General features: G+C 32.6%; 3 protein-coding genes across 6 annotated transcripts in view; 2 read left to right on the top strand and 1 right to left on the bottom strand.

Annotated features, from left to right (window-relative positions):
* Positions 1 to 5,680, bottom strand: part of LOC128994987 (uncharacterized) — an 8,627-nt gene extending 2,947 nt beyond the window's left edge. The window contains exon 1 of the mRNA XM_054419849.1: positions 5,134 to 5,680. Within this exon, the coding sequence (XP_054275824.1) occupies positions 5,134 to 5,502 (369 nt within the window). The 5' untranslated portion in view covers positions 5,503 to 5,680. The remainder of the gene's footprint in view (positions 1 to 5,133) is intronic.
* A 24,690-nt stretch (positions 5,681 to 30,370) lies between these two features.
* Positions 30,371 to 124,422, top strand: LOC128994414 (SCY1-like protein 2). Of its 4 annotated transcripts, none has more exons than XM_054418970.1 (20): positions 30,371 to 30,471; positions 66,324 to 66,407; positions 71,468 to 71,708; positions 85,309 to 85,443; positions 86,662 to 86,889; positions 90,923 to 91,043; positions 98,605 to 98,700; positions 100,891 to 101,036; positions 101,948 to 102,078; positions 102,818 to 102,932; positions 105,017 to 105,162; positions 106,006 to 106,159; positions 108,921 to 109,170; positions 110,084 to 110,252; positions 110,823 to 111,004; positions 113,715 to 113,953; positions 115,308 to 115,367; positions 117,918 to 117,935; positions 118,770 to 118,964; positions 119,690 to 124,422. In XM_054418970.1, the coding sequence occupies exons 3-20, from the start codon at positions 71,520 to 71,522 to the stop codon at positions 119,717 to 119,719; spliced, it is 2,604 nt and encodes an 867-aa protein (XP_054274945.1). In that variant the 5' UTR covers positions 30,371 to 30,471; positions 66,324 to 66,407; positions 71,468 to 71,519; the 3' UTR covers positions 119,720 to 124,422. The 4 variants fall into 4 exon arrangements, with proteins under 4 accessions (XP_054274945.1, XP_054274946.1, XP_054274944.1 ...); XM_054418971.1 differs by having other exon boundaries at positions 113,700 to 113,953; positions 118,770 to 118,910; XM_054418969.1 differs by having other exon boundaries at positions 113,700 to 113,953.
* A 16,289-nt stretch (positions 124,423 to 140,711) lies between these two features.
* The window catches only part of LOC128994952 (uncharacterized), a 19,065-nt gene continuing 15,597 nt past the window's right edge, over positions 140,712 to 144,179 (top strand). The window contains exons 1-4 of the mRNA XM_054419805.1: positions 140,712 to 140,868; positions 141,352 to 141,381; positions 142,079 to 142,105; positions 143,770 to 143,799. Coding sequence (XP_054275780.1) covers positions 140,830 to 140,868; positions 141,352 to 141,381; positions 142,079 to 142,105; positions 143,770 to 143,799 — 126 coding nt within the window. The 5' untranslated portion in view covers positions 140,712 to 140,829. The remainder of the gene's footprint in view (positions 140,869 to 141,351; positions 141,382 to 142,078; positions 142,106 to 143,769; positions 143,800 to 144,179) is intronic.

Raw genomic sequence — 144,179 nt, 5'->3', positions numbered from 1 at the left:
TGATGGAGGTAGATATGACAGGAGTACGAACTATGGGCCAGGTCAGAGTTTTCGGGGGCGTGGCCAGTATTCTCATACGGGTCCATCACAAGGACAGGGCGGTAACAGAGGACGAACTTATGGTTCTGTGTCTCACAATGTAGGTAGAGGGCGTGAAGGGGTCAATGAGGGTTTGGTTTCTAGACGTCCGTTATCGGAGGTTGAATGCTTTAATTGCAAAGAAAAAGGGCATTTTGCCAATCGCTGCACTAAGCCGAGAACTAATTCGGAAAACAGGCGCGGTCCGATAGCCTAAAATGGCGTCCAACTGTCGGACCAGCGAACAACGATATAATAGTACCTAGTATCCTCTCCACCACCAGTGGGGACCTGACTGTAGTAGGGGAAATTGATGGTAAAAAGGTAACATTATTAATCGATACTGGGGCTGTGATGTCGTTGTTAAAAGAGGGCGTCAGTACATTACCAATCCTGCCGTGTAACGACATAGCTAAAGGGGTCACAGGGAGTAGTCTAAATATAATAGGAATTCAAAAGATGGTTATTAACATGGGGGATAGGTTCTTTCCAATTGTGTTTAGAGTTTGTATTATGGAGATTCCTTATGGAGGTATTTTAGGATTAGACATTTTAAGACAAATTGGCGCAGTTATAGACCTTAAGAAAGACTGTATCACTTTCGGGGACGAACGGTGTGAAGAGGATGACGTGATGGTGCGGGAGGACGTCGCGAACCCTCCCCTGCCAGATGGAGTCGTGTGGCAAGTGGTAGTACCGGAGAGGTTGAGTTTGGACCCGGAAAGTGAGTTTCAGATTAGGGCCGTATTAAAGCCTTTTGCGAGCAGCCGTGGAGCTGTAATTCCGGACATGGTATATGTTCAGCCGATTGAAAGTGATGTTTCAGGAATACAGGGCGCGCATGTGGTTAGTAAAGTTATAGAGAAACAAGGTGTTAAAGGCAATGTCATGACGTATTGTGTAGCTATACATATGTTGAATTCCAGTAAGGAAGTATTAGCGCTAGAGAAGGGGACGCAAGTGGCCATAGCAACCCCGGTGGAAAACTTGGAGGGTTTTTCAAATATTTGTACAGTTAGGGAGCAGGGATGGAGCAGAGAGCTCATCCTTCCCAGCCGAAATACGAATTACCACGAGGTAGGCGTCGACGCTTCAGCACGGGAGCTCGGTCCGACCTCGCAATGGGCTGTAACCGGACGTATTCAGGAGTCCGTGGATAACTCCGAGATCGAAAGGTCAAATGCTCTAGTTGCAGTTTTAGGTAAGGGTGTAATTGATGTAGACGAACTTATTGAAAGAAAAGTGGCGCATTTGGAAGGGAAGGAAAAAGAGGTAATTAAGTCTGTTTTGTGCGAATTTAAAGATATATTCTATGACGGTAAGAGGGCTCTAGGATGTACTAGCAAAATCGAACACAATATCTATACAGGTGACGCTCCACCAATAAGGAGGCGACCGTATCGACTACCCCATGTACAGAAAGAAATTGTTAGGGAACAAATCCAAGACATGTTAGATAAGGACATAATTGAACCAAGCGATAGTGCTTGGAGTTTTCCAATTGTTTTGTGCCTCAAGAAGCGTCCAGTCGATGCTGGGCCTGATTATAAACCTAAATTTAGGCTATGTGTAGATTATCGTGGTCTTAATTCCATTTCTCGCATGGATAGATATCCATTACCTAACATTCAAACCACACTGGATTCCCTTGGCAGCTGTAAATACTTTTCCGTGTGTGACTTAATGAGCGGGTATTGGCAGATAAAGGTGGCAAAAGAGGATAGACCCAAGACCGCATTCGTGACAGAGGAGGGACTTTACCAGTTTAAGCGGTTACCGTTTGGATTAAGTACAGCCCCTCTAACTTTTCAACGAGTTATGGACTCGGTATTAACAGGCCTAAAAGGTGTAGGTGCTCTCGTGTACCTCGATGATGTGCTAATTTATGGGCGAACCATTGAGGAGCATGCCAGTAGATTGAGGGAAGTATTTAATCGGTTGAGGGAGGCGAACTTGGTTTGCCAACCAGAGAAATGCGTATTTGCTCATAAGGAGGTACATTACTTGGGTCATGTTATCGGTTCCGATGGAGTGAGACCGGAAGCAGATAAGATTAGCGCCGTAGTGAACTATCCCGTTCCGCGCAACGTCAAGGACGTACGCTCATTTATAGGACTTTGTTCATTTTACAGACGCTTTGTTGGGGGATTTTCCAAATTAGCTAAACCACTAACTGATTTAACGCGTAAAGATAAAAAGTTTGAGTGGGGTGATCAGCAGCAAGAGGCTTTCCAGTCCTTAAAGCAGGCACTCACCACACCACCAGTTTTAGCGTTTCCACAATTTGATAAGCCATTTCTGGTTACAAGCGATGCAAGCTTGTATTGTATTGGCGGCATATTGAGTCAACAATATGAGGATGGAGAGAGGCCAGTGGCCTACTATTCTAAATCTATTTCCAAATCTGAACAAAATTATGGCGCAACTGAAGGGGAATTGCTTGCCGTGGTAATATTAACTAAGGTGTGGCGATGTTATCTTTACGGTAACAAGTTCACCTTAAGAACCGATTGTGCCGCAATAAAATGGATATTTTCGTTAAAGGACCCGAACAGTAGGCTTACTCGATGGGCTTTGAAACTATCCGAGTTTGACTTCGAAATTGAGCACAGGAAGGGTAACCTTAATCAGGCAGCTGATGCACTATCACGGATCAGAACTATCTGTAGACCTATATGGTCACGGGATGCTGTCCTGCAGGGACAGGGGACGGATATGTTTTGCAGGGAGGTCTCAAAGCAAATTAAAACTGGGGAAGAGAACAACTTTATCCATGACCTGGATGGGTTATTGTATCAAAAGTCCGATACCGGAAACCGACTTGTTGTACCGAGGGGAATGATAGCAAAAGTATTAGAGACACACCATGATTGTGTGTTTAGTGGTCACCAAGGTATCAAACGCACCCTAGATACAGTCAAAGCACGATATTATTGGCCAACCATAAACAAGGACGTCACAGAGTATGTTAGTCAGTGTCATTCATGTAACTTACGGAAACCTGGCAGGCGTTATACCGCACCCATGGGTATTTTTGATACTGTTAGAGTACCGATGCAATTAGTTAGTATGGACATTGTTGGTCCACTTGTTGTGTCAAAATCAGGAAATCGGTATCTTTTATCTTTCATTGATTCTGCAACCCGTTGGGTAGAGGCCATAGCTATTTCGGATCAAACTGCAGAAACTGTAGCAAAAGCGTTTGTCACGAATATAATTGCTCATTTAGGGGTTCCAAAGTACCTATTAACTGATTGTGGATCTAATTTTCTTTCAAAATTGTTTAAAGAGGTATGTAAGTTATTGAAAATTTCTAAATTACAGACTACCGTGATGCATCCGATGAGTAACGGGTTATGTGAGCGTCAGCATCAAACCATAGCTGCCATGGTGTCTCATTATGTAAATAAAGATAGTAGAAACTGGGACACATTTATTCCTTACGTACTCATGGCACTGAGGAATGCCAAACATCCGGTGACAAAGAACACGCCATTTTATCTTATGTATGGTCGTGAGATGCGACTACCAGCTGACGACGACTACGATTTCTCAGGTGACAAGGGAACTCCAGTGGAGGAATTAGCTGATAAAATTCGGGAGGCTAACGATCTAGCTGCAAAATATACTGAAGAGGCGCGGCTAAGAAACAAAGAGCACTATGACAAAAATACTCGGTTGATAACATTTACTGTAGGCGACTTTGTTTATGTTTATCATCCCGACATCAAAAAGGGCCCACAGTCTAAGTTCAAACGCTATTGGTCAGGACCTCACGAGGTGGTTGGACAGTTAAGTGAATTAGTTTACAAAATAGACATAAATGGACGGACAGTAAATCTACATGTTAATAGGTTAAAGAAGTGTCGGAACACTCAGCTGACCGATAAGGCACGCGCCGTGGCTGATAACGAGGTGGTACAGGCCACAGCTGTTCCAGCTGAGATAAGCGACGACGTCACGGGTGATGACGCGCCAGAGGCCGATGGTGTCGTACCCGGGGAGTTAAATTGGGTTGATGGACCGATTGTAGTAGAGGACAACCTCATTGATGACGTTGTCCATGAAATTGAACCGGTCGAATTTGAATCGGATGACAGCATGTACGAACCCCCGGATGATCACCGTGATGTTGATTGGGAACCACCCGTGGAACCTGTATTACCACCAGATGAGTTAGGAGGTCCCGCATATAACACAAGAGCGCGCGCTAGGCAATAGTCATAACAATAAACTATTAGGAAGTTTAAGTTGACAAAATTACTATTATATGTGTAATCTGGTCCGAGATATGACGACATAGTGGTAGAGAGGGTAATTATGTAGAGGAATGAATTATGAGGTCTCCTAAGAATTATGTCTCATATTAGTAAACATTAAATATATATATATATATATATACTTTACTTTCCAGATATTTTTCAATATTATATATTAAAATTAGACACTCAACTGTATATATATTAGAAATGTATTAATAGTGTTCACAATTGTTTGACCATAACATATCGATTTTATTGTATGATTTTGTGTTAGAAGAATGATGAGTTTTGTGCAATGATAATGGGACATTTTGAACCAACCATATTAGCGTGGGTAATAAGTTACCTTGTTTAGCGTATTTTGAAACATTTAACGTTTGTGTACAGGACATTACTCGATTATAAGTATTTTTTTAAATTCTTACTATTAGCTGTAGACATCTTAATTTTACTCGTGTGTAGTGTGAACAAAGACCATTGCTTATAATATTAATTAGATAAATAAATGTAAGGTGAACACAGAGGTGGAGGGCAGTTAAAAATGGGAGAGAATTACTGAAAAATGATCATTCTTTACCATGAGTATCGAGTATGGAAATACTCACTCTATTCAGTTTACTTATGAAAATAACTTGCCTTTTTTTTACGTGATACTGAGTGTAAAGTCTAGTCAAATGGATGTAAATATATGCTCTGTTGGAGTCATGTGACCACAAATATGCCTCGCACATGGTCACATACCATTTCTTCATAAAGACATTATATTATGAATGTTTGAGTTAAAGGCACATACCTGGTGGTTCACAACTGGGGACAGCATGAGTGGCTTGGGCTCCGTGGGTGTTGCGCAGGTAGATCTGCTTCTGGTGGAGAATCTGGCAGTGTCACGTAGTCGTACTCCTGCGGTGGCTCTGAGGACGGAGGAGGCCGTCGGGGCGGGCTTGGAGCAGCTGATGAGCGTGCTGGAAATGGAACGCGCACGAACCTTGGAGCATGAGGAGCCCCAGCAGAAGTTGGTGCTGACCGCGGCCGACCACGGCCTATTCCAGGGATGGGCACCACCGGAAACGCTGAAGATGGAGCATTGCAGCGGATTACCGAGAGAGGGAGATACCCAGCTGCACCCGGAGGACTTGAGTTGGCTCTGGTTCCAGCTGCACATGGAGGACTTGGGTTTGCTCTGATTCCCAGTGGATAGATGTATCGACGGACAGCCAAAGTCTCAGTGTCTAGTGATATGACTACGTGTACCCACTCCGGCTCAGTGTTCGGAGGTACGCGGGTGTAGCAATCTACGCCAAGCTCTACAAGAGGCATGATGACAGTCAAACACGGGCAAGGACTAGGAGCAACTGAGGACAAGTAGTGCTGGTTAGGGAGTGACTTGCGGAGGCGTTAGGAAGAGGGTTTGATAAGGCACCCACACTCGCTCAAAACCATGAGATACTCTAGTGCCTAACTGAAAATTCAAATATATATATGCGTTGATATTTATATATTTTGATTTTGTTATTTTAGTATTCATGAAATAGGGTTGCTGATGTACTTTGTATACGAAATAAAAAGGGTGTACCCTTATGTTACTATATTAATGTGGTAGATGTAATATGTATGGACATGAAACCATTTTGTACGCACTTTATTAATTGCCAATGATTAACCTTAATTTTAAACTTTTTGCTTTTGAAAATATATTAATATGTATATATATATATATATACAAATAAATTTAATGTAATTGAAAATGTAAATAAACAAAATGTATCAATTATATTCTAAGATTTTATGCGTGAAATTTGGTATTTAGCATACAGTATATTAATTGTTGACTTTACTAGAATATAATCATGTTCTTGTAAAGCCTAGGCATCTTGCTTATTGCAGTATTGAGTCATTAATTAATTGTTGCTTATTTTGTGATGTAGCTAATATTAATTGTGTTGAAATAAATTACTTCATTAGACAGAGACTTGAGGGGACCGCCGGAAGGAGGTCGCTATCCAACTACTGATAACAACCCACTCGCGATAGACTGCGACCGACAGCTAATATACAACTGGTATTATACATCACCATACTAACAGGCTGTTATTGGAATTTAAAGTCTTGAAAATCAAACCCAAAGGGTATGATTTTCTCTTGCGGTGGTGCGAATGTGATGATGAGCAATGTATATTTATTAAGCAATGTATATTTATTAAATTCAGTCTAAGGGAACAATAATAAGTCAAAATAAATCTTTTATTAATTTTCAAAATTTATTGAAAGTTGTATAAACATTTTATCAGCTGACACGCGCTCATCTCGAGGAAGTGTACTTCCTGTGACGATGTCCCCCACTGTCCTGCAAACCCACAACCAATGAGAGCTTTCCTTTTCAAGGATACTCCATATATGGTAAATACAATTAATAAGTAACAGTAGAGGGGATAACTGTCACAGAACTCTTTTTATAATTTTTAGACAATCATTCCATCATCAACTTTCGAACTAGTAAGTAATTCCTCCCCCTCTAGTCTCTCTCTCACTTTCTGGTTCACTTAGGTATTCTCTATCATGTAGTATTTCTATGTTAGTATTTAAGATTCTGGAAATTAAATAATAATTAATCCTTTTAGAGATGAACTTGCGTATCTAATTTAAGCATATGAACTTACTTGAGTGTAAATTTCTTGATTCAATTTAAAATGTAAAATTAAACTTGTGTGAAACTTTAACGTTTTATTTCTTCTTTGGTTTTATCCTATTAACTTAGTTAACCATGCTGGTCAGGCATAACACAATTGATTCACAAAAATTTAACAAAAAAAAATTATTTTTTTTTCTTTTTTCTTTTTAACAAATATAAATATTTCTAGCTACTAATTCCATTGCGGTTTGTGCAGGCACCTATCTAAGTTACTAAATACTTTTAAATCACCATATTGAACTAATAAATTAAAAACAACAGTTAGTTGCTTCTTATTAATCCTCGAAATGTGTCACCAATTTATTGATTCAACCCATCTTATTGATAGGGGAGCGAGCTGGTCAAGTGGTTAGAGCGCGGGACTTCAGTCCAAGAAGTCCCGGGTTCAAATCCCACCAAATCACCAATGGATTTTATCCGAGTGATAATGCCGCAACCCCTATGTCTAGCCTGAAGTAAGGTGACAAACAATCCAAGGCTCGTGCCTAGCGTCCTAGGACAAAATCTTATTGATTAACCTAGTTGTTTTACAAAGCAAGTCCACTATCTTATATATATTAACCAGTTAATATAACAATGGTATTAAGACGCAATGGTAGAATAGCTCATCTGTTCAAACGGATGTTCCAATTATAAAGCTCAAAAATAATACTCACCAATTAATTCTACTAACGAGACATTCCGTTAAAAACTCTTTACAGTTTTGCAGTTTGTTACTGATATTTTTCGTTTGAAGATTGCCTGATACATGTATGCATTTGGAAGGGCTGCTTTTCTGCTTATTATGTAATTTACAATTAATTGTATTTAAATACAAATGAAAATAAGTGGGGAATATTTTAGTACAAGTATAATTTGTTGAACAAACAGTGATCGCAATAATGTTTTCTTAAACTTAAAGTAATTTTTACTTGATCGCTTCTAGTAAAGTATTTAGACCTGTAAATGTAAACTAAACTCTTTATATGATTGTGTAATCGAAGAGTTCATGCATGATAAAAGAAATCTTTTTTTAGTGTAAGGGTAGCTTTACAGAAGATATTTCAAATAAAGTCGTCATATTAATAACATTCGGGACACTTCCATTGTCACCTTGATAATTGAAAAGCGTTGGCTGTTTCTATGAAAAGCTTTTGTTGAGTTGACGTCCTTATTTAATCCTTCTGAAATGTTTTATTAATCAAGACGGTTGAACTGAACAGCTATAGTTAAAACAAATACCTCTTATAGCACTAGTAATTTTTTTATCTCCAACAATTTTACAAAGCATCGTTAGTCAGTTTAAAGCATCTTAAACTTTGCAAAATTTGGTCATTTAAGCAAAAATTATAAATTACACACAACAATTAATTGTTAAATTGTTGTAGCTCATAGCTTATCTATAATAGTGTAAGCTACTAGTTTCTATAGTGAAAGCTATTTGTGCTTTTAGTAGTTAATCCATACATCCCTAACTTTTGAAAAATCACAAAATAAAACCACAATATAGTTAGTAAATACTTGGATATTAATTATCATCATTTAACAGCCTAAACTTGCATATTTAAATACAGAAAATGTTTATGGATTGATTCACTTATATCTACTAATAAATTTCCTATCCATTAAATGTGTCTGTTTAAAATACCTAATAGTCGGGGAAAGTAATCTTTATCTTCAAAAGAAGGCCTCACTTGTGAACATGAGTGATTTTAAGATCAAATAATGGTGTGAAATATGTAAGTACTAATGTTAAACGCTAATCTGATAAATAAAGAACAGCTTACAAGAAAAGATAAAAATGACCCATTCACTCCACAGTTATTATATAGAAATATTAATACATTAATGAAAACTATATAACAAACATATACAAACAAAATACGTAGGTAAAAAGATACACAGTATGTTTTTATCATGTGGTACAAATTTTAACTGACGAATAAAACAAAAAACCCTGCATAGTTTTTATCATAGTAGTATTCATTTTTCAAAGATTTCCTTTGATGAAACAATTTAATAAACTCAAAGAAAAATTATTTCGTCACTTTATTTTCCCTATTATACATCATTTTATAAATTGTCGGTTAGTCATATTCGATATAATATTAAATTACTTTACGTTATTGTAGGTGATGTGAAGGTAAGAGATGAAGTTAAACAGCTGACAGGTGTCAGGAGATATCAGCTGACAACTGTAGGTAAACCACCTGTGGATGTTTCCCTCCAAAATATGCTATCAACGACAATTTATTTTCTATGTAAAAAACATTAACATCAATTTATAAAAGCGAGTAAAGAATACATACTATCATTATGTGTATGTATTACTAATGTGCGCACATTTTCATAATATTAAACAATTATATTGCTCATTTTAATCAGAGCTAAATAACTTTTCTGACTTATTATTGTTTTATGGCAAAGTAAAATCATTATTGCATCCAATTGGTTCATAAATGTGAGCGGAAAATTCCGCTAACTTATGAGAAAACTAAAAGAAATGTTTCATTTTTCACTCCAGATCCGTATTTATTTATATGGGTGTTAAAATTTAAATTTATATTCAGTACTAATTAATTTAAGTGCAATGATTATAAAAACTCTTAGGAATATTTTAACAGGATTTGAGATTATGAGAAAGAAGCATATTTAACTTACCACATGTTGGTGATACAAATCATAAATTTATAGTTTAGTAATTAAAATACAGAAATATTGTTTAAACACCAATTTATTATTGACCTTTGAAATACGTATTTTTTAATTTATATAGAATTATATTCTATAATCTAGCTATTGTATAAAAGGATAAGATTATAGAGTAAAGAAATTTAAGGCATTTGCACATACAATGAACTAACATTTCTTAAATAAATTTTAACAAAAAACTTCCTCGATTAATCCCAAGGATGTTTTAACTGTTGGTACAGGGTAAATGGTTAACACAGTTACCCAGTAAATAGAGACAAAATATCAACAGCTGAGAGGGAATTGTAAAATTCAATTACAGTTAAATTAGATCAACAGATACTACTGATGTGAATGTTGTTTCTGTTTCAGATTGTACACTGTTGTTTATGTTGTGCTATTAAATAGCCTAGAATCTCCAAATAAATCAAATTGTATTGGTTTATTTTATCTTATTTACTTGTATTTTAGTCTAACAGTTTAGTTTTGTAGTAAGTACTACAGTTGAATTTATAATAATTACTATTTTTTAAATGAATTTTTGTTTTGAATTTTTGTGTTCTTGATGTGTTAAATGTATATATTTATATTAGATTAAGAAATTTCATTGTATTTTTATTTATTTATATTTAAGTTTGTCAGGTTAAGTGTAAGAGAGGGCCATGTGGCCCTAACTTCGCCTGGCAAAATAAAGAATTTTTCATTTCATTTAATTTCATGAATTGAATTGATATATCTGGTCCAAAAGTGCCATTTCGTGCTATTCTTAGAACTTAAAATGTTGTTTGAAATGAAATGAAAAATTATTTATTTTACCAGGCAAAGTTAAGGCCACATGACCCTTTCTTACACTTAAACTGTACAGAACCTGTTCACTGTTGTTCTGTTTAACAAGGACTCAAATGATAAACAATGATATGACGTACTTGTTATTCGGGTGTTTTTTGGTTAAGTTGACCAACCAAAATATATCTCTAATGTGAATTTTGTTACGCGGTTTTTTATGGCTCGATCCATATAATATCAGTCATTAAACTACCTCAATAATCCAACACATTGTCATGCACCGTCTCTTTACTGGGTGAACACGGTAAATATTCTCTGACCTCAGCCTATGTTTAAGTGTAGTTCATAAAATATACCTTCAGTATAAAGAATTTAAAAACTGAAATACATAAAAAATTTAGAAAAACACACGTCGTTACTAGTGTATAATTAATAAAAAATAGTTAAAATATGCAATAAGTATTGTTTTAAAAACAATGCTTTTGAATTGAACATTTTTTAAGAGTTTACTTACGACCGTTTTTTAAAGTAGCCTTTACAGTTGAGTTCTTAGAATGGAAAAGTTTCACGTAACAGCGTTGTTTACTTTCATAACAGCATATTTTTACTCATAACGACACGGGTAACAGACCAATGAGGTTCAAGGAATGAGAGAGAAGAAGTTAAATTATAATGCTTCAAACTTCAAGGAAACTGCAGACCAATTTAATTGTTGAGTGGTGCACTTATTCCAGTGGCAATGAGAGGTTATAATCGAAAACATAACGTCGCTAGAAGTTATGAGTAGTGATTTTTTAGTAATTAAAACACTCTCGTAGGTTAAGCAGAGTACTCAACTCGAGTAAATAGTGTAAACAACGATCGTAGAAGTTTTTAAGCCACTCGCCCACTATCTTTACGCATTCGTTGCGTAAACTTATATTATTATATTGGCAACAAAGTTATCTGGAGTATTCATCAGAGTAGTTTAGTGAGTAAAAATATCCCTCCCCCTTCCACCAGGCAGAACCTCGATCGATGCAGACCACCTAATAACACTAGGTCGACCCATTGCTTCCTATTTAGTGGGTTAATCACGGGAGGTAATGGGAATTTGTGGTGCTTTCAAAATTCCGGTTGCGTGCTACGACGGCCTGAAGCTTGTTTTATGACTCCCTAGCGTTTTAACTCTTACCTTTTGGGTTTAATGTTTTGTAAGACTTAAGGGTTATCATTTAGCCTTAATTTAATCTTAAAATAAGTTAAACCATTTTATGAAAAACAAGAATAGGATTTTAATTTATATACATTATTATATATTTATCTTAAATACATTATTTGAGCTTTTGAAGTGTGCTAAATATGTGTTGTCATATCTTATAGATCTTACAGTTTAAAATATTTTACAATATAAATAAAGTAAATTTTTTTTTGCAATTATAGGTTGATTACTACACCAATGTAAATGTAAATTATTGTAAGATGTGTATTTTTTAGCGAAATTATTATGAATTTCTATGTACAAACCTTTTTTTTTAGGTAGACCGTAAATTAATATTAATATGGAATCAAGGCATATAACTATATTAAAAAATGAAGTGTTTTTATGTGAGCTTTTAAATTACAAGACATCAAAATATCTTACAAACTACTAATACTTAAATAAATACGGACATGCGTTCTATAAAATATAAATACCTAGGGTTTAAAGAAACTGGGCGTTATCTCGATAACGTACAACCAAATAACATTACGTTTATGTTTAATAATCAGTTAAAGAAGGTTGCAACCCAATCAAACAGTTTGGTTATGACCATCATCCTTAACAATATAAGTTGCAATACAATGTAAACAATTCAATAATAGCATATATTAATATGCTTGTGTTTGTATTTATTATGGCTAATAGTGTTTACATAATCAAGATGTCACACGGGACATAGTAGGCAAATTAATTATAATCATAACACTTTTATGAGAACAATTTTAATACATTTTTGATACAGAAAAAATAATCATATCCTTTGATAAATATTGAAACTACTGTATATTTTTTGGACGTGAATTTTAAAGATTCTTCAATGTGTGTAAAATCCACATGACTACACTTTTGATTTGAAACAACAATTTTTTACCTCAGGGTTTGAAACAAAACAACAAAACCCGCTCCAAACCCGAATCAGGCACAAAGGTAGCTCACATCGAAGTATTTGCAATTTTCTTGTAATCCGATTTGCAGGATCCAGTGGATACGTTGATAAGTTATAGAACTTTTGATAAGTTTGCGATTGCACCACCGAAACATAATATTTATACGTATTTATTTTTACGCCACGCCACAATGTTTTAACGAACTTCCCACGGAAGGATTTAGTCCAGAAAACAGCTGCTTGCCACTAGCTTAATCAAATGGGGTTTCATTTCGTACTACTGTAGTAGTGATGGCGTAATAGCTATTTACCTTACAAGTGTAGTAAGAGCGTTTTACATCACGCAGGTGAATGTTGTGCAACGAGCGGAACCGAGCTGCATAATTTACCTAAGTGATGTAAACACGCTCTTGCGTAACGTGTAACGTACAAGATTTTACCTGACCCGACAATATACAGGAGGTTACGAACAATATGTTTCACTACCCATTTCACAACAAAAGCTAGTTTAGGAAAATTCTTCAAAACATAACAATAAAATTTAAGCGCACAGCTGATTTCTAGCGTTGAACGTCGTTGGCTCCATAGGTATATTTTTTAAGTTAAGCACTCAATGTTATTTAAATGGGTTTAATTACCTCACCGAGTGAGTTTTTTTCAACTTTACATCACTCGAGAAGGAAGGAAGTTGTATACATCACGCTTGGGATAGGGAAGTTTAACATGACGGGTTAGGTAAAATATCGTACGTCACTCGTTCACTCGTCTAAAATGTGTGTACCGGACTCGTATGGTAATCCCGTACTCGACTTCGTCTCGCACGGGAACGACCACACTCGTCCGGTAAACACTTATTTTCAGGACTAGTAACGTAATATACTATTAACACCAATTTATTGATTTATTGTACTATTTTTACATTAGTAAATAAACCATGAATGGATAAACAATGTTAAAGAGTTTACTTGATTTAGTGTATATTTGACCAACCACATGTGACTTAAAATTAATTTTAATAAAAAACTAACTTTTCGTATATTATTTTGGGATTATTGTTGAGTAAGTTTAGTTCCATGAACGAGTGTGTGTGTGTGTGTGTGTGTGTGTGTTTTGTAATAGTATATCACCAGTCCTGGAAAACACTATAAACAAAATCAATTGACACTAGACAAGAATCATTGATGAAATAGAACATTCAATAGGATAAATATTTTTAGGCTCACCTTATTAAAATTAGGAGAACACAGTCCTTGTAACTACAGTTCATTGTACAAACACAAACACACAATAATAAAAACACAAAAATAAAAAAAAATCAAAGACTAAAGTTCTCTAACTCTGACGTTTCTCCGCACCAGTATCAACGTGAGGCGTTTTCAAAGTTATTTTTTTCACGTTAACGTTTAGAGCGCCTTCACCACGGCTTAACAACCGCGGTGAAACATGACAAGTCCTCCTGATTTTAATAAGGTGAGTGATGCCAACAAATATTGATCTAACTGAATTATTGACCTCACATAAAACCATGTTGTTTATAAATAGAAAAAGCACACGCTAGAACACACAAGAACACTCCCCTTAGGTAACTGAGATAAACTTCATGTTCGTAGCTAGTTTACATGGTACTACAGGGATTTAAAAAGTTCTGGAACAAAACTTTTCACTCACGTGTTTCTACAACGAGTTTCGTAACTGGCAAAAATCATTACTGTAAAAATAATCCCTCTCCTCGTCTATTCAATAACGTTTTAAACAGTAAAAGCAAACTGTATGATCAACAATAATTTTCTTGTAAACCTTGAACCTCACATGTTAAACTATTCACGTAATTCAAAGATTTCTTTAATGCAATAAATGAGATAGCTAAAAACATTTTAAAAGCGAGTTTCCCAGCCAAATGAAATTGTATTTGTTTGCCTTAAATCCTATGCTATAAAAATATAAAAAAGTGTAATTACCGTATTTTGTACCATGTTGTCATTATATAGAATTTTTGAGTTTCTGTATTCACTCTGGTTCGTTACAATATTAAAACTTTGTCATCGATTATAACTTGACATTTAATAACCTAACTTAACTGACCCTAACTGAAATCGTCATACAATTTTATGTGTAAATACGGTTAAACCGTTGCGAGTTTACAAGGCTATAACGATATATTAAAAAAAAAAAAAAAATGCATAATATATCATTTGGATGTCTTGTTTGATAAAAGGTTTTTTATTGCTATACAAAACCTAGTGATATTAACCTACTTAACCTACTATTTTAATACTTTATGAATAAAACACCTACATTAAAAGATTATGTGTTATGTATGTACAAAATGGCTTAGTTTTTAAACTATGCATAATTAATACAACATAGTTTACTCATGAACACTAACCTAACTAGCATTAAACTTTAGACTAGGACTTTAGAGTTAAGGGAATAGTTTGCTTGGGCGAAACTTAGTTTTGCACCTTCATTTCCCTTTGTCCCTTGCTTCTCATAAGGTATTACGACCTTGGCTTTGATATATAGATGCGATTACTATAAAGGACTATATCGTAATACCTTTGGTACTTTAACCGCATTTTTACACTCGTTATTGTAGGACATAAATTTTTAATGCGGCTTCTGTTTAGTTTCTAGTTTTGTAAGAGATAAACAAAAATAGCTATAAAGTACTAACTTTATGCGTTAAAACCACTTTTGAACAGTATCCTTGAGACAATATTCTATTTGCTTAGATTATGAGTAAAATTAAATATATGAGTTAGTCCAGTCAAAATATGTAAATTAATGAACCAACCAAATCCGAAAGTTTTAAACTTTGCACACATATTTCTAGGTACCTAGGGAATATTATACCAAAAGTCCCTATAAATATGAGTTGAGCTCTAGTGGCAATTGGCAAAAACAGGGCCCATTATTTTTTTATCTCGAGACCCGTTTGTCGGAGCTAAAAGTGACCGTATACTAAATGAAAGATTTTTAAATAACAAAAAACAAATTTACACTTTCATTTTATTCATAATGGTTACCGAGTTATAGTAACAAAATGGCAGCTAAAATGATTAAGACGATGGTTATTAAAAGTAATATTGAACTGCCATGTTGTTATTAATGGGCCGATTTATATTTGCTTTATGTTAATTGTTATGTTTTTTCAAGACCTGTAAAAAGATACCAGACTCGACTATACTTCTTATTTGACAATTTTTAGCTACCCCTACCACCGCTACCCCTAAGAGCAGAATTTTCAAAACTGACCATAATTATTGTAGGCCTTCATACCCAACCAAGTTGCTGCAAACTGATTTCAAATATCTCAAATAGTTAAAACGTTAAAGGGGGTGCAAGTTAATTTTCAGCCACCCTCATGGTTAATTGGATTTGAAACGTTTTAGGGCATCATTTTTTTATTAGTGGGCCGATTTTCGTTTTCTTTAAGTCAATTGTTATGTTTCGTCCAGACCTGTAAAATTATACCAAACTCGACTAAACTTCTAATTTGAAAAGTTTAAGCTACCCCCACCCCCACGAATTTTAAAATTTGACCATAATTATTGTATCCCCTCATATCTAAGAAGGTTGGTGCAAACAGATTTCAAATATCTCAAATGGTTGAAAAGTTTAGTTGGGGTGTAAGTTAATTTTCAGCCGCTCTGTGTATTAATATATTACTTGCATTCTCAAAGTTCTTTCAGTCTTACTTTTACATTCTTCCTCGACACCAATTATAATTTGAATCTCTGGAAATATCATGTTGTAGGCAAACCTTTAACTTAATGAATATCAGGATATACAAACAATAAACCAACGAGTATAACTTAATGTTTTGCAACATTGTAAACAAAAGTGTCCAAGTTTACGAAACTTTCGTATTTATAAAGATTATAAGTTGTAACGTTGTTAGGAAAGATATCCATTCTTCACAGAAGAAGCAACAACAAAACTTTGGGTTGAACAAAGATTTTTACTTTTAACCTTAAAAATGTTATTAGGTAAAACTGTTCATACCTTTTGGGTTTTAAAACATTTTTATTGGTAATATCGTAAGATTAAAACAATGTGAGTTTCAGTTTAATCAAAGCTAATCAATACCGTTTGATAGTGCACATTTGTAAGTATAATGGACCCAGGAATAATTAAAGTAATGGTTGGTGGTTATCTTTAAATAATATTGGTGTTGGTTAAAAATAATAAGCAAGCTTAACACACACATTTTTAGAAATCGTATATTAGATAAGATATGATATACGAATTTATTATTTCATACCTTTTACTAGATATTATTTAGATTTATGATAGTTTTTGGACCTAACATTAAATGCAGTTAGTAGCCCACATATTTATTATATTATTGGTTTTAACAGGTTACAATTCACACTTCCTATCAGGACGTGTTTTCGATTTAAAAAGATTCATCCATAATAATATCAGCCAAATACTTATCAGCACAAGATGGTAATGCTGTTTACTAAGTAATACAAAACAATTTAAAAACTAAATGCATATAAGTAAATTTTAATGCAAAAAATCCCAATTATTTATAAACATTGGTCTTTAAATACACTTGGAACATGAGGACTGGGAATCAGGAACTCTGCAATGTGGATCGATGTAGCCGAACTGTGGCGAAGTATGACGAAGTTAGCCGAATACAGCCGAGCTTTCCCGAAGTAACACCACCTGTTGAGCCAGCAACAAGTGACATGTAGCCCCTCGGTTCCTCCTGTCTCTCACTTCCTCAAAACACATCCCTGACAAGATCTTGTCATGTCGATAAAATGTTTATACTTCAAATACTACTGAAAAATATTTATCCTGCATACCCCCCTTGCATTTCCCTTTATTTTTTTGTATGTATGTTTCCAGAATGTTACGATAAATAAGGTACAAAACAGGTCACTAAGCTTATGTTTGTACTTTTAAAGATATATAGAATTTTTACTATCTATGGTTAACACCAAAATTGAGTATGGGAAAAAATAATAAATAGTTAAAAAAGTATTTACTTGGACAGAACTACAGTATAGAACTAGTTCAACGGATCTATTTGATTACTGTGTAGTGTGTAGGCCTAGCGATGACATTTGTTAGAATAAGCATTAATAGTTTTTTGTTGTTGTAAGGAACTTAAGTAGCCTGAGTAAAAATTTAATAATAATCGTATGCTAGTAAAATAAATCTGTAAAAATAGCCACTTAAGAAATTTTACATATTACCTGCAGAGGCATTTTGTACTATAAATACAGTTCCAACAAATTCTTTTTTCAGGTTATCTAGAGATGTGTTATTTATTAGCATCGTACGTGTTATTAAATTACCTGAAAGTACTGAAAATACGTCAAATGACATTCGCCTATTGGGTCAGACGATGGAGTGTCCAATCGATATTGAATCGACGATAAGTAATATAACATATTTTACTTAATTTTACATCATCGGACTACACAGGTTGTAACTCTGCACCTATCTCGGCACTCTAAAACTCTCAAGAGGACCATATTATGCAAACAAGCAAAGTATAAAGTTCGTCTCACTCGCATTAAGGTGGGTTAGAAGCAAATTACATGTCTAAATGAATAATGTTTGGGGAATGAGTTGGGCAAATTGTAATGTAGCTAGAATTTGTCCTGTTTGGAAGTCCATATCGTGTATGGGACAATATCAACTACTTTAATTCGAGAAATGTGTCATAAGGTGGTTTGTAGGTAATTTCTTAAATTTGAGTACAGTATATTCAAATACGTTTTGTATGCAGTGCATTAGTTTTCAACACATTAGTGGAAAAAAAACTTTATTTTTCGTGACGTTTGACATCCATACAGTTACCGAAACGTAAACAGTCAAATTAAAACTAGTAAAGTGTAAGCTTAGCTAATATTACTTTAACTGCGTAACGGGTTCAAGGTAACGCACACCCGGAAAGCAAGTAAAAGACAATCTCTCAATTGCCTTCCTAGCCTTCAATTTGTTTCCTAAAATCAAGCCAACTATGCCTAAACCCTGACCTCAATCAAACTTGAATTTTCAATACCTTAATAAAACGTTGAGAAACAAGTTTAACAAAGCCTAAGTTAAGCGTCACTATGCTTTGTTGTTGTCACAAATGTCCACTATTGTTAGGTCGCGGAGATTTTATTTTTTCAAATTTCCCTATAGGGAATACGCTATTACCGCAGGTCTAATCGTAACCGTGCCTAGATATGGGACCTATTTTTTCAGTTTGATGTCCCCAGAGGCCAAAAAACCCCATCAGCTCAAATTCATATATGCGTGATGATTTGTAAAAATGATCCAACTTTGATAAAATACGGTACAAACGGGTAAAACCATATTTTATCGAACAAATTCGGGAACCATTATGATCGGTTATGAAAACGAAATTGTATGGGGAGTTAAAGATGTTATGTTTACAAATGTGTATATGGTATTATGTACGGTCTTATTTATTGTGAAACATTTATTTATGTAGCACACCGATCATTAAAATTCGGAATTGTTTCAGTTTTAACACGGTAAATCGTAATATTTTTACAGAACCGAGTTTCTAAAAAAGTGCCTAACCAATAAATATTATGTAAGATACCGCATTGAGCCAATCAATCGAAACTGTGGTTTTTAACTCAATGTAGCACTTTATATCATTATCCAAAAGATTTTATCGTGTCATTTTCCAAACACTCTGTATACTTCCTTCAGTAAAGTTTTCCAGTAACTTTAATTATCAACCTAAGACCCTCAATCAATAACTAACCCTTTACTCTTTTTCCCTCCTTTTCTAACATTGACGTCAGCGTTTTGCGTCAAGAATTTCCCGACAAAGTTAAACCACGTCAGAGAGTTCAACAAAACATTAACGTAGTGACAAGCTTTAGTATAGGTACACGTTTATTTAAGCTTTTTAAATGTCACAGTTAACTTTAAACGGTTAATTTTATGTGATTAAAATTATCCGTTTATCGATGTATATTTTAAGGTTAGTATAAACTAAAATTGAATGTGGAGTGAGGAGACCTTTAAATCGACATTCCATGTTAATCTTCAATTTTATATGATAATTTATTGAGCCGTTCAGTAATTTACAATTGGCAATGTCACAAAAATTAACAAAAAGGACACCAGAAAGTCCAAAAAGCACACCTAAATAAGTAAATAAAACAGTAATCCATGCGGAGGAAAAATAATGTAAAATTTTACAATGCAGGAAAAAACACAACACCCAAAAACCACACTCATACCTGCAGGCAGGGTTAAATTTTAACTAACCTCATCTCAATCTTTTTTTACTTCATTGTGTTACAATTTGAGATGAAAAACTCCTGCATGGAATAAAATGGGCTTGCAACCAACCAATCATTTACACTTTTCGCAAACGCTTTTGCAGGTTTTCTTCCAACTTGCAGAGGTAAAGTAAAAAAAAATGTCACACCTGCAACAGGAAAAGAATTTAAAGTTTTGGTCAGCCTAGCCCTATGTCTATTGTCTATGTACATCAGAAGAGCTCCTGGTTGCATGGTTGTGTACACTACTGTTCACGGACGTTGTGTTTTCCTGAACCTTAATTTCTAACAAACATTGATAATCATATACATTTGAACAGACATGAGGCAGTTTTCCATCAGGAGGGGTTTGCAATTCGCAAGCTACAGAGGGCCCTGACAGTTTTTTTTTTCAAAAGCGGGACTTTTTGAACAGTAGGCGCATGTCCCCAGAGTGTAGTGCAATACTGTTGGTGAGATTGGAAGAATGCCATATAAGCAACACGAACAGCTCCTGGGGCATACCAGCTTTTAAACCACGGAGCAGGTTTATTACTCCGCTCAGTTTGTTACAAATTAGATCAATATGGTTTGACCAATTCAGCTGCGCATCAAGTACAAAGCCCAGCAGCTTGGCAGGCTGATCAAAATCATGGTTCTTTGACAAACTTGATGTGATGGTTTGTGTCTTTGCCTCATTTAGAGTCAACTTATTCTCTCTGAACCAGACAGAGGCAGTTTCCAGCAACTGCTGGACTGCAGCCCTGGAAACACCAATTATTGTCACTAGAGAAGAGAGTTGTATCGTAAACATACATCAGTACATTGCCAGCAACTTTGAGACACAGATCATTCATTGACACAGTGAAAAGTAAAGGACCGAGTACATAGCCCTGCGGTACCCCATACTTAACATAAAGCTGGTTTGAATTTCTTCCATTCCAAGATACAGTTTGAGTTATTTCAGATAAGTATGATCTGATGATATGGAGAGAAATACCCCCTCCATATTTTTCAAATTTAGACAGCAAGAGATTGTGGGACACACAATCGAACACGTGAGACAAATTACACATAATCTGTGTGCATATGTATTGACGTATGCACAGTTAAGGTGCTAAATATAATTCATATCCGAATTGACAATTCTAATTGACAAATCATTGCAATTCATGTACTGTAAAATGAATATTATTATTATTTTCAAAGCCATAACGTGAACGTTTGCACCTTTCAATTGAATTTAGAGAAGACATGTCCCAGATCCTGAAAGGTGGTAAGGCCTTGAAAAGGCACATTTGACCTAAGTTTGTAAAACATGACTTTCATTAATAAAATGTCGTCCCAAAACAGAAGATAAAATTTAACTTCGAGAAAGTATAATGATTATATTTTGATTTAAAATTGATCCTTCTTACCATACTTTGTACCATTTTACCTCTCAGAACAGTTTGTAAGGAAACACGTCACTCTTACGTTTTCATAAATGTACTTTTAAATGTTTGATTGATTAGATTGCGTAGTGGTTCTATAGTATGTAAAGTACATGCTTTAAAACACATGGCTTACCTGTTTAATCCCACTAACTAATAATTTTAATGGAAATTCCATTCCTCATTGTCATTGAGTAACCTTTTTTTATTTTAACTATTGTATCATGCCAATTGACTTTAAGTAATAACAAAATCCAACCATTCCCTTTAATAACATAAATACAAAGTCTATAACTGTTGACAAACACAAAATATAATACATATAACAGTTTTTTAAGTGATAATAATCGAGCTTCTACGGCAAACGGGAGGGATAAAGATCATGAAACAAAATTATATATTGACTGTAACATTAGAAGAACTAATAACGCATCTTATAAATACTTAAAAGTATGTCCAGTTTGACGACGTAGCATAGGAAGTATTGATTTATAGTTTTACTACTAATTTTTGTTAAAATAAAGATTCAAGTTTGAAAGTTCCTTTGAGAACTAATTGGACTTGGCTGATCTTGCCAATCTAAGTAGATTAACGATCACGTCGACATCGGCTGTCGGTGTTGACTATCGACGATATTTGCTGTATTAAGAGTAAAGTAAAATTTCTTTTCTAAATATATATTGATGAATACTAGTGTTTTTCGTTTTATTTATTACATATTTTCAACACTATACTATGGTTTGTGGTGTATTGGTTGTACTCTCTGTTTCCTAATCGAACGTATGTCTGAGCTATGACTACGTTGAAGTAGATGATGATATTGATTCACTTGTTTAGTCTGCATATGATATTATTTTAATTTCCGAGCGTCGGGCACATTACAGGGAAAATATTACTATGACGTTTGACAGGAATTCATGTTTTGTTAACCTAAATAGATTAGGTAACAATTAATTTTATTTTCAAAAATTAAAAGAGGAACCAGTATAAATACATAATGAATAAATAATTTAGTAAAAGATAAAAAAAATACTTCGCTCAGAGTCAAGTCAAGCACGTTGTTTTCTTTTAAATCGAATTAAGTGTAATGTAGCAAATAAAACAATCAAACTTGATGGAACAAAGTTAAATCGATGTTGACTATTTTGGTTGTATAAAAAAGTTCGAACAACTCAGAAATCCCACACAGCCACAACTAGAAGAGATCTCAATAGAATTCGTCGATAAGCAGATGTCTTTTGAATAACATATTGTTGAACTCTGTTATTGTGTTATGCATTATTCTTTAGAAAATGTGCATCATAAATTCTAGAGAATGAGAAATATGAATTTCCATTGTAAGAATTTTGCTTGTTTACAGTTCACACTAGGTTACTAAGTAGGCACAAAACTTCTTAAAAGAAGAAGTTATATCGTCTTATATTAGTGTTTAAGCTAAATCATCGTTTCCTTAAAGTTAAAATATAACCTTGTTTTGGACAAATAAAATATAAGGTTTAAAATAGCTTCCTAGCTTTTACTTAAAAATTAGGGTTTAATGTAGGTTTAAGGAATCGGCAAGTATAAAACTTTGGTTGGAATCAATTTTAATGAATTTTTAATTAAATTTAATTTTTGAATTAATTTTTCTTATTTGGTAAAATATATCCAAAATCCCTAGGATCTATAGCTTTTTTCCATTAAAATATGTACGAAAACCCAAATTAAAATAGTATATAGTGTTAACTAAATGAGTTAAATGTTTGTACATACATTTCCTTGAACTGCAATGGTATATTTCGTACCTAGGGCCAGAAATGAGGTTTTGCTAAGTCGATGTGTCCTTAAAGTTTAAATATAACATTGTTATAGGTATATCAAATAAAAGGTTTAAAATAGCTTCCTATTTTTTCCTTAAAATTAGGGCTTAGGCCTAATGTAGGCTTAAGAAAATTCATTTTTCTTATTTGGTAAAATATATCTAAATTCTCTAGGATTTCTAGGGGTTTTCCATTAATATATATGCAAACCCAAATTCAAATAGTATACAGTTTTAACCAAAGGAGTAAAATATTTGTAGATGGATTTCCTTGAACTGCAATAGTATATTTCCTAGCTAGGGCCAAAAATGAGATTTTGCTGGCTCGAAATAGTTTTGAAGTTCGGACTTAAAACGATCGAGAACTGCGAAACTATTTCGGTCCGTGGTACGAACGCTATATATCACCACTCTATTACCACTATTCACCAGAATAATAATAATAGTCAACATAACTGTGAAGGGATTTTGAGGAATCAGCAAAAATAATAATAAACTGTTAAAAATAGTTGTTTAGCCTCCGAAATACTGTATTATACTTAAAATGTACCTCTGAAGCGTATTTCCATACCTCGCTTGGAGCTCTGCGGAGCACACCTGATGTCTAAGCTCCTAAATTACTGTATACAACTTCTCTCACCTCACTGCAAGATTAGTTCATACACAGCTTGGTGCGATTCCACAATCGTGCTTTCACGGATTGGCATGCCCTCTTATCGACTCAAGGTTTATGTGTCAAATCGAGTTGCAGAAATACAGGAAAACATCCCACCTTCATTTTGGCAACATATTTCATCACTAGAAAATCCAGCGGATGTTGGGTCAAGGGGTACCGCCCCACAAGATTTGATTAACCACACACTTTGGTGGAATGGACCTGTCTGGTTGTGTAACTCTGAAGAAAATTGGCCAAAGTCTGTCTGTAAATCTTTACCTGAAGAGTCTATCCCTGAAACTAAGATTCTCACAGTTAACACTCTCTCTGCTGTTCCGGATGAACCATTTTCTCTCCTCACTCGCTTCTCATCTTGGACAACACTACTTCATGTTTCCGCATACCTGCTGCGCTTCATTCATAACACCAGAAATAAAGTTAAACAAATTGGGAATTTAACTTCTCAGGAGATAAAAGAGGCTCATAACCTGATTTGTAAATTGGTTCAACGAGAATATTTTTCTGAAGAAATCTCATGTTTGAAATCCAATAAACCTTGCTCTGTACGCATTAGACGCCTAGCTCCTTATCTGGATAAAGATGGCCTCATTCGAGTAGGGGGAAGAATAAACAAGGCTGATATCTCTGAAGATCACAAACACCCCGTCTTGCTACCTAAAGGTCATAGGTTAGTTGATATTTTGATTGACCACCATCATGTCTTATATTTGCACTCTGGTCCAACTCTAACTCAGGCTATGCTGGCAAACAAGTACTGGATTCTCAGTGCTAGAAGCTTAATAAGATCTAGGATCTTTAAATGCATAAAATGTTTCAGATGTAAACCTCCTCATTCTTCTCCACTCATGGGGGAATTACCTATGAATCGAGTTACACCTTCAAGGCCATTTTCCATATCTGGTGTAGATTATGCAGGACACTTCTTTGTGAAGCAACATCTACTAAGACGAGTTCAACCTATCAAGGTTTATATTTGTATATTTATTTGCTTCTCTACTAAGGCGGTACACATAGAAGTAGTAACCGACCTAACAGCGGATGCCTATTTAGCCGCTCTTACCAGATTTGTCTCCAGACGAGGAATCGTTTCAGATATTCACTGTGACAATGCTACAAATTTCACAGGTGCATCCGAAAAACTCAGACGCAACTTTGAAAATTTAATCAAGGATTCCACAGTACAATGCTACGCTGAGAATTTCAATATTAAATTTCACTTCTTACCTCCACATGCACCTCATCAGGGAGGCCTTTGGGAGAGGGCCGTCAAAAGTGTGAAATTTCACCTAATAAGAGTCATTGGACAACAGACCCTGTCACTGGAAGAGTTTTCGACTTTAATCACCCGTATTGAAGGAATGATGAACTCTAGGCCTATAACTCCTCTTTCTTCTGATCCCTCGGACCTAGAAGCTTTGACGCCAGGTCATTTTTTAGTAGGTGGTCCTCTTATGACACCTCTTGAACCTGACTTGCGTAGCATTCCTATCAACCGATTAAAACGCTGGCAGTTAGTCCAACAGTTCAGTCAACATATCTGGGCTCGCTGGCAGAAAGAGTATCTGTACACTCTTCAAGAGAGAAATAAATGGGTCAACCCCAAGAAGAATATTGAAGTCAATGACTTGGTTGTCATTCATGAAGACAACTTGCCTCCACTCTCCTGGAAGCTTGGACGAGTTCTCTCCGTTTCACCTGGTACTGATGGAATAGTACGGGTCGTGCACCTGAAGACCGCAAGTGGACACCTCTCTCGTCCTGTGACAAAGGTGTCTGTCCTTCCTATGGAATAGTGAAGAGGAGTTACCACCCCCCTTTTTTATTGATTTTCTCATTTTTTGTGTTGTTTTCAGAACCCAGGGGTTCAGGGGGGGCCGGTATGTTAAATATTTAGTAATTCAACTAAGGACATTTAATAAAATAAATATTTAATAACATATGAACTATATACAGTCAAATATAAACAATTAATCAAGTAGTATTAACATTCAAGTCAAGTTTTTAGTTCAGTTATTGAAAGGATACAACAGCTGATATGATGACATCACTGTCCAAAGTTCACTACAGCACTTCGTACTAGTCAGTTCAGTTTAGACTCACCTCTCTCACAGTACACAGTGCTTACCTTTTGGTTTAGTTCATATTAAATATTTTAATCTCTCTTTCTCTCTTACCGCTCCAAGTGCATTATTTCATCATTTCTCATTTAAATATGGATTCCAAATTTATAGTACCAAGTGTCAAGCTAGGATCCAAGAAGATATTTTTATTTAAAGTAAATGTGTTGTAAATTTTCGTGTACAGTCCAGAATATTCATGAGTAGTGAATTGCTTTCTTTTTATTAATGAAGAAGAGTTTTAATTTAAATCAGTGAAGAATTACATACTACACAACAATAGTCATTTCTCAACATCATCTTTCATCTGTGGTCCTTCGATTCTCGTCACTCTGGCCAGAGCCATCGCTTCTCTGCTCATCTTGTTCCTGTTCTACCAAAACCCTAATGGATCTTCAGTTTTAGGATCTAAAGGTATTTCTCACAATTTTACCTCTTAATACCATATTTAACAATATAATCCCACCCATATTTATACTGTGCAGAAGAGTAACCCTCATTTACGAGCAATTAACGATCAGAGACTTACAGGAATTATCCAGATAAAGTAAATAGAAAATCACAATGTATAAAGCTTCCTTAATTTTGATACATACCTTATAGAGTCTTACTTAAAATTAAACAAGTAAACATAAAGCCAGAAAAGGAACCTTAAAGTTATGCTTCAATCATTCGATTTAGACGATTAAGTGAAAATGTGAATAGCTGAAGCCAGTTTGTTACAAAAGAGAACTACAAGTGCGCTTTTAAGGGGGCTTAATCATTTAGAGTTAAAATTTTAGAGTTGATAGTGGTGAATAAAATGGAACATTGGCGATCACAATAGTATGTCTTTGGAGATGTTTATTCGTAAAATGTTTTAATCTATTTTTAGCTAAATTACTGGTAATTGATGTATAAAAAGGAAGTGGGTGACTTTAATTCGATTCTGTTTGAGAGTTAACGTCATTTACTGCTGAAACCAGATCACGAAACTAATTGGACCAAGGGATATTCAAACGATGATTGAAGGATTTGTGGGTTTTACAGACATTTTGAAATTGGTGGTTACATCAAGAGACAGACATTCGACAAATATGTTTAAATATAATATTTTTAAATATAATTTGGATTTTAAATTTTGAAGCACCAAAATAGACTTAGTATTGTATTTTTATCTTTGCATATTAATGGGTTATTTTCAAATCTTAGGTAATGTTAAAAGGGACCTTGCCATTAGCAATGTAGGATATATTTATCTAAATCGTTATAATTTGTTTAAGCTTAACAAAGAAGGCAGTTTATATTTGTGTTTTCTTGTACGAGTATTTGTACAAAAATTGCCTAGACATTTCACTAAACGAGTTGTTGCTTCTTAAAATTAACACTAAATCTAATATCCTTTCACGAGTTGTTATTTAAATAAACATTTTTTAAAAAGGTACAGTACATTCCTTATCTTCAAAAACATTTAGTTAGTATACGAAGAACTATTATGTTATAATAAAAATATGTTATATTTTAATCCTTGACTCTTTGTTATTGTATGACCTAAGACTAGAAAATTATTGAACCGAACTTCAGAATGTATTAGGTAAAATATATAGCTTTTGACAGGAAAGAGTTAGTTTGAATCAAATTTTAGGTTAATTTTCTACTTTCCTGCTAATACAAAATTAATCTGGAATAGATCATTTTAATAAAACTTTTATCGTTGATATAAATTGTTACAACTTTATTCTCAAATTATGGTTTTCGTACGTGTCCAAAAAATGTACTATGATTATAAATTTAAGTTTGTGAAGTTTCCTTCAGTTATTTTGTAGTTTCCTTGATTACCCAGTGAAAGTATTGGTAATAGTTAAACGCTGATAACGATATTTTTGTTCTTTTCGTTTAAGATATTTCCAAAAAAATATTAATGCATACTGTATTCATTTTCCTGTAGATAGTATAACAGAGTAAGTATGTTAACAATAAATTATTCATCTTCTAAAACTAACCATTAAATTTTAATAATGTCATATAACCCTTTAAGATTTTTGACAGGGTTGAGCCTGGTCCAGTGGATTTAGTTCTAGTTTTCTCAGCAAGAAATACTTTCTGGTGTGAGCCTTTATCTCTGGTTCAATTCCTACACACACTCAATTTTTTATTAAATGGTGACGTCACGGCCCAACGGTTCGTCCGAATATTCTATCTAGGAGGTAATAATTGGATTGTTTTGCTAGACGAAGAGAATTGGTTTACTAGAGAACTCCTCAAATAATTACAAAGTACCTCCAAATTTTAGTAATTTTTTGACATGACTTTTAAATTTGATCAGTGAAAAGCCTTAATAAATTAATTTTGTGCATTATTATAACTAAATATCCCGAATCCTACTAAGAAATTGCATTTTCAAGCATAAAAGAAGTTCAAAAGGAACGTATAAATACACTGAACAAATTGCAAGGTTAATAATATCCGTCGGGGGAGGAAGGAAATAATTTGCTAGCTCCTGTAATTATAGGAAGCTTATTGATGATAATACTGCCTTTGAAGCTAACTTTAGCAAATAGTGACTGAGATAGTCGTATGTAGGGCGTGTAGATTGAATAGAACACGCGTTGTGAAGTACTTCCGGAGAAAATTAGATCATCTTGTCAATGTGGAATGATTTAAATCAATACTTGTATCTGTATGGTAAAACAATGTAAATTTAGTAAATTTTTTCTAAAAAAATATTTGTTGTATTGAAATATGTTCATGTTAAAATTACATATTGCTTTAGCCACAGTGAACCTTGGTTTGGGGCTACGTTTTTTCATTCCACCGATAAATGTACACCAAACATATTTTTGTTTAATACAGTATAATATAGTCTATTCTATACACCGTTTGGATAAAAAATTCCTGTAGTAGTTATAGTATACACCTTTTATTTATTGGTAACATAATAATGTAAAATGCCTTACAAATATAACCTTACAAATATAGAACTATAAATACACACATTTTGACAACTAATCAAAACAAACAATTGAATCCACGTGGGTTTTTACTACAGTTGGTGTATTATTAAGTAGCAATATAGATTGAAATATTTTCATTCCAAACTTATTTATATTATTTATGTCTGGAATTATTCGTTAAAATTTGAAGTGCAAGCAATGCGTTTTAAGTATTCTGATATTTATGGTCTTCTAACGAAATAACAAATACGCAGAGAGACTGGAGTGACTAGAGTTATAATACATAAAGTAATAGTAAGTATGGCTACTGATGTGTAACGGTTTCTTTTAATGACTATATAAAACGCTTTGAGTGGTCATTCCTTGGGTAGTTCTGTGGACGCATAAACGTAAATGGTTATGGCTTAGGCTTTACCTTATTAATCATGAATGGTTCTCAACAGGACGTAGATCATCTCGCCAACTCTTTAGTATAAGATTGTGTTACCTTGTGTTATGTGTATTTTTGTTAATATATAATTAGTCTAAGTTTGCCCAGATGTTACAGCAGGCGAATAAAGTATTTGTCATCTGATGCTAGGCTCAACAACAAATTTATTATTTATATACTATGATTAACTTTGTTACTGGTCACACTACTTGAAAAAGTGACCAGTAAAAATTTCTCAACAATTATTGTGTATTCATAAGATTATCGAAAGAGATTTGTCTATTAATATATGTAATGTCATAAAATGGGTAAACATCGAATTTTGAGTAGGCCTACTGAAAGAAAGGTACAGGGTAAGCTTTTTTGTTGAACGGTGAAAGACCATTAAAGTACAAACGAATGTATGTTTTTCTTAGCATTTTCAGATGTGCCTGTAGTTTGTCTAACATAACCCCAAAAAAAAAAATTACAAAAAACAAACATCAAATCCTCTAGAAGTTGAAGCTTATTTATATGTTTGATGTTATACTTGTCTTACTTTTCGTTTTTCTATGTTAGTTATGGATACCAATTGTTTGAGAGCTGTTCTATCTTAGATATTTTTTTAGTAGGTATTCGGAATATATGAATTTCAAATTGGTAACAGTAGTTAGTTTAAAAAAATTATCCGAGAAAAAGGAAACCTCTTGGCAATAGTTGATGCAATATGCCAATCATAATTATCAACAAAATAAAATTATGGAAGGTAAAACGACTTAAGAACCATATACATCAAAATAGTAATAAAGATTTCCAAATATAAAAAATATTTTCAACCTAAAAATTATGCTTGTGCTTTTATTGACGAATACACATTTCACTCTTTTCATTTCCCAACTCCACAAATTTTCACTTGTACAGACTCCAAAATCGGCTATTGATCACTCAAATGACGTAGTTACCACAAATAGGTTGTCAGTGGGTTCAGGGGGTGCGTCAGTGGTTAACACGTCTCACAGAACCAGGTGCGAGGGAGGTCTCTATATTTAGCGATAGATAAGACAGGCTACCTGGCCGCTAGGTAAAATATTGATTGCGCTGCGTTTGCGCACGCCTGCCACGCGCTCCCACCAGTCGCCGGGCTGTCTTTGGCGCGTAAACGTCTGTACAGTGCGCGGGAATAGAAAATATTGTCAAGTGAACCACTGTGTCGGAAACTGTTCGTTATCTTTCAAAAGGTATTTTAATTTAGTACTTTTATCAGTATAAGTTCACCATGCCAACTTTTAGAGTATTGTACAGGGAAAGAAAGGGTTTGGGAGTAGATAAACCAATTTAGGCGAAGTTAAAAGATACATTTAAAAAATTATATTTAGGGTAAAAGTCAATGGTATTGATGATTTTCCCCATTTCAGATTTTAAGGTATTGGCAAAAAAGTTTTAAGCATTTCTTCGTTTTACAAAAATTAAGTCCTACTATATAACGGCTTAAAATTTAACAATAATATTGACAAAGATCACCTTAAAAAAAACATTATATGTTTTATTTCAGCAAAAAACTACTATTACTTCACAAATAGCTCCAATCGAGGTCCGATCCTGATTAAGCAAGTCTTATATATTATTTATACAACAGGAAATGAATTGTATGCTTGTGTTAGGCTGGGTGAGTGCAACTAGTGTGGGGGTGGGATGGGGTCTTGCAAACGTCCGGGGTCTACCCCTCTCGCTACACTGTTCAACCCGACCTGTTGACTACAACGTTGTGAATACATTACATATACATGGCTGATACATTTTACATTCATCTACTCACTCTAAAATGCTCTCTATTTATTCGCAAACAGGTTTCTTATGTATTTTAACGATATACAATTGCCAAAAGTACCTGCGAGTCTTTTAGAGTCATTTTGGCAAAACTAATGTTTACAGTATTGATTGAAAGGTTGCATGATATAAAGGCACATTTTCGACATGGAGATATTTAACATTTTGTTGTATGTCTAAAATAAAATGTATCTTATCTGGGGTTATTAATTTGTAATGTTCAAAATAATAAACCAATACCTCAAATTAAGTGAAATTTTTATCAACTTTTATTGAATTAAAATTTACATTACTAACTTCGATAACGATCATCTTTAAAGGATATAGTGTGGCAGGTAGGGTTTCGTGATGGTAGGTAGGATTTAGTGATATAAGATTTGGGTTAGTGATGGCAGGGATAGCAGGTGGCGTTTGTTGTAGCTGGTAGGGTTGGGTTTCGTGATGGCAGATAAGAGTTAGTAATGGCAAATAGGGGTTAGTGATGGCAGGTAGTGCCTAGTGATAGCAGGTGGCGTTTGTTGTAGCTGGTAGGGTTGGGTTTCGTGATGGCAGATAAGAGTTAGTAATGGCAAATAGGGGTTAGTGATGGCAGGTAGTGCCTAGTGATAGCAGGTGGCGTTTGTTGTAGCTGGTAGGGTTGGGTTTTGTGATGGCAGATAAGAGTTAGTAATGGCAAATAGGGGTTAGTGATGGCAGGTAGTGCCTAGTGATAGCAGGTGGCGTTTGTTGTAGCTGGTAGGTTGGGTTTCATGATGGCAGGTAGGATTTAATGATAGCAAATTGGGGTTAGTGATGGCAGGTAGTGTCTAGTGATAGCAGGTGGCGTTTGTTGTAGCTGGTAGGGTTGGGTTTCGTAATAGCAGAAACAGGTTAGCTGTGGCCTATCAAGGTCATGATAAAATAGGGTTCGGTGATAACCAATAGGGATTCCGAATATCAAGTAGTGAAAGAAGCAGTAGGTAGGGGTTTGTGAGGGCAACTAACGTTAAGGTATAGGAGATAGAACTTAGTGATGGCAAGTAGGGCAGACGAGTAGCATGTAAAGCACATCTGATGGCGAATCACAAAGACACAGATCTATTAAAATTAGTTAAGCATGGTAGTTCATAATAGATGTCAAAATATGTGAGTAATATGAACCAAAAAGTAAAAAACTTTAAACATTTTTTTTCTAAGTTGTAAACAGTTGTATAACTGCAAGAAACCCCTTAGCAAATATTTAAAATATAATTTATTTAGATAAAGACTAGAACATAAAATTTACAAACGTACAAAGAATGGAGCGCAAATTACAACACAATTAGTGGAATAAATAAATATACATGTTAAATTCTAAAATTGTCTAAATCCCTAAAAAGTATAAGTGATGAAGGCATTACTGCTTTATCGAGGATTCCAACCAATTTATCCGTTGCCTGAAACGATTGTTGGCTTCACAAATCACAAGGGAAGGCAATCATCGGTAAAGTTTAATTTATTTCCCATTATCTTTTCCTGTGTAATCATTCGTGACCATTTGTAACAACTCTCGGGCAATTCTTTACAAGTAATCTTACCAAAAGATCTATCCCATCACAATAAACAACCATAAAATAACAGTAACCCTCTATCAGATTATTCATTTAGTAAATTTATAAAAATCACATATTTTTTAGTAGACTATGTTTTATTTAGAAAAATAAAACGGGTGTGAGGAAGGACTTTTATTTATGTGTTAGTCAATAAATCCTTTTTTACACGAACTGTATGGATTGTATGATGTTTTTTTTTATGCAGAGCGCAAAAACTATTTGCTATGTAACATAAATTCACGGCGTCTCCTTTAAGTATAAATAGGCTATCTACTTTTAACATATGCCTCGCTAACTAGTTGAGTAAATTCTGGAGAAAATGTTTAGAGTCTGCATTCTTTTATTGAGCAAGATAATTAAACTGCAGCCTGAAAAATCTGAAATTTTGGTACAGTACATATATAAAATACTTTCTCAGAACGTTGCAAAGCCAACTAAAAACACTTGATGAATCTGAGGGGCTTTAACATTACGAGCAACTAAATGTTACCTTACTAAGCACATGTACTAAATGTTGTGTTTGTTACTGAATGTAACACGCAGAATGTACAATTTAAATTGCTCTTCTTAAAAGATTTAGTGACATTTTATTTTCACCCACTCCTCTGTTGTGTAAAATGAAAAACAAGAATGACATACACTTTGCAATGTATAACGTTCGGTCGCAGCACATATAAAGTACTTATTTTGGTTTTTAATTGTTTGTTAGATATTAGATGACGAAAGTTGTAAGAGAAAAACAGTTTTGTAAAATTGACTTAACGCTTTAACCAATAAAGACAATTTTATTTATTATTTATTTACCACAATTTTGCCGTATTACGAATACTAGTAATCAATGACCGTAACATTTCCTTAATAGAGTTACTATTGCTAAAAGACTGTTTTATTATGTATCTAAGAACAGTTAAGTAAAACTGGAAACAGTTTTAATTTGTTATGTAAAAACTAGTATTTAATACTGCCTTGTTATATTTCATTTTGTCACTTAAATGTTTCAATACGATATTGGTACTTGATAATACCAAGATAAAATCTTTAAGTTATATGACAAAATAATGACTAAAAATGGTTAGAAGACAAAAAGGGTTTTACTCTGCTTTTTGTTTCTTTAAACTCATACTAAAAAAATGTCACTAAACATTACTTAAACCTATACATTACAAAAAAGAATGTTATGCCTTGTTGCTTAATTTTGTTTATTTATATAATAGTACCCTTTTACAATGCCTCATTTTATGAAGAAACATTCTTAATTCAAAAGGATAAAACAAAAAAAAAACTCTCATTGAAATGGATTACAAATGCATTTGATAAAATTTTCACTCTGTTAGTTTATTTTGAATATGGATGTTTTAATTCACTTTGCCTTCTCATTTCAGCAGCGTCATATAAACATGGATAAACCTGGTCCTAATTGAATAGATTCACAGCAATATGATTTTGTAGAACTGACGACAGATGTGCAGATAAATCTATTTAACATGTCATACATTGCTTTCAGCCATTCACTGTTTATGGAAATGAAAATAATTACCATTACTTTACTTTATTCAGAATATTTTATATATGTGTCTTTGGAATGGGGATTTTGTAAAAAATTCAAATTATTCAAATTGAAAAATACTCAATACAAAAATTGTTTTCTGGAAATGTCGGGATCAAACCCGACAAATATGCATCTTTAGTCAGAGTTTCTAACCAATGATCTACTTACACAACTAAATGTTCTTTATTCCTTAGATACCAAAGTGTAGGATAAACATGGAGTAAAATAAAAATGTCACCCTGACGTATCACATCAATCTGTACGAAAAATGTAAAACCGGAAAATAACAAGCACCAAGACAAATTTTATTTTTATTTTCAACAATAATATAAAATATTAAATTTCCATATACGTAGTGATTCAATTACTACAATCAATAGTTTTAACTAGCCTTTTAACAATGATTTACTTTACTTTACTTTTTTATGATTATGAAACTTAAAATTGTCCTAAATTCTTTACCATTGTGAACATATTGATGATTAAAGTAGGCCTAGGTTAATTTTTCTCAGGAATTTAATAGTATAAAATGTTAACAATATTATACAAAACAGATTATAAGAGCAGATTAGCAAATTTCAAATCTTGTCCTTTGAACAAATCTCTGTGACATTTTATGGAAATATTGTTAAATTACATGTTGCCAACATTATTAAAATAAGTTAGAATGTACAGATTGACTCAAATTAGGAATTGACTCTTTTTATTTTAACGAATTGTGGATATTTATAGGGATGCACTGTGGATGCGATGCTCCCTGGTGCGGATTAACGTCCGCACTAGTGAGTACTACGACTATCCGCAGTACTATCCTGATAATTAGACCAATTCGTAAATTACAAGGAAAAAATTTGGTTCGAATTCCACTATAAACTGTAGGTCCCTTAGTTGCCATTAGCTGTATGTGCTATTAATTAACAGCTGTGTCTAAGGAACATGTCGGCCTTAGTCACTAACAAGACTACAAGATCGCGCCACTCATCGTACACTCATCCTTCACTCATATTTGGGTTAAAATACTCACATAGTGGTGTCCCCATCTTAAATAATTGCTAATTGATAGTTGATATTTGAAAAGCTATGTTTAATACTTAGAATAGCCATGTTTAAATGCGAAAATGAAACATTTTTTTTATAAATTATTCTATCTACCTATTGGATTTCAAAAACGAGGATTTCATTTTGCTAAAGTAACTTAAGTGTATTTATTTCCTTAAAATTCTCAGAATAATTATCTTATGTCAGATTATCAAGCCGGACACAATATTATCCTGTAAACAAGAGAGTAACTTACTTCTTAGAGGATAAACCTTGTTGTTCACATCATTTGCAATTCTAACTCCCCTTGAATATTCATAAAGGCTAAGGTAGATGTGGACCAGGATATAATAAGCTTGTCAAAAAAGACGTGAATCAAAAAGAAACGGTAAAATCCTGTCTAATAGTACCACGAAGAGTTTTATAATGTGAAATATTTTTTTAAATAGAAATATATAAAAAAATGGATGACAATGTAAAAGTAAGAATATCTTCCTAATAGTTTTTACTTTTATGTTAATAGTAAAGGTTTGTTAAGTACAACAGGTCTGATCTATAGGTCATTATGTAAAACCTCTATAAGGGGAAGTAGGGGTTCAAATCCTGCTATTCATAAATTTAAAATACAGTGATAATTTCGAAACCTGGTGAATTCGGGCCTATTTAAGGATGTTGGCGCAGGTAGTAAGATTTTAAAAAGTTGGTTCCTTGAGAGAGAAAAATCTTTTCCGTTACAGTATTCATTTTACAAAAATATCATACAATTCCAAAAAATGTGTTTAAATTATGTTTAGACCATCAAAACCCATCATGTTTAACGATAAAAATTATAGATTGAATGACCATCACTTTTACTAAATGTCATGTTGATTGTTTAAAAAACAATCCATGCTCCTTGGATATTTTTATAAATTTAGTGTATTGCCAAATTAATCAATTAATCGATATACAACTAAAGAAAATTATTACTTCATAGGTTCTTTGCAACCGTATGTTTGGCACTTTTCTGTTTTACCAACCACACGTCGATTGTAAATACTTTAGATTAGGAGTTTAGGTTAGGTTAGTAAGCTTTTTTGTAAATCTTTCTTCAATAAAAAAATTAACTTACTAACCTAACCTTACCTAAGATTAAGTCGATATAACTGAAAATGATCTAATATTTGTATTCCATTATTTTATATTAAGAGTACAATACGACATATGATGTTAAATAATTCACGACCTCATAAAAGATCATTCAGACACTCAAAACAGTTTCAAAATATAACATCTGTGATCAGTCCTACATTGGAAAATGAAGTACAAGTAAAAACTAAACAGGATTTATTTCATATGAAACAAAACGGTTACTAAATTCAAAACTACAACCACCGATGTTTTATTTGGTTTGAAAGTTCCACAGGGCGTTGGGGCTATTTCGTTGATTGAGTTTCCCCAATAAAACTGTAGTGTAATTTAAACATCCCAAGGGACGGTTTTTGCATTTATAAACTCTGATGACCATTTACTTTTTATCCTTCCTCGTCGCGATTTATTTGTACTTAAGAAAATATGTGAATTGAAAACACATTGCAAATATTCTGTCAGACACCATACAATGATAATTATTATTGATTAGATTTTCAAAACCATAATATTTTCAGATGCCAACTCAATATTAGTTTTAGTGGTCTTGGAGATGAATATATTTTCACCTACAACCGTTTTTTTTTTAAACTAGCCGTTTCAATTCAGTTCTTTAAATGTTATTGTCCACAACTTAACAGTCAACAGTTAGTTGATTTTCATAGTCCATAACTTTGTACATGTATTTTTTTGTATATTGGATATTCCTGTCCTGGTGAAAGAGTGTACTTTTGGTATAACTCAGGGCAGGTTAAGTAAAGAATTTGTCAGTTTGTCCTTATCAAGCCAATTATTATTTTCAAAACACACTATTGAGGTGTTGCAGTAGCCAATGAATATATATATATATATAGATTCACTTAACAGCACTGTTTGACTTAACAACACGATTAACGGACCAATAAGGTTCAAGGATGTTAGAAAAGAAGTAAAAATGTAATAATTCGAACTTAACTAACCCTCTGTTTACCTTTTTAATTGTAATGATAGGTGCAATTAGTGGTTGGAACCTATGGAATTTAGGATTTAAGAATTAAGTGGATCGGAAACCACCATGGTTGGTACAATGAGTCGCTGCATCACTGTCAGTGGTAATGCTAGTTTATAAACGAAAACATAACTTCTCTTAGAAGGCATGAGTAGTTAATGATACTAATTAAAAACGGTCGTAGGTAAAGTAGTGTACGCAACTCGCGTAAATCTTAACGACACTCGTAGACGTTTTTAAGGCACTCGCCAACGCTCGTACATTAAATTTCCACTAGTGTCGTTAACACTATCTTTTTGTGATAGTTGCATTAACTACTATTAACGAGTGTAAATCATAAACGAGCTGTAGATTATTATTTTATTACGGTTTTCAACTAAAACCTTCCAGTGATAAATCAAATTAGTATCAAATCCATGTTAAAAATTAGGCATTTTAGTCGTAAAACCATGACAAATAAACGTCCCCAGTGCTAAATCAAATACTAGCTAAATCCCAAAAAATTAACAAATTAAATACCTAGCTAAAAACCAACTAACCAATATAGCAAAAAAGCCTAAATAATAAAAAAAGTTAGTTTGGTTTCGAAACAAATATGGGAATTTCTTATATGATTACTCTCTGCCTGTAACGATGCATAAATTAGGAGTTTTGCAAGAAAATTGGTGGGTAAAATGTTAAATTAAGCCAAAATAATGGGGTACATCCGGCAGTAATTTAGTTCTAATGACCCATTAGCACGACGAACATTGCATCCAATGATCCAACAAGGATCATATGTCGGACATAAATAAAAGTTATAGGTTTTAGAGAATTTCCTTATAGGAATTAGCTACTACAGTTGCCTTATGGTAAGAACTATGTCTCTATTTTTTTTGTGGAAACGCCGCACATAATTTCTTTTAAACTTAATACGTAAAAGATTAATCGGATTTTAATTGTGTATTTATAATTAAAAAAAATACCCCCATCGCAGCAAACATGTAGACCAAGTGAATATCTATTTTACTGGCAGAATTATTTCAATTGAATGGAATATTTATGTTTATAGGTTTTTAAAAATAACAAGGGGCTGCAAATAATAAAATTACAAAAAGTGAGCATATACTTTTTCTTTTTCCATGCACCCATCCAATAGTTACTTTAAAATACCTGTAAGAATAAGGATGCACGTTGGTCCGAAGTAGTTATACCAAAAAACCTAATGCATCGAATAAATAATAATGTGTGGATTTGTCGGTTCAAAAACTCAATTTTTATTTATATATTGGAATATATTGGGTAGTTAACGAATTTAGAAGGTGGACTGGATCGGAAATGTAACACTGATGACAGATGGAACCATACAAATATTAAAAGTCTAGCCAGACATATTTATACGTGAGCATTCTAGCTTTGTAGTTTAAAAGAGTCAAATTTAATTAGGAGGCTCTTTAATTAATGAAACTCGCCGCCTGGGAAGTAGTAACAACTCTTTTGGGGTAAACATTTACTTTACACGAATATTCCAACGAAATTTATATTACAGGACCGCTTTTAAAAGTGGCTGGAAAAAGTCAACGATGTTAGGCCACTTGTAAGTGGCTCATGGATGTTAAAAGGCACACGTGTTTAATTTTTAATCGTATATTGGAAAGTTGAGTAACTAAAACTGTCCAGTATTACAACATGTAATTTGACTCCTTATCAAGCCAATTATTATTTTCAAAACACACAATTAAAGGTGTTGCAGTAGCCAATGAATGTATATTATTTGGTCATATAGTAGCAGTTAAAGGGTTCTTCCTTGTAGTCCATGCCGGCTCCGTTTTTACCAGAAGTATTGATAGTTCTAAAACATGTGTATTATAATATGAAGTTTATTGTAGTAGTAACATTGTGAAATTCACGAAACCTCCAATTTGACATGTTAGTAACAATTTAAAATGCCTTTTCATAAGGAAACTTTAAACTGTGATGTAGTCATAGCAGTAAAACTATTTATACAACTAAACTTACATGAATTTAGAGGGTGAATCTTTTTTGCAATTTAAACCCGAAAACGTAATGAAATCAAGATTTAGCAAGAAAACTGGAGTTATATTCTAAATTCAATTATTTTGTACTGAACCATGTAAGAGTAATTGCAGCACGTAAAATTGAGTCAACTATCTAAGAACATGGACGAAGAGTAATTACATTGCATCATAAATATCATAAAATGTCTTCCTGGACACAAAAGCTTAAATAATAATAGCTTGTCTAGCTGATCTACTGGAACATGTAAATTCTATACATTTATGTGAACTAGAAAAAAAATAATAACAGTTTTATCTTAAATAGCAGTGCAATTATCAAAACTTTTTACAAATTTCCAGGCGTTTGTGTTATTTGGATAAAATACAACTACAGATTTGCAAAAATACAATTACTTTGATAAATTGTGTCGTATACTTATTTGTATGTAAATGAACCAACAAGGACAGATCAAGCCCTGCATACATTATTTCAACGTACTTTACTCTAAATTATGATTTGTATACACGAGTTTAAATAATAACCATTTCTATGTGCTTAGTATTTAATCTACTATGAATATTCAGTGCTATCAAATCCAGTTCTCGATATATTTAGACAAATAAAATGTCACGGCCAAGTAAATTGAATCACCAATACGTTGGGAAATGCAAGGTTGAAAAGACCGGTGGATAACTCTGTCCTCTGAATACTCCATTAAATTAACAATTCAAATTGTCCTCAAACATTTATCCGTTTCTTTCTGATCTGAGTTGAATAATTTATCAGATGCGCTATTAATGTGATGCATACCAGCGTATAGAGTGTACTAGGATTTAAAACATTTATTTTTGTGACGAAATAGTTTCAAGTTAAATATGATTGAGTGTTTTAGTAATATTTTGTTTGCATGGTTTTTTACAATAAAAATATTTGAGTTGGTACGATTACTTTCGTGTAAAAATTTCCTTAGGCTGTTGAATTACAAATTATAAGTTCAATTATAAGTAAGTGACAGTTAGTCGTTTATCAATCAATCAATCTATTAATTAATTATGTTCAGAAATAGAATCACCAAAAAATATACCTTTTTACATTAAATACTCTGAAATTAGGTCGCAAACATCAAATGAAAATACTATACAGTAACAAATACATAGATATATCTATAACCTATTTAGTATAAATCTATATTATATTTTCAAGCATTCGATGAATGCAGTAGGATTTCATATTTTATTATTTTGCAATAAATCCGTTTAATCATATTCGCGATGAATTTCACATCTGCATAGTGCATATTGTTGCGTTTCTTCGCATCGCTGAGTGGCAGTCTATCTTGATATTGGCGTATTAAGCTGATACTTTATTCTTATTATTCCTCTTCCTAAAACGGTTAGTGACGCATGGATAATAATTCCTCTTCTATAAAAGTAGATTGTAAATTAAAACCATCTTGTGTCACTTCATTGGTTATTTATACTAATACTATCTGTATAATGGTAAATACATATCTAATATGTTAATCGATTATTGTAATAGATTTAACACCTTTGTATTTTTAAGACAAAATTAACTACTGCAGTTCCCTTCTATGTATTGCCGGAAACATCTGGGAAAAAGATTGTAAAAGTGTCAAACTTTAATTCTCCATTCCTCAGCTTACCTCTGTTTTAACATAACATTTTAAAATATAATTTTGTTCTCACGATATCTTGGCCCATTTGAATATAGTTCGATAGTCAAATACTACCCTCCATTTCCCCTATTGAACAGCCAATTTTCCAACCAATGTTCCATAATGTTTGATCTTTCCAGTAATTGGTCTTCCAGGTACACACGTCGTCTTGTATATGAATACACGCTGAGTAAATGCAAACCATACCTTGGAGAGGTTCTAGGTGTTATAAACATATAATTTAGGACCATATTTTATTTTAGATGTCCACACATTTAATACCTGCATGAGGCTAAGAATTAATTTTTATCTGCAAAACATTTAAAAGACACTTTAAAACGCTAAGAAGATTATTTTGAAACTAATTCTTTATCAAAATCTGGCTCCCTACTTCGTCGCCATTAAAGGCGGATGTGCTACTGAGAGTTATATCGATCAGCTCTTACGTTGAACGCTTATCTCAATGTTTGCTTCGTCCACTTTCCGTAAGCCATTTTACAAAGTGACAACACGATGTATTTTTGTTCTTTTCGGGCTAAAAAAGGATTCGAAATATTTTAGGTCTAGATTGAACATAGGTTTAAATTCCCTAATGGCTTATTGTAAGGTTTTTTATTGACATAGTTCGGTAGTATACATAAGGTAAAAATACGCCTTAAAATACTGAGTTGCTGTCGACACATAACTTTTATTGAAGTCCTTCTTAATTGAGCCTTGAAGTTTTTCTTTTAGTTAGAAAAAGATTCTAGCCATCACTGGCATCTGTTTTATTTATATGTTTCGGAATTTTGGTTAAGAAAACTCAGCGACATTTCCAATTAATTAAACAACTCTGAAAATATCAACCTAGCCTTGTATTTTTATAATTGTGAAACCCAAATCTTTTAGGATTTAATTATGCCTTATCATAACAAATATACTTTAAATTATACATCTTATTGGTAGAGTTTTAATTTGACACTTTCATTTCCTAAGCTGTGATTCCTAGTTGATATTTTCAATAAATACCGAAATAAGTTTAATATATAATATATATAATATAATATATAATATATGGTGCAAAACCCATTGTTCATCTGAAAAACTGCTTTTAAACATTTAAAATGTATCAATAATTATGGGTTTTTATCTTCACACCTGTTGGTTGACTACAAAAGATTCAATTACTATTGTAGATACCCGAGTCTAAGTGGAGGTTGAAAGGAGTGTTTGAATAAATAATGAATTCTATTGTAGAACACCATCAGGGTTTCATTTGATTATCTGTCACTGAAGGAAGAGTAACTCAAACTCTTCAGTGGAAGCTACAATAGCTTTAAAATTAAAACTGTCTGAAACAGCTAAGTCTAACCATTCAAGTGTGCTGTAACTTAGTTAACTTTACAACACCGCCATTACATCTTCCTTGCCAGTTAATGAGTTTCTCTGGTTCACGTCTGTGTGGTAAAGAAACTTATTTTGGTTAAATTTCATAGTATGAACAACATCCCCAAAGAACATGACAATGATAAATAAATAACAAAGTAAAAATTGCAGTTCCAATACTTTGGAGTGGGTTTTCATTTGTTATCTGATCGTAAATTTAATGGGAACTGCAGACGAAACGTGTTTAAGTAGATTAAAGGAGCTATAGACCTATATAGAGATTTGGAAAAAATAACATTACAGTTGGCCAAAACTTAAACTTAAGCATTACAAATAAAGCCTATCATGAACAAGTTTAAATATTGGCTTTTCCGCATCAGTTAAAGGTTTTGAGTTGCCACAAACCTAAAACTAAGCACGACTGGTCTAAATTTTAAAACATGACTTAATACTAATAAATACTAAATTATTGAATACTAATAATAATTATTATTATTATTCAATAACTATTGTTAAATTACGTTCTTAATTAAAACCTACGCACTAGTACAACGTTGACAAAGATACGTATATCCCATTTCAAACAGGAAAACAGGAATCACGGTTATTTCTGGAAACAATTCTTACCAACAATGCAGGCAGGAAGCTACAGTCTAGAAATTCAATTACGTGAAAATTGCAGAGCAAAGTCCTCCGGTACGAGTTGTTGCCGCACAAAGGCTGTAAACTCAAGACATGATCTGGTGGTTGACTGGTTTTGTATTTCCTTGCGACGTAAACAAATAAATTGGCATGCAAAAACTAATATTCCAGTTAAACCACAATCAGTATGGGTCTGAGTCTAAATATAATGTAGTTTAGCTTTCATTGCAATCAAGTGTGTCGGCACTAATTTTAAATGCTTTATATTTATAACTTATTGGACTTACTTGACTTTGTAATTCATAGCACCAGAATAACTGAATAGTCTCATGGGAAAAGAGAAAAGTGGACTAGCTTTTTGATTGTTTGAAAGTAGCCCTTGCTTTCCTTATTCATTGGGGGTTTTTATAGACAGTCCTGTCTAAAACTGCTGATCTAGCACGCCACATAGTGCACTAAATTCTACATTATTATTCTTTAATCTAGTCTAAAAATACATCTTGTACCTCTTTTATTGTATTAATAGCATGGTGCAATACAGGATTTGTATGCGAATAACAAGACTATTTGCTGTAAAGGCATGTAAGGAAATATAAAGACGCTCTAAGTGAACATCCTATAACTCGTTTATAGAATGTTGTTATAGAATGTTAGAGATGGAAACTAACTACAGATCATTGCAACGATACAGCGATCGTACATTATAATGTCGTAACTTTATATTATTCATTGTTTGTAACATTGAGAACGTGGGGGAGAAAATGAGAAATAAGGAAATAAGGATTGGAAAAACTCTTTTTGCGTATTACAACAATCACGATGATGGATAAAATACATTGATTAAAGATATTTAAGACAAAAAAATGTAAATGAAGAAAATGCAAACAATGTGGGATTTCTTTTTAGGCTATTATCATTGACATCCTAAAAACATTTTCGTAACTTATGAAGGCTTCAAGTAAAGTCAAAAGTAAATCATCACATCTACTGATATATAATTTCAAATAGGTAGTTGCTTGCAGATTTTAATTATATTCTGTCTATCTCTCTACATATTATTCTTTTCCGATAGGACAGACTCCACGCCCAATGTTAAAATCGTCTAGACCGATATTTTGTTTATGTGCTAGGACACTAGGCTCTAGCCTAAGATCATTTTTCACATTACGTCAAGCGAGGGGTTGGTTGCGGCATTAACTTAGATAAAATCCATGTGTGATTTGGCGGGATTTGAACCCCGGCCCTCAAGGGCCAAATTCCCGAGCTATCACTAGACCAGCTCGTTCCCGCTACTTAGATATGGATTCTATCATTTTCATAAGTTAATCTCTTCTGACAAAGCTACGATGAAATAACCTTTTATTTACTTGTCAAAGGGATTAAAGACGCTGTATGGACGGATGTAGAGGCTTAAGTCAACAAAGAAGTAATTAAATTATAGGGTAGTGGATAACACATTTTACTCAAAATTAAAGGTTTACGCCTTGTTTCTGCTCTGGATTGATTATGGACATTAGTCATTGGATCACATACATAATCCAACTGTGGTTTTTTTTGGTTATAACTAATGATGATCTCAAGTAACTGGTTCAAATCGGATGACGAAAAGATCCTGTTGGGCAGCTTGATGCAAACCTAAAAACCTCGAAGGGTAGAGTGGAGGTATAAAATATAAAACAATAGAACAACATAATATTTTTTACAAAAAATATATCAACAGATACAGTTAATTTGCCCTGCTAGAGGTCGTTTGATTTTGTAAATAAATACTTGAAAAAATGTATACGATTAGCTAAAACCCTTACATTTTATATTATTAAACAACCAAACTTACCATAGCTGTGTAAAATTATCAACTGTTTGTTTAGAAAGAACAACAAACGCCAAATAAAGTGATGTAATTAAAACCTATAATTCATGAAGGTATTTTAAATAAAACTACCTTCTACCAAACCATATTAACAATTTACTTACTAAAATATAACCTCGTGGGATTGGAAAACTGAAACTAATTCCTCAAAGCTTATGCAAACTCTATCAAAAATGTTATTTCAAACCACACCAAAGTGAGCGGTAGAGCAATATCGCAAATGCAGTTGTAAATAATCGCGCGAATTTCCATTAGACTTCGTGACTAAGCCAGAAGGTAAGCTGTGTTGCGGTGTTATTATACAGGTGGGATCGATCCAGTAGTAGTGGTTGGGGCACAATAACACAGTCGACCGACTACCATTGAGCATTTCAACCGGCTGCCGAGCACTGGTCGTTTGAATATTTCAACTTGCATATTTGTGTATTCATTTCAATATTTACAAACTTATCTAACGTAAGGATGTTTTTATGGAATTTACTTATAGGAACGTAGTTTAATTAAACCCACGTTTTAAAGCTAGCCGTTTCAGTTCAGTTCTGAGAATTGAAAATATTCACTCATTAGCATTATTTTACTTACCAACACGAGTAACATACCAACGAGGTTCAAAGGGTGACAGAAAATAAGTAAAACTTACATGTTTCCAACTTCAACTAATCAGCTGTTTACCAATTCAAATTTTAATCGGTAAATAATAAGGTTCATCGATTGAGAGTAAATAAGTAAAATTGTAATGCTTCGAACTTCATCAGCTGTTTACCAATTTACTTTGTTAATGATCGGTGCAATTAGTGGTTGGTACCATGCGCCGTTGCATCACTGTCAGTGACAATGAGAGGTTATAAACGAAAATATGGCCTCTCTTAGAAGTTATGAGAAGTGATTGATAGTAATAAAAAAAAGACTGTCGTAGGTAAATTAGTGTACGCAACTCGCGTAAATATTCTTAACGATACTCGTAGAAGTTTTTAAGGCACTCGCCAAGACCCGTACCTTGAATTAATTTCTACTAGCGTCGTCAATACTATCTTTACGGGCTCGTTGCGTAAACTACTATTCTACCATATTACATTGTAAATTAGAAATACAGTCCATTTTTAAAGTCTCAGAAGGAGCAAAAACACTGTTATTTCATTTTATAAAATCAGTGTAACTGACCTCAATTAAGTATTGAATCCAAAATATGTAGATTTGTTTAATTGTTATGTTTACATTTAAATTATATCACCATAATCTTTACTAAATCGAAAAATTACATAATTAAGGATTTGTTCTTATGGACAATCCTTATAGGAGACCTACATAGGGCGAACATTAATTGTGCCAACTAAGTCGGGTAGCTGGGTATCCTTGAATTGCGTCAACTACTCCAGGGAGCCACCCGATACGTTACTTAACCAAACCAAGTAGCGGCCCTCTTTGACTGTATGATTGAGTAGGTTAGGTTAGGTTAGTTTAGGTTAGGTTAACATAGGAAGGTTAGGATGACACGTAAACAAGGACATTATTTCTGCCGGCAACTCACTCCTATCTGGCTTTGGCTTGGTGAAACTAAGAATAATATTTAGGGACCCTCTTTGAGGGCTTGGCGCATTTCAGGAACTATTTGGCGTAATTAATGCACGATCAATAAATAGTCTTAAATATCAAGTACTGTAACTTCATGAGTTAACACCACTATTTTAGTCATTGATCTAGATAAATGTTTTGTTCTTCAACTATCAGATCAGATTTTTTGCATAATAAATGGAAGAACACTGCCAAACTATCAGTCAAAGGCTTGTCAAATCTGATGACCGAGTCGATAAAAAATATAGACTAGATTGACCGAAGACCTAGATTTGACAATCTGCTTTGGCAGTGGAAGCCTATCCATCATCTTGATTCAAAAGCTTGTTAATTCTAAATACATTTAGTACTTTTTCCAAGCGACAACCCCACTACTCATGATAATTTTATAGTAATGTTTCATGTAGTAAGTATTATTTTATATGCACTATTATATTGGTATTACATTTTAGATGTTTTTCAACTACAATTCAATAAACAAATCTTTAAAATAAAGGTTATAACGAAATGAAACAATAAGCTATCACTTTTTTACCATTAAAGCTACTAACTTATTACTTATCAGTTTTTCCTAAAGCTTTCAATTCTAGCAATTTTTATCAATTAATCCTCATTACTTATATAATTTGCAATAAAGCAAATGAAATTATTGATACAAGCGAAGAATAGGCTAAATTTACACTAAGTAATCACTAAGGGAATCACAATTATTCTACTTTGGTTGCTCTCGCTGATTGTAATCAAGGCCTAATTGAATTGTTAGATCCCACCTCCACTGTTATGTCTTACTCGAGTTTGAGTTTTATTTTTACAAAAATAAGTAACATACTTGAATAAATATTAGTTTAATTATTAGTCTGTACTGCAAAGCAATGAAATTTTAACTAGTATAATCTGTGTAATAATAGTAGTAGAAATAATATTCAAATTCAAATTCGTTTATTCAGCTAAAATTAACAAAAAATTTCTTGCATTAGCTAAGTCAGAAAAAAAAAATACAACTCAAGGCTTACAAATAATATTTGCAAATATGCTTACCATCTATTTACAAAAACTAATTGATCTTATCATTCTTTATTACAGTTTGAAAAAAACTCCTTGACACTGTAACATGAGAAGCTAATTAGATCATTTTTTAAACGTTTCCTAAACTTTGAATGGTTTGATTCCAACTTCAGGGACTTGGATAGGTTATTGTATAGTTTAATACCGTTGTAGAGTGTATGCTTTCTGAAAAAGGAGGTTTTATATTTCGGAATAGGTAAATCATGTGTATTTCGCAAGGGGTAGGGACAGGCTGAAGATTTATCTGAGACTAAAAATAAAGGAAAATGTTGTTTGACAAAAGTTAATGTTTGCAGGATATATAAACTGGGGAAAGTTAAAATGTTATATTTCTTGAAGTAATATCTGCAAGATTGGCGCTTGGGCAGTGAAAAAATAGTTCGCACTGCCCATTTTTGGAGTTTGAATAGAAACTTGGTGTTTCTACTCTCATGACCCCAAATTGGTACAGCATACGCTAAGTGGGGGTAGATGAGGCCATAATATGCAGAAATCAAGACTTTGTAGTTTGTTGTGTGTTTCAGGCTGCGCAACACAAATATTCCTGAGCTTATCTTTCCTGAAATGCTTTCTATATGGCTCTTGAAACTGAGACCTTTGTCTAGGGTCAATCCCAAGAACTTAACTCTGTCAGTTGGGTGAACCACTGTTTCATCTACGAAAAGGCTAAAACTCTTGTGGTGTTTGTTAGTTATGGAAAAGTGTATGAGTTGGGTTTTTTCAGGGTTTATGGTTAACAAGTTGTCATCAAACCATTGGACTAAATTGTTCGCCTCAGAAAAGGCACTCAACTCTAACCGATCGATATCGCAGCCAGAAACTGAAAGGGAGGTGTCGTCGGCAAAAAGTGTAGGTTTTGCAGCTGGAGTGGATGAAGGGAGGGAATTTATAAAAAGGAGGAATAGGACAGGCCCGAGTACGGAACCCTGAGGCACTCCCCTCACTATAGAGGACTTGACAGAGGAATATGGACGCAAAAGCCCGGTCTCATCCGCAGAACGAATCTCCACAAACTGTTTTCTGCCTTCAAGGTAACTCGAGATCCAGTTTAAGGCCAGGCCACGTATTCCCACCTCACTCATTCTCCGTAGCAGCAACCTGTGATCAACAGTATCGAATGCCTTACTGAGGTCGAAGAAAAGCCCAGCTGAGCAGTTTCTGGAATCAAGCTCATTTACTACTCCAGTTATGAAGTCATACATAGCTGATAGCGTAGACTTGCCCTTCAAGAACCCGTGTTGTTTCTTAGTAATTATATTATTACTCTCTAGGAATTTCCATAACCTAGCGACCATCACCTTCTCAAACACCTTTGAGAATGAAGAAACAATAGATATTGGTCTGTAGCTGCTGCATACTCGGGGGTTTCCTTTTTTGAAAATTGGTCTAACAACGGTCTCCTTTAGACCTCGGGGAAATGATCCAGATGCAAAGGAAAAATTTATAAGGTGGCACAGAGGTGTCAACAACTGCTTTGAAATGCTCTTAAGAAGCATCGGAGATATTTCATCTGCTCCTGCACTTTTTTTATTTTTTAGGTTTGATATGACCTTATTTATTTCCTCCTCAGTTGTTGGATAGAGGAACATTGAATTTGCAAATCCCCGGTCTGAACATCCTGTGAGACAACTCTGGCCAGCAGTGGATTTAGCCAAGTTCCCTACATTGGAGAAATAATTGCTAAATTTGTCACAAATATCATCAGGGCAGGTAATTAGCTTGCCATCTTTGCCTTCAAGAACAAGTTCACTTTTGAAGTCTTTGTTTGGTTTCTTTTTTGATTTTATGATATCCCAAATTGCTTTAGATTTATTGTCTGATGTTTCTATCTTATGAAGATTTGTTTGAGACTTAATATCAAGAATCATGCGACGGTATTGGTATTTCAGTTTTCTATAGTATATACTAAGATGGTGGGATGACTGAAGATGTTTGACTTGATTGTAAAGACAGTAGAGTTTGTTTCGTATGTCTAATACTAGGAAATATCCCCGTAAAAGTAAGTTTTTATAATTTTTTTAACATATGACGTTATGCAATTCTTTTTTATTATTTTTGTATATAATTGATCATAGTTGGAATCGTTATGTATTAAGCATCAATAGTGACAAAGTAGGTCACACGGTATCATGGAGAATTACGATGAAATTCCATATTGTGATTTGTAAAAACATTTGGATACCATTAGGTTTCGTGCTTGGATTTATTAACGTTTTACACATCCTATGTGGTTGTTTGCTACTAGAAAACCCGTCGGGTCTTCGCTCACAAACATTTAAATTAAAAATAAATAAATGTTCAGCCTGAGTAGGGCACACACATCTCGATTTTTAATTCATTTTACTAAATCTGGTATGCAGTAAAACACCTTTTCAAGGCACAAAAGATTATGTAAATATTTTCATTTTATGTAATAAAATATAATTAGAAGTTCCCTTAATTAATAGTGCAAATTCAAAAGTGTTCATGTGTTCAAATGTAGAGAAATCTTTTCTCCGTAAGGATGTTATGAAAACTTTAAAAGCCACTGGGGCAGAGCCCTGAAGGAGTTTCTTGAACACGCTTTTTGTTGCACACCTAGAGGTTGATTGGAACCTCCATGCTCATTCCTGAGTTTTTATGGCTTGTATTTTTTTAGTAATAATGATCAGTTAGTGAGTGGTATTAAAATGTTGTATATAGCTTATGGCTGAGCAGGTCATAAGATTCTACAGCTCAGTTTTGTGGGTGGAGTTTAGCATAAATAATTGTATGGCTAATTTTCAACATAATTACTCAAGCTGATAATCTTTATTTGAATACATGTTGAGTAAGTGACTCTAAACCTGGGAATATTTATTCTAAAGGCATTGATGGTAAATTAGTGCGTCGAAATAGAGTCTTAATGGTTGCGTCAAGATTTCGCCTACCTTAAACAATTCTTCAGTTAATCTTTCAAAGAATTTTAGTATTATAAGTGTATTATTTTACAGGTCATAATCCTTTACAAACATGTGAAAACCTAACTGTATATTAAATTACATTGTTAGGGGATACACATTTTGTCTACAACGGAGGATGAAGTTGTCAAGGGTACACGTATCCCTCGATGTGTCAAGTCAAGTGAGGTGGCGCCAGAAATGTGGGTTTACATTGGTGCTTTATCTATATATACATTTGCAGGATGTCAGCCCCCGTAGTTCCTTCCCTTGCTTCCCTATCATATCAGTACGTTATCGAACCCTTCAACAGTCTCAGCTACTAACAGTTGCATGGTTGACAGACGTTAATAAAAAATACATGATGCGTGTATTTTTCAAATAACGAATAATTTTGCTTTAAGTTTGGTATATTTTTTTATTTAATAAGCGATATTATTTTTAGTATTCTTACTAAGACACTTAGTGTTAGCTGAACACAACTGTACACAACGTACATAAACATAACCTACTTAAACACAACACACTTAAACGCACCCTACTTGAAAATAAAACACTTAAACACGAAGTACTGTTAATCACATCTACTGTTTTAGTTTAAGATAACCTTAAATTAAGTTGACCCTATTAAATTACTTTTTGTGGAAAGTTTAAATTCTAGTAGTAAAAGCTGGACTATGTTACTGATACTATGTTGGAAACTGATATATTATTTTCTATGGGCATGTTTTTCTCTCTCTAGATAATCATCAAGTGGTACCAACAATATGGTTATTATATGAACTCATTCCCGTGACAATACTTACTCACCATTCATAAATATGCTTAATCAGCTATATATACTTTATATTTGTTGCAAAAATTTCAATTTATTCCCAATAACTGTTGTTGAATTAACAAACAATTGAAATAATACGAAATTGAAAAAAAAAACCTCTGTAGAATAGGGAATTTGAAACACTGGAGTAAACTATTTGTATGAAATCGTAATACTAGGAGTATAAAAGAGTCCAACTAAGAATGGAATATAAGGCAGAAACGAGGGCTATTGTTTAATATTTCCATCTTGGAAAAGAACATTACGTTTTATGCTCGGCTAAAATTATTCTGCGCGGTTTTAATTCGCCGCATATGCATATGAAATAACGTTTAAGTTTACATTTATATTAGCATCATATTTTCAGAAACTATATGATGCTAATATAAATGTACACTTCAACGTTATTTCATATGCATATGCGGCGAATTAAAACCGTGCAGAATAATTTTAGCCGAGCATAAAACGTAATGTTCTTTTCCAAGATGGAAATATTAAACAATAGCCCTCGTTTCTGCCTTATATTCCATTCTTGGTTGTACTCTTTTATACTCCCAGTACTACGCTTTCATACAGATAGTTTACTCTTGCGTTTCAAATTTCCTACTCTTCATGGATTTTTTTCAATTCCTTATTATTCTATATATATATATTTCTAAGTCTTAACTTAGAATATAGCTTTTAATAAGATAATATCTACTGATAATCATTAAACTATTATTTTAGTCTCCATTCAGTACATGAGTATAAATAAAATAGAAGTGCATATCTAGAAAACATAAAAAAAATCGTATTTGATTCGGGTTTTACAACAAACTCAAATATAAACATGGAAATTGACAACACAGTTTATTTATATATACAATTATTGCACAATTTAAACCTGAAATAATATAATGTTGTGGATTTAAAATACTGGATTTGATAAACAAGTTACACTATGGGCTATGTTGCAAAAGATTGAACATCAATAAATTAATTTTTTTATCATCAATTAACGAATAATATAGTTCGACCTTCCCTATTTTAATAAAACTAAATTAAAAGAACCTAGAAAGAAGTTTAAAGTCGATTAGAAACCATTTCAGGGTGATTAATTTTTTGTCTACAGAGTAACAACTTGCATTGTATACGAAATATGTACAAGGCACCCACTTTGATTTTAGTAACTACTTTTTAGCTCTACAAGATGGTCTTGATGTAAATGGGACACTTTACTATTTTTATGTTGAACATTTAAAAACACAAGCAATGTTTGTACTTTTCAAAACCCCAAAGTAACCTGTTTCTATGACTTGATCCTGCTGGTTCATTCATGTTATTCCACCTTACACCTTACACCTTCAAGCCAAATTTCATCAAAATCGGATCAAAATTACTCGAGTTGAAAATTCGAACGAATTGTGTTTATGGCCTGGGGGTGTTTTGGGAATATCAAAATGAAAAAGTAAATCGATCCCGGGCACAGGTCTCACTATGCTACGGTAATAGTGACTTCCCTGTAGGGATTTTGGCTAAACGTGTAAGAGCTACCCACAGAAATATTTTTAAATTAACAATTATAAAATAACGTAATAACTTTCAGTGATTTGATTGTACATTGAATTAGATTAGCACCAATTAGTATTCCCAGTTTCAAGAGCAATTGACTTAGGTAAACCTACACATTATTTAAGTTATTGAAGCATATTCTACTCTAATGTAGCAGAACTGAAGCGCTGTTTCAGAGTTATTTTTATTGAACCTCGTACGTCATTCGCCCACACTCACGTCGAATCATAACACTTAAGCTGCTTTACAAACAAATTTATCGCTGATGTAATTAAGTTGGGTGGCTCGTCAAATTTGTTATTAGGACGGTAAACTAGACATTTTTGATACTCCTTATTTGGGAACCAGGCAATTGTTCAGAAGGCGATCACTTGGATAAAATATTAGTTTAAGTTCAATGTGAAATTTTAAAATATAAAATTTCCTTGGAGATATTTTAATTAATTGAATTTCACCTTCAAATCAATGTTCCGCTGCTTAATTCCTTTAAGGCTCGATTCTAAAGCCAGAGGATATTTATTGGGAGTTGGTTTTGTAGGTTTTTGAAATGAAATTTCGAAGTAAAATAGTAAAAACAACTTTTCGATTAAAACAAAACTGTTAAAAAATTGTTAAACACACACACAAAAACTAGACAAATTATTCAGATACACAATCCATTTCTTATGGATTTTGTCTTTTTAGAAAATTCTTTATATTCCAAACTACTGTATTTCTTGGTCATCGCCGGTTATTTCAAGAACATAGTTTTACAAAACTCTCATACAAGTTGCTATTGATTTCTGACAATTTATAAAAGGCGAATGGCATATTGAAAGATAATCCAATCGATCTTAATTAATTTAACGTAAACGTGAATCTCGTGTATCATTCCATACACACGCATTCCATTTTTCCTTTGAAATCTTTAAGCCTCACATATTGCCTTGTCGGGTTATAATTTGGCAGCATTCTTCACAGAATAGTGAAAAGCGAAGGCATTTTTCAATAAGACTGCTTACCGTGTACCTCGCCGTTATCAAGATTTTTATGGCAAAGAGCATCTTCAGAGGCAAAAAGGGCTGGAATTTACAGGTATTTGGTGATATTTCGACCTGATTTTCAAACAAGAATTTTACAAATGGGTGAAAGTTGTGAGAAAACGATAACCGTTGACACATCTTAATTTTGACAAGTAATATTCTAGTGTTATGGTTCGATAAATGAACCTTGTATATTTGTATAACTGTGCGAATAGTTTTAGTTGTGGAGTCTTCATTACGTTTGAGTGGAAATAGTTGTAATTTAAGTCGTGAACATATGTGATTAAATTTATTCTCTGCCGAGTTGGTTATTAATGCTTTATCTATCTCCCGCAATCATTTATATCATGTAACGGATCATTTTACGCTTAAAACATAGATATCGGTAAACATAGTGAAGCACTCTGGGTTCAGGATAGCTGTGTTTAAAGATATAAAGTCAATGCTTTAAGTCCTCCTTAAAATTCGCTAGTACCTTCGTTAAGAAGGGAAGAAGGTAGATTAATCTGTGAACCTTGTACAGGAGGTAATTAGGCCTCTCCGTTTTTACAATCGATTTATAAAATATAAATAACTTCCCATTGTTTAAAATAATTATTTTTTTACGTTAAATAATTCTTGAAATGTTTGCAGGCGTAATATAGGCCCCCTAACTCTTACTAAAAGTTCCCAAGGAATGGAGGCCAGATAGATGTGCATTGTGCAAGCCTATACCTACCGAAATTTATACTCAAATAAATAATAAAAAAATAAAAAAAAACGGGAATAACAAATAACAATCATTTAACTAACTAAGTGAGGCGAAAAAATGTTACCAAAATCCATCACGAAGCTCTTATCCCGTATTAGCCCAAACTGATAAATTGAACATAAATTTTACATCCATACAATCTGAATATGTGAGATTCTTATTTGTGAAAATAAATCAAATACGATCCACTATTCGATTCTGTAATCTGCTCAGTAAGTCAGGAATTCAAGAGCCTTAAGCTAAGTAAGTTAACCAAACCAAGTTGAAACACTGCAAACTATTCCATCAAGTTACAACGCCCAAGTCCAAGTTTGCAGAGTGGCTTGAAAATGAGCAACATAACAGTGACTTGTTTATTTACAATGGATTTTTATGCATCTTATATTAAACATTGACGGATGAAACCAGTATACTTTAAATGTTTTTAATATATTTGTTTTAGGCTATTACATTTTTGTTTTCGATTTCGAGATAGTTAAACTTCAATAATCGTTACATACCCGTATAAAATAATCTCTTCTAAAAATCACGTTTATGATCAAATGTTACTTAAAGGACGACATTATTTAGATAAAATAATTGGTTCGTTCCATAAGAAGATTCTCTGTTCTATTTAATGTGATTAAATATATTTGACATTTTCGTAACCAGTAACTTATTATCACTAAAATGTAACGTCTTATAAGATAAAGTTTTAAATTGAAAATATACATACCTACCTTCTTTTCTCTTTTATATCGGATTGCAAAACAATTTAAAGCATACAACACACCAAACTAAATACTACGAATAATAAGTTAAAAAAATTAAATAGTGCTTTTTCAATGTTTTACCCACATGTGTCAATGTTACCCACAAGAGATAACATACTTTACAGATAATCAATAACCTTTATATGAATAGCAATTTGAAATATAAAAAACATGTATAAAATCTGTTTTAGTAGCCTAACCAAACTATGATGAGTTTTTAGCAAAGAATGAAAGAAACAATGAAAGCTGATGTACACTGTATACTGTTATTTAAGCTCCGTCCTGGTGAAAGCTATTAGTTCTCTCCTTTGAGAATGATTCTTTCAGAAGACACCCGAATGAAAATTGCTTTTGCAGGATACAGCACTGTGTGCGTCAAAATTACTTTGAAATAAAGGAGCTTCCAGAGTCTGTCAATATTTGTGGAGCTTCGAAAGTGAAATTATTTTCACCTACATTGTCAAAGTTTATCCATTGGCAAGGTTGTGCTGTGTGTTACTAAAAAATGTTGCAATAGTTATACCAACTAAAGTATTTATATTCATAACAATAAGTAACAAATTCAATTAAGCAAAAAAGAAATGTATATTGGAATTGTAGAACGATTTAATCTATCGAGCGCTGTACATAAATTATGAGACACATTCAATGAATTGAAATCATGTATTTATTTGCGTCGGTAGTGTTATTGATAAGCCAAAGGTTTACAAATAACTTTATTCAGTATAAACATATGTTGTTGAAATACATTTATTCGTTGCAGAAAAATCGACGAGTTACAAGATATACGTTATATACCACGAGTACAAAAAATTTTAAACAATGTAGTGGAAAATATAGTTTCCTTTGTGATCTTGAAATACAAGTATTTTTTTTTTTTACTTGACTACTAAGCCCCATTAACCACCATAACCACCATTAACCGGAATTTATCGCTGACTTTAGATACTGTAAGTACAATTCTAACGCTGTTGAAAAAAACCCTGTTTTGAAATGTGTTTTGTCTCATTATGATTATTTGAGCTGTTATTCACAAAATCTTTATCTTATTCTCTTCTTTTTTCTCATGTAGTTTAAACTAACCATTTAATAGCAATATGAGTTTTACGATTTTATTGTAAAATTAGAGTACAAACAATAGCCGATTGATTTTGTTTGGTTATATCAGTTGTTATTGGGTTTACATTTGGTGCCTTATCAGATAGTATAATTTATGAATTAAACCCTGCGTATTCAATACTGAAACATACACATAATACATGTTCAACAGATCCTTCAAGATGTAAAACCTATGAGGAATATCATTGAATCTTTCATTGAATATAGGCTGTAAAATGTGAACTGGCCAACGACGTATTTAATCACTTAAGATTTTTTTCACCACACTATGATGTTTTTGGCTGTATTACATACGTTAATTGGTGGATGAAAGTTACGTTTTGCTGGCCATGCCAGCTGTCATCGTAATTTGGGGACCGAGCAGGTTTTTACAGGCCGGGGCCGCAAAATCAGCTGTCCGCTTACTTACTTAAAACATGAATGCATTTTAAATACACAATCAACATCCATAGCATTGCAATAGAATTGTGTTATTGTCACCGTTGCCTAGCAACTATTTATTTTTATTTTTGCTGATTCCTCAAATTATTTCTTCACATAACCTTAAAGTTGTAGTTGTGTTGACTATCAGTGTACATTATTATAGTGGTGAATAGTGGTAATAGGGTATAGTGCGGTGAAAAATAGCGTTCGTACCACGGACCGAAATGGTTTTGCAGCTCTCGATCGATTTAAGTTCTCGACTTCGTCTCAAACTTAAAAACTATCTCGAGCCGGCAAAACCTCATTTTCGGCCCTAGGTACGAAATATACTATTCTGACTATTTGATAATTTTTTCATGTACAAATAAATTAAAAAATTAACATCTTTTGATGATTCAAGCGTAATAACAAGACTTCATTAGCTGCCTATACATAAAAAATTTATAAAATGAAAATATAACAAGAATACATAGGAAATCAATAACTAAAATTGGTTTTTACGTAGAACAAATTTTGACCGACGATTGAAGTTTGAGTAAAATAGAAATTGGGTTTGTCACTCGTTTGATAAATGAGAAGTGCGTAAATCCAAATTGATGAAATTATTCATTAAAGCTTAGAAACTTCACTCTGTCGAGATATGAGAATAGATAAGGATGACTGATGACGCGGACGTAATAAACTAATTACAGTTTATATTTACTAAGTTATTTAAATACTTGAAAAGTCACAGTATTTTAGGTTTACCATTCAAACCTTTTTACAGTTAGTCTATTAAAATATCTTAATCACACACATAGAAAATAATAAAAAAGTACATGATTTCGAAACCCGTATTCCGTTGACTATTTAAATAATTTGTTAGTTAAACTGTAGATACCTAAAATTTGTGGATTTTTATAAAATGTGGTTTGAATGTTATTTTGTATACTGTGTATAGTTTAACGAAATCACGTTTTATTTGAAGATTTATGGGTTTTCAAAACTGTAAGACACTCACATAACTAACCTTTGGCTAGCATAATCTTGAATAGTGCATTAGCACTTCTATACATAGGTATACAGAATATTTTTCATTGATATTGTATACTTTAGTGGTATTTTGTATTTAATTATAATCAAATGTATGGTAAAGCGGCCTTCAATTCTATTTTTACCCGTCACTGTCTCACCGCAGTCTAAACTTCTATGCTTACAATGCACCTAAGGAAATCATTCATAGATTTTTTCTAAATTCAATGTAGTCACTAAACCCTTAGTACTCCCTTAATACTACTATGTCAGCTGTGGATACGGTATTTGCATAGTTATTAGTACAAGATAATGTATCATGGCTTTGCAATTTAGTTCCAAATATTTCATCCACCTGATTTTAATTCACCCTTTTACCCCTTTTCACCCTCTTTCACACCCTTTAACTAATGAATAAATTACAACCAACGGTTGGTGCTCAATTATGTTGTTTGGTTGTCACAATATTACAGTAATTGCATTAACTAGTAATAAAGCAATAGAGCGAGAACAAATATAAAAAGAATTCGTATATGAACTGAATCCACCTAAATGATCCATTATAAAATCGAATTGATTGTTTGCACAACGATTGTATGTCAAACAAACGAAGCTCCCTGATCTCAATAACATAATTACCTTCATACCTTTTTTGACTTTATTAATAAAAAAAAATCGTCGTCATAGTGAAACAGTACTGATATACACTATCAATCACAGATAAGTACATATGATAAACCTTACCACAGTTATGACAAGGTAAAAGGGTTTAACCACGAGAAATACAACTAGTCTAAAATAGAATTACCAGACCATTATACTTTTCATTGCAATTTGGTTTTAAGGTACTAAGGTTTGCATTTTTTATTGGTAAATTTTAGTATAATTCATGTAAGTTATAGTTACAATAAGTTTTTTTTTTCAGTTAATTCCCGCAAAGTTCTAATTATATTTTTAAATTATAACGTATAACAGCTTATGGATTTCTATGATATTTTAACATTACATTTCCATTTACAGGATTGATCGAATCAGTATATCATTTGAGATAAAACATGAATGTTTGTTAATATAAATAACCAAATTGTATAATATTCTACCTGTATTAAATTAACATTTTGTAAATCGTAACTAAATTACCTCCAAGAACCACCAATATTTAGTAATTATATTCAACAATAATAATCATGGCAAATAATTGTATTAAAAATATTTAAATGTAATTAAGAATAAAATTAGGGGCTAATAAGAAAAACTGTATTCAACAATAATATACTAAAAATGAAATATATACAATTATACAAGTGCCAAGGTCATAAATATTTCTTGTATACTAAAGTCTAGATGTACCGTGTGTTAGGTTGCATTGTTGAAGTGAACCTGCAACAAATGAAAAGAAATGTGCTTTTTGGAGAAACTGTGGAAGAAAGGATATGGGCGCCAAGTCTCCAGTGATTTAATTGTAATATTCAAAGTATACTAAATTAACCAAGAAGAATTGAATGTTTATATACAAATAAACTTGAAAGAAGATTATTTAAACAGAAAACTGGTAATATCTATTATAAACATTCAAAACCATCAGCAATAGTTTCCATCAATCACATTGTCCCTTGTTAACTATTATTTCTTCTCAGACACATTTAATCATCCGGTTTTGAAAAAATATCAATATTTTAAGCAAAATTAAACTTCCAATTATTTCAAGATATATTTACCGTAAAGAAATTTAATGGCAATTCTACCCAATTGAATCAGAAGAAAGAGAGACTCTTTCATAGGCTAAGGACCCTTCTAATTGTAGCCTAATCTCATTGTAAAGCCTAATTATCAAGATAGACTAAGTAGCTTATTTTTAATTTTTATAAACTATTATAATTTAACTGCTTGGCACAAAACCATACCCTTATATAAAACTATTTGCTCTACCAAAATTGTCAATCAATCCCATAAACCTAGCCTACCCTATGTAACTTATAAAACCTAAAATTGACCTAGCCCACGAGTATGTTGTAAAATAGCCTAACTTATATCATAGAATAAAACACATATGTGTTAACTTATAACCAGCCTATCATTGTCATTTGAATTATCTATTCTTAAGTTAACTTATATTTATAAAACCCAGTTAATAAGGTGAGGAACGTTACAATGTCAAAAATGACCAAATTGTAGTTGATTAAACGGATTTTACATTCATACAAGAGCTTCTATCATTTAAGGCTTTTATCTTCATTAAAGTTACACTCGCTGAATAACATGTTTAAATTAGTTTTAAAAATGATTATAGTTAGTTTTTACATTAGTATGCAAATATTGTCTTAATATGTTTTTAATGAGAGTTGATAATTGTAAATTATTTGTAAAATACAAAGTTGTATTGTTTTAGTACTGTTTACCATTGATATAAGGTTTGGTTCAGGTTTATTATACATCCCTAACATAAAGCCCTCACTATTAAGGACCAAGTCGTTTAAGGGCGAAACAACTTTCGTGCCTGGAGCCCATATTGTTTATTGTTTCCTGAGCTTTGTCTTCAAGTTATTGTTTACTTTTGACTTGTAAGTTAACTCAAAGCACTCCTTTTAGCTTCATTTGATGAAAGTCTCGACTACAAATTCCTCTCGAAAATATTCAACACTTTTTTAATAGGTAATTTGACATTACAAAAATGGCTGATGAAAAATCTAGTATATTTTATTCTTTCATTTAGACCTGACATATTATAAAATTATATAATAATTGTTCAATTTCATAATTTTTACTTCGATGGTATACCAACGATTATAATTATAATATACAATTACAGTAGACATTTACAATATTTGGTTACATTGCATAACTACTAAATACTCCTATGATTCCCTTAAGCCTACAACATTCATTTATCATATTGTAATCAATTCTGAATAATCGTTTACCTTACCTTTCAAAAGTAGACCATACACTGTAAAACTGCTAAAGCCGTTGCATTACATTTGATCATTTATATAAACAATTTCAATCCAAAGCTAAGAAAACAAAATCTATAACACTCTAAAAGGTAGGAAACCGAGTGAACGCTTGAAATTAAAAATGAAAAAACGCAATAACCTCTAATTGAGATAAACATAGTCCATAAGTCAGTGACGTGTGCAAGTGGGGGACAATTTACCACTTGAATGTACTGCATTTTTATTGCGTTCATTTTTCTTACTTTCTGTTGACATCACAGGCTCAATATAAAATATTTCGAACGTTTCTTTGTTTTATTATTAAATGAAAGATATTACTTTTTAAATAAATATTAGTTTTTAACGTAGTTAAACAATATTAGATATTGCAAAATAAATAGTCCTGATGTTTTTTTGAAATGTGGATTTAAATATGTTAATGAGCCGATGGGTTCAAAATCCTTACTGCTTACTTATTAACTAGACACTAGTTAGCAATGGAACGGGAAAAGTGAACAGCTTATTACTTTTACTTTCTTGGAACTCATTAATTATATTGACAAATATAGCAACAACTTTCCTGCATATGAAAAAACTAAACTTATGTAATAATAGAGAAAATTTAGTTTTCGTATTCTTGCCATTGTCCTTAGGGTTCTATCTTACAAACGTTTCATAAATAAGTAGAAACTAAGCATCACATTTTCAGGAAAATAACACTTCGTGTTAAAATTGTATACTTTGATACATAAAGTATTTTTTATCGCAAAAATTCGAATGCTATATTTCATGTAGGAGGGCATTTTGAAATCTAAAGCAATACTAGTTGAAACCCGTCGAAATCTATGATTACTGTTGTGGTTTCAAGTAATATAATTTATCTATCAACCGATGATAAATAACTCCATTTTTGAATAATTTAGGTTGTTCGTGATTCAGCAGTGTGCATTAGGTACGTCCAATCGTAATGATTAATAACTGAAATGAAAGCTGATATTTCACTGGAGGTTCTTGGATAAAAACATACCAAAACTAATTTCGGTTTTTTTATTGTGTAATACAGTACCTTTAAATTAATTTATTCAAACGATAAATATCTCAAATAAAAGCCTATATTTCTATGAGCATTTTAAGCCCAAGACATAAATGGATATATAGATGGGGTGATAGGGTCTGTTCGGCTACGATTCCCAGATATTAAATTGTAGGAAATACAAAACAATTGAAATAATTTCTTTGCGCTAGACCAGGATTAAGATGTTACAAGACGGCTGCATAGCTATCAAGGTACTGCACAGCCAAAATAATTCAAATCGAACGTTCATATGCACTAAAAAGCAGATGAAAAACTGTTGCTAAATCAAAGAAAAAATGCAGCTATCCAGTGCAGTATAATAAGAGGAACATCTAAAAATACAGTAGTTAAGTTCACGCAACGAGTTGTGTACACTACTTTACCTATGACAGTGTTGTAATTACTAAAAATCACTACTCATAGCTTATAAGAGAGGTTAATATATGTTTTTGTTTATAACCTCTCACGGCCACTGACAGTGATGCAACGAAACATTGTACCAAACACTAATTGCACCACTCAACAATTAAATTGGCCTGAACAGCTGATTAATTAAAGCTCGAATGATTACAGTTTTGTTTCTTTTGTCCAAATCATTAAACCTCATAGGTCCGTTACCCGTGTTGTTATGAGTAAACCTATGCTGATATGTAAGTAAACAACGCTGATATGTGAAACTTTTCAATTCTAAGAAGTGAACTGGTACGGTTAGTTTAAAAAACCGGTGGTAGGTAAATTTATTTAATAAATTATATTAAACGAAACCAAACTAAAAACAAATAATAAAGACTACCTCCATTATTGAATCCATATAATTGCTCTTGGCAACGATATAAATTATTCAAACACAAACTGTTATATCGGCTTTCAGGTTAATAGAGATTGTATTGACAAGAGTAGTCGATAGCCATCTCTATTGACAGTTAGTTAGGCTAACATTGAGTAGCAATACTGTTAATAGCCCCTTGTTGGTTCTGTTTACAATAGTCACACAGTCAGGGACACGATATGACGTCATGTAATAATCACATACAAGACACACGACATGATGTCAAGTAACGATCACATGACTAATTTCATAGTCATTTTACTGTCACATACGCGTAAAATTATATTATAGTCCTGAGCATGACATGACGTCATATGAGATACATGAACATGGAATCACGTCATGTAACAATTGTATACACGACATGACGTCATGTTTCATAACCTCAGATAAGTAAGGTACAGAGGAAACTTGTTTATGGGACAACCGTGTCTTTTAGCTCTTGTATAGTGGAGCGGAAAAATACTTGTGACGAGCATGGAAGAGCCCAAGTGCCAAACACTGTGCGGACATTCCTATCGAGGGCACACAGGGTCTTTCTTCACCACGAGCACTGTAGTTTATGATGGTGAGGGGTGGTGTTGGACACCATGCGAGTAGGGATAGACACATTTAAGTGTATTATTGAATGTTTCCTCCTTACCTTACTTATCTGTGCAATAACATACTCGGAATGACGTCACAGTACAGTGATGGTGACATGATGTAATCTTGGTTATTTAACGTAGAGCCTTCCTGTCTCCTTTACGACGTCAAAGAAACACTTTTATTTAAGAAGGCTTTTAATATTTACGAATCTGAGTTTAAGAATAAGTATTCTTTTCTAATATAGAGAGTGAGCCAAAATAAGCCTACTTATAGTGAAACTATTTAAATGTTTATAGTAGGTTATAGAAGGTATTTCATTTTAGATCACAATATTTTAACGCTAAGTGCAAAGCTTTCTGACCACTTAAATCCACAATTTAAAAACGCTATGATTGTTAAAGTTTTAACTTATAGCTCAAATTTGTTATGGCTAAGCTTAAGCTTTTAATTATAGGCTACATGGAGGAAGACTAAAGTTTTTCGTTTATAAAACAACAGTTTTTCAAAAAGTTTATTCTTGTTCAGATACAGATACTGTTTACACCTTTAAAGGATTTTAATTTCTAAACTTCTTTGATTAATTTTTGGATTTATTTCCATTAGGTTGTGTATATTTCGTGGGAGTGTAAGTGTACGCCTTTTGAAAATCACGCCTTGTTTATCAATAGCTTATTTATAATTACGTATTCGACAATTTAATTCCATATTTCACTATGAGCGATTGAATCACTAAATAAATTCAGCAATAACAACTACTATTCCATAGTAATTTGAATGTGTTACCTTTTACAATTAATACATTAAAAATTATTTCTAGTATACTGGGATTGTATTGATTTAATAGACCCAATCGTACAATACGGAATAATATTGTTTCCCCTCTTTAATATTTTGCTTATTATTGACATCTGAAAACTGCTGCTTATTGTACTGTAATGACGTAAGATTTTCAGTTTCAAGATTTTAGTTGTCTATTCTTGAAAGAACTCCACTTTTTAGTGACAGTGGGTGTACGATTGATGTGCCTCAAGTACCGGAGTCATTTGCAGTATTTCCTCTGAGAGACAACCTACTTTCACAATATTTCATTCAATTTATTCAACTTAAAATAACCCTCATGCTTATCTTCAAGACATTTAAATGTTAATGGTACGTAGGGCACAGTTTGATTTAAAAAAACATTCATCTCTTAAATGTCGACAACCTTATGCCCTAAATAACCCCAATTATATTTGCTCAGTTTATCCATTTAGATTGACGTATGGTAAACATAATTTATACAGAGTTTTTTTTTTTATTTTAGTAATAAATTTTTAAAAAACTTGTTTTATTTCAGCTTATTTTATGTTTAGGACTTATTTTACATAGCAAGTTTATATTAGGATTCAGGTAAGTTCCGTGCCGCTCATCGTCACTTACCCAAATTCGAATGGTGAATGGTGGGATACTGGCCTGACACACCACTTTAAGATAACTCACTATCCTTTTCATGCCACAGTTTCAACGGAATTATAATATTCTAATTTATTTTCACTTCTATAAAATAGCACCAGCGATGAATTTTGAATGAAATTCGATCATCCGTGATGTATTAAATTGAACTGAATGTAAAATCTATTACGATTTAGTTTTCGTTTGAAGCTTATTGTATATTTGTTTTATTTTTGTTTATTTTTTCCTCCTAGTATTTCTAACCTGATATTATTAAATATATTACTTAGACTCTGGTTGACAAGTACTTTTGTAAAATAATGAAGTTCCCAATCCTGAAAGGTTTCTTACAAACTCTGATATTCTGGAACGATCGAACTCTTGTAGCTTGAAGGTACGTGTAATCTTAGTTCCTGGGGGGACATTAAAGAACCTTAGAGGTCTTTACTTCTTGGCTAACGGTTAATATTTGATCTTATACATTCGCTCCAAGCAGAACTTAGATTTTCCTTTGAACATGATACTTTTTTATAATGATAAGCTAAGTTCACAAAATATATGAACCGGGTGGAAAAAGTTGCATGTACACGTATTAGTCAGTAAAATGGAGTCAGATATATTTTCTTATTTCTTATTCAGATAAAGCTGTATGTAAATAGCTTTGTAAAATAAAAAACACCTAGTCAATCTTTTACCATTAGCCTACTGAATTTAACAGGTATTTATCTTCAATAACTAAATAATATAATCGTCGGCTATCCTTCGTGCATTTCATCCTAAAAATTTTCTCTAAAATAGTTTTCATAATTAACATCCAAATTATTCTGTAACTAGGGAATTTACCATAAAGGGAATAAGCTATTAACGTAGGTCTCATGGTAAATCAGTACCCGGGACCGACTTACTTTTTCTTTTTGAGGTCAAAAACATTATACGTTCAAATTCATATATAGTGTATGTATCTGTTAACACGATAACTCAAGCAACATTGATCCGATTTTGATGAAAATTGGTATAAACGTGAACACCTACATCTCTTCGAACGAGTTCATGAACCAGCATGATCGGACTATGAGAACGGGGGCCCTTTATCAGCAAACCTAAGTAATTGTTAAGCTAATGTTATTTAAACAGGGAATAAATATGAATTTTTTAGGAGATATCTAAAAATCTAATCAGGCAAATGCAAATTCTTACAGGTTGCTGTGGTGGGAGGTGTTTTTATATTTGCTTAGACATGTTCAAATGATCATTAACAATCAAAGTGTCATCTTCGAAACCCGGAAAGCCCTCGAAACTGTTTCCAGAAGGAGAAAATATCTTTAACTATGATAAAACTTAGACGTACAAATTAAACAGTGGGGGAGTAACCGTTTTCTATTGTAGAAAACCTTGCAATTTTCACATGAGTCCTCTTAAAGCAATTATTTATGTTAAAGGTTTGAACATTTTTTGTTCTCATACTCACGACAGTCATACATATGGCAGTCTCAAACACTTACATAACCTAGGAAGAAAAGTTAGTGATGATAAAGATAGATTTAATCTAATGGAAATAATCTAACTTGAACCTCTGTTTCAGCTGAACCCCGAATGTTCTGCTGAGGGCAAGACGTCCTCGCAACAACAACAAAATGATGCCCATCTTCGGAAAGCTTGCAAGAAGGTTGGTAGACGAAAATATGTGTCCTTCAAATATATTTTGTCTTATTATTTTGCGTAAACCAATATAACAACAGTTGTTCAGTATTCATTAATAGGCCAGCTGATCATTTGTGTGTGTGAGAGAGAGAGCATATTACAATCTCCCCACATGGCCACAACATAATACAAATTTATGAAGTAAACATACTCTTCTTAAAAACTGTGCTTTTACCTTCTTTATATAGTTTTTGTGTAACAATTTCATTTTTTTCTCATCTTATTTTTTTTCATCCATCTAACTCTTCCTTTAGTGCTTGACTAACCTACCAACCCCTTTAATTTGAATTTAAATTGTGTATGTGAGAAATTTTGAACTCTTAAAAATTTTATTTAAAGAAGCTATCTTTTCATCAGATGGCCATACTCATACATCCTCTACCAGACCTTTTAAACATCATGTGTAAACTTAATTGTACCTAAATTAAAACCAAAGGTCCATAACATTATTTTTTGCAACCAAAATTAAATTTATCATCCCTTCACATACAGTCCACTTTATTTTTAAAATCCCCTTCTTAGGAATACGCCACAAGAGTATCGGTGAAAAGTACCACGTCACACTCTACCAAATGGTTACGTTTGATTAATTGAAGATTTATTAAAGATTTGAGCATAGGTAAAATATTTACACAGTAAGTAGTTGAACAGTTAAACTTTACCTAGACACACACAAGTGTTCCTGTATAATATGCAGCTTGTATTTTGTGCAATCTCGCATCTTGGTATACAGCCATTTAGTGTAACTACGGTTTCCCTTGTTGGAGTATTCCAAGTGCACCTTCTGCTTTAATTTTCATTTCCCTCTTGCCTTTTATATGCATTGTTTCTTGTTTGAAGAGAAATGGTACTGAATATTTTAGCTAATATTTCATAAAATATTATTTGATACTATTACACAATATCAGTTTGCAGAATAATTATATAAATTATTTATATCCTACATCTTCCGAATAACTTTTAAAGTTGAAATTAAAATTAGTCCGTTGTCAAACCTAGTATCTAATTTATATTAAAAATATCATTGTTGTATAATGTTAAAAACATGCAACACATTCTATTCCAAATAAAAAGGTTTTTAACAAAACTTGCCTAAATTAAAGTTCACACGCCTAAAGGTTTTCGAATAGATAATCTACAAAATACATGTTCTTTTATATTCCCTTACACGATAGCTCATTTTGAACTTGGTCCCACGAGTACAACATCCTGTCATAGCACTGATGAATTGGTTTAATCGTTTTTGTGTGTCGACATCATAAATTAGTTTTGGATGTCTCACATTTTAGACCGAATTCTCGACAGTCACATCAGCTATTAAAATTTTTATTTTAAAAAGCAAAAAATTTTACAATCAATGATGGTTTTAGAACGTCACTCACATTCTTTATTTAATTAGTATTTTTAATTTACGCCTTAATTCAATATATCAATGAATTTAAAGCCCATAGATATTCATCCGAATTTGATCAGTGAGTTTAAAACAGGGGGTCAGTGGATCAGTGGTTGTAATATATTTATTTTTACATAAACATTACATTTTGTAGATTTTAGATATTTATTTCAAATATAATTGTAAAATAAATACTTCAGTAATTCAAACGTATATTTTAGCCTGTTATATGAAGATTAGAATATCTGATCCATTATATACTAATGAAATGAAGGATACAAACTACTTTTGAATAATTTTTTGAAATTGAGATCCATATTCGGTAGTTTTTTCGTGTTTCGAACCAATGCCCACATCTCCAACCACTACTATCCACTGCAGGATTATACTAGGCGAAAATACATTCATGTATGCTTATAATATATTAAAATGTAAAGTTGAAAAGCCACAGAGAAGATATACCCAACCAATATCTTCATGTGACATCGCTTGATGGATGGTATTGAAAAGAAACAGACACTTTGGTAACGTATTACTCTTTCGAGCATGTGAAAATGGGATGAAAATGTCAAATAAAAACTTTTTAGACATTCAATTCAATTACTAAATATACATCGTAAGAAACTATACATAAAAAGTTTTATATAAAAATACACATAGATAAATGTCCTAAATTGCTATACGTAATTGCTTAGCGTAATATTTTTCTGGAATATTCTTTTTTAATTTGAATATAATTTAAATTTCCTAAGTTAAAATAAATTATATTATTTTCCCCCACCTTCAGTGTTTAGGAATGGTTATTTTTAGTGAATCATCATAATTTCGTTACATTGCAGCTAAAATGGATGTTATAAAATAGTATTATGGGTCTACAGAAGTTATTTTCCTACCTTTGCTGGCGATGAATTGTCAGCTAGAGTTGAAGAAATTTTCTATACATTTTCTGATTTTAATTCCTCTGCTGATCTTACATAAAGAAATAGTCTCAATTGCCGAAAAAATGTTCTTCGTTATTATTGTATGTTTGCCTACAATAATATAGATATTTACACTTTAACAACATTTAGATTTAATAATAAATTTAAATTTATTACCTTGGCGGAGTAGTACTTTTAATTGCTGCACGGTAACTGCTGGTCGTATGCAAAAGCAGAACAAAACGTAAATTATATGGACCATAAGTAGTGTTAAAGGTGAAAATCGCAGGTATTGTGATTTATTTAGCTTAAATAACGAAAAATATCATTAATAGCATGGATTAGAGGTGTCATTTAAGCCCTCATTTCTAATCTCAGTTGTTAAACTTAAGCTCGTGCCAAAAAGAGTCACTTTTGACACTTGGGACCAAATTAACCATACTACGGTTAAAATTTATTTAACTGCTCTTCTGGAAATACAAATATGTATGAAACATCTTGAAATTGAATTCTAATTCATGTAAACGTTTTAACATAGAATCTGTATGATTTTTAGACATATTTGGTGAAAATATACTTTATGTGTGGATATTTATCGATGTAAGTATACATTTCTCTTAACCACTGCACGAGCAGGTTTGGACGAGACAGGTCTATCAAGCAAACCCTCGTAGAATCCTTCCACTCCGTCAATGTCTGTTCCGGATGTCGGGCAGGATGAGTCACAGGTCAATTTCCTATTTTCCGGCAGCCAATCAGACATCGAGTTGCGACCTTCAGCTTTACCTCAAGGTTTAAAGTTCAATCGTGATTAGTAACTTCTATTTTCATAAATTCTGTGCTTTAAATTGCAGTTACGTATTTTAAATGTTGGTGTTACAAAATTTCTTGTATTACGGGGTTTTTTATAATTCAAATAGACGGAAGATTTTCCCAATTAATTAGTTTAAAAGTTTCTTCATTTGTAGCAAAGGAATGAATAAGCTAGATGTAGCCTATGTCTTATATTGCAATAAAAAAATTGTTATTGTTGTTCACGATTAACGCTGTAAAACTGGGCTTTTTGCACAATAACAATACAGCGTCCTAATTCAGTTGAATATCCAATAATACATTATATGATATACATATGGTTAATGACCAAATAACGAAAATAATTATTGAATTTTTTTGTTTCCAGTTAGAAAAATATGTTTTTAACATCTATAAAGCTGATGACAATTTACATCTTTTACCATTATGAACATTATTAAAAATGTTATTGCAGACATTTGCCTTTACGATAAGTAAATAAATAAATAAAGACACCAAAAAGTTGAATCAGAGCCATAGAAATGTAAGTACCATTTCAACAAACCTGTTTATCATTACAAAACTGCAAATTCACTGTGTATTTTTTACACTCCACTATTATAAATCAGGAAATATGTATTATATATATCGAATACCCTTGTAAATAGTCAATAGTCTCAAAAGAAAAGTGCATTTGACTTTACAGTTCATTAGTTAAGATGTTCGATATATTGGACCAGTTTTATTGTTGGATCAGCTCCGATAACGAGACAAGAGGGAGTAATTAAGCATCTTTTAACTCGTCCTATCTAATGAGCGTGAGCGAAACCAGCATGGTAGCAATCTAGATAATGACTAAGAATAATTGAAACTTTTTGCTTCAAATTCCAGATATTTAAAAAATCCTCTACTAAATGATTCTGTCTAAAAATGTTGCAGGTAATTTTATGTTTTGTGAGTAAATCCATTAAATTTGTTAACAAAATGAGCTTTACATAATAACTTGTTCATTGAAAACCAATACCGAAAAGGTCAAAAGTTAACACAAGTATGATTTAATTGAAGCATACGACATAGTATTGGCAGCAAGTGCTCGAAGTAAAATACGAATATTACAAGTTTACGAAGCTTATCATTTTTTAACAAGAAACACACAAAAATACTCCTTACCATAAATGTTTTCTTAATCTATCTGGGTAATATGTTGTGCATATAATAAATATAAGTTTTTGCACCAACTTTAAAAAGCGTTAACGGTTCTGAGGGTTGAAATTAGCAACAATTGCGTTTCAATTCTTTTCACAAAAGACCAATGGTTAGTAAAAGTTTTGGCACAGGAAATTAGTTCCGAGAAGCTCATATTTCATAAATTGTCTCAACTGGATGTTGGATTTTAAAGAGAAAAAGATGATTTCTAAAATTAGCTTTGTCAACTGATCAGATCGTCATGGTGTTCTCAATGCTCTTCATTATGGATAAACATTTTTTTAAATAAATAGCTTCGAGAAATGTTACCACATAGCCCAATTATAATTACTATTAGATTTTCAGTAGCTTTTGGATGCTTTTTGAAAAGTATGTATTTTTTTTTTTCAAGTAGAAAGCCCATCGATCGGCACAACATTTTCGAAACTTCTGAAGCCTAATGCAAAAATCTTCTTATGTTGCCGATGCAGTGTGACGTTTTCAAAAATGCTAAGTTACAGGACTGACTCACTGATTCCCAGAAATGAAATGTGATTTTAAAATACCTAAGTTGTATGTGTTTTGATGTCCAGTCGTCATAACTGTGGCTTACCTGAAGTGCCGGTTCCATCACCGGGAAACTGCCCAGGTTTCTGCAGGTAGTTACCTGAGGAGGTAACTACCTCCTCTGTGGGGGCCATGTTGTACGCTTGTACAGAATGTTGATTGTTGCAGGGGCAGCCAGGCGGTAGGATGAGACGAGAGCCCGGGTTCTAGCGACGCACCAATGCCAGCCACTGCCATGTTCTCCAACCTGAAGAGCAGGGTTGGTGGTGGGGGTGGCGGCTCAGCAGCACAGAATGTTCTTGACCACAACCCCATCACTCAGTACTTCGAGGTAGGCAAGCTGGTGGCCAGCGCTGGGCCCGAGCACATCTGGAAGATCTATGACGCCTACCGCAAGAGTGATGGGAAGGTACGTTACTGTACGAATTAGTTTATTCTATGTTGATTTACTAGCAATTGATCGTTATCTTCTAATTTTTGTACGCGAAAGCAACCTGGTCTTATAGTAAGCCTAGATTGCGGGGCTTTGAATCATCGAGATACCGGGCTTTGACTTACTTCAACCCTACAAAAAGGTTCTGGACAAGAGCCTAATTCCCTTGTATTGTGTTGTTACTGATTTCGTAGGGTGCAAAAACTTACCTTACAGTTATGTACCACCGATTTATTGATAACAGATCTCGTTGTCAGTGAGTTGGTCGCTCATTTGGTGCCCAACAGACTGAGAAACCCATTAAGCTATTATTCTGTTCGTGTTTCAGTGATCCTTATTTAAATTTATCAGCACAGATAGTTATTGTTCTTCTTCTTGACATGACTTATCTCCTGCTCTTTTCGTTACAGCTCGCACACACACACAGGTCAAAGCCCACGGAGTTATTGGTCGACAATTTTTGACCTTGTAATTCACCACATAATCAAATTCAAGGTTAAACATTACCAACTCTTCAATAAGGACTAAATACACTAATGTTTAGGATGTTAAGCATAACTTTTACTGGACCAATAAATCATTGAATTTCTATTCCTTGTACTTGATTACAGTTAATATTCAAACACACAATTTTATTGTTCATGTTTAGGTAAGTATATATTTTGAATGCAAAAATTATCAACTATTTCGATTAAAAGCTGTCCCCCAATTGTTTTATACATCTTAAACTCTTCCATCTTTCGTAAAAGACTATCATTCAAACCTAATATTGAAAAAAATCTTTGTCATGCAATATTCCTCATAAAACGATGAGGAAACTGTTAACAGATGGCTTCTCTTTATGGACGCCTCGTTGACCTACCTCCGGTTGTTGACAGTTTGCAATACTGTATAGGGAGGACGAGTATAAAGGGAACAGAGCGCCCTGATGGGGAAGCTCATTAACAGCTATAATGACTACCTTGACTACCCAGACTGTTCTATTATATAGCTCGGCAACACTATTAGAACTCAGATTTGACTCTGTGTTAAAGAAAAAAAATACTTTTGCTTTATAGTTGTATAACATGTTTTTGTACATGGAAGAATTGCATGTGTGTATGCTTTACTTTGGTCGTTAAAATACATCCGTCATATCCAAGTGAAAATAGGTTGACAATAACTGGTGGTGTTACTTATCTTTAGCCAGCACTATTTTTTTATTAAATGGTATTGGTTTGTAAACGCACAATGTTAAAATGGGCTAAAAATAAAGTTATAAAAAGTCCTCATAACTTTAGAATAGATCAAGATTTTTAAAAACGAATTTTGGAATTGTAATCAGCGTAGAATTCTACTTTGGAATGATTGGTCATAACCCTACCTTTAAATTGAAAAAAAAAACGTTGTATGATAAATTATCATTAGCCTGGCCCTTGAAAAACGAATATTTGTTTAGTTGTGTGTGTCTAAATTACAAGATAATATTCAAAGCTTTTTCAGTAAACACATTTTCTATATCAATTATTTTTATCTAACACATTTAACAATACAACAATCTAAACCATACTGAGGCTGATGTTATTGAATTATTAAGAAATTCATTTTCAGTTAGAACTACACTGAGCGATAGTTAAATATTACATACATAAATGCGTTACTAAAATTGCGTTCCATGCGTTTATTACATTTGAAGTCTCCTTTAATTTTAAATCAGGTTAACATTGTTCATGAATATTTGGTTACCAGATAGAGCAAGCAAAAAAATGACTTAGAATAAAAGTTATCTAATATTCAACACTATTCAGTGGTAGAATAACTAAAAAATCTTGTCCTTGAACTTTGAAATTGAATAAACAGTTAAAACATTTGCTACCATAGTTTTCATTCATAAGTGGTCAAAGAGAAATTAAACTGATGTATGTTTATTGGTTTGATAGCACAATTATTGTAAAACATTACTTAGCACGAATTAAAATCTAGATGTATCCCAAAATAAAAGAATGATCAACTAGTGATACGTAGACCATAATCTATTGTAATAAACTATTTTAGTAACTTGTAGTGACAGAATGTTTAATGGATTTATTGAAGACTTTAAATCCCCTCGTTTGACAGGTCAGGGATAATCCTTCCCTTAGCCAAAACGTCTCAACCAATTTTAGCACAGGGAGGATTTTATTTTTTATCTAATATTTACATCAACCGGGTTCTGTAAGAGTAAACCAAATAAAAGTCAAAGGTGGGAAATAGTATTATGTGATGAATTTTTTGCAAATTAATGATTAATAATAAATTAGTAATGTACAAATAACAGGTTCAAACCATTGATGAAGATTATTGATTATTAATTATTAAATTATTGAGATGTGGGACGCCACCTATGTGAGTATTTTAACCCAAATATGAGTAAAGTGTTAGTGTAGAATGGAGTGTGATGCCTTGTGTTGCTTTGTTACTCACCAAGATCAGCTGTTTCGTTAATTAGAACCATTTATCAAAAGCCTAATTATCAAGGGCAATCAAAAAGCTATTTTTAACCATAAAAAATCCACACACTTTTTAGAGGATTGAACCAGGGACCTTTGGTTATATACCGTAAATTCTGAAGTATATGATCATTTGATGAATGAACTATGTCCCCAAGTAAAAAGACCAATTCAATGCTATCATCAGAGTAGGGGTTGCATGGTAAATTGTAATATATGTTTTTAACCATCTCAACAAAATGTTAAAGGAATTAAAAAAAAACTAATTAACTATAGAAACATATCTCTTTTACTTCTATCCAACGAAATTATTTACAAAAATTTCATAATCTATGATATTTTACTCTTTTTATAAATCCATTCCCTTGAATAAGTCCATCCACTTCCTTTTTTCCAAAATCCCTTTTTATGAGATTCAAATTAATAGGCAAATATTGAAGAATTTTCAACAAATTATATCCAAAATGACCGATTTGCTAACAGAAAAATTTGGTTACAGAATTGAAACCTGACGTCAATTGATGTTGCGTGAGGGGTTGGAAAATAACCTCCTACAGATTCCTGGTTATAAATGTGTGAACTTTAGTCATACGAATCAAATTTATAGGGGTACAATTTTTAGCTAATTTATGTTGAGACACATTTTACAACGATTTGGTAATTCTTTCACCTTCGGAGCTTTAAGTGGGGTTTTAGCTCACTGTAGTAAAGTTTTATGATCGGCGAACCGATACTTAAATAAATCTAAATACCCAAAGCATATTATATTTTTTTAAAGCAATTTCCGTTAGTTTTAAAACAAATTTTGACACATAAAAAGTTAAAGTCGTTGGTTAAAACTAAAGGAATGTAATGTCATTATGTAGTAATGCAATTTCAACTGTAAATCCTATGTTCTATGTCATATGTGTCCTATGTAATGCAGAAGTTGAATTTAATTTAGGTGTATGTCATATCTTGGTGTTTTCAATTCATATCAGATGCATACCAAAGTTTGAGTGTTATTTCGTACATGTTTGAGTCAAAGTAATTAATTTTGGATTCGAGTAAAAACAGTGGGCCGTATACTGACAGCACCTATCCAATTTATGATGAATAGCATTCCACTTCTCCAGCAACGAAATTAATCATAATAATAGGATTTATTTTGTTTTAGTAACATAGTAGTCAGTAACAACACAAATTAGTAGTTGCCTTATGCAATATTTTATTTTTAACTTGTAACTGATCTTGATTCAATCTTGTAGTTATGCAGTGAATCTATACATGTTTTTACAATTTGCATTTTAATTTTTAGCTTGGTTGTTGTATAAGTATCTAATACTTGTAGTAGTTACTCAATTATTCAGAATAATTAGATTTTTTATTAATGGAACAAAAATAAATTTGACCACTTAATTCGTTCAGTTAAATTATCTATTATCCTAACCAATCAGCTACAATGCTCAGTAAAAAAATTACTTGATTTTAAATTAAGTAAAACAAGTGTATGGAGAGAAAATGTAAATATTTTTGGATATCCTTTTGTTTCCATGAAAAACAACCAATAATGTAGTATCTTTTCCACTGAATTTCCCAATTTCCCTGCATCAAAAGCTTAAGCTTCCACAGGGCGTAGCTCCAATGCATTCAAAGATGAATAAAAAACACGGTTGTTTCTTCGTTTGATTCATAATTTACTTTTGTGTAAAATTTTATACAATTTAATTAATTTGTTCATCTCAGTATTTACCCTAAACAGACTTTCATCTACTACTTCCATGTTATAACACAATCCATCAAAAATAAAATTAAATTTGTATTTTCAACTAATTCTCTATCAAATTAATTGGGTCTGCTCATTCACCTATTCACCTAGTGTCTGATCGAAATCGATCACTACTTACCATCTTTTGTATATATTTACCGTCTTGTGAGTTTACAGTATAAGCGTAAATATATATTTTAAGTGTTATTAGACGTATTTTTTTATTTACTTTCCGTAAAATTAATACATTGTCATATAAGTAAAAACAAAAGAGAAATAATTTACTAAAATTAGTGAGGTTTTCAAAAATATAGGTTAAATAGTTTTTCCATCAAATATGGGTTAACTAAAAACAGTTTCAATGTACGTGTAGTATAATTGTGAAACATATTAATAATACACCTAATGACCCTGGTTCTACAAACTATATTGTACATGTAATAGAGCGAATGTGAGGTTAGAATAGCTATGTTTGTCGACCTCTCTGCAAGGCGTGTACAGACTGAATAATATATTTCACCCTCCGACCTGAATACTCCTATTGGCGATGGAAAAAGTCTAGCTAAATAAAACATTCGACTGAACTTTGAATGCAAAATGATGACTTGGACGATGCATGTGTTTAAAATACGTTTATTGTTGTATGTTTTGATTGCAGTTGATGTATTTTTGGATGCAGTTGGACTTTTAAGCTTATACTTAATGAAGTCGTAACAAAATTTAAATTTTGTTGAAGTTTTTAATAAAGTTACATAACAATATGACACTTCTGGTTCTGTCATTGACTACAGACAGACTAAGGTTTAGAATGCATAGTAGGGGAGGGAGATGTATTGTGATACATTTAATAACATTTAATAATGTTCATCTATAGTTGTCGTAAAAAACATAATCTATGACAAACCGAAAGGAAAAAAACTGTTATCTTAATTATGGGAGCTCTACTCAAAGATAAAATATCACTGTTTAGTAGTGCGACTCAACTTGGAATCATAAATTAAACCAAGTTTATATTGATGTGTAAAATAATTATACTTATCAATAATACTGTTGATTCTACACACTATTTATACTAAACTGATCAAGCTTATTACTGTATGCAAAATCTGTATTTTGTCTTTTGGCCTTCTTTTTGTTTCAAGTTAGTTTCCTTAGTTTCAAACTACTATGACTGGAACGGAATTGAGTGTTCACGTTCGGACTTTGAAATTGCAGCCATGCAAATACCGTACAAGTAATTTCCAAGTGAGCAAAGGAGCATTTATTTGACGTCATGCAGTAATGCGTAGCTGAAAATGAAATATTTACTAAACAGACTTTTCTCGTATTCTATTAGAACGAGCGTTCTTTTCTGCAGTCTCAAAAGATAATGGTTTTAATTAATTAAACGACATTTATAGACTAGGAAAAATTTAAGTAAACACGTTTTATCTGTCTAAACGCTTTTTTGTTTATTTCAACGCTTAGTTTATTGTTGGTGTTTAAATTTCAAGCAATAAAATCTGGTGTACTAAATTCAAACATATAATTTCGGTAGACTTTTAAGTAAAACTGTAACTAATAAAATGGAAAAATATCCCCAAAAAGAAAAGAAAACGCTAAATAGACTGCCACTGCCAATCAACATTTGTATCAACATTTGAAAAAACTTAAAAAGTGTCCTCAACATTTTTTGCCACTTAAAAATGAAACTCCGAAAAGATTGAAACACTCAGCTAAATTGTGTAGTGTGCTTTTGATTCTGCTGTCCTGAAGAAAGGAAATGAAATTTCTTAAAGGATGATTTGGCGAGGAAGTAGGAATGTGAAACCTTCAACAAAAACCAATAATGTCAGTGAATCCAATCTGAGCCAGCTGAACAGACTGATGCAAGATTCGGCTTTTGTTTCTGCTCTGGAATAAGTGCTCCTCGAGAAAGATTTTCAAACTTGGATTTTAAAAAGTAGTTTCAATACCTGCCAGAAATGTCTTTATTCGTGTGAATTGCTTGGTTTTAGCTCGTATGTGTACATACATCAACCGATTTGCTAGACACATAATAATAAGGCATTCATTCAGTTATTGAGAAAGCTAGAAATACGGAAATACAATCAACCACAAATTAATGTAAATGTTTATATTTATTAAATGACATCCAGAGAAAAGAATTCCGTAAATCAGAAAATGTCTACCTTGGCCATCAGAAAAATTATTCATAACCTGGTCTCTTATTTTAAGAATTGCATTGAAACAGTTATGAAAATTTATTGCAAAACATTAAGTATGAAGTGCATATATTTATATAAATTACATTTGAATGACTACACAGGTTTTATGTGTGATTGCAATGTTATTAGGCAAAATATTAATTCGGTTAACGGAAACGCAAATACAGGACGATTAAATGACGTATAAACAATATCTTGATGATCGCTAACTTATTATACGTTTTCGTACTCGACAGTTTAATTTACTTTATAACAATTATTCTGGCAAACATGTTAGAGTACTGATTTTAGCATTTGACATTTTTTCCTTGTAGTCTAAGAAAGTTTAACCTTACATCCAAATATTTTAAACAGTGAACTAACGAATCCTTTATTGATAGGCAGTCATAAATTAATTTAATTTTCCATACATGTTTTAATGGATTATTCATTTATAGACACTCTACGATTGTTATATCCAACCAATGTAGGTGTCCAGGTAACCAGTATTTATGTCAGAGAGATTTAAATCATGTATTGAACATGCAAAAAAAGCAAAAGTTACATTTAGCAAACTGTTCGACAAGAAACAGTTGGAATCAAAGAACAGTTTCTGGCCACAGCCGTTCCTCATTTATCAACTACCACTGGACCAATACCAGAGAGTCTCTGATGGCGTGATACTTCACTGTGGCATTTCCTCCATCTTTATCAAGTTCCAAACTACACATTCTGTCTTTTAGAGATGCTCAGTTATTTTTAAAACCCCTCAAAATTGATTGTGATTTATTAACTTTTGGACAAGTAGTTCTTTGGTAAAATCTGGATTTAAAAGGGATGCAGTGTAGGTCTACTGCACCTTTGTAAAAAGGGTTTGTTTCAGTATTTACATAGACTTTTTAATAATATTTGTTTCTTTTTAAATGGTAATAAAGGAGTTTGCTAAATGCAATTAGGGATAACTATTCTTATGAATATACTTCCAGATACAGTATGTAAAAAGTTTTTGACGAGTTTTCCATAGTCGACAAAATCTGAATTCTCTATCATAAGTACGTTGCACCCCCAATTATTGTAATTCATATGTGTTTTCATTTAAATCTCCTAGAATGTTAAATTTGTCATAAGCAGTTTTAAAACCAATATTTTACAACAGCTACACCAAAATAATGATAGTCTTACCGATTCATGTTTTTGTGTAACTAAACAGCAATGATTAACTTCAATCAGCTATAATTTTTCATAGAATCGTTCTGGGGTAAACGTTTTATACGAAACCAAATAATTTGAAAACATGGCTGTAATATAATAACAGAATTGTATTCGTAACCTCAATATCACATGGAGTGTAACAAAAACCCCTTTAGATTTACAGAGCGGAAACAATGTTAGCTATTGAAATGAGCATAACGGGGTTGATAAATCGCATAGCGTGTCATTGAGCGAGAAACACGCACGCAAAGGTGACTTGACTTTGTTGCGACCTCGTACCTCTAGGAGTTTAACACCTCTTTGAAAACTTAAACACTTCGTTAGCCCTTTTAGGATATTTTGTATGGACCTTTAACGATCAATAGGTTCATACATCAAATGTTTTTTTTTGCAATTCGTTAACGTCACCTCAAAAATATATTTTAAGAGATTTATCTTGACTGCACACTCCAGTAGAATGTTATTTTTGGAAGAACCATACATTACGCTACGGAGGAGGGAGGGAAAAAACTAATATTTTGTTGATATTTCGAAGTCCAAACCCTTTTATCTTACCTAAAATTTGGAAATGTTAAAGAACAGGTAATAGAAATACGGGATGAGTTTAGCATTGTTCTGTTTACAAGGGCGGTGCAATATAAATTACTATTTTTTTTATTAAGAATAAAAAAAGAAATCAACATCTAAATATTCATCAACAGCTACTGAGTCCAGTTATTTTCGGTTACAAAAAAAGGTTCCGTCCTTCTCTGGATATACTAAGGAACTAAGGTGATTAAGCATAATTTACATCTATTAACCATGAATTTCTTGTAATGTGAAAAGGAAAGAAAATAACTACAAGAACCGTTTAGGTTGATTTATATACACAAATTGTGATTTCAACTGTTCTTGAAATCTTATAATTTTTCTTTTTATAATTCGCACTGAGCCAATTAAATAGTAAAACAAATTCGTTTTCCTATGAACTTAATATTTAAAGTCAAAACTTTACTATGAAATTACGAAACACGAACGTAAGATAAGATCGTCCTGACAACTTTGTTTGTAAAATTGTTGTTGAGACTTTGCGATCGTGGATTTAGATGTTTGCCACCCTGGGGCTAAGAGCAAGTTGCCAGCAATTCAAGTTACCATCCTCAATACATTACATGGCCATTTTGCTTTATTATTCTCAAGGCTAACTTAGGTTTTTTATCAAAACAATTACGTCAATTATTTGGATACTTATCAATAAAAGGTTTCCAAATGATAAAATAATACTATTTGGAATTTTAAAATTTTTTAAGGCTCAATTCATATTTAGGAGGCTAACTGTATTTAGGATCACACAATAAAAATGTTATTTTGTTTGTAAACCAACTCAAACAAACTGCTGGCCAAATGAATTAAATCCACAATTGGGCATTCTTACCTACAATTAGGTTATACAATCATTCTAATTGAGTTGTTAACGACTATCCATTTTAGATAAACATATTCAGCAGCTTTGCCTTTAGCTTAAGTAATTATGTTTAATTGTTCAATATTAAACGTAATGGCTTGACCCGTTAAAACCAGATAACATTAGTTAAGAGTGTTACAACAGATCACAGAACAAATGTTTCTGCATTTGGAATGCCTAATACTAAATCGATGTTTTCAGTTTGTAGGAATCTATGTAGGTATATCATGACATTATACACGCAAACACGTTTGGAGGATAAAGGTTGTTTGGTTGTAAATACATCGTTGGTATATATAATTATAGGCCTACAATAAATCTCTAGAGTCTAGATTTATTATCATTTGATCCTAATGTTTCACAACATTTTCTGTAACATTTTTATACGTCTGTTTTAATTTTTCGAGGGGGGGGGAGCTAATTGTAACTACCAAAATTTCAAGGTTATATTTGGGTGAGTAGTGAGGAGCATTGATTTATACAAAAATAAATATTTTCTTTTACTTTCACCCTATCAATCGGTACAATAAATGATTTTTCTCTACCTTATTATATTCACTAGATAAATGATCTATGGACCATTTTATGAAAAATTCAAAAATACTTATTCTATCAAAAATACCGTCTTTATCTATTACTTTGAGTGATAAAAAAATAACTTATCACCATGTGTTTTAGTTAAAAAGAAAACAAATCTTTTCATCGTTGAACTTCTTAAAATATTTATTTGGATTATTTTCGTTTTATTTTTATTACATGGAATGAAAAACAACCCTTATTTACATACACATAATTAACTTAAAACCAAACAAGCTCATATTACAATATCAAGATTTTCCAATGTTACGATAACTGGAGTGAAAGTTCTTTGCTATTATTTAATTATTGCATCGGTTCGAAGAATTTGAACTATTTTACTTGACAGAATACAACGCAGAGGCGGGATTATGTTATATTCTGGAAGCAAGTTGACGCAGAGCTGGTCTGGGAAGTACTCGGTCGATATCCCGAATGTTGTCGAATATTCCCGAAATATCCCGAACCTTTGACACCTGTTGAATCAGCAACAAGTAGAATGGGGATCCCTAGAGTCATCAACGAGCTGAATCAGTCTTTACAATCTTTGTTTATTGATCGTTATTGACATATTTTATGGAATCGTAAAGTACATCAGCTCTGCTTCCGCTAATCAATTTAAAACACCAGCTCACCATCAATTGTGTAGCTTGTAACGGTCGTTAACTGGAATTGACTGGCTTACGTTGTTCATAATGAATTTATATGATATATTATGATATAAGCGTGTAATTTTGATCACTACTTGATTACTTTTTTCACAATTCTGATTCTCATAACTTTCTGAAGATTTTGCCTAATATGAAATAAAACAGTTTCATAGCCTTACTAATTAAATATATACTTATGTTAACATAAGTATGTAATTTGTAAGACTATGAAACTATTCTTCGTTAATACAAAAACTTAAGACATTTAATAAACCCCATAACTCAACAAATATAAGACTGTAAAGATATTTTGTTAAGTTAATGATAAAATATTCTTAATGATAATTAATTATCATTAAGAATATTTTATGGGTGTTAAAAATACCATAGGTACACTGTATTTGTCTTATATTATACGATGATTTATTTTTATTTTGTGTTATGTATATATCTCGTTCAGTGCTAAAAAGAAAGTTATGATGTACAATTATCTTCTTATATCGTTGTTAGGATTAGTTAGAAGAAGTAAAACTATGAATTAAAACATCATACTTTATGAAAAGCTAAATGGACACTTGATCAGTTCCTTGCGTGTGTGTGAAATACCAACTAAGATATAGCCTAATATGCAAAACGGTAAATTGGTAAATGCAAAACGTATGAAGTTTTGAGAACAATGAGGTGAAATTTGTTAGAATGTCATACATAATATACATAAATATTACAAAAACGTTATAAATGTTAGGTTAACTATTGTTAAGCTACTCTAGTTCGAGATATTATTGGATCGAAAAGAGAAGAATAATCTACCTTATAAATACCTATGTTCTCATTATCTAATTTGTTTTCACAGTTTTATTTAACACTTTTGAACCCAGAAGAGCTTCTAGAATATAAATGAGGAACACAATACGATGAAATTTAAAAAAACAGCAGATTGGATCTGCTCCATATGATCAAAACAAGTATTTTTAATCATGATACTTAATAATTACTACTTTAAACGTTTTTTTTTAATTCAAAATAGTATAAAATATTTTCGTTTACACGTACACTATTCTTTCATTTCATCAACAGTTTCCTCCAACTGTCGTCACCGCCTCTGGCAGGGCTATATATCATCTGTTGGCAGACTAGTTATAAAAGTTTTCTCCTCTAACTTTAAAAGATCGCTTCTGGATTGTTATACTTCAGAAACATACGTGTCGAAAATATTCAGTGGAATACAGTACTCTGATGGCAGTCACTGATATCATGATTTGTAATCGATTATGAATGGCCTACCTGAACAAATGCATGTTTTGTCAGTAAAATATTTTTTCAAAGTGAAAATTCATGGGAAGATTGCTATACAATTATTGTGATAAAATTATTAGTTAGTATATGAACTAACTTTATCTTAGAATAAAGTATAAGTAAGTTAATGGTAGGTTCACGTTTGTAAGTCAATTTGTATGAATTAAACTGTTTTTAATTTTATCAAATTATGTTTAACTAAATAATTGAAATTATATACTTGTAGATGATCTGTTCCCACATATTTGTCACCTGATTTGATGAACTGCTTCTCTGTGACTACAGTCTATGCTGTACATTAAAATGCAGAGAGAAACAAACTAGTGACGACCAACTGACATTCAACCCCTAGTAGCACAAATATGTATTTTATAAATATTTTATATATTTAAAGTTGTATTTGATAGAACCTCGAATAAAATATATATAAAATATATCTTTAATAATAGTTTGATATGTTCAAATATATATTTAAAATATTGCCAAAAAGCAATGCAAAATATAAATTAAATATAAGTTTTGAATATATAAAATAGATTCATAATATATATTGATAAAACAAGTATAGAATCTATAATATACATATTTTATATGTATATTTTTCCTATTAAATATTTAAAAAAATTATGTGTTGAGAATATTTTAAATATATATATATAAAATATTTTTGAAACTATAATATATTTAAATGATTTATAAATATATTTTGAAACACGTCAGATATTTTTATTAATAAAATAATATTATATTTGTAGAATATATAGCCTATAATCTTTTATAATTAGCAAATAAATAATTTGTATCTTTTTGTTTTTTATAGTGTCTATCAATTTATACATGCATTTTTTGTATGATGATTGCTATTGTGAAAGTGTTAAAATTAAGTTAATACTAATACGTACTCTGAATGGTGTCACTCTATCATACACGTAAAGAAAAAAATAGCATATAGTTAAGAGGCAGTATACATGTTCGACAGCTACATTTGGTCAAACGAAAAAAAAGTGTTGATGGGTTTTATTTTTTTAATTGCAATATGTGACAATGAATGTGATCATAGAAATCTCGAATGATTGGCTAGAAAAGGGTGCTAGTGACTGGCGACCTTTTAAGAAACTAATTACGGGTGTATATGACGTTCTAAAAATAATTATTTGATTTACATATGCCATAAATTACATAATATTTGTCATAGTATTTAAATTAATTTTTGTAGTTTACTGTATTTGTATTCGTGGAGACTACTCACTATTCACTACAGCACTATTCAACTCAACTACTTGATGCCAAAACAGATTAACAGAATCATATTATACTGTAGTATCAAAAATATTTCAAGTATTGCAACCATTGCAACTGAGCCCTCAGTCTCTTTCACCATTTAAAAACTAATGCTAACAACAGTCACAAGTAGCTCAGAGGTAAGGTAGGAGGCTCATAAGTCGAAGGACCCAGGTTCGAGACCCACCTGGACAGAAAAAACTTTATCCAGTATTTTTTTCAAAATTTGTTTTTATGAACTATTTAATCAATTTACTCAACAGATTGTGTTTTTCATACTAAATCATTATTATTTTGTGTTTTTATGTTTAGGACCCATGGGATGTTTGGAAGAGATATTAAATAAATTTTTTATTTAAATATTATTCACTAAAATATATTATTGGAACATATTTTTTTAATATTTAATAGATTCAAAAACATATTTTTTATATATTTAATATATTTTAAATATTATATAAAATTGACATTAATACACACTTGAGATATATAAAATATATTTATTCATATGTATTTAATATATATTTGTGCTACTAGGGACTATAATGATACTAAACTGAAATGACAAAAGTATATTTGGGTCTATTTTCAAATAATCCGACAATTCCTTCCATATTTGTACTACAATTTTAACTATCAACTACGTAGATATAGTTTTCTTATTTATGTGCCAACCTAAGACACGATATTCGATGAGTTTCATAACGTATTTACAGGAAGTCTCCGTGTTCGTCTTCGAGAAGAGGATCGCGGAGAAACTTCATAAACCGAAGAGAAAAGAGACGGTCACAGAACTTCTGCGAGGCTCGGTACGTCAGCTAGAGAGGTTTAGACATCCCAAGATCTTACAGGTAAGAATTCTGTCTGAAATTGGAATAAGATAAACATCAGTTGATTTTTTAGTATTTCATACACCATAAAATCATTTCCTCCTGTCTTCACTATTCACTCATATGCTACTCGTCGAGAATACCCCTAACTAAACACACAACTAGTAAAAAAATGATTTGCAATGTTTACGCATTTTTAAAATCGCCGCTATTGGGAGATGCAGATCTCACTCACCACTTTGTTTGGGTTCAGAATGAGGGTTAACTCTAAAATTCAAAGGACAAGTATAGGACAGTGTCCTAGGAGCCTGTACATTATCATTACCATGGGTATTTTAACCTAAATCTGAGTCTAGAATAAAGTGAGATGTCTTGTGTAGGTTTGTTTTGGACTAAAACCAATTGTTTAACTAGCCATAATATAACCACCCTGAAGATAAAACCCTGAAGATCACAGACAGCTGGGCCAAGTTTTGAACCATTAAAATGTACTAACCTATGTCAGGACCGTTAAAAGGTCCCGGGTTGGCTTTTGCAGTATAGTTTTTAAAAATGAGCTGGATGAGGATGACTGTCTTTATCCGGGCTTTGACACATTCAAAATAGTCTTAACTAACTAATATACGTAAAATAGTATACGTGCATGGTTATTAGGTTTATTAATAAGTAACCCTACGTACGAAAAGAAACAAAAATGTGAAACGAGTAACAAAGTTTCTTTGTATTTATCCTGGTATGGTATTATACTAGTCAAAGATTATACCCAGCCAACACAAGATTTGATGTTGGATATTTGAATCTCATGTACTGTATTATGCAAGTTGTAGCAACTTTTAACATTGAACTTCTCACTTAATTTTTGTTAATAGTGCGTACCCAGCGTAATTTGAACCATAGCGAATATTCGACTAAATAACCACAACCCATACGGAAGATGGGTTATTTACTATTGGTCATGATAGTGATATTTACCATCATGTAAAATTAACAAATAATAAAAAAGAAATTTTCATTAACCCATGTAATGTTTTTAATAAAAAATAATAAATAATAAGTTGCGGTTAGTAATTTTTTTTATGTATTGTAAACAACAGCTGTACTATTCTTGAATTTGTTTATTTTTGTTTAGATTAACGTTTAACAGATGTTATAAAGTAAAGTTTAAAATCGGTTCTATACAATACTTGGGGAAAGTAAAACGTTTGCTCTCGTTATTTAGATAATTTGCAAATGTTTCAGGTTCACCATCCAATCGAGGAATGCAACGAGACGCTGGCTTTTGCCTCGGAGCCGGTCTTGGCAAGCTTGGCCAACATCCTCGCCTACCAGGAGCCCGGTGGAGGGGGAGGGATAGGTCCTCCTGCAACGGGAGCCTCACAACACCCGCCCCCTCAAAATCCACCCCGCCCTCCCCTCGCCAGAGAGTACCACTTCCTAGACATCGAGCTTAAGTACGGCATTCTTCAGGTGGGTCTTACAATCCGTGAATACATAGGATTTTACAAAACATGTTTTTAATTCTCAGTAGTTTTTTGGTGAAAGCCTCCCAATGATTAAAACATAAATTTCGTTTCTCACATGAGTTTTTAAACGGATTAGTTGACGTGTTTTAGGCTGCACTAGCAATGTATTCTACAACCAAATGGAGGTTCCAGAGAACTTCAGTTCTTTATTAGTTGTATCTATACATTACAGCATAAACGTTTTTTTGGCCTGTATTGTTCCCTTGCCTACTATGTCTCACTAAAACGCTGATAAAATGCATAAACATAAAAAGGCGAATATAAGTAAACTAGGATCAGCTGGTTAGAAAGGGGTTTAAACTGAGGTGTTTGACTAGGGTTCACCTATCTATAGAGAACAATTTCCTATATCGAGATTCCTTTCAGGCAAGTCATCAAGAGACTTTTGGTAGGTTATTCACATTATTTACCGTGCATCTTTAAATAACCTTTTATTTATTAGGCCTCAAAATTAATCGCCTACAGCCTTTTGTCTCTTGTTTACTTTTACATTGTTATTTGTTCTACAAACATAGTTACTTGGCAACCCGTAAGACTAATGTTAAATTTTAATGGGTCACTTTCGTGACTAGTAGTGAAATATAGTTTAAATAAGTTATAGGGAAATGCAAATCCTGAGCCGGCCTGTAACCAATCAGGTTTTTACGGCTATAAGTCCCTAATTTAGTCAATATCCTTCCGCTGGATTTCGAGATATATATTACAGACCGACAAACAGACAAAGCTCGCATTAGAGAATAAGTTTATAGTGTGATTGTTGACGGAAAGCGGCTGGCTGAAGGGTCGACCATACTCTCACACACGCAGGCCTCACACACACAGACGCAAGGGATTAGGACGGACGTGGGACGGACCATTGTCCTGCCGCACGAGTCATCGCTGGCTCACGGAAATTGAACTATAATTTTTTTTAATTTTACGTTTGTTATAAAATGTGGTAACGATTTTGACTTCAGCTCAAAATGCTTAGTAAAATGATACCTACCAAACAATATATATTTTGCTTACAAAGTGTAAAAGCTACGAATATTTTAACACGTTTTTATTAGCTAGCTACTTGTCATAATCATTTCGTGTTTGGACTCATTTTTCATTGAATTAAACAACAAATTTATTAACACTAACCATTTTACTGTATATCTAAAATCAAATGAATTGCAATTTTAAGGTATCATACAACAGATCTTATATTTCTACTTAGTGAATAGGGGATCGGGGCTTTCAGGCAATTAGGATGGTGGTGAGTGTGCGTGCGTGAGTCGGGTCCCTCACAGGTAGGGCTGAGCTCCAGCCGCACTCCGGTAAAAATCAGACTATAGCTTAATAATCACGTAAAACCATAAAAAATAAGGCCGAGTAAATTTGGTTTTTCACTGTGTTATACAAAATAATACCTAATCAAATTGCAATATATTCTCAACAAGTAAAATAAACAGTAGATTAATCCACTCCACAGATAATTAGGTGAGAATAGCTAGGGTTTAGCGTGAATATAACTATTTATGTTTAATGAATCATTCATTGCAAATCAACAACACATTATCATTGGCTATATCATTAAAAAGGTTAAGGTTAATATTATTATTTTAAAAGTCCTTATTGGCAGATTATAAAATGTATACAAATACTATTCCAATTAAATTAAAACTTTTACTTTAAACGGTTTATTAATATAAATTTTTCAAACGATTTTGGGTGGAAAAGGAAGATACTAACAGATATAATATTGTTACTTAATTAAAATAAAACAAATTGAAATCAAATTAATTTATATTGTGATAGTAGGTGCAGGTTTATTCTATATTTACACTTATGGCTAACATGTATTAAATTATATGCCAAAATATCAGCGAGTTATTATACAATATTCCAATTGTATTCATAGCCTTTAATTTAAACACAGTCTCATCCATGAAACTAAATAAAGTTTAATATAACCAACAGAACAATTAGCTATGTTTATTTGAATCCGTTTAATTCTGTTAGCAGCAAGGGGTGTTTAATTATGAGGTAACCCTGTTTATGTTATTTAATATCTAAATTTGAATTGCACCAATTATTTTACAATTTGACGGAGTGAGAATCATATAGTTAAGAAATATATGTTTACGTCCATACTTTTAATAACCGGGCGTAATAATTTCTATGTTATTTTTAAACAGGACGGTAAAAAACATATTATGACAAATGGTAAGTGGTAGATTAGGTTGGGGTTACGCGCAAAAAGGTTCTATAACTAATCTCAACCGGAATAAAAATTTACTATTAATAAGCTTGTTTCTATTATTAATTGATTTCCTTGTAAATAAAAGGCAACACATTATTTTCAAGCATTCTTTGCATTTCATTGCTTACGGTTCAATAAAATACATAGATTGTCCTCCGTTTCACAAACTATCGACACAAATTATTTTGTAGAAATCCTAAGCGTCGAGTTTGTTACAATCTTCTTTTTGTGGCTGCAGTATTTTAACTCATGGTGAGTTTTGAAAGCTGTTTACTAAATGTAACTAAAATGCCAAGAATACAGCATATTATATGTGGATTCTTGTTTAATGTCGTGCTGTGTACATTTTCTAGATATCAATAAATAATCGCCTTTTTGCAACGTATTTTATTGTTTTGAATTGAAATCTTGCAAAATTCTTTTCGCGATATTCAATTTCTCTATCTATCATCTTCACTAAGTATTTAAACATCCTCAAAGCATAAAAGGAATTCAAAAGAAGAAAATATACTGAACAAATTAATTAGATACACACTCTATAAGGTATAAGCATACAATTTAGCTACAATTATAAAAACACCTACCGTATTATGCAGCTTTGTAGCATAAGTACAACTGATATATTATGAAAAAAATGGCTAGTATATTTTTGTGGATAACACTCTTACTATCATACCAACCTTTTTATTTAACACATAGCATTACTAAATTCATAACTACACCTGACTACAGACGAATAAAAAATACTATAGATAATAATTTTAAGAGCACAACATGATTTCGTATCCTTTTAATAACTGTCCGAATGTATTTTTCATGAATTAGGAATTACAAGGCTATTAGTTAGGTTAGACAGTTTCAATTGGTTTCACAAATTGTCCTAGCAAAGATAATGGTTTAGCATTGTCCATAAAATATTCAGTAGAACTAATTTCATATTTTCATATAATTTTATTAGACGAATACATTTAAAGGGGTATGAAATCCAAGCAACATCCCATGAACATCCCATTCTACGTAACACAGAAACGAGTACATAAACCAAATCATTATTAAAAATATTAATTTTTACTTTGTACTATTTCTCCGTTTGCCTGATTCCACTTGTTTATATCTTACTACATTATTACTGCATGAATAGAATAATTTACTAAGCGTTTTAGTATTCACACAAATAATCTTTGTTTCACTAGCTATAAATTCATACCTAAAACACTGAATACATATACAAAGTGCAACCACATAAAGGCATAAACGACAGATAACTGCAACTGGGTTTGATGCTATAGACTATAAAAACAAACCGATTGCCTGTACAGAGAGAGGGGTGGACTTAATTACGCCCGTGAATTAATTACTTAATGTGTTGTATGTAATCGAGGGCAATAATGCTGCGTCATAGGGAATACAACCGCTGCATTTACCCTTGATCCTCTATCTAAATAGTGTTATAAACAATTAAACATGATTGATCTATTTTTAGTATGAAATAGTTTACACAATCAGCTAATAAATACACGTTGTGGAACCTGTTTTGAGAAATAAAGTAAAGAGCCTGTACTGTAAATATATAATCACAAGGGGAAATATAATTTGGTTTATGAAATTTACAAGTATTTTTGGGGACTACGATCAGTTCTTTTAAACATCCATGTTTTTTACACTATATTTCACCACGTAATTCCACCACGTTTAATATGTATTTATTGAAATTTGCCTCTATGACTGAATTTTAATGTGTTGTTGCCAGATCACAGAAGCTCTTTCCTTCCTTCACTACTCGGGCCATGTCCTCCACAGGAACGTCTGTCCTGCCAGCATCCTGGTCAACAAAAAAGGAACCTGGAAACTGGGAGGCCTGGAGTTCACTGGTGAGATACACAATGCATGTCGGTAAATTCTACTGTACAGGGTGTTTTTTTTAAGTGTGCCACCATTTGGATCTTAGTAACTAATGATTTTACAGCAAACTTTAAATGGGGAACATTCCCTTGTTTTTAAAGAGGTTCAAAAATAATTGAATAACATTTTTGTAAATGGCCGCCATTTTCCAATATGGCGGTCAACTTTTAAATTTCTTACAGAACACCCTATATTTCGTCATTCCCTATATGTTTATATTGGGGAACATTCCCTATATGTTTTCGGATAGAACATGCAATTTAAATTTTTTTTTATTCCTGACATTTTTTCGATAAACCTACTCGTTTAGGAGTTACAGCCAATGGAAAAATGACTTCCGGTGTACATTTTACATAATGTAGCTCCTAAACAAGTAGGTTTATAGCAAAAATGCGAAGAGTAAATAAGTCATATAAGTCTTAAAATTGCATCCACATTCCATAAAGACCATAAAATGCACAGTTTTCCACTTTTCAAGTTTGCCACCATTTTGGAAAATGGCTGCCATTTTTTAAATAATAGAATTAATATTTTTAACGTATTTTATGATCTTTTTGGAATGTGGATGCAATTTTAAGACTTATTTGACTTATTTACTCTTCGCATTTTCGCTATAAACCTACTTGTTTAGGAGCTACATGATGTAAAATGTACACAGGAAGTCATTTTTCCATCGGCTGTAACTCCTAAACGAGTGGCTTTATCGAAAAAATGTCAAGAATAAAATTTTTTTTAAATTGCATGTTCTATTCGAAAATATGATAAAATATAGGGTGTTCCATTAGAAATATCTAAGTTGACCGCCATATTAGAATATGGCGGCCATTTACAAACATTTGATTTAATAATTTTTGAACCTCTTTAAAAACAAAGGAATGTTCCCCATTTAAAGTTTGCTGTAAAATCATAAGTTACTGAGATCCCAATGGTGGCATACTTAAAAAAAACACCCTGTATAATTTTTAATGTACTTTGGCCAGTGTAAAGTGAGTTGTTGTTGGTATACTCTGGGTAGTACAAGAGTCCTTTAGGGGGTCCATTGTTGTTCGTGTATTTTTATCAGTAAGTTATTTTTTGTGTCCCGTTAAAAAAGACGATCAAGTGGCCAGACTACCAAGTATCTTGTCGATCTTCTGGTAGGCCCCCATCCCTATTTCATAAGATACATTTTAATTAATGTATAATAAATATTTTTGTTAATGTTGTACTTCAGGAGGCACAATTTTACCTCCCTTTAAGTGTTACAATCCTAAAAGTAGAATACGAAGATTTCCCACCTTTAAATATCTCGCCAAAAGCAAAATAATAAACATGAGGCTGGAACCTAATGTAGTCTGAAGTCGTACTCATCTAAATACCAAGTGAATGATGAATTTCAAAAAATTTTCAAATGAATTTTCAATTGATTTTTTTTTTTTTTTACTGTAAGGTGTTAATCAAGTCAACATGTAAAGTGGTTAAAATCGTTTATAAATTTGGCAACGAATTTTTGCAAGTTCTTTGTTTTATCAAGTATTTATAAAACCTGTTGCCTATATCGAATCAACAAATATGGTGTTAAAATTTTTACTACAGTAATCAAACTGAATACACCCTAACAGTAAATTGGTGTTGAATAATGGGTTTAAAGTAATTAATTTATAATATGATCGGTTCATAAAAAACATTCTACTATATTTTTAACATTATGAATGTTTTTATCTTATAAACTTATAGTTGAAAAATTAAAATAAAGTCACTTTAATAAATACAAATATTTAGTAAATTTGTATCCAAGAACATCAGAATGACTTTTTACATAATTTTCTATTAAATTTCAAATGTCTTTTTCCGCTTTAAATATTAAAGTATTATTTAGTTAAAAACAAAAGCGCATAATACAATTATTTCACGAATAGTTGAACACCAACAGTCAACTTAGTTTCTGTTGCTACAATAACTAAATTTATACAACAGCATCAAGACAAAAGTTAGCCTCTGAAGGCAAGATGGTAAACTCTGAGAGTTGTGAGTGGTTCAGGAACTTCTTTGTCACGTCGCTCCTCTCACCACAATTGACGGTTTAAACTACCTAAGACAAATTTGAGGTGGTTAATCCTGTTAGGTAACAGGCTTTGCAGCCTAACGAGTTATTGGCAAAGTTGAGTGATTAAATTGTATCGTTGAGAAATAAATAGGAAAAATTCAAGGAGACTAATTGTGTAATATTATCTGAATATTACTATTTGTATATGTTTGTAAGCGATATAGAACTATAAAGTTAAATATGTAAAAAATTAGAACGTTTTTGATAAATAGGTAACTGAATAAATTCATTCAAATAATCTATTCCATTGGTATACTGATTACTTTTCCAGACATTGTGGCTAATTCTAAGAAATCACAAATTTTAAGAAATCGTTTATTATGAAAATTAAATTTGCATACAATAAATCAGTCAACTATCCTTTCAGATATTTTTTCAAGTCTCTAGCTTGTTTTGTGATGGCACAGCTTATATAAATGAATAAATTTACTTTTATATTACTTCCAAACTAATTGAATATGGTCAAGCCTTTGTTCATAAAAATTTCAGTTTTGATAATGTACCTTTATTAAAACTTACGTTTAGTCAACTGCTCCATATTACACTACTGTAAAATTAAGGAAACCCCTTTTATTTGGCACAATGCGTATTCATAAATAAAAATGTGCTATCATGTTATATTTTTACATCAAACGCCATTAATAAATCTAAAATAAAAATACAAATGTTGCCTACAGTTACCTGACAAAGTGGGCTTCCTTGCACTCCAAGTAGTTAATTGGTGCATTTACTTAATTTTGCCCCACTCATTTTTCTTTCAAAACAGAAGTTGATGAATGACGTCATAAGAAAAAATATATTTTACAAGATGTATAATCTAGGGAGTTGCATTATCTTCTTGATACTAAATACGCAAAGTTAACTGAAGATAACTATACCAAAAGATCAACCTGTACCTATCCACGAGATATTTATTATTTTACAACAGTATAAAACAATATACAGTTGATAACGCAATTGCGTTAAAATAACTGCAAACATCAATACGAGCTCGTTGTTTTACTGTGGCAACGATATTGTGTAAACAAAAACAACTAAACCGATTTCAATGCTTTTAACACATTAAACAAAACAATAGAACTAAACCACACAGGATCAATAGCTGCAATGATGTGAAGGAACAAATCGCATTGTAAATTTGGATTGTGGCTTTGTTGATGCGATTCGTCATGTCCCAAGCCAATATCGCAACAGTGTAGCAATATCACGATATCGCTTTCATATCAAACAGTTGCCATGTACCTGTTGGACGATAGTCGTTAGTTTGGCAATCATTCTTGGTCATCGTTGATTACTGGTTATTATCAGACCCCCTGTTTATGTATTGTAACATGGTGGTTCTAAGTAGTTGTAGTCTGTTTACAACAGAGGCAATGATTCGATCCTAGTGTTGCCAAACAGTTTTTCACATTATTCATCCATTGAAATAAAGTGATACCCTGTTAAGTACGATAGCCTCTTCTACTTGAGGAATGTTTTAAAGTGTTTTGAGTTCTAGTAAATGATGAGTAATTTCTTACATTGATAGTTTACTTCAAGTATACAATAGACAATAGACAATAGACAAATAATCTTTATTTACACATTCATTAAGAATAGTAGTAGCGTCAATTTACAATTTTTTCTAAATGTTTGGTTGAGGTGTTGTTTAGTCAAAGACCTGTTGATGGTATTCTTCTAAGGAATAGAAAGGTCGATTAATGAGCCATTGATGCAAAGCTGGTTTGAGGTCATCTTCTGACTTGCTTCTTAGATCTGGAGGTAGCCTGTTGTAGATTTTCATTCCTGCATATGAAGGTTTCTTTTCAAACTGTGCCGTGCGATGTTGTGGAAGGTTGTACTGCATGGTGTTTCTCAGGTTGTGTTGGTGCATTTCGCCACGCCTTGTAGGGTTATTTCTTACTGCAAATAACACAACTTCCTGGATGTAGAGTGCTACAAGGGTAAGTACTTTGAGTGACCTGAATGCTTCCCTGCAGCTGTCGAGTCTGTGGAGTCCTGCAGTTATTCTGACTGCCTTTTTTTGTTTTCTGAGAACTCTTTGCATGTTACTGGCAGAGGTTCCACCCCATGCTACAAGTCCATATCTCATATGCGACTCGAAAAGTGCAAAGTATGCTACTTTTGTTGTCATGTCATCTGTTGCATTTTTTATATGTTTAAGAGCATAGATGGTTGAACTTAATTTTTTACATATATTGTCCACATGAGGGGTCCAGGTTAAATTCTTGTCGAGTGTGATGCCCAAAAACTTAGCTTCATCTTCCACTTCTACATCTGGGAGTCGTGGCACTTCTTGAGATTTACGGCCAAAAGCTATTTGAGTTGTTTTAGACGTGTTTACTGCGAGATCATTGTTATAGCAGTATTGGTAGGCCATACTGAGTGACACATAGGATTTTACTTCTAGATTTTCAGCTAGTGGTTCATTAAACACTAAGGTTGTGTCATCAGCATACATAAGAGTAAGGCAGGCGTCTCCTATTTGTTGCGGCAAATCGTTGGTAAAAAGAATAAACAGTACCGGACCCATAACTGAACCTTGGGGAACTCCTCGATTTATTGGTTGAAAATTTGATCTTGTTTTTCTTATTAGGCTGTTATCTCTGTGCCTTAGTTCTACAAACTGACTCCTGTCTGTAAGGTAGCTTTGAAACCATTCTCTTACTATCCCTGATACCCCCAGGGAATCCAGCTTTTTAATGATTAGCTGGTGGTCAAGGCAGTCAAATGCCTTACTGAAATCAAGAAAGATTCCTGTTGTTAGATTTCCTTCATCTAGGCTGTCAATCAGGGACTCAACCATCTGAATTATTGCTGTTGTTGTGGATTTCCCTTTTGTAAATCCATGTTGAAGGTTGTTTAGTAGGTTGTGATTTGTGCAGTGGTCTAAAAGTCTTTTTAAAACAACTTTTTCGTATATTTTGGAGAAGGTGGAAACGAGGGAAATTGGTCTGTAGTTGCTTGCTTCTAATGTGCTACCTTTTTTAAATTTCGGGTATACTTTAGTTATTTTAAGTAGTGAAGGAAAGATGCCTTGTTTTAGGGACTTATTTATCAAATCAGCCAATGGTAGTGCTAGTTCATTGCAGCAATGCTTAAGTATTTTTGACGAGATTTCATCAATTCCAGACGAGTTTTTTGCTTTAAGTTTGTTTATAATCATTTTAACTTCCTTCTCGTCTGTGCTTTGAAAGGAGGAAAACAGTGGACCTGTTTGAGTTACGTCAGGAGTTTGAGCTGTGGTCTTTAGGTGTTTTTGTTTCTCTACTGTTTTTTCTCCTACTTGTGTAAAAATGTATTCAAATGCTCTGCAACATGGGTCACATTACTTATGAGTTGGCCATCTACTTGAAGGGTTATTTCATTTAGGGATGTTTCCTTTTTGGACCACACTGTGTTTATTGTTTCCCAGATAGCTTTAGATTTATTTTCAGCTTTCATCAACTGGTCAGAGTTAACCTTTTTCCGCATCGTTTTCAAGTACAGGTCATAGTTCTTTTTATTTTCAATAGAAACCCTTCTGTCATCTGGATTTCCCGTCACCTCAAACTTTCTTAGAGCTTTAAGAAATTCGGCTTTAAGTCTCACTGCTTCTGGGTCCATGGAGAATTTTAGTTTATGTTTTCTTTGTATTTTTATCTTCTTTTGGGGGCAGGCTGCATCCATAGCTACTCTCACTATGTTACTAAAAGTTTTAAAAGCTTCTTCGGCATTGTTTATTGAGGTAACACTAAGCCAGTTTTCTTGACTGAGAAGATACTTGAGGTCTTGCAGGTTTTTATTTTTTAGGCAGCGTCCAATTTGGGCAGGATAACTTGAGTTGATGTGTGATTTGAAGTTTACAGTACAGAGTTGAGCAGTATGATCCGAAAGTCCTGCATTGATGATTTCTGGAGTGAGTTGGTTTGTGTCCATATTTGTACATATCCAGTCAATGGAGGTTTGTGTTAGATTTGTTATTCTCGTAGGTTATTCCCTTAAGTAAACCCCTTTTACGCCCCATTTTTAATCTTGCACTTAGTCCAGAACTACAGATGATTTACAACTCCAAAACTTGCTTTTATTTGCCGTCGTCTATGGTTTAGATACTTACTTACTCCATGGGTGTGCATTTTATAATAAAAGTAACAAAAGGAATCACACCTTTTGCCTTTATAATATATATGTTTATGATTTACAGTTACGTTTCTGTGTAACATCCCTTAAGAATCTTCGATGTCGAACACGTTAACAAAGAAGAGTCATTAACGTTTAGTTAATGTTTTTATACAGTACCGTATAACAGAAATATGTTTGTCAAATACATTAGCCCTCAAATGTTATTGTCATTTTTATTTTTTTTAATGTAACCAACATGTGATTTTGTAAATGTTTATAGTTATAGGCTTTACCGAGATTCCAAGTGAACAATTGTTAATAATAGAATTTAAGAGTATAAATACTTTATTTTTATGAACTCATTAACATGTTAAGCTAAAGTATAGAAACATTGCAAGCTTATTGTTAGAAATATAGTATCTCCATTTATTCACAACAGTTAGTTGGTTAAATAGTTTAAGCAAATGATGAAACAACTGGTTAATCAAACTCCTAACGATGTAATCGAATGTCAGGATCGAATAGTACCATTGCGGTCAGCTTGGATCACAGTTTCAGTCTGTTGTGTAAACCATTGTTATCCATTCTCGATCATTTAACATACAAAATGTGTCTTAAAATGGTTTAAAAAAATCCGAGGGGACGTCACTAAATTGTCTATTAGAAACCCACCTCGCCTTGACTTTATTTATTTCATATTGGTTAACATTCTTTAAATTAAACCGCACTATTTCTTTTACGAATAAAATAATATGTAAAAAAGTAATTGATGATAAACAAAAATTATTTAACCGTACAGTTGAAGTTGTGGGACAGGTTGAATGACAACATGTTCTATTTTATTCATGCATTATATCTTATTTTCTTTTTTTTTAACATTCTTGCCACCAAGACTGGTTGTACGAAATAATATAAAGGTTACATAACTCGAATCAGATTATAGAATATTCAATTTGATGTGTATTTTATCTTAAACTAGTCATCCTCAGACTATTTTTTTAATACTGAAGACGGGCAGAGGTATGTAACCTTTTTATTATTCCTTATTTTCTTGTCCCCGAAATACAATATGATAAATACATCTATGAAACAGAAAACAAAATTATACTTACTATTACCTGTTAATGATATGCCAATCAAGTTTTTTGACAAATATATTTTAAGATATTAATTCTGAGCAAAATTAAAAATATTAAACTACAATTTCGTATAGTTCATTATCTTCTAAGGACGAAGATACAATCTCAATACATACAATTACAAACACTCGCAGCAAATGTTAAGCTTAATTTTAACATTAAAGCATTATACCATTAAAATATTAACCAAATCTATATTTTCAGAGCGTATGAATGACGTTGATGGTCTAGAGCCTTTATCCTGTCAACCCTGGACCTCTCGCCTCCCCAAGATGGCCCAACCTGACCTGGATTACACTGGTGAGTAAATCATTAAATAAGTTAAAACATTAAATAATAATGTTTTTGTCGATTTAAATCTTCGGGGGAAAGCATGTTATTTATGTAACAGAATAAACTTCTTTCTCGTAATAACATTACCCTTTTATAAGATAAAAGAGTTTTAAGGTAACATCGAAAGCATTTCGTTTGGCGAGGCAGTTGCTTAAAAGATTATTAGCCCTCATTATAGCATTTATTTTTGTCATTAAAAAGTGATTAATCTAAACACTGACTTAATATTATAAGACATTCTTCAACGTATGTGTTACTTTTGGGAATATGAAAAGACATATGGGATTTTTTTTTTATATACTAACACGATTAATTTAATTATAGCTGAATAAAATGATTTATGGAGTAAAGTTTTAAATTGATATTTTGGATTTTGAAACTAAATCCTTCAAGATCGTGCTCTTAATTTCAAGCTACCTTAGTCATTGTACTACTTACAAATAGATTTTTAATAACAGTAAATGTATACAAGTTATTAGAACATTTTTTTAAATTATGAATAAACCATACACTATGCTCTAAAAGCTAAAATGGTTTACAAAGTGGACGATTCAAGTAATTTGTAATTAATGTACTTATTTCAATTTCTAACAAACGAAAAAGAAACACTTTGATATATTACAGCTTCAATTAACATTTGTAACATGTTCGTAAAAGCAATTTTTTCCTCAGAAAGAGCTTGGTTTATCATAAACGCACTTGACAATAATTCCTAAAAAAATGCAACACAATGATGGAAATAAAATACATTATAAAACTAGCCACCTCTCATGCATTTTTTCATGTTATGTTGAAGTATACAGAATTGTAGAGATAGACATAAAACAATCTGACAATAAATCCACGATTCGTTATAAAAGTTAAAAGTCGAAGTTTAGCAGTGAAACGTTAAAATATCGCATGACAGCGTGAAGGACGCCTCGTTTGTGAGTGACATCCCAGCTTCGATAACAAGACTCATTATTTCTTTTAACTTTTCCACATTGAACTGTTAAAAATGTTTCACGAGTTTAAATTTATTTTAGGATACTGAAGGTGATGTCTGTAGTTGTCTTCGATAAAGCTGCACTGTAATAATACACTAATTTAATTAGGCCTACACATAAACCAAAGATACCTGTAATTTTAAAATTTAAGCCAGTTGTCAAAGAATGCATGGCTTCAAAACTATAGTTTTTTTTAATAGGCCACTTGTATGAATATGATATATAAACCCTAAAGTGCCTACGAACGTTTGAGAAAACTACAAGTCACACCTCCATAAAACATATACTTAAAACGTTCGTCATGACGAGACACCTTGCGCAAAACTCTCTATTATTTAATAAATTAGCCTTTAAGGTCGTAATTCCTTACTAAAGGGAACTTTCTACATACCTAATGTTAAAAATACCCCAGCTGTACTTATTTGTTCGTTATTCTTTCACTTTATTACATTATTAAAATCAGGTGTGATTATTTGTTTGTATTACTGTATTCTGTTTTGTTTGTTTCAGCTTAAGCTTTACCAAGCTTAAGCTCAGCTTAGCGTTTTACCAATCAATAGTGTTATTAATACTTATGCAGTCAAACAGGGTGAAGCCCACGGGTAGCAGCTAGTTTATTTTGAAGCCCTTTTGTGTTTACTAAGTTGAGAATTGAGATTTTAAAAAGTAATATTATCAATATAAAGAATATGTTTAAAAAAATAATAACTTAAGGGCTACTTGCATATAGGAATGTTTTACAATAAAATATTTTGTTTTCCTTTCTTGTTTGAATTTTAGTAAACATTCATATGTTGTTGTGTGAATCATTAATTTTTTGCTGTCAAACATTTATGTTTATATTTTGAACGTGGACATATGTTAATTTGTGTCACTCTACATGTAGTAGCAGGAATGATAAGTTTAGTTAATATTAGTAGTACTGCCACGATAAGACTAAAATCTATGTACATAATGATAACAATACGTTTTCGTGTTCCCTCATTATTTACCTATCTATAATACAATTTTAGACATTGTATCAATGGGTTTTATACCCACCTCTATCAATTTCCGGTTATTTTACAAAGTACCACAATTGTTTGCAAGATCTTTAGGGTGTAAACCACAGATTATATATTGTTGGTTATAAACTGCACAACATTTAATTAACTAAATCCACTGTCCACAGCCCCAGAGGTTCAGACTTCTTCTCAGTGTAGTGTGCTGAGTGACATGTTCTCACTAGGAATGGTCATATGTGCCATCTTCAACCAAGGAAGACCCCTTGTACAGGCCAACCACAGTAGCTCTGCCTACTTGAAGCAGCTGGAACTGGTACGTTTATAGAACCTGGTAGTGGATGTGTTAATTGCATATGGTATTATACGGAGCACACCGATAAATCGACTTACAAATATGATTTTAGTTAGTTATAAAAATCTTCCTAAACCTAACCTAACCAAAAAACATAGGCCACCCTTAGGTTAGGATAGGTTAAGTTAGGCTAGGTTAGGCTAAGTTAGGCTAGGTTATAACTATAAGGTGTGGCTGGTCAAATACTAAAGTACCTATAGTGTTTATCTCTTATATATGTCACTTGAATAAAATTAAATCTTCACATAACGTTATGTTGGGAAGACAGTTTTTTGTATGTAAGTTACTAAATTGTGAGATTTTGAAGAATTGAAATAGTTAGGTATTTAGTGTATTTTTATATGTTAGTTTAAAGTTTTTACGTGCAGTATTAGTAAAGTTTATACTAAATGCTTTTTTAATAAACACCGAATTGACCGGTTAATTTTTTTTTCAAAGTTTTTGCAATCAACATTTTGTTGAAACCTATGTTCTATTGGTTAGTGTAGTTGAATTTTGGCGTCTTTAACATACGAACAGTATTTTAATTTATGCTTTTTTTAGGGAAGTGTTACATTTTATAGCGTCTCGCTCAACTCCCCTCTCCACCATGAAACTTAATTATTTGTAAAAAAAAAATATATATATATATGGATTGCATATCTCCATAAGTAAAAATCTACGAATTAAAATTCGTTCAAAACTCTTATTATTTGATCGCCCGGTCACAGTGTGATATCAGAATGTTTGGTCTGGGAAAAATGATGGTTGGAATTATTCTTATTGGGAGGGGAAAGATTGCTATGGTCTTGTATACCATTTTTATCTTCATGGGTACTAGTTTTATTATATATATATATATATATATATATCTTGTGTTTATGCTTGTTCAGCTGGAAGACCAAGTGCACAATTTGCTACCTCGGGTGCCTATTCCTCTACAGGAGGCAGCTGTTAGGCTTCTCAGTCGGGAAACAAGACAGCGGCCAACTGCCCAACTCCTCTCCCTCATCAAGTACTTTAGGTATACATGTCACTTCATTAATCTTAACCTATTAGCTTTGACTAATAATACAACTAGAACTTCCATCCCATGATAAAGTTGTCGCCAGACGTTTTAATCAATATTGTCTTAGTTGATGTGAGCTTGAGATTGTGCTGATCTAGATTACTAATTACTAATAAAGTGGTTTAAATACCTGCATAAAAGTTATCCAAAATGTTGCTCACGGCAACCGGTTTCAATCCACAATAGGGATCTTCATCAGGCCGATCAGGATGTCAAAACATTTTTTCTCTTCTTGCGAAGGTCGTCAAAAGGCGTAAAAACATGCACATATAGTCACAAACACGAAACACGAACATTTAACACTGAAGACAAGGCCGAAATTATTGCGACGACTCATTGAGCATATTGAGCAACATTTTGGATAACTTTTATGCAGGTATTTAAACCACTTTATTGAAATATTGGTTATCCGGAGGCTAAATCACGATGATACTAATTACTGTTGAATACACGAATCTGTTTACCAAGTCAAACTTTTTGTCATTAAGCTACAACGTAGATTAAAAGCAATCTTTCATATATTCATCATAAATGGAACAGCCGAGAAGTATTTTAAGGTCCAGTAATGCGTTCAGTTTACTTTAAATATTTAATTTCAATTTTGATGATGAGCTTGACCAAATAACTGTTAGAACGATAAACTTTTCTTATAATTGTATGTTTTATTTAATTAATAACTTATTATTTTTTTCAGTGACCCTGCAGTGCAGGCGCTGCAGTTCCTAGACGTTATTAATATGAAGGATCCAACACAAAAATCCCACTTCTATAGAAATACCCTAAGAGAAGTCTTACCCTACATTCCAAGGGTAGGTAATAAATTAGGTGACATTTTTCATTAGGTTAGTTTAGAGAATGTACTATGATAGTTATATCCTAATGAATAGTCTGGTAATTGTTCCATCATCATCATTTCCCATACAGAAAGGAGTTGAAAAAGTTATAAATGCTGCATGGTAACTCATATAAAATGCTTACTAAGTGATTGTTTGTGAACACAATGCATTTTATCCATGCCAAAAATACCACATTTTAAAATTTTAGTTCTGTTCTCATGTACAAAAATTGCTTAAATTCTGGGAAACGAACTAGTTTGTTAGGTTAAATTACGCTTTTAAAGTACAAAAAGCTCAATTAACCAGTTTAAATTAGGTTCTGCTTGTTAGAAAGCAAACATTGCCACCGTGTTATGCGATCACAATCACATCGTTGACGAGGTAATTTACATTTATATTGAGTTAATACCACCTGCGTTGAACCTGTGTTGTGTCCTTGTATTGCGAAACTGGTTATCCAACTGTTATATTAGGAATCATTACGTGAACATTACCAATTGAGATGAGGAAAAGACGACTTTAAAATATGATTAAAGGTTAAAATGCCAAGGTCTTGAAATATCTTTAGAATTTTTGTTATTCCACCCTTAATTTAGTAATCTAAATTTGTATGCATTGATTAATCAATAAATGTAAGAGTAAATAACATAGTCTAATAAAAAATAGTGGAAAGCAGGGTAGGTGAATGAATCTTATGTAAATTTTAATTAGTTTCTATTAATTTATTGTTTAATTTTGTATATGGAAGGAACAATTTTGGTACAATTAGCTTAGTAGTTAGTACCAATGAAAAAATATGATAAATTATATTGGCTAAAATATATTAGAAGCTACATATTAGGCTTCGTTTCTATGTTACGTGTAAAACTCGATGTTATAACTAACTTTTTTAAAGTTGATTTATTAAAAATTAACTGTAAAGTAAAAACAATGTTCTTAATCTATGAAGATACATAGCTTTATGTCAAAACTATTGCCTTACTCGTTTGCTACTTCGGTAGATTAGAAGTATACATATGAACTCTTATTACAAAAACATTGTTTTTCATATAACATATAATAAATGAAGATAATCTTACCTACTTAGGGAAAATTATCCGAGAATAAAACAATGTTCAATTATAAATACATCAACGAGAAACATATAGTAAACTTCTAAACTAGTAACCAATATTCTTATCTTATTATTTTAACACACACGGTTTATATGGAGGAGGAAAATATTTTTTTAACTACCTTAGAGTTCTCTTCTAAATACAATTTATTAGGATACTGATGCATTGATGCACTATTCATTAAAATAACCTCTCCTCAAATTCATCTTACACCCAATCGTCCTATGCTCAATTAACTCAATCGTGACATATTGTTCTATGCAATCGTGGTTGCTTTATACACCCTCGTCTATGAATAGCTATGAATGGATCCAAAGCTGCTTTTTCTCACTATTATAAATAGTTATTAACGATGATTCTGATCTTTAAGTACATTAGATGCATGATTTTTCCTAGAACGCTAGGCACGAGCCCGTGATTGTTTTTTCACATTACTTCAGGTTAGACCTAGTGTATGCGGCATTATCACATAGATAAAATCTATTGGGGATTTATTTGGCAGGATTTGTACCCGGAATTTTAGGGACCGAAGTTCCGCAATTTAACCAACTCGCTCCTCCAATACGCATTATATGGTTCACGCCTGTTCAATAACGTCGTCTCCAATCAAATAATTCCCTGCACTTTCCGACACTACGGTTATGACCATAGTCACAAAACACAGTAATTTCGAATTTGTGTTAATCTAAATTTTTGGCGTTGGCCAAGGTTACAGATATGAAAAATATACAAACCTAAATAAAATATACCTCGATTGATTATTTTGCTCTATGGATTCAAAGAAAACTACTATTATAAACTTACGATTTCTTTACACTTTACTACCTATTCCTGGCATTATCTAGATCATGACGGTAAAAAATCCTCTTCTTTGTAAGCCAATTTTAAGTTGCATTGTTATATTTTCCATCCATCTTCTCACTTTATGTTTTCTGTTTTCAGAAACTGTGGTTTCAGCATGTTTGGCCATCTTTACAACAGGAGATGCGCACACAAGAAGTCCTCGCAGCTGTTCTACAACCCATTATCCATCTTATTCAGGAGTGTTCGGTCGACGAGTACGAGAATATCATTTTACCCGCCTTCAGGTATTGTGTTTAGAACCCTTAAGTATAATCAGCTGTGGTAGAGTGGGAATGAAAATAGCCTAATATTTTACTTGGCAAGACAACAAATGGAAATATTGATCGATATATTTTATTCGATTATTTCATTCAATAAATCATTTGGTTAATTAGGTTAGGTTAACCTAAATAACCAAACTATATACCGAATAAAATAATCGATATATCAAATAATCGATTTATTGATAGATATTTTCATTCGGTTGTTTTTGACAACTGATATGAAAGTCTACCTGGCAAGAATCTTACAATGGGTTTTTCACTTATATTAGTCCTATTCAACAGAATATATTTTGCTTTAAGTAATTTCATGGAAAAAATAAGACATTTAATTTACTATCAATGCTTTCACCAAAAATGATCTACATGGACGAAACATAGACTGTTATCTTTGGCCCAGGTAAAATAAACCTACGAAAATGCACACCAAGTATAGTTTGTAAATAATTAATCCATCAAGGACATGTAATTGTGTGTGTCTTAACTTATCTCGACATGTTGGATTTTATGCAGAGGGTAATTCAGTATAGTTTTTCATGTCGAGAGAAAGCGTATTTGTAGTGCAATTACTGTTTCAATAAATGGGGAAGACCCATTTATGTAATTCGCATTTTACCATCAAGTGGTATAATTGAAATTAAGAAACCCATTTTTGGTTGAAGGGATTCTATTCCAGATTTTGAAGACAGAAGTATTGTGCTCTAAATACTTATCAGCCATGCTATAATAAATCATATTTAAAGTTACTTGTGTTTTAACAAAGATGCAATTTAATAGGTCCAGTAGTACATTATATATTTTTTTCAGGAATGTGTTCTCCATCCCGAAATCAATTCAAGCATCGGTAACTCTTTTAGAAAATCTGCACATAATTTTGGAAAAGACTCCAAGAGATGATATTAGAACAGAAGTACTTCCTATGTTGTACAACGCCTTTGAAAGCACAACCATTCAAGTACAGGCAAGTGTTTCCTATAAAATGTCTACTTATACGTTTATAAAGTATACGTTTTTAGAGGGAGTAGTCCCGCACGTGTTTAATATGTTCTGAACTAGAACGGATAAACCGATAAGAATTGGTACATGAACACAACAAGTAGAAATCTACTTTTTGAAGGCATTATCAGTTTTCTGTAATATCATGGGGACGTCCCCCTTGAGGACACAGAAGGAAATATTAAATAGGAGCCTAGGTTGATATGTACATTGAATTAAAGGCCTTCACTAGCAGGATGCAATGCCACAAATTTTAACTAAGACGGACAACCGTAAAAAAATGGCAGCCGTTCAAAGATTTCTTGAATGTGCCATATTGAATCTTTGAACAGCTGACATTTTTTACTCAGTTGTTCTTTTGAGCATAAATTTATGGCATTGTATTCTGCTAGTAAATGCCTTTAATTCTATGTACATATCAACCTATATGTATTTTTAAATGTATCAACCAATTTAAGATTTCCTTCTGACTCCTTGTGGGACGTCCCCATGATATAAAAAAATACTGATAATTATTCCTTCAAAAAGTAGTCTTTATGTGTCATGTTGATGTGTCAATTCTTATTGATATATCTGTTATCGTTAAGAACATATTAAACATGTGCTGGATTTTATTTACACCATGTATAATAGATTTATGCAGTATAAGTTTATGTTAAAAGATTAGTACTCCTAACTACTGTTCAGTTTGCTACCCTTAGTTATAAAATATGTACCTTTATTCGGTACTAATGAGTACAATGTCAAAATATATAATAAATGGCCTTAAATGGCCCTTTTACATAATAAGGAATTATTTATCACCCTTACGAAGAAATATTCTATTGAAGATTTGTACTTTGTAGAGAAATGCTGACGAAACATTTTCCCAGTTGTTTGTTCACAGGAAGATATTCTTTGTAGAAAGTAAACATTGGAAATATCCTGAGAGTTCTGGGCCATAGTCCCAACTCAAACAAAACTTTATCGACACTTTTCAGTCCCACTTGTTGAGTTGTTGTTATTTATTGTGGGAATCTTAAGGACTATTTCTTTAGGAAATAGAGGTCTAGAGATTTCTCATGAATTCCCAATACCTTAACCATTTTACATTATTATATTTAGAGGTTTTTACAATATTTAATTTGTAATGTGATTTTAGTTAGTCTTTTTTAAACACAAATTTAAATTTTTATCTTTTCGGATGAAATTGCGCTAGAAAAACGTAGTTTGTTGCCTTATTTATCGTGTCATCTGTAATAACCACTATGGTATTACGGTCGTGAATTATATAAGTAGTAAAGACAAACAACCAGTTATGCGAATTAAATATTCCTTCTACTTTGTAAACAATAATAGGTTAATGAAAATGCTGGACGCCTCAATAGTCGATTAATATTTTTATTATTTATCCTGAATATGAAACAAAGGTAGGACTGATTATTTATTACAAACTACATTTACTATCAATCAATCTCATGTCCAGGTAACAAAACGTGGCAAGGAAAGTCTTAGATTGCTGTGCAACTAATTATACATTTTAGTTTAAAGATCTAACTTAATAAATTTGTTGGGTTTAAATTTCGATAAAACGTTATAATTGGTATTTGTATATTACTTGTATACCATGCACTCAAGCTTGCAATACAAAACATGGTTAGTAAACGAAGCATCCTCAGCATGGAAGTGTGTTTGCTACTCAAACATTGTAAACTGGGCTTGTTTAAACATTAGCTTGTCCTCATTCCCTTATATCTTCCTTTAGTTCAGGTTGGATAGCTGTATTAACTGTGTATTAAAATTCACGACCAAACATACTACAGCTATACACACATCATTATTTAATATTACATTGAAGGGTTTCAATTATGAATTCGCCATTACGTAGGGATAGATTGTTCTCTTTTGGAATATTATACACAGCTAAAAAGATTTTCAAAACCGGAAACGAAAGGGTTCTCCCACAACGTTATTATTACTAGTATCCTACTTAACAAAATCACTAGAGCTTATAATAAGGTGTTATCTTCGTCACATGGCAGCAACTTTGTGGATTCTAACAACTGTATACACTATTGGTGTCTAAAATTATGGTGGATCATAAACTGTCCACAGTCATATATTTCGCAAATAGTTTTATAGCTTTAGATCGAACTAAACTTTTATTGTTTTAGGATTCTCTTTATAGTGTACATTTTTTACGGTTAGACCAATTTTACGATACGATTTAGCCATAGAGACCTTATTAAGCATTGACTGCACTTGCCCGATTAGATCTGATCCGGTTCGCTCCTTAAAAACGCGGACAATGCTTCCTAGGTATTTAAATGGGCGCGGCTACACTTGTCCGGTCCGACGTGGTACCTCCTCATGAAGGAGCATTCCGCCGCACGTCCGGCGTAGGCAAGCGGAGCGGAACGGACATGTTAGCCACGCACTTCCGAAATTTGGGTGAGGATCATATGGTTCCGTGAGTTATTGGCTGTTTTCGACATCACGTATTTGCCTCGTGGAGGAGTGTAATCATACAACGTGTGTGCCCTTCCGAATCTTTCACAACTAATTCTAGCAACCTCTTCTGAACGAATCGGAAAGGTGTGGCCATCCCTCACAATTTTGGACCAGATCAGACAGGTCCACCCCTAGCTTTGTTTAGTAGCTTTAAACACAAATTATAGTAATGAGATGTCTATATTTTATGTCAAAATTGGCTTAAACTACATATATATAACTAAATCTTCCCCCAGACGGCTGCGCTGGTCGCAGTGACGAATGTGTCCGAGTACCTGGACGAGACGAGCATACGTCGGATGGTGCTTCCGAAAATAAAGACTGTCTACGAGAAGAACGTGAGTGACCTGAAGATTGTCGCCAACATCCTGCTGTGCATAGAGAAGACGTTGGACCGCCTGGAACGCCAGCAGATCATAGACGAGGTCCTTCCTTTGTTGTGGGACGTGAGACTACAAGACCCAGACATCATACTCAGGGTTGTAAGTAAGTGAAACTTGGTGGTAAGCAACTTTGTAATGAGTTACCAAACAAGTTAGTAAGTAACGAAAAAACAACGTCAGGGCAAGTAGGCAATAAGACTTGAAAATCTTAGTGAGAACTCAGGGTAGTCAATAACTTAATACTGCAAAATTATACAAAACAGATTTATCTATTTGCGTTTTTCTATGCCATCGGAATCTTTTACGTTTATTGCAAAATAACATATAAACTCTCGTATTGGTGATAGCCAATATCAACCTGTTTTTAGATAGCAAAATTTGATAACCCCATGTCAAATTTCATCTGAGTAATCCACGGAACCCACTCGGAATCGAACCAGAAGCCTTAGATTCAAAGGCTAGCACTCTTAATGCTTGAAAGTTTGTACGGTATACTCATAATCACATACCCCATAATACCCCATACCCCATAACCCATACCCCATAATCTCACAATCCCATGATAACCATATAAACCCATACCCCACATGCTTTGGATCATATTTCTATTTGAACTAGACATTTAATATTTATACTCATCATACCTAAAGATGTTTACATAATGTGAGTGTTGCTACTTACACGATGGACCACATGCAAAAAAAAATACGATTGTACTGCATAGTTTGCAGTTAAGGCTTGAATACAAATATACTCAGAAAGTTGGAACGTGTGAATGGTTTTCTGTCTCGTAGGATAATCATTAACAATTAGCGATATATATAATAAAATACGAGTAAGTGATATAATTTTAATGTATAACCAGAGCCATGTTTATTTGACTGGCTAATTCGTTTAACTTAAATTTAGATGAAACGAGCACCATACAAACTGCTGTCAAACAAACGGTGAAGCCTTCAAAATTGATTCAAGCCTCCATACCAAGGTATATTTGACGAGGTTGCATTTCGTTGCAGATATTTATAGGCTGATGCTTAGTGACAAAAAATACGGACTTAACGTTAATCTGATGGCCACAAGGGTAATGCCTTCTCTGCTACCACAAACTGTCAACCCGTCGTTGAATCTAGACCAGTTCTCCATATTGTTTGAAGTCCTCCAGGAAATGTTGGACCATATAGATAGGTAAGCCTAATTTAATTACCGTTTTTGCCTGAGGCAGTAACTCTAAAATGGTTTGGGCTATCTGTTCCTATAATATGGTTTCTTTTTTATATTAAAACAACAACAAAATTCTGAAGTTAATTTTATTTAGCTGCTAAATTTGTATTTACAAGTTCAAAGCCCTCGCTAATAAGGATGTGTAGCCATGATCTGTCTGGTTAAAATTTATATTTTACAAAGATTCAAAGTATGTTTACTGAGCGTTACCTTCAGTGACATTCCAGAAAGTTAGTTAAAAAAATTTCAAACTCAAGGGAAAAACTACCAGTCAAAGCTATAACTCTACATATTTTCAATTACTTTTCCTGCAAATGTTTTACATGCTAAGGCAATCCATGATAATATGCGATAATGTACACGATAATTTACGATAGTAACATCAGGATGTTGTCTAAATCGGATCAAAGTTTAAACCTGTTTACTGCTTACAATATTTAGAAATCGTTATAATCCATAACAGTTAACGCATGTGTTTGAACTAAAACGGATCTAATCTCTGAGTTGAGCCTACTAACCATAAATATTCTTCAGGAATCAAAGGAATAGATTAAAACTAGACAACATATCGCTACCCAGCCCCGAACGTCACCGACCCCTGCGTCATCTGTATAGCTCAGACAACATGCACGTACCTCCCTTCAACATCCCCAATCTGCGCATTGAACAGCGGAAGACATCAAGTGCAGAGGATATGGCAAGAAAGAACTCGACAGGTAAGTGTTTGCTATACATTCCACACACCTTGCACTACCCACACCCACACACCCCGCGGTGTTTATACTGAAGTACACTATACTGTAACATACAAACACGCCTATACAGCAACCCCAGTCATTGGCTCTACTGACAAACACTATACAACAGATATACACACCGATACAACCCCCTGTGTGGTTTTTCTACTGATATACATTATACTTCAACAGATATACATGCCGATACAACATCCCATGTGGTTTGTCTACTGACATGCATTAAACAACAGATATATATATATATGCCGTGTGGTTATCTTACTAACATACATTATACTTCAAAAGATATACTCACCGATAGATACACCCTATGGTTTTCCTATTGACATGCGTTATACTACAGCAGATCTTACACGTCAATACAACCACCCTTGTGGTTTTCCTACAGACATGCACCATAAAAAAAACAGATATACACACCGATACAACCACCCTATGGTTTTCCTATTGACATGCATTATAACAACAGCAGATCTTACACGTCAATACACCCATGTAGTTTTCCTATTGACATGCATTATACTACAACAAATGTATACATCAATACAATGAACCCTGTGGTATTCCTACTGAACTGCTTTATGATACATCAGATACACACGTCAATACCGCCACCCCTGTGGTTTTCCTACTAAACTGCATTACACTACAGCAGATACACAAGTCAATACAACATTCTCTGTGGTTTTCTATTGACATATATACACTACAACAGATACACAAGTCAATACAATATCCCCTGTGGTATTGGATATACACGCCCTGTGGCGTGTGGATATACACGCTGATAAAACCACCTCTAGGGCTTTCCTATTGACATATATACACTACAGCAGATACACAAGTCAATACAACATCCCCTGTGGTTTTTCTATTGACATATATACACTACAACAGATACACAAGTCAATACAATATCCCCTGTGGTTGTCCTATTGACATATATTGCACTACAACAGATATACACGCTGATAAAACCACCTCTAGGGCTTTCCTATTGACATATATACACTACAGCAGATACACAAGTCAATACAACATCCCCTGTGGTTTTTCTATTGACATATATACACTACAACAGATACACAAGTCAATACAACATCCCCTGTGGTTGTCCTATTGACATATATTGCACTACAACAGATATACACGCTGGTACAACCACCCCTGTGGTTTTCCTATTGACATACATTGTATTACAACAGATATTTACACCTCAATACAACCACCACTGTTTCTTTCGTACTGATTTGCATTAAACTGCAGATATTTAGCCACCACAGCCACCCTAGCCATTTTCTCCACAGACATGCATGATGTTAGAACAAATATCCTCTCTTATACATAGCTATTTTTTATACTCACACGCAGAAATAAATACCCACCTATAGAACCCCCCAAAGGGGTTTAAAAAAAAAAATATTTTTCAGAATACTAGATAGCATAACAATTTAAAGAATCATTTATTCAATGAATGTATATCATAAACATTGAAGATACATATCCATAATATTATTCAAAGCACTGCCACGTAATTAGTGTCTAGATGTACACTTCAGTCAATAATTAATATGCATGCCTACACATCGGCCAAACAGCGTCTCTAATGACAGATGTTTGCTTCCAAATTGATATAGCTACACATATAGTATACATTACGCACTTAAGTTTGTATTTAAACTCTCATTGCATCTTTTGAAACATCATTTTTAGTAAAACGACCCTACATAAATTAATCGTGGAAATATTATAACAATTAATGCAACACACAACAACAAATATTTAATCTTACGGCAACTGGGCTAAAGTATTCGCTTTATCCAAAATCATATTTTTGTATTATTTATATGCATCAAATGGTATGGCAGATTATGTATAAATAAAAATACCACAGAAGATACATGTTATAGATACACTATATCTTACTATATGATAATATTTTAAAGACGCAGTTTTATTACCCTCAGTTAATTACTTTGTACAGGATTCGTACTACGATTTATTTAGGGGCCGTAGGAAAAAAATTGAAATTGAATATCATACTAGATGTTGGGCTATGTAGTTAGTTAAGAGATTTTACTAGACGTAGTTTGATGGCAAATTTTGAACCCTGTAACAAACCATTCATTGTTGGAAAGTTCGTGGCTTTGTGTTGAATCAAATCTGCCAAATATAAGTTAAAGTGTTTTTTTTTCAATTTTGACTTTGTTCAATGAATCAGTCATATGATTGATTTCAATCACTTCAGAAAGTTGTTTTAGAAATCATAATATGTATTTAAACTCGTAAACGTACTGACTCCTTTTGACTCTACTTAAAGGCCAACACCTACTTAAACCAATTTTTTTACTTGCTCCAAATGTGTATTTGATGTCACCTTACTAAAGTAAAGTAGGTATAAGAAATTATTACATGCATGCTATTTTACTTTAAAGGTATCTTATACTTTTGGCATTGTTAGGGTCGACATGGTTTCATCTCGATCATCTGTTAACCGTATAGATTATTACCAATACCTTCTGCATGCTAAACTTGACACATTTTACTCGACCTCCACTTGACACGACAAAAAACTTGACGACTGCATGACTGAGCTTAGACCTTCCTGATCCGTTGGTGTCGCATCCATTGCATCATTCATGTGTCTATACAGACTCTGGAATGTTAGGCGGTTGGTGGTTTGGAGCCTCACCGTCTTCTCCAGATAGCAATTTCTTGAGGGTCCACAACGCCTTCCCCAACCGACGTCTGTCCGACAATACCCTGATGACCCCCAAGATCCGCATCGCACCTTCTTGTGCCTCTTCGCCGGGAGGTACGCCAGGAGGAGGTCTGCCCATTCGTCGTCACAGCAGCATCGGTCCACAGGAACGTCGGGGATCGACGATCAACCTATCTCCCCCCACTGTAAGTGCAACTATTACTAAATAGCACGTTTAAAATATTTAAATTTAGATTGAACCACTCGTATAACCAAAGTAATTTATTTTACCCGCACGTAGTTGGCATGTTGAAAATGGATTTTTCAAGGCAATACGGTTGATATGGATTTTACTTTTCATGTATTGTAGTTATAGATTTGTATTGTTAAGTTGTATTCAACCATGAATGATTCAACATTTTATTAGGTTTTGGTTTGCTCCATTCAATATTTTATGTTCAGTTGTTAAGTTGAAAAATGGCAAATTTTACAGTAAAGGGGAAAATATTTCACATGTATGAACATACAACAACAATATTTACATTTCGTAAAAGTTTCAGTTTACCATGTTACTCCTACCTAACATCTTACACGCATACAGCATTCTCATGACACGACTTGTCTCATGGAACTTTCAAACTATATATTGTTAGAAAGGCCCTTAAACATCTAGGTATGAGAATGGTCAAAAGGAACAGGTTAAATCAGAATTATAACCAGAAAATCTTCACTGATTCATATATGTTTTTTTACAAAACTACTGTATAATAAGCAATGGTCCATCTAGTTCCTCCGTGTAAAGAAAGAGTTAAAATAGCTTTGGTTCCTTTTATTAATCCACACCGTCATTCATAAAACTAATTTTCGATCCCTTTTGGACTTAAAAATAAATCTTTAACATTTTTTGAATGTAATTATATAGTGCAGAAATTATACTCAATACGTTTTTACTAAAATGTATTTGAAAGGTGCATAAATTTGAACTATCATTTGAGAAACAGAGCGTATGGATTAATGTTTTAACATTTAAAGTATAATGTATTAGGTTTTATGAAGCCATTATAAATCCAATTCCTTAGTGATAAATAAAACCAAACCTTTAATATTGAAAGTTTTCCTGCTATCCATCCACGGCCCTGATGGCATATCATAGCTATCCTAAATTAAATTAAGAATAAATTTATTAACTCGGAAGCTTCAAGAAAAATAGTCCAATCATGTAGTGCAACCCTCTATCCCATTCCCTACATGTTTATTTTCTTACAATTAATCCTTTTATTCCATTTCACCGCTCCTTTTTCTGTTTCTAAATGCTTTTGAATTTCAATTGTCATTGTCATTCATTGCTTATTATTGCCTTTTTTAATCACAAACGCTGAAAATTCAAAGGATATGATAAGCTCTAATGGTTTTTCCAATTTAGGTTGGAGTTATCAAATATTTTCGCAGCCTACTGTTTTTGCTATTTTGTGTATTTTATTTGTAAGTCACGTTTGAGAGTTCCATGTACCAGAGACCATTAGCAGCTACATGCATATACATGACAGGGTGTGTTGCCAGGGGTTCCACTACTGTTCTGTGTCACGGGAGGGCTCAAGTTTATCCGTGCCTTCAGCGTATGTAAGTCCGTCACCCGCTCATAATAGCCGTTGTGCACTTGTCTCCCATATGTCACCACCACAATCATCATCTACCCTACTATCAATACTATCGACGTAGTCGATGTAATCACTCCTTTGTTGTGTCATTTTACATAACATAATCGATTTCTTCTACTCATCTTCATTATCCATACTTTCTATTTCGTAAAGTACCATTAATGTGATGCAGCTGTACCAATAAGCCATCTGTATCATTATAATCGTAACTATCGTCGTCGTCGTCATCATCATCATCATCATCATCATCATAATCATCATCATCATCATCATCATCATCATCATCATCATCATCATCATCATTATTAATATCGTCATAAGCAGCAGCAGCAGCAACAACAACGACACCATCACCAACGACATCGTCGTCATCATTATCACCATCGTCATGATCATCATAATGTAATCATGGTTGTAATTGTTATCATCATCGTCATCGTCCCCGTCACCTTCATTATTATTTATTAACATTTTCATTTACATAATCATACGAACAACATCACAATCGAAACTAATATTTTAGTCGTCGATATTAAAAATGTCGCAATCATCACTCTTCTTAGTTTAAATTCTTTACACATATTCTAACCTTTAAATATTTTAAACACCAATAGAGCCTTGAGTATATATTATAAAAAATTACAGTCCTAAACGGTATATTATGTGTAAATTTCATAGATAATAACTGACTTTTCCATATGTTTTACCCATTTGAAAGAAGTATCGACCAAAAATAGCTCACATTACTCCAATTTATTTGGATTCCCTTTTAGAAAATGACTGTGTTTCACCGGAGTTTTCTATTATTAGAACAATGTTCGAATAGTTCAAGTAATACGCTATACAAGAATACAAATTACATATTTAACTAAATACTTGCATATTATTAAAGTTCACTGAAAAATAATCCATCACAATTCCCAAATAAAACACTCATAATTAAAAGTATTTTACATATGCTTGCGGTTAATTTAATTTTAGTTATACTATGTAACATAAATACTTTTTTATTACAAATATGCAAGAAAATTGTGTCCGCTTTATCAACGTAGGTTTTAAATCAGTAAGAAATAAAAAAAAATCATTTTTCACTATATGTAAATACTGTTGATATAAAAGAAAAACTCGTTAAAATCATTCTCTCATTCGCCTTCCCTCCTCACCTAGCACCGCTGGTGGCTCGTTGGACGTCTAAATGTGTTACAGTCGCTATTTTCGAAATTGTTACTTCAGGGGCTACATGTTGTTATTATGTGTTTAGTGTTTTTAGTTTTGCTTTTTATACTATAACGCTTCTATCTCTTTCATAACGACTTATTTCTTAAAACCTATATTTTTGGTGAAATAAAGATTCTAGTAACCAGAACCCTAACATTTTGACTTTTACCATAAATACATGCATTTGAGTTCCTCATTTATTTATCAAGCTTTATTATTATAGGTTATCGTATTATTTTCAATGTTTTTTTCAGTATGAGGAATGTTTTTTTTTTAGAAATGTTGGTTTGTGTATGAGTATTGTTTTACTAGAGGATTGAGTATTTTATTGTTTGTAACTTATAAGTATTGTGAACAAGATTTTGTTCTTATTACCCAGTTTAGATTCCCAATAATAATCGTTAACGATAATTACAAAATAATAAAGTTAAAAAAAATGTTTATAAGTAGTCCAAAAAATATCGTAATGTTATCTATAAAATGTAAAATGTTATCTATAAAATATTTAATATCAAACTGAAAATGAATAATGTTCCTTGCTTTAAACTACAGTTCAATTACAAGGTATTGTGTTCTAAAATATGCCAAGAATATTTAAATAAAAAAGTAAGAATGTATAAATACAATTCCTGGCAGTATGAATTAATATTAAAAAGGATTAAAAATTTGAATCATAAACCAATTACATAATATCAGCTGATCGGTTTTGTGCAAGTCACCATTTAATACTCACGTTATTTTTACTGAGAAATATTTTAATGATAGAATCCATTTCTACATTCATTAATGACTCATAGTTTAATTGTATAAGATTGAAAGTAATTGCAATTACTTTATGATGTTTAATGCTTGATAAATATACACAACATAAACTTCCATCACTAATAAAAATATTAGCACTCTTAAAAAATAAATAAATATAAAATGCTTTCGCGTTAGCGGTTCCTTTATGGGTTAAATTCACATTACTTCTAAAACTATAATGAAAGCAATTTATTACTCTGTAAATAAAAAGTATCGTAAATAAATTGGCTTTAACTTATTATGTTCGGAATGCAATACTTGCTATAGAAGATACTTTATGAATAATCTTTTACCATTTTTCCGTAGTGTTGTGATGGCATGATTTAATATGATTAATGGTAAACCTTCTTGGGTTCTTTAAACTTCATGAACACGTTTACAGTTGACATCAAAGGTATAACTTAAATGTTCTTTGAGTAATTGGTTGCATTACCAACTGTAATAAAGGTATCAAAACAGCTGTTAACTAATTCCGTTTGTTGTTATTTAGCTTGCCCGGAGCATGATCGTGAGTACAATTACTATTTTGTTGTAGTTTAGTTGTACAATTGTTATAGTTTTAGCAAATGAGTATTAGTATTATTCACTATTAAAGACCTCAGTAGAGCATAAGATTTTAGCATGAATAAAGATGCATTTGAACTTATTCGGTCTTGAATAATAGAATGGTACGTGAAGAAACACGTTTTATTTTTCATAAGACTAAAGAATATCGTGATTTGAAATGACGTGACCCATTTAGAATCTCTGACGTCTTCATGTTGTGTTCGTGTTGCAGGGAGGCAGTATGCCCAACACGAGCAGTAGTATGCAATACTATGACGTCACCCATTTAGAATCTCTGACGTGTTCATGTTGTGTTCGTGTTGCAGGGAGGCAGTACGCCCAACACGAGCAGTAGTATGCAATACTATGACATCACCCATTTAGAATCTCTGACGTGTTCATGTTGTGTTCGTGTTGCAGGGAGGCAGTACGCCCAACACGAGCAGTAGTATGCAATACTATGACGTCACCCATTTAGAATCTCTGACGTGTTCATGTTGTGTTCGTGTTGCAGGGAGGCAGTACGCCCAATACGAGCAGTAGTATGCAATACAATGACGTCACCCATTTAGAATCTCTGACGTGTTCATGTTGTGTTCGTGTTGCAGGGAGGCAGTATGCCCAACACGAGCAGTAGTATGCAATACTATGACGTCACCCATTTAGAATCTCTGACGTCTTCATGTTGTGTTCGTGTTGCAGGGAGGCAGTACGCCCAACACGAGCAGTAGTATGCAATACTATGACGTCACCCATTTAGAATCTTTGACGTGTTCATGTTGTGTTCGTGTTGCAGGGAGGCAGTATGCCCAACACGAGCAGTAGTGTGCCCTTCCTGTTGAGCAGCAGTATGCAAAGTATTAGATCCCGAAGACCCTCTGCATGTCTCTCCAGTTCTCAAGGCTCGGGCCTTCTACAACAACTGGGCTCCGGCATGGTAAGGCAGCTCTCAGGATCACAGGTCAACGGAAGGGCATTCCCTGGTACCAATGTAAGGCAATGTCCTTCCTTCTGTCATGTTTCTCTCGCTTCCTATCTCTGTGTTTCCGTGGGTACGGACGTAGCGCGCCGTCACCCTGTCCTATGCTTGTAGTATCCGGCCCCTTGATCATCATGAATTGAACTGATGTAGAGTAAAAAACGGGTAATCAACTTAACCTCATCTAAAAAGTAAACTCACCTTTAGCCGCGTGTAATCTCTTGTCCCTCTAGTAAACCAGTGAATTACCCTTTCCCTTCGATGTTTATTGTTGAGGTGTTTAGCTTTAGGAGTGAGGTAAGTATAAAAATAGAGTTAGATTATGTTACATTTATCCACGCTTTTTAATGGATTAAATTTCAAATAGTAAAACAGTTAATAAAATAAAACTATGTTTAAACGTCCAACACATCTTAAATATATCATTTGCATTCATTCATTTTAAACTATACAAAATTAAGTAAACAAAACAATTTTTTATGAAACTAATTTTATTAATGTTAAAGTGAAGCTAATTCATTTCATTGACCAGTTCATTGATATGCTAGCTTTTGTGTATGTCATGTAAAGTTGCAGCTTTAACTTCATTATTGTATTTCATTTTCAAAACCTTTTACTAAATATACTTTTTACTATCATACTGCCTCTCAAATTACACGCAGACTTCCTTTTGCAAGTGCACTACCAAATGTTTCCAAGCTTGCCCTGTTTAATATGAGCTATTCTATAATTTTCAGTACTCACTTTTCTCGTCTGGAAGATCATAAGATGTTACTTCGTTGCAACTGAAGGACTGCAAGATTATGTTTGTGTTTCTCATTTGACGAGATCGTAATGTAAAAAGATATTGATTTTTGCATGTATATTATGCTTTACCACTCTGTACAGACTCGAAATTCTATGTACAGGGTAGTGTTTTAACTGTATAAAATAGCATATTGTTTCGATATAACAAACGTGTTGGTCAGATATCGAGTGACCGCCTAACAGTAATTTGCCAATACACTTAAAAAAAAACTAATTTTAGGTTATGAAATTTGAAAACTCTTTTCATTGTCAGATATTATAAAAATACAAAATTATGTAGTGATTGAAATATTTAATTATTAAAGAAATATGTTTTTAAGTGCTGTAACATATTGTTGTAATCAAATTAAGACGTGAGAGGGATTTAAATGTATGTTTTCCTTTTTAAAGCGTAGAAAGAATAACTCACAATCCAATGTTTCGGTTGCATTAAGTAAAATGTACTAGTATAATAGACGCATTACATATCTGAAATAGTGAGCATATATTATAGTGCATGAGATAAAGAGTGTCATTATTTATTATAGGCCTATTTAGTACATTTCTCGACTGAATTCGAATTGTAAGAATTCCGTTTCGTTGATTTCCAATAAGTTGTATTTTTATACTTACATGTTAGCTGTTTTAGATCACAAATAGTGCGTTTTCTTAGTTTAATTAAAATATTAACACCAATGAAGAACTTATTATTCATTAAGTATAAGTATTTTAGTTATTAGTTTGACATAGAATATTATCATAGAGTTAGCCTTTTGTCAAAATAAATACTATCTCCATAGATGTTTATGAGAAATATTTAAAGTGATGGTTTCTAATAGCTTTAATCTACTAGGTTTATGGTCTAGAAAATTATTTTTAAGCAATGTTGTGTAGTGGTGAAGATAAGTAGATATTTTGAGGTGTTTTCGATGTGCGCACGTGTATAATTTTATCTATATTTTGACGTTCAAGAGTTAGATTAGATCACAAATACTAGAACCGACCCGGTATTGATAAAAAACATGAACAATTGATGTTTCTGGCCCGAAAGTAAACATTATTAAACACTGTTTAAATGGAACTGTCTATACCGTATGTTAATGTTAAGGATTCGGACTAGTTACGTCATTTGTTTATGTTTCTGATCAATGCCAGTTTCTGTTCTAATATTAGTGGATTAAATGTAGTTTACCCCTGTTATGCGTGTCGTACTTTTATCTACAGGATGAAAAAACCCCATTCTAAATAACTTTGTTAGTTCAGCAGATTAATAATATCGACAACTTTCTTTTCACATGCATTTATTAGACAGACAACCCAACTAGCTGTAACAATAAGTTCATATACTGTACATAGTAAAATATTATTTATCGGTTTTGGAATTCCTAAAGGATCTATGGTCTTCTGTGTTGCTACAAAAAAGTTTACAGAAATGTTAAAGGATATTAAAATTCAAACCATAGAATAATTATTCTTTACCTAGAGTTTTGATTACTTTAAATTTTGTGACCATGGGGTGTGTTTTTTATATACTCATAATTTTTATGGAAATAAATTTATATGATTGTTTTTATCATAACAAAATATCAGAGTTCTTAAGAAAACTATTAGGCGTCCAAAATATAAGCTTGTAATCATGAAAATATTTTAGTTCTTAAGCTATTCAATATTAACGAAAATACGTACTCGTACTATTGGTATTAAAAAAACTACACATTTCAATGTAATTTACTTTCCAAAAAGTATACACAGGGTGTCCCAAAAATGCTTAGCTTTCTCTGTCGAGCCAGGTTATACGCACATACTGAAATAAGTCAAACATGTTGAAAAGAAACATATTTTTTAAATTAAAGTTCTAATGGCTGAATTTGCAAATGCTTTAAATCGTATCTCGCCTACAATTTTGATTTATTGGCTTTTTTCAATTATTTAAAAGTGCAAGATGTAAATAGCCGTCATTTTAAAATTATGATGATTAATTTCTTATTAGGGTTTTATTATTACCCGATTTTTACAACCACGTTGGGTTTGAAATAAAAAGGGCTTTGAGTTGAATACGTTGCATGTTTCATATTGGGTTAGTAATATTTTTTCTATGTTGTGGATTATGGCAAAACTGAGCTAAAATTGGAAAATAATATTACATGACTTATTCGACTTAATTTTGTACGAATATAACCTGGTTCTGCAGAGCCTGCTACGTGTTTTGTGACAGCCTGTATATATTAATGGGGAATAAAAAATAGGTTTTTTTAGACTTTGAAAACTTGAAAAATTCACATATATTGTAATTTTAATTTGCAGGTTATACATTAAAACAAATGTAAATTAACAATACTACGATTTGAGGTTTTCATTAATTTTACTTCAAGTCATGCTACTTTTTTAATTTTAGTGTGCATTTATAGGTACATTTCTAAACACTGCAAATAAAATAAAATAATTAACTTAAGGTAACGTTTTCACTTCAAAAGATTTTTGGTCACTATTTATATACTCTCAGTGGGTTTGGGTTCTAATCATGAACTAAATTTTTAAAGTTGTTGAAGGTTTATTTTATCATATTAATTTCTTTTAATTTAAATACTATTCTGAATGTTGATGAATGTTGTGTCATGGCGATAACATGTGTGTTCATACGTGTACTGGAATATGAATTATACACTTAAGTTTTTTATACCTTGGATTTGAATTGACAACATGCATTGCAATGATGCTACTTTATTGTTTATTTAGAAATCGTTGTTATAATTTTTCAATGTACTGTCTTTTATTCGGTGACAATCTTGATACAATAATGAAAATCACCTTTTGAAGGGGAACGTGACAGATTCTTAGACAATCTGTAGCTAACATATATTACATTGTAATCTGGTAATTGTAAGAACCATTCTCAGTGAGTCAGTGTTTGGTACGTAGTGGTATTGTGTTTGTTATCCAATGAGGATTTCAGTTTACCCTAGGGAAAGAACGGTGATGTTTAAATTAAGATGATAAAGTGTGCTTTACAGTAAAGATTACAAATAAACAATTTCTTGTATTTTATGACTAAAATCCAATATATGTTGTAAATTGGGACAAAGTAAAATGCAATGCAGAAATTTTGCTGTCCCTAATTTCATTGAACTGTGACGTTGTGGTACAAGTGCACTTTGTACATAACTCTGTATTGTGTATTCCTCCAAGTGTATTTAGAGATGCTACTTTACCGGTTTACAAGTCGTGGTTTGTGATTACTTTTTATAAAACTAATTGACTCCTTTTTATTTCACTTATTTCCAAACTGCCCAAACGCCTAAGATCTTAAAGGTGACTTACGTGAATGTAATTTTTGTTTTGTCTTGGGGAGAACAGAGCGCTTATAATCATGTCTGTGTCTCTGGTTTAGGTTTTGTGTTGTAAAGATTGTGTTCACGCTCCCACTATGACGTCACTGGGTTTACTGGTATGCACTGTGTGTAGAAATGTGAAAAATAGTAAAATATTTACTTATTGGAAACCTAGTTTGGTTATTTAATGCGTATTGATGTCAGCTTCAACTTATTTGAAGGCTTAAAGTTTAAATTAAATATTATAGCCTGATTAAGTTTCTATCTAATTCAGTAATTTAACTTAATTTTTGGATAATACGAAGTTTTAGGGCAAAATTTACACGGTATTATATATTTATATTGTTATAAAAATACCTCAGATGTTTACGTTGGATAACTAGGTGATCAATACGATTTTACAGAAGCGTTTAGATGCACTTATTCTACCGTTTTGAATACTAAATTCTGGCAGTATAATTTTAAACAACAGATGGCTGTAAACTTAGCCAAACTGTGCTGTCGACTGTAAATAAAAAAGAACTAATAACTCTGCTAGCTTACCTTCTTAGCTGCTGTTTAAATCGAAGTATAAACTAAGTCCATAGAGATTTCTGAGCCATGTTTAGTAGCTTAAATAAACGTATGCAGAAGATAGATCCCAATTTGGCCAATACAACCCTCTAGTGAATGCTATATTTTTATGAAATAACTTATAACCCATTTATCAATTTATTGGGTTTTATATTACCTGCCATCAGTGCCAAATTGCAAAATTAAACGTGAAACGTGTTTCGGTGAGCTGCCATTTTTAAAACTATATAGTGTAGGAAAAACAGTATATTCACTTTTACAGCCGCTTTGATTGTTTAAAATATTTAAAACTCATTGAACACATTTGAAATACAATTAAAACCATCAACAAATCAGATGTAATGATTATTCCTGCTCTATATACTGTTTAAAAAAGGTAGCAAGCCGTAACGTGTAGCACGTCAAATGTTGCAATTTGGAACTGATGGCGGATAATATAAAACCCAATTTGTCAATATTGATGTTCCGGGGCTACAACAATGAATTTCAATTTATTCTATTGAGTTTTAACATATCCCTAGCTATTCTGACCTCAACAACTCTCAAACCTCCTACTTATACCAAATCAGTGTCGAATGACAAAACCTTACCCTAACGGTCCTAATTCTACATTACTTAATACATAATCCTAATTTTGGGATCTGACTTACCCTAACCTCAACTAGGACGCTGGTAACCCTTAAATTCGAAGATTTGTTGACATATTTCATTGATGAACGTGGCTAATAACTAATTAGGCAAAAATGCATTTAATGTTAAAATGTGATTGGGAAATTATTCCGTACAGGTGCCTCCAAACGAATTTTTAATTTTGATATCTTACTTTATAGTTTTTTACCTCCTGAATCCAAATATACCATTAATTTTCACCGCTGATGAATATTTCTCAAGATATCGCCGTAAAAACATACTTAACATTACAATAAACAAGGTAGGATGGATGACATTTACAAGTGGAATGTACGATGGGTTAAGTAAACCAACCAGCTGATTGCTTTCAATCATAGTCAAGCAAATGGAAGTGACAACTTTTATTAGCTAACTCTGATTCTGCAATATGAAAATCACCTGATTAAGTTACACTTTTCACTTTCTAAGACCAATAAGTTAATAATGTATTATTGTTTCCAGTATTTTATCTTTATTAATGATTTATTGATTTATATTTCGCCGTTTAGAAATTACATACTAAAATGGTTCTATTCTAACATAACCTAACCTAACCAAACCTCTAGAATGTGTAAGCAAACTCCTTTTGATGTCAGAAAAGGCATGTCAGGGTGATAGGTCGTGCTTTATGTGAATTGGTGACTGCATTAAGTCCTTTGAAGGTAGGACAAGCATTTTTGAAATAGTAATTTGAAGTGTTTTTCTCAGGATTTTAATTTTACAAAAACAGTCTGCAGGCGACATAAACTAACAACTCGATACATTATAACCTAAACTTTACCTTCCTAATCTAACCTAACTTCAAAACACTTAATGCAGTCACCAATTCACATATAGCACGACCTATCACCCTGACATGCCTAAATAAGAACTACGAGTAATTAGTCCATTATTCCATCTATATCTCCATAATGTGACGAAATTCCTATTGTAGTAAACATTAAGTTATTGACTATAGAATCACTTGATATGTTTCTACAAAGCTAAAGCACGGCCGCCTGCGGCCGTGTCTACAACGATGTTATTATCTTTAGTCAACGATGTTATTCTTCTCATCAACCATGTTACTCTCTTCACTTAACTTAATCTGAACTTGTGAAATTGTGATGGCGACGGCGTAGCAGACAGAATAGCACTTAGCTACCACCCTATCTTGTTTATTGTAATGTTAGGTATGTTTTTTCGGCGATATCTTGAGAAATATTCATCAGCGGTGAAAATTAATGGTATATTTGGATTCAGGAGGTAAAAAACTATAAAGTAAGATATCAAAATTAAAAATTCGTTTGGAGGCACCTGTACGGAATAAATACCTGTGATTGTAATTGATAATAATTTAGTAAATCTGCTTTCGCCAATGCAGTGTTTCTCGTTCTATCACAAACTCCATACGTCTGTAATAATTAGAACTCAAAACCTGTAAGCCCAGTGCGATCAGGCCCTGAATGTCAATCGTCAAATGTTTTATATATGTTGTGATGTTATGCGTTGAAATATGTACCACGATGTGAAATGAAGGTTTTGGGTGTAAAATACTATTTTTGTATATCCGTGACAGTCATTGTCCCCATTCTATGAGACAATCTTCTTTGTATCTAAATTAGTGTTAAACCTTTTAATGTTGTTTATTTTGTAAATCAATGTTATAATAGTATGTAAATATGTGCTCTCTTTTGTGATACGTTAGGTTAGAAATGTGCGTTTCGTTGGACCGATTTATTTTAATGTATTCATTGGCTGTGGACACTTGGAATTACTGTCTAATAAAGTGAGGCAGTAATGGAGCTTCTTATTGGCTAAAAGACATCGGCTAGAGAGTCTGTATATTTGAAGTAATATTTCATTTCCAAATTTATACTCCTTTGTAGGAAACTTAGATCCTTAAACTTAATTTTCACTTACTTTGATTCCTGAATGTGACTTAAATTTATCACCTGATTCTATAGAATATGTTTTTTAGTCAACCCTATAAAACTGCTAGCTAAAATACATCACAACCGTCATGGAAGTGATAAAAACTCATAAGTCTCCACAGACAATGAACACTGTAAACATTTCAGATTTTTAGTTATACATATTTCTACATTCCTGTGTCGTAATTGAGTTTTCCTGTTTACCCGTTCGACTCGGTAGGTAGGTTTAATTAATTTCTAATTTTCCAAGAGATATTGCCACAGACAATCGAAATGTAGCAGTCACAAGTTAGCTTTAGCTAACGCGTGACAAATCAATGGTCTTATGTACACTGTACTGCTCTAAATTTCCTAACTAAACTTGCCCTATCTCACTTAACTTCAAGGGTCTCTGAAAAATATATTGAGAAAGATCTGAATTTATGAATTGTATCAAATGTTTTAAAGGGACAAATGAATTTTAGAAACTGTCATAATGAGTTTCTTTGAAAAAATAATCAAATTAATCCTCTTAAAAATTTAGCTAGGATGTTTTAACTTTGCTAGTGTATATTTTACAGAATGATTTTACAATCTATGTTTGCTAGCAAACTATAAATAATTAGCTAGAAAATATTTAACGTGTTATGTACTTTAAGTTAGTATTCATTTGTATCATACATTTCGTACATGACAATTTCATGAATTGCCAGACTTTTCCATTCACTTATATTAAAGCGAAGAAATTAATCATTTACTATAATAACTCTACTTTGTGAAAAACGTACTTGTGACGAATACAAATGTTTCAGGATAGAAGAGATTTGAATTAAATTAATAAAACATAGGAGATAATGTTGGACATATATAATACTTTTGAATCTGTATACAGTCTAGTAATCCAATTATGCATGGAGAAATATATATTGCTGTGTCGTAACAGAAAATTGCAGTAAAAGTACTTATGATTAACTAAAATATTTGTTTCTTCTGTTGAACTAGTTAAAAACAATGTTAGCAAACATTAAATAATACAGTTTTGATTCCATTTGAAAGACATCTGGTTTTAACTATTTAGGCGTAAAGACCAGTATTAGTTTCTGTTGTTATTAACCATTGATGAGGATAATTAAAGTTACCTATTATAGAATAAAATACTTGGAATATTCGATAGGGGATACACATTTTGAAGATTAAAACTGAAGAGACCTGTTTAGCTTTACTCTAAATACTCTACCACTAACTTCTCGATTGGCCTAAATCTTCATGATATGTGGATGTCTATTATAAACTCTTGGATTTTATATTTCTTGCCAATAGTCCATTACTTTCTTTGAAAATTACTTATGGTATATTTTGTGAGAATGCAGAGGTGACTCAGGCAACAGCAAAATGGATACATATTTACCAAAAGTCGCTGGAAGATAAAATTGTAAGGCTAATTTTCTTCCTTTTATTAGAAAATTGATTGATCATGGTTTTAAATAGATTTTGTATAAAGAAAATGTATTCTGCTGTTCCTTCACCAGTATGACATTTGTTTGATTTTTCCGTTTGAATTAGTTTCGTAACTGGTTATTAATGTTATTAAGACACAGTAACCTATTTTTGTTTTGCGAAAACCATTACAGATTTTTTTCATTGTTTACGAAAGTTGTATTTAAAAGGCATTGTCTTAATTTAAATATGAACTTATATATATTTACTTGCATATTAGTATCTGGTAGACTTTTTGGTAACCTGTAGAAAATTTTTAATTTTCATGTAACATACAGGGTGTTTCAGTAAAGCGTAGCGGGCTATGCAGATTCAGGTTCTACATGCAAAAATAAGTCGAAAATGTAGAATAACTTTTTTTTTGATTTCGGCTTAGTTTGGCCATAATCCGCCATTTTGTATTTTTTTGAAAATAATTAATAACTCAAAAACCCTTGGAGATATTTTTATGAAACTTGGTACAAACTTTATTTCTACAGGTATAAACATTCTCCGAAAATATCTTTGATCAGACTCAACAAATTTCAAAAGGGCGGCCATTTAAAATTTTTTAAGTAAATACAATGAAAACCGGCCATTAAAACAAAAATTTTAAATGGTCGCCATTTTGAAATTTGATGAGCCTGATCAAAGATATTTTCGGAGAATGTTTATACCTGTAGAATTAAAGTTTGTACCAAGTTTCATAAAAGTATCTCCAAGGGTTTTTGAGTTATTAATTATTTTCAAAAAAATACAAAATGGCGGATTACGGCCAAACTAAGCCGAAATCGAAAAAAAGTTATTCTACATTTTCGACTTATTTTTGCATGTAGAATCTGAATCTGCATAGCCCGCTACGCTTTACTGAAACACCCTGTATATTTATTCAAAATTGTTCTTTCCTTTATATTTTCATCTGTATTTAAAATATACGTTGATTCAGTTTTTCTACTTATGTGCATTGTTATATACCTGTTCACATTTCATACTAAGTTTTTTAGTTAGGTGATTTATATCCACAAATACTTTTCATCTTCCAACTGTTGCATATCTTTTTCCAGAAAGTGAATGTGATTTTCTTGTTACTGTAGACGTAGGTAGTCGAACAATAAGTAGTGTATATTCCAATAATGCCAACTTTGGTCTTACGATTCGTCTTCATAGTAGATATTTCTAAACTTTGCTATCAATGTTCTAGTATCACTCACTTTTCCAACCTCTTGTAACAGTTTATGCACAAACTACAAGGCCAAGTCTTTTTAAACACTTTTTGTAACTAGCTTATAATTTGTGTGACTTCACACTTGCATGATGGAGGTGATTGTTTGTAAATAAAAGTTTATCCTTAAATCGTTGATAAGAGTTCCGTAGAGTCTATATAAATAAAATCATGTTATATATAATAAATATTTTACTGTTGTAAATTAAATCCTACCTATTCATGTACAAATGTATTTAAAATAATAAATTTGACATGTATTTATAATTTGTTGTTTATTTGATCGTAATCCTTATGGAACTCCATTTTATTTCATTCAGATGCAAGTGCAAAAGATAAATTTTAACATCAGAAGAAGGCATTAAATATATATATTTAAGTATTCCCAGTACTCAAAAACCTCTCATTAAAAACTACTTAAAATATCTAATGTTCCTCAAGGTTCCACAGGCTTCAAATACCAAGCTGATCATTGTTGTAGAATCTTTCAACTTATTTAGTTTAAGTGTAGTTTCTGTCGTACCTGTATTACATGCCTTATAAAATCACACTGGTTTGTGTTGTTTGGTTGGAATACTGGAAAGGGGAAAAGCCAGATGAATACGGCAAAGTAAAATGAGTGTGGCAAAGGTAAGTTAATGCAGCAATTAGCTTCTTTGCGTACTATTTTTTTTTTTGCGTACTATTTGCAAGGGAGCCTGCTTTGTCAGGTAACTGCACGGAAATTAGTGTGTGTCTCACCGCTGATGTGCCGGAACGTTTTACTGTTTCCGCTGGTATAGCTAGCAAAGCTCACGTGACCACTCACGGTCGGGCGGTGCACCCGTACTCAGTGGCTGTGAAGTGGCCGAGAACTGTCGTGTTCTTTCGTTCATTGGCCTTTCGTCTCACGTTCATGCATTATGTTTGAGGAAAACTTCATTGGCTTCGGTGCAAAAGTATCCTTCATTATCTGAACAAGCTCATAAATCAAGATTATGGTTGAAGACCATATATAATATAACATATATCATATTATACCAGTATATTACTTTATACTTTTATATTCATAACAAGTGGTTTTAGTAAGGTAACCAGGAACGACACATTAAGAAGTAAACCCACACCATTAAATCGACCACAAGCGCCTAAACCATGTACTTTTACTGAAGTGTGTAATTTCTTTAACTGCGGCAGGTCATGGGTTGCGTGTTGTAATCACGTGATTATGTCCTAAGCTAAGTTATACGATGTTATCAAACTCTAATCATCCACCTGGCGTATATAACTAAGTGATGAAAACAGAAAAAGTGCTAAACATACCTCTTGCTGAATACATACACTCATCTCCATTCATACTTGGATTATGATGCCTACTTTGTACGAGCGCAATTTTATTGACAATTAAAGTAAAGTATTAAAGTACCACAGTTTATGATAAAATCCAACAATATTTATGGTTTGAAGTCCATTATTAACACCATGCAACATTTTTTTCATTTCTTTATTTCGTCTTGTAGCTTATGAAACTGTTTAAAATATATATGTTTTTAATGTGTTTTTTTTTATCGCAGATGTATTTCTTAACCTAGCATTTGTCCATCCACACAAACTACAGTCCTGTGCACAAAAACATGATCTTTTTAAAGAGGTTGGTGGCCACATTTGCCAGTCCATGTGGATTACAGAGGCCTGTGCTCGGAACGTACCCAGCAAAGCAAGAGGTGAACCGGAATAGTACAAGGATCGACTGTACTACTGAGGGGCAGGTATCAGGATCCGAGCCCCACGACTACTCCGTAGCGCTACCAACTGAGCCACCGACCTAACTTTACTCATACTCCAAAGAGATATTTTCCTCATCAACACAAACGATATAATATACATACCTGGTCCAATAACCCAATAATTTTTTATCGCCAGTTTAGGTTTTATCAAGTCTATTCACACTAAATTCACCACACTAAATTTGGTAAATTTCTTAATAAAATAGATTCCAAACTGTTTCCTATTTATTTTGAACAAAATCATATATACTTAAGAACGTATTGGAGTTTTAATATTATATGATTGTAAAACCTGGATTGTTTACATTAAATTGTACAATCAGTAAACAAGTATCATTAACTGCTATAATATTAATCATTACTACCTTAACGTGCGTTAGGGGGGCGAGCTGGTCTATTGGTTAGAGTGCGGAACTTCGGTCCCTGAGGTCCCGGATTCGAATCCTGCCAAATCACCAATAGATTTTAAATGATAATGCCGCAATCCTTAGGTCTAGCCTGAAGTAATGTGAAAAACAATCTCCGTCTCATGCCTAGCGTCTTAGGACAAAAACACCCTTCCGTGCTTTACGTGCTTTGGCAACGGAATGGAAGTTAGTTAACTTAAGGCCTTTTAAAGATCGGGACTTTGTAATGGATACTTAACATTTTAAAATTAGCCATACATTTACATAAATACTTCTGAATTTGTAACACGATATTGTTTTAGCCGACATAGTTGAGCAACATCAAGGACCCAAATGAAGGTGGCTTGTTGTAAAGGGTCGAGGAGGTCATTAATATTTAGGAGGCTCGAGACAGGGTCATCTAGTGATAATTAATGACAGCCTTGGGCTCACATCTCCGTTTAATTACTGTGACAACAACCTCTTCTAACGCTCCTCTTCCCCCCTATAAGAGAGGGGTGTTATAGGAAATATAATAAATAAAAATGTAATATTATAACCACACGGTAAAACTCCAGCATTTGTTAATAACATGAGAAATTAGGGGATGTTTTTCAGTACTTTCTTACAACACTAAGTATAAAATCCTAATCTAAATAAATGATTTATTGATTTATTTAATCTTAGTAATTTTGTCAGGTGCAAAAATGACATTTTATGATCATCCTTTCATCTCAAATATAAGAAAAAACACGTGCATTCCATATTCTCTTCTGGATCTTTTAATTTAAGCCTGAATACTAGCCTCACAGTTTCTCGTTTCACTTTTATGTTATTTTTCATGAAAAGTATAAGGCTAACTCCACTATCCTCGCTCTACTAGAATGCTAAACATATTGTCACATTTTATGATGCACTAAACGCCCTGAAAACGACTTATAACAATAATACTATACAGTAACAAATCTATCACTATCTCACCTTTATTTTATTTTATTTATTAAAACAAAACCGTCTTATTTACAATCAATTACATGCATAAAAATTTGGGGGTTATTAATGCTATCCATGTATTTAACCACGACGTTATAGAAGATAATTACATATCTATAATATTAAAACGAAACAGTGTTTTTTTATTTCACGATTCTGAATCAACCAGTCGACGGATTTTCATGATTTTTGTGTTGAAAGAAAGATAATTTTGAGAACTAGGGAATGTCGAAGCCATAAATTTAGTTTAGGGTCCCAGATTTTTAGAAATTAAGTTTTAATTTTTTTTAAGTCTAGCAGCCGACGCTAAGATTCTAAACTAGCTTTTGGCATAAAATAATTTGCTTAATATAACAGCTGTAAACATTCAGCTTTTGTGTCACAAATTCAGCATTTGGATAAAAATGTAAAGACATACTTGACTTAAGGTTGACTTATTTATACTATGTGTAATTCTAATCATTGATACGTTCAATTCTTCTGTAAGAGGATGACAGATTAATCTAATTATACATATAGTGCAGTAAAAATAATAGAACAATTCCATAAACCTAAAAAAAATTAGCACAACAGGGGAATTTGGTACAGATGTTGGTTGTACCTTCCTTTTAGCGAATTTCCCTATAGGGAAGTAGCTATTACCATAGGAGGCACGGTAAGACCTAGACCCGGGACCGATTTACTTTTTCATTTTGATGTCCCCAGAGGCCAAAAACACCATTCGTTCAAATTTTTATATATGTATATATATATAGACTTATATATATATATATATATATATATACGTCCGTGAACGCGATAACTTGAGTAATTTTTGTCCGATTTTGATGAAATTTGGTTTAAAGGTGTAAAGCGGGATAAACTTGAATGAGTTCGTGAACCAGCACGATCGGACCATGGGAACGGGGCTTTACGGGGGGTTTTATGGGGTAAAAATTGGTTTTTCTCACTTTTGACCCTCAAAACACAAAATTTCCCGATTTCTCTTTAGACCTTTTTAAAGAGCTTAAAAAAACAAATAATTTAGTATATAAAAGTATTTTTGTTCGATTATTAGTAACAGAGAAAATTGAAAAAAATTCTAAATTTAAAATTTCCATGTTATTGTTATGGAGAATATTGTCAAATGTTGTAGTTTGCTTGTTTATGGATATATTTCGATCAAACTTGGCAAATTTATTTATTTTGTACTAAGCTATCAATATTTTACTCAAAAACACACTTTATTAGTTTCCTTGTAGCAGCAAACCTAGGTACTCGTTAAACCTAATGTTATTAAAATATATTTAACTGAAAATCAATTCGGACAAATGGAAATTCGCTTAGTCGGCAGGTTTGCTGCGGCGGGGGTATTGAACATACTAAAAGTCCCCTAAAATTGAAGCTGTGCTACGGCCGCCATATTGGAAAATGGCGGCATATTTATGTATTTTTCGCTATAGTGACTTTATTATTAGAGATACAGGAAAAAGCTAAATTTACAAAATGTAGGTAATCCAAAAATACACATTTTTTGTATTTACCATCTTTCTCTAAACCAAACGGTTTTTGAGTTATTTGTTATTAAGTATATTTAGTTTTTTTCTATTTATCAAAAATAGGTGAAACACATGGAAATTGGCCGTTACTTTCAAGGATTATGATAATTTATCCCATTTATTTAAATAGTGTGATACTATAAAATCTTAAAATTTAAGCTTATTTTATGAGTAAAACAACTCTGCCACAGCAAACCTGTAGACTCAGCAAATTTCAATTTGATTGGATGTTTTATTAATTGTAATTAAATAAAATTAGATTCAACAGGTACCTAGGTTTGCTGCTACAGGTAGGTTATTATAGTGTGTTTTTTTTTGTAAAATATCAGTAACTTAGTATAAAATACCTAATTTTCCAAGTTTGATCATAATAAATCTATAAACAAACAAACTGCAACAGTTAACTAATTCATAATAATAGCATGGTAGCTTAAGATTTACAATTTAAAAATTTAAATATACAAATTTTGGTTGTGTTTACTAAAAATATGGCTATAATTCGTAACGATTTGAATACTAACCGAAGGGGTTTTCAAAAGGAGACGAAGCAAGTATATTAAGTACTTTAATATTAACTCGTACCAAGTATCAGAAATATTGTATGCAGTGAGGAAATCAACCAAATTTTGTAAACTGCGCAATAGCCATATTAATATTTTATACTCATTTATACCCATTTAATAAATTAACATTTTAATATTTTGGTGGCACTACTACTATCACTCTGATATCAACTAAGTAGGATGAATTGTTGTCGTAAACCTTGAAAGTAACCGTCGATTGCGATGGGTTTCACCGATTTTTGATAAATAAAACTAACTATACTATACCATACTTAATTAGTCACCAACATGAACTAGACACGAAAAACACCCTTCCAAATTTACTATGGGATGTCAAGTCAGTTAGTTAGTGTGGTTGTGCCATCAAAATACTAAAATGTTAACTATTAAATGGGTAAAAAATTAAGATAAAATATTAATATGACTATTGCGTACTTTACAAAATATGGTAGATTACCTTACTGCATACAATATTTTCTGTGGTTGGTACAAATTAATATTACTTAAATAACAGGCTCCATCTCCTTTTGAAAACCCATTTGGTTAATATTCTAATCGTGACGAATAATCGCCATCTTTTTAGTAAACACAACCAAAATTTGTATATTCAAAAATGTTTATTGTAAATTTAAAACTCCCACGCTATTCTTATGAATTAGTTAACTGTTGCAGTTTGCTTGTTTATAGATATATTTTGATAAAACTTGGAACATTAGTTATTTTATAGTAAGGTATTGATATTTTACTAAAAAAAACAAACTATAATAACCTACCTGTAGCAGCAAACCTAGGTACCTGTTGAACCTAATTTTAATTATATACATTTTTTTATAAAACATCCAATCAATTGAAAATTTGCTGAGTCTGCAGGTTTGCTGTGGCGGAGTTGTTTTACTCATAAAATATGCTTAAATTTTTAGATTTTATAGTATCACACTATTTAACTAAATAGGATAAATTATCATAATCCTTGAAAGTAACGGTCAATTTCCATGTTTCACCGTTTTTTGATAAATAAAAAAAACTAAATATACTTAATAACAAATAACTCAAAAACCATTGGGCTTAGAGAAATATAGTAAATACAAAAAATGTGTATTTTTAGATGACCTACATTTTGTAAATTTAGCTTTTTCCTGTATCTCTAATAATAAAGTCACTATAGCGAAAAATACATAAATATGCCGCCATTTTCCAATGTGGTGGCCGTAGCACAGCTTCAATTTTAGGGGACTTTTAGTATGTTCAAAAGGAAGGTACACCCAACATCTGTACCAAATTCCCCGGTTGTGCTAATTTTTTTTGGGTCAAAACATATGTTTACTGTACTAATAGTAAAATACTAGGATGTTCAAATTATTTTTCTAAAGCAATCTTTGTAATCTTCGATTTGTTTTAGAGCAATATAATTTGTTTTAACTAACAGCTGGTTAAATATAAACTATGGAACTATGAGGTTATTTGATTTACTCTTATTTTGTCATTGATTATAGGAAATAAGTAAGATTAGTAGAGATTATTAGACCACAGTTTAAAATAGTTTAGACCAAAATTAATTAAACTACAGTACAAATCGAGGCTCTGTACACGAGTCTTAATAAAAAAAGGATAAATGCAAATTATTTTACTATTCCACTTTTAGAGGAAAGAATAGAAAAATAACGATGTTTACATGTTTTAATTCTTCATGGTAGCTCTTTGTTTACAATTAATATTTGTCTGCTTTAACTTTGTTTGGATTAGGCACGGAAATATTGATGTCATAAAAAGAAGATCAAGAATAATCAGGAATCACGATTTTAAATTACCACCACAACCTCAGCCGGGTTTTATACAAAGATAAACAGATGGATGACATAGATTGAACACAACGTCAACATTGACCTAGGATACTGCAATTAGACAAACCATCCTTTTTTGAAATCGTGTTCAGTTGTGGTTACTTTTGGGGGTGCCTATATCAGCGCCCCCAAACGTGAAAATATCACTTTTATTTCAACTATGAATACATCGTAGTTTAAATTAACTAATATGGGGAACTATACGATGTACATTTATTCAATGAGGGTGGGTAATTATCAAGGATAGAACTGATATACGGTATGGATAATAAACATTGACAATTACGTCATTATCTTTACTAGCGTGTTTACTTTTTATATTCCTGCTACATGTGACAAGTTCTTTTTTTCAAGTGAATGTTATTTGAACCAAACAGCTGTTTCAAAACAAACTGTTATTGTTTTTACTTTTCGTTGTTTACACTTATTTATTTTGCAATTGAAGCAGTGACATTGATATAAAGGATAGGTGTGACGATTACTTTTGATGTTAGGACACCAAAGTTAAATTATGTGAATTGTATTGGATATTATCGTTTTATTTTAGGTCGTTTTATTCAGACCTACTGGAAATTGTGTATAGTAGTTGTATTGTGGTGATAATAATTATGGAAGAGGCAGGGTACCTATGCTATTTTTTTGTCGAGACGCAATCTATCCCTTTTTGGGTAAAAGATGAAGAAGGAGTAAGTAAGTAAGTAAGTATGGAAGGTGGTATCGTTGACTAGGTCTATACACTTCTCAATTGACTATTACTCTCTCTACTGTAGGCCTACTTATAATCAGTGTGCGTCTGTGCGAATCGGCTGCAAATCTCACTTCAACGCTTTTCACATCGTAAAAATTGCAGAATTGCTGTTTTATTGTACAATTATCGGATTTAAAATGCATATCGTATAGGCCTATGATGGAATAAACAAATATTTGGTCACACAAAATTTGTTTACAAGGTGATTTTTCACAATAAAACTGCAAGGAACTTTGTCTTTATGTGGAAACTAGCTGATCTGAATTGTACACGGTTTTAACTGACTACTGAATTCCCGTACGTAGGACGGGCTAACACCTCGTTTTTCATTAATCTGTATTCGAAAATAGCCCATTTCCATACAGCTGAGATCTTCGAAAGTCTTCAATTTCCATAAGCCAAAAACAAATAGTAATCAGCTGACAAAGTTTATTTATCTGTTTTTATATGTTTGTTTTGGCAGTTTTTTCTCGTTCAATCAGCTGAATATTACACTAATAGTTATTTGTGCAACTAGTGAGCAAAGGGAGCAATTGACTCACACTCGAGAGAAATACTTACTCACGAGCCGTAGGCGAGTGAAGAATGGTTTCTCGAGTGAGGCAATTGGCACTTTGCACTCGAGTTGCACATTATATTTTTCCTACCATAAAACAAATAAATTGGTAAGGAAACGTGACATATTTTTACACAGAAGTGAACTTTTAATACGACATTTAATGATACAACAGTACAACAGCTGACCAGCTGATTTACAGCCAGTGCTGCCAACGTATTTCGCCTGCATACGACCTTGTCTGCATGTTACGCACTCACTATTTCGTGCCTTCACGTTGCAAATCTGGAGTGAGACAAAGTAACTAGAGTGAATTACTGATGAGCGAATCGGCCACTTTGCTTTCTCAAATCAGTGAGAGAACATGTACATTGTTAGGTAACTGTAGGAAAAATTAATTGTACGACCGTATTGTGCACAGATTAGAAAAATGAATAGATAACGAAATAACAGATATTTTTTTAAAGCTTAATGAAGTAGGTATTTTATTTCATAGTGATAAAAAGTATCGTTCAATACTCTTCACGAAAATCCATTTCGGGGCGAGATAGTTTTTCACATGCCAGTCTAGTAGTGAAATTTACTATTCGCTACTCCGTATTGAAAGCAGCTGTTTTTGGTTACAGCTGACATCGAAGACATCAGTTGTTTCCCAATCTCTAATTTAGAGCAAGGAAAACGCGACCTGCTGATTTTCTCTTCCCATAAGTTTACTTTCAGTCAGTTCTAAATTTGCCCACTACGTGCATGGTGTTAGTTTACGATTTATTTATATTGTTACAATCATCAGTATTTATTGTTCAACAATATTATATGTGGCTTCACCTGTCACATGAAACTTGAGCATGAGACGGATAATGCCACTTTTGGTAATTGAAATTAAAAATACAATTCCTTGTTACCCGAATCAAACTACTGCCTGAGAATTTGTACAGATTTTTTTATCTTTACCTCCATAACTTAATTTTATTGGAAGTCTTATACCAAAAATGCTGTATAACGTGTAAGGCATATATCATAACATAAATTAGTGTAAATAATAAATATTTCGTTCCCTTATTTTAGTTGTAGACGTGTAACTATTTCATAATTTCACTAAGTAGATTTAAAACTCTCTCTCCGTTGAGCATATCTGCTATGTCAGAATGTTGTTGTCAACTAAATTATACACATTTCGCTCAAATTTTACTCGGGAAATTACATTTTTGATGACACATTAAATGTAAGTGTGTGAAGTTCTACATACAGCAGGTCAATGGTAGTACGCGGACCGACAATCATAAATATTTCACGGCGTTCAAGTTACTGCCTACGTGCGAACTCTCTAGACGAACTTTACAAGCGATAAAATGTTCGTGGCATAAACGCAGGTTGTCGGGAAAATGCTATGTTACTCAACTGTTTTACTATTTTAAGAGCTTGTGCTATGACACCAGTTGTTGACTACACATTGCGACACGATGAAAATCAGTTGTAAATTTCTCAAACATCTATTTCAACTTTCAAGGTACTTACGTAACTTTCACTTTGGTATTTCAAAACTCATTTTGAGATGGTAAATAATATTTCAGCGGGTATTTTCCAACGGCTTCCTTGGAAAACAATTAAAAAATCACAAAGACTATTTCTGATCTCATAGCGCCCTAGATATTTAAACAAAAACCACTTTGGTATTTGAAGAAAATATTTTTGAATGATAAATGACTCTTTAGCAGCTGTTTGCTGTAATCCAAGATTGCCGCTAGCCTCTAAGGGTTCTTAACATTACAGATTATAGCACTTCTTATTTCTGAAGGCTTAACATAAACTAAGTAATAATATTGTAAAAATAACTACTATAATATCAATGCATAAGAAAATTCTTACCTTATTTTAAGGCTGTTTTAGGTTAATTAATACATAAACCATAGTGGACACACAAAAAAATGTAATAAAGTGATCTAAACTGTAATAATTAAATTGCATCAGCTCAAGAAAAAATATATGGTTTTTTAAAGCACACATTTCTTGGTGACGTCTTATTGCATTTTCAGAGCCTGTAACATTATGATTTTATGTTTAACTAATTAATTCTTTTTACTCTGACTTAATTTTATATAAAATCTAGTTAATTTTAAATTAGCAGATAAGTGAAATAAAGCAAGGTTGTTGTTTTGTGTTATAGTAAAAATTATTCTTTCAAAAGTCAAATATTCAAAAAGGTAAGATTTAGATGAGACAGTTCTCATCCTGATCTGAACATCCTTTCTCTATAACACATTTTGAACATGTAAAATAGTTAAATGGGTTTCAAAATTGTTTGTTAAAGTACAAAAAATGGTAAACCCTTTATCTTTAGCTTCAGTTTCTCCCAATACTCCTAGTATACCGAGTAGGGTTTTCTATTGGAAATCATGTTAAGAGTAAGAAAAGTATGAGGTACAAACACATTATTTTCGCAAAAAAATTTACGATAATTTAAGCGTTTCAAAGGGATAATTACAACCTAAGACAATGGACATCATTTTTGGATTTGTTGTGTTTTTCAAAGGTAGTACAACGATAAAAATATAGTTATCATGAATATATCATATATGTTGGGGTTAAAAAGGTTATGCATTGAAAATTTTAATAATCTAAATTGGAACTGCTTATTTCAATCAAAGGGCCTAATGGGTTGTTATCATAGCCCATAAGGTTTTTAGGGTTTCCTGTTTACATGACCAAAACAGTGAAAACATTTAAGTGAAATGAAGACATTTTAAATCAAGCAGTTGAAAATACACATTGAAGATGAATTTCGCCATGAAGCTGATGAGTATTAACTGAAATCATTGATACTTAAGGTGGAAAATAACTACTGAAATTACTAGTTTAAAAACTGTCAGAACATTTTATGACCCACTTAAAATGAATTGTCATCATTATTTTTTTTACTAGTATTTAACGTAAATTTAAATCACCCGAATCCATCACACTCAAAATCTTTATGTCCTACATCACACGTGAGCATTCTAAATTGTCGTTATACCTATAATTTTATTTTACTTTGATGAATATTTCGTGGGTTTTTCATGGATCTTTGAATACTCAAAGTTGAGTTACGATGATAATATACTGTAAATATAGTTCACTCATGTAATAGGAATGGATAAACCTCTTACAACTAACTCCAAAGGTTTCGAATATTATATGAGGCTGGTTAATATAGTTTCAGGTTTTAGAATGGAGTCAGGAAAGGTTTATTTCCAAACTACCAATATAGTTTTCTAAATGACTAAAAGTTTAAGTTTAACTTATTATGGGTTTAGGTTCATAGTTTAGTTCGGTGGAATGTCGCAATTGCCAACATATGTTGGAATATTGCTCGACAAATAACTAATTGCAGATGATTATGTTACATATTAAATTTAGGCCTTGAACGATTACTTTTAACCAGTAATGTCAGGTAACCAATAAATTGCAGGTGATTAGGGTACTTATTAAATTTAGACCTTGAACTATTCATTCCAACTGGTATAAATTCGCGCGCAGTTCATTCCAGTTCCACTGACTTCAACATGAAGACCTTTCATCATGTGTTCGTGATGTGCACGCTGGTAAGTTTGACCATCCTTTTGCCGAACTTAGTTTTGTTAGTCATATATTCATAATAAACATATTAACAAAAAGTAATGCCCAACTGACTAGTTTGGGACAACTAAATTTACTATTCTTAAATTCAGAGCTTTCATAACTTTTAACAACTCCTTTTTTCTTATTCCTAACAATAGAATCAGAAATAAAACAAATAATTCATCAGTTAAAGAACAAGATAAGCTCAGGAGCTGATAATGTTACTAAGGGAGTTTTCAGACTTCCACTAACACATCTAGCAAATCACTAATTTCTTTAAGGACAATTCCCCAATGCATTAACACCTGCCGTTATAAGGCCAATCCACAAAAGGGGTTACTACACGAAATGTGATAACAACAGTCCCATTACTATGCTCCCAAGTTTATCTAAAACTAACTCTTAACATTTTTTTTTACAGATTAAGTAAATTTTACGTTGGCTAATAAAGCATACTTCTGTTTCAGGCATTTCTAGTTTGGGAGGCCGCTGCAACTGTAAGGCATTGTTCAAATATTAGGTTTAATGATTGATTTTTTAAACCTCTTTATAGTCTGAATATCTAATTTTGTTATGAAACACGGTATTTATTTTTATTTTTGCAGTGTTTTGTAATTATGTTAAGTAAGTTTTTACTTACTCAGTCTTACATGTGTAGTCCCCAAGGCCAAGTGGGTGTATTTGTACTGCTTCCGTTGCTTCCTAAATAAAGTATCGATTTAGAATCAACGTATTTAGATTAAACTGTTTGTGTATGGATAAATAATGGATCAAACCTCAGAAATTTTTCCAAACGAAAACTTGATAACAAATCAATCGGTCCCGTCTGGAGATAAAAAAATAACAATAACTAGTGGGGAAAGCTGAAGTGCTGACATTTATTAAAATGTTTTTAAATGCCTTATAGCATTGAATACTACTAGTAACAAAGTTATTTTTCAAAATTTTTAACATTGAAATTGTGTAAAAATATAGTATTAATCATAAACATGAGCCAATATTAACCCTTATGTGAGAAATTATGCTATAAAAATCTCTTTTATATTGATAAATTGATTATTTTATATTTATTACATTAATAGTTAGGTTGGAATTTGCTAATTTTTTTCTGCAAACCTACGATATTTAAGACTGGTTTAAAAATTAGTTCGAAGAACTCATTATGTTAATGCATATGTGGTTTCTTGTTCACAGGTGGAAACTGTTGAATTCGAACCAGATGTAAGTTTTTTTAACCAATAAGATACAATTAAAATGTACTATCATTTTATGGGGAAACGGAGCGAGTGCCATCCTATTCTTTGCCGTGGGGGTCATAAACTGTCAAAACAGTCAGGTAGGCCCGAGTGCCGTTTGAATCCCCAGATCGGAAGAGTGATTCTGGGAGGGGTCTTAGTGGAAGGGGGAGTAGTGGGCAGGATGTAATGGAGACTGGATACAGTATCTTAACTGGGCTATCCTAATATCAATTGAAAATATAATTAGTAAACCCTTATTAGATTTTTTCATAATCAGCAAGTTTTTTTGGGTTAGGATAGATTATAGCAGTTTCATTTTATACCTAAAAAGAAGTTTCGCTCACCCTCTCTCCCCCTGGTCGATCTTTCCACCCCCATAACCGACCGCACCGAGGAACCGGTCACTGATAACATGGCTGGAAATCGCACCGCCGAGCCTCAAGGCTGTAAAATTACCTACGTCAAAGTTTTTAGGCAATTTACAATCGGCCCTGCACTCTATTTTATAAAAATAATTATAGAATAACAATAACATCATCCGATTGCTATTATTGGTATTTTATTACAAATATTTGTAATCACATAACAACTCGTCATTAGACATCTAATTTATTAAAAATTGAATATTAATATTGTTTTACCTTTAGAAGTGTAATAACCAATAGTAGACTCATTGTAGCGGGGGGGGGGGTGAGAGAGAATATTTTTGGGAATTCGGGAAATCGGAGGGAATAACTGGGTAATGCTAATAGGGTTGGAATTGCTGTGTCTGGACTAAACTTAACTTAAGCGTGCTGAATCTGCTACCAATAAAATTAGGAAGATTGCTGGGGACCAGAGGGACGGAGATCTTTTACCCAGATCAGAACACATGCCCAGCCAGCTTTGATTTACATTAATTCAACTTACTATTTAACTGTGAACCTATCCTTCCAACTATGAACTGAACATGGATAATTACTTGCTAATATTGATGAGTGAATGAAATTATATGTAAATTGAATACTGAATGTGAAATATATCCATGAAATTTACCGATAATCATTAAGCTACATTCTGGGAACATATGATTGAAATTTACAGGTTTGATAAGGATGGCTGCAGAAGGTCTTGAATTCTACTTATATCCTAAACAACTATAGTCAAATAACTTATCCATAAGGTGACGGAGAAGGCCGGTAAAAATGCTATATCTTTCTTGGACAAAGGATGGTAGAGCAAGGACGGGAGGACAAGAGTGTAGGAAGGTGGGGATAGCGCGTTAATGCAGTCGCGGCAGGCAACGAGTTGGTCATGCAGCCCGGCTTCGCGAAATGCTTACACTATATAAAATATAGCGTGCCGCTATGCGTCACATCATTATGGTGACAAAAATACGGGTTTGTACATGTGAGATAAAAAGTTAAAGTTAGGCATCACCGAATTAAATACAACAGTATATTTGTAATTGAACTATTGTTTTTTTAAATTAAATAGTCTTGTACCGAAGGACAATGTACATGCTTCAAAATAATTCCTTTAAATAGTACAGCCCATCTAAAATCAAAACTCGCTTAATTAATTCGTATGGATATTACATTTTGTGGTTTGGTTTTTGTTACACGTGTTTTAAAAATTATCTTAAATTTGTTTTTACAACTTTTTCAGTATCACACCCGGCATTTGACATCTTGGAAGGTGAGTCAAATTATTAGATTCTTTGGTCAACATTTCTACTCCTACTTGATTTATTGTCCTACTTTCTACTGCGCTTAATTGATAAACTGCATGCCTGAATTACACACATCATGTTTTACATCATGACGTGTATAATTAAGCGCATTATAATATCATGCATCAGCATCATGTAAAACACAATGTTTTATAATTTTTTAATAAAACTAATATATCATATTATGTGGAATACCATTGTATTAATATTTTATAAATGTGGAAAGATTATGAATCACAGACATATTAAAAGAAATAATTCCATCCTTTCCCGATGGTATATTTGGAAACGTTGGAGGGCTAAACATTTAGGTTATTTATTATAGTTTGATAACAATTTACTTTAT

The sequence above is a fragment of the Macrosteles quadrilineatus genome, unplaced genomic scaffold (genome assembly GCF_028750875.1).
Source record: "Macrosteles quadrilineatus isolate MER2022 unplaced genomic scaffold, UCM_ALF_1.0 Scaffold_5__1_contigs__length_97177068, whole genome shotgun sequence".
NCBI lineage: Eukaryota > Metazoa > Arthropoda > Insecta > Hemiptera > Cicadellidae > Macrosteles > Macrosteles quadrilineatus.
Note: the sequence above shows the minus strand (reverse complement) of the source record. Positions and strands in the feature narration are given on the sequence as shown.

Excerpts from the sequence above, each read along its gene's own strand:
- LOC128994414 (XM_054418969.1), top strand. The coding sequence starts at position 71,520 with ATGCCAGCCACTGCCATGTTCTCCAACCTGAAGAGCAGGGTTGGTGGT. Across the intron at positions 105,163-106,005 it reads ATCATTTTACCCGCCTTCAG|GAATGTGTTCTCCATCCCGA; the intron begins GTATTGTGTTTA and ends TATTTTTTTCAG. Across the intron at positions 110,253-110,822 it reads ATGTTGGACCATATAGATAG|GAATCAAAGGAATAGATTAA; the intron begins GTAAGCCTAATT and ends AATATTCTTCAG.